This window comes from Aulostomus chinensis, chromosome 8, assembly GCF_037954235.1.
Source record: "Aulostomus chinensis isolate RoL2024-O1b breed Wild chromosome 8, RoL_Achi_v1.0, whole genome shotgun sequence".
Taxonomy (NCBI): Eukaryota; Metazoa; Chordata; class Actinopteri; order Syngnathiformes; family Aulostomidae; genus Aulostomus; species Aulostomus chinensis.
The window spans coordinates 10,281,231-10,425,409 of NC_141327.1; the positions used below are offsets into that span (position 1 = coordinate 10,281,231).

Sequence of the window (144,179 nt, forward strand, 5' to 3'; positions counted from 1 at the left end):
CAGATGATGGCATTACAGTGTCCAGGCTCAGGAACATTTGGACATTTGCTCTTCGTTCCCTTCTCATCAACACCCATAGCTGAGGTCTCACCGCTGACCGAGCCTCGTCAAAAATAGGCAAAGAGACAAATAGATAGTTAGCAAATGAAAGGATCGCACGACAAATTACTTACAGGACTCTGGCTTCTTGTGAGCATGTGTGTCTACAGCCATTTATATTGCTTTTATGAGTGAATAGTTTTGTCAGGATTTATGACTGGTTATGAACTGCGTACAGTATATCATCCTTCCAGGCTGGAGTGTTTTGAATCCTGTGACAGGGTAGGTTTATTTCAGCATATCTGTGTGAATGTAATTACAAGTGCTTTGCTCAGTTAAGAAGTATGACAGCACCACGGGCCATTTTGGTAATATATTTATGGGCTGCGTTGGCAGGGTACAGGAACCTCATTGGCTGAAAAGCAGAGTTCAAGCAGCCGGTGGCGATTACAGGGCAAACATGACCACTGGACAGACACAGTGTCCCATGAAGTCAACAGGAAGCGCTTCTTTTAAAGACCATAATCATGTTTTGTTGAGTCATTTCAGAACAAAGAATAAAAGTGCCAAAACCATATGGGACAAAGCATTGATGGGTAACCATAGAGAACAACGCCTGATGGTCAGGGAGGGACAATGTGCAGGATACAGAGGCAGCCATTGTTCTTTGACTCAAGGAACTATGTAGCTCATTAGGTGGAGCTTCTCAAGATTAAAGAGATGGATATGAGCAGAGGAGTCAAGGCCCAGGGTTAGAACTGGGGGCGAAAATCGACACTCTGCCACAGCCAAGATGATCCATCTCTCGAGTCCCTGACCCCACAGCGGGCTGCAGCCTTTGATTCCTTGACTTCTTTTTTTCATCACCACATCAAGAACACATATCGTTTCATCTCTTTGCATATTATCAGACTCCACCCTGCTCTCCTCATCTCTAATAAGGAGCATCCGTCTTTTTTTCCCATTTCATTTTCTTGCTCCTCTGCGACTGTTGTCATCTTTCTCCCTGTAAGGGGGTCCGTAATTGATGGATTTCATTGAAGGGTGTAGGTGTTGTATGTATATCTGCCAAAAGCACTATGGCATTGATATTCTCCCCCAGGCAAAGCAAGAGAAAGGGAGAGAGACAGTGAGGGAGAGAGAGGTGACCCTGCTGGCTGAGTGGCAGTGGCCATCATGCATAGCATCTCTAAAATGGAGGGAAGGGGGGGTGGAGGGAGAGTGAATGTCACTTTCAAGTGTCTCCTCGGCACTCTTCCTTAATGAGAGATGGGTTCTGCTCCACAGACAGCCAAGGAGACCAACGAAGGGCCCTCCCCACCTCCTCCTCATTCTGCGCCTCCACCCCTCAGATCTCCAATCCTCCAAGGAGCTGACAGCTCGAAGATCCGCAAGCCTGCGTCTCCTCCACCTGCACAACCTCATATCCCCGTCACAACAACAAAACAAAGGTAGGGAGATTTCTGTTTACTATCATGATCCTTGTCTTGACAAGACGCACAAACACTGTACATCACTTGCATCAATATCCCCACTGCTTATATTTTTACCTTACTGGCTCATGTCTTAACTTCCTATCTCACTTTTTCCTTAAGTGGGGGACACACACTAATGCTATTTAGCCAGCCTAGCTAGTGATTCATCCATTCCAGCTGAAGGGAAAGGTGAGAGGAGAGATCTCCCAGGACTCCTTGCAGCCCCCATCTGTCAGACGCACCCGAACCACTGATTTACATTTACCGCAAGGATTTATGGGATTCCTGCCACAAAACGAGTCGAAGCAGCAAGAATCACGGGGCAAGAGACAGAGTGGGGAAATTATTCAAAGCAGTGATTATTTTGGGACGACCATTACGCATGCACACCTGATCAGGGGGTGTCACCCGTGACTCCCCCCATCCACCATGATGGAGAGGGGCCTCATCCGTGCTGTGGTTTTATTTTACCTGGCTTGCATAAAGGAGAATTCTCTTAGGCACCAGGAGAGCCTACCATGGCTAAATTAGGCCCCCGGACAGGCAGAGTAGAGAGAAGAGAAGAGCATATGAAGCAGTTATGTATGCACAGGGGATTGAGATGAGGGATACTGGTCAAATTCACAATCAATCTTACGCCGAACATATCATTGCGATATATTAACAAATGCGTATTTGCAGCTTTCAGTTGTCTTATACAACATTGTTTCAACATTCTAGACTAAATTTTAATCTCAACTTCAAAATTTATGGAGACTGAGTCAAATCAAAATTAAAGAACTGGGTGTATGAAGCCTCATACTTGACATTTGCTAATCCCCCTGCTATCGCTGCAACTCCAAAGCCCGAAAAATGTCATGGTGTATTCTCCTTTCAACATGGCTCTTAAAGATCTGTTCACTCGCCACCTTCAGTGAGGATCATCACTTATAGTCATTACTTACAGCACTTTGCAGACAGTATCTGGAAAAGGTTAGCGTGGCCAAGTTTGAGCACATGCTCCTCCGCTGTAGCATTACAGCTGAGGTCAGCCTAACAGCAACTCTCGGCCCTCCTTCCTTCTCCTCCTCTCCACTCGCCGTCTCCTCGCCAAGTTCATTACCAGTGGCCCCCAGGAACGACCTGATTTCAATTCAGACGCACTTTGTTCAATTGCCCTACATGGAAGAACTTGCCGGAATGGGGCCAGTTGATTATGCTCTTCCACCACTATGCTTATTTTATTTAATGCCCAAAACAGCAGATAATTTAAAATCTAGGGCAACTAATCATCACTTTTTTCCCTTCTTCTTCTTTCATTTCCTGTCTTATGTATCTCTTTCTTCCACATGTTTTTCTTTTTTTTTTTTTTTTTACCCTCTGAGGCAACATGCTGAAAATGTTTCATGGTACACTTAACAAGTGCCTGAGTGGTGTCAAAGAGCAGCTGAGAATTGATGATTAGCCGTTAGCAATTAGCTGACCTCAAGATGAAAGGAGCAAGGATAAGATCTTGGGTGTAGTGATGAGGTCAACATAACCGGCCTCTAGCGTATGTTTTGACCTCCGAATGACAAAGAGATGACTTCAAATCTGCACTGAATGATAAGCAGCAGAGCTGAAGTGTAAGTGCCTAGTTAGCAGATGTGTTTATATAGTCAAGTACAGGCATTTCATTTTCTCAGTGTAAGATATGTGGTCTTAGGAAACGCTCTGAGTGTGACAACTTAAATTATAACTTCATATAAATATATATAATATGTAAATTTATATTTTTCCTTCCCTTTAATGTGCTGGACATGTTGAATATTTTACACGGGTTTCGCTATGATGAAAGATATTATTTTATCCACAGCTCCCAGAGCCATTCAAATTTAAATGGAATGCAGCACAAATCAACTTGTCCGTAACCAAAGTATTCCATAAATAACAAAACTTTTTTTATGTGAATAAATTCAAAAAATGTCAGTGTTTAATTTCCTGCAAATGTCTTGTTATACTTAGGAAGCTTTTATTTAAGGGATATTTTTGGAAGGCACGTTGAACATGAGGAAAGTATGGAAGACAAATTGTGAGGCAGAAACATTGGAAATTGCCTTTTAAATTCACAAGCAGTTTGAAGAAGTTTTCCAGTTTAACTGTGACCAAAAATTTACCTTTCTCTTAAAAAGAAACATTTTAGTTCCATAACCCCATTTACCCTGGAGACCTTCATCCATCCATCGTCGTCTTCCACTTTTTCCTTACTAGTAAGGGTCGCGGGGGGGCTGGAGCCTATCCCAGCATCTACGGGCGAGAGGTGGGGTTCACCCTGGACAGGTCGCCAGTCCATCGCAGGGCCAACATACAGAGACGAACAACCATTCACACTCACATTCATACCTATGGTCAATTTAGAGAATCAATCAGCCTAGTCCCCAAAGTGCATGTCTTTGGACAGTGGGAGGAAGCTGGAGTACCAGAGAGAACCCACGCAGGCACGGAGAGAACACAACAAACTCCACACAGAAACTCCCGCGCCCGAGCCGGTACTCGAACCCGGAACCTTCTTGCTGTGAGGCCACAGTGCTAACCACTGCACCACCGTGCAGCCCATCTTAACCTTCATCAAACCTGCAATTAGCTTAGCTTTACTTACTGTTATATATAATAATTGTTTAGAGCTACAGTACTTTGATCCAACATATACAAATCTGTCCCTGCTGCAATGAGTGTCTGTGTCAGAAGGGTGTTTTATTGTGTATCTCTGGCCAAGGTTGTAATCCCCTTACCTGTGAGACATATTTACAGGTATTACAGACCTGGACCCTGTTCAACAGCAAGCATTGCACTATTTTATTACATACTCTTCTCCCCGCTTGTCGACTGCCTGGCTGCTACATAAGGGTCTTTATTGAGTTGAAAAGCAGATTGGGAGTCACTATTTGAGCCCGTTTCAAAGAGTCTTATTCGCTCTATGATAGTCTTTTTCCTGGCAGTGAACAATCAGCTCACTCAAAACGGTCAGTTCTTTGCGCCAGCTGATCCCGAAATGATGAGCCGTTTGTTCAGGTCCAAAGGAAAGTTGATTTGACCCCAAAACATAGAATCCTTATTTTGTCTGTTTGAAAATAGAACACAGGCACGGTACTGACTGTAAGTCTCACAGAGAAAGAGGTGTGAGCTACTGTAGAGCTTAAAATGGCAAGAGGGAGAAAAGCAGCTTGGACAGGACTGGCGCTGGACTAGGTGGGCAGATTAATATCACATATCACAAGGATTCCTTAGAGGGATGAAGTGATGATGGAAAAATCTGCTCAGCAGTATATTCTCTCATGCTGCTACCTCTGATTTGTTCTGAAAATCATCACATCGCCTGCTTAAAGTACTATCCAGCATTAAACGTCACATAGAAAGTTTAAAAGATTAAAATGTCTGTGGAAATTGTGCTGGCACCATTTGATGAATGAAGAAAAACGAGTATAATGCCATTAATCGTGATTAACATATTCCCCAGAAGCCTCACTCTCATTGTCTTTGTGATGCTTTCATACATCTCAGCGGACATGCCAGTGGTGGAAAGGTGGCATAACATATGTGGGAAATATTCTCAGGCTTTTGTGGCCTAACAGAGGACCCACCTAATCTGTGGGATAGCTTTGCCTAAGATAGCAGGTCTGAAAGGCTGCTAAGCAAAATAGGACAAAAGGACTCTTAATTTCCAATATGGATTCATCGGTTGTCAAACCAATTAACATATCAGGAGGGATCAGTCTGTGACAACTGTCAGAGCACAACCTCAAGACAAAACCACCATTGTCCCTGAGGGAAATCTACATGCTCTGGTCATATGGATGGGTGGGTGATAGGTAAGGCCCAGCGTGGGGTGTGGGGCCAGAGTGTGTGCATGAGGGCATATAGGTGCATTTGTGTCCACCCATCCCATTTCATTTTTTTGCAGCCACATGCACACACGCATGTTCATGTGTCTTGTGTATATGAGCATGCATACATTTTCTCACACATCCCACACTTATTTCTGCAGCAACATAGAGGCCGTCCGTTCTGACAATAGTCACGGCGGGTTTGCAACAGTGTTGAAGCTAAGCACTGGTGACAAAGAGAGATGCCTGGAGGACTCCTCAAATGTCCATCCTCACACAACATGAAGCAGACAAGACCCGCAGCAGCTCAGAGATGGGATGCCAGTCTAAGCATATGTTACACAAGGACAAAGCACCAGCGAGAGACAAGGGGTGAGACTGCGACGCAAAGGGGGTAATACAAGGCAAGTAAGGCAAATGGATGACCAGGCAGACAACTACGAGTGTGGGTGACAGAAATTAGAAAAGAGAGGTGGGCGGGTGGGGGGGGGGGGGGGGGGGGGTTTGGAGGGGACAGACAGCCTGTTTATGAAAGGAAGGAGGGACAAGGGGGATGGGCAGGGGCAAAATGGGGGTGGAGGGGTGACTAGAGAAGTTTGAAGTAAAACTGTTGGGACATGCGTGACATTAGGACACTGGGGCACTGGCAGGAGTTGTGTCATTGGTCCGTATGACTTGTGCGGAGCCTGGGTGAAGCAACGCATTTTAACAGTGGTGGAATGGTCACTGTATGTCACTGCCCTTTCCATCAGATGCCCTGTAATGACATGTCAAAACATTTAGAGGGGCAGCCTGCTGAAATGTTGCTGATGACTAAACATCCCCTGGCTGATGGAGAATGCTGCTTCGGTCAAGACTTCATCTTATTATTTGAGTAAAATGGTGCACAGACACAATGCCCCTGATAAACGAGGCAAGGCATCTTATGTCTCCATTGTCTTTGTGGTGCAGGCTTCAGCTGCTATGAGCCCATGAGACCGAGCAGAATCCTTTTGCCGTATAAACAAAACCCCTCAGAAGAGAAAACGCCAGTGTACCCCAGACACCCTGACGAAGAAATTGGACTTGACAAGAAACAGACACAGGTTCAAGTTGTGGCCTTCAGGCCCTGCTGCGTTCTTCACTATTCCACAGCATTTAAAACACTACAGAAATTTTGACAGTTTTAGCATTATTGCTCTGACAATAAGTCACATTATTTAGAAAAGGTGAAATGAAAATAGTCACATCACTGAATTTCAAAAAGTATGGATCTCATCCAAATGTATCTCTGGCAAAATAATATGCAAATATTTTTTATAACAAAGCAGGTTTTGGAAGAGACATATTGACACACAATTAACAATTCACTAATGGTTTATTTGCTTTATTTTCCTGTTTCATGAGTGATGTAAGATTAAAGCATTATTTATCAAGTTCAGATTTATTTTAAGCTCCAGTTGTAATTTTATCAGTTAATCAATTGTATAATTCTTATTATAAACTTCTTCAGTACTTACAGAGACAAAACTGGCCCACTTTAAGTTTATAGAAGTATACTTTAAAGTGAAAGAAAAGTAAACTTTGAGTTGAAAAGGAGTTTATGTTTATGTACAGCAACAATACTTCAAATGAACTTTAGTTAACTAGTTTCATACTTTCTCGCTGCCTTTAGTTTGTGAGATTACCCCATTTATACTGCTAACGAACTAACTCTAATATTAGTTTCACAATATTGAAATGGCAAAAAAACAAAAGTGTCTTTCACGACACGTAATTATGTACACAAGGTTTAATTATACAAAAAAAGTACTTGTCGGAAACATAGTTACAGGCAAAAATACTTGCAGTTATTATGGTATAATGAGTATTTTTTTTCTCTGCTAATTATGCAGAAATTAAAGAAAGTACATTCTTTTATATGAAGTTTAAAAAAATTCGGCAGATCATTTAATCGAATAGACCTTTCTTTGTAAGAGCTATTTTTAGCATATCCATGTACCTACCACTCACAGATGAAAGAAATCACCAATTTAAAACACTCGCAGTGAACATTACAAAAACCCAGAGGAAAGTTTTATTGCTCATAATTGTATTTTCTTTGTCTCATCAGAAAAATAATACACTTCTTATTTAGAGACGACTGAACTGTGACCTGTTTCTCCCAAACTCCCCTATTGGAGAAATAATGAGCAAAAGAATAAATCAATCTGAGAAAAATATCTTGACATCTCACAGATCAAATACACAGACTGGGGACTTGAATTTGATCTGTGAAAGAAATATCTGATACTGTGCAGGTTCTTTTAGAAGCTAATCAAGTTTCTCTTTGGATGTCACAGTTATCTGAAGGACTGGATGTTTCGGACAAATAAAGATCAGTGCAGTGAGAGTTTTTTTTTTTAAGATCTTAAATTAGGAAACGGCTGCAGCAGAAGGATGGCTGTTTCTGCAGAGCTAAATTTAAGAAATATGATAAAATGGTCACAATTTCCCATTCATGTCAAATTGAAAAACAAACTGGACAAAACTTTAAATTACTTATTTTGAATTTTTCCTTTCCCAGGGATGCATTTATTATGCTCCATCTGCTATGGTGACACATCAACAATAAATGTGAGTCCCTTGGCAGAGAAAATGATTAAGTCTATCTAATTTTTTCCACTCAAACAAGCAAGAATCTTGCTTTTCAAATGTGGTTGTGCATAACCAAAAACTACAGATACACAAAACACAACAGATTGATGATTAATATTAATCCACATTTTATTTACCTTCTTGTTACATGGTTTCTTGCTCAACTACATTGAAAGCTCATGTCTAATCACACCAGAAGCTGGTTGGCCAGCAGCCAAAGCTTAATATCAGTGAGCAGGTAAAGGATCCAGGCACATTGAATAGTAAAGATCAGTGGATCCCAAAATTGTTTGAGTCCTGCAACACCCCCCCCCCCACACACACACACACACACACTTACACACACAAAAGTATAACAGTCACACACTCCTGCTTTGTACCCCCTCTTTCTCCACAGATGGCCCTAACACCACCAGTGACTAGGTTAGCAATGTTAACATTAATGCTAGCTCTGCCAGACATAGTACACAAACCTTGGAACAGATGGTTTTCACAGTCGGAACTCTGTTTTCAGTTTATGTACTTCATCTTCTGACTGTTTCGGCTGTCCCCATTTCCTCTGGATAGGAAAAATCCAGGAAAATGGTCCGAACCCTACTGGGTGTGCAAGATCCTCTATTGGCCCCACATACCGTTTGATTGGCTCATAACTTGGTGCCTTTATGTGTGTTGAATGAGATGAAATTAAAGGAAGTGAAGGAGTAAATCTTTTCAGAATATAGGTGGGGAAAACATAAAAGTTTTTTTTTATATATAGATGATTTGGAGAGGATATTACAATGGTTCTGGTGTAGCTGCTGACGTAACTCTGCATACCCATGTTTGAAAATCATGGCTATAGAGATTATCATTACTTTGGAGGTGGCACAGTGGTGCAGTGGTTAGCACTGTCGCCTCACACCAAGAAGGATCCGGGTTCCAGTCCCGACTCAGGCACAGGATCTTTCTGTGTGGAGTCTGCATGTTGCTAATTGAATACTCTAATTTGACCGTAGGTGTGAATGGTTGTCTGTCTATATGTGTTAGCCCTGCAATGGACTGGCGACCTGTCCAGGGTGAACCCTGCCTCTTGCCCGAAAGCGGCTGGGATAGGCTCCAGCCCCCCCTGCGACCCTTAACAGGAATAAGCGGAAGAAAATGGATGGAATGGACAAAATATTGAACAAGTATGTAACAAAATTGTAAAAATGTACATCACAAATGAACAAATACTTTGTCTAAAAGTTGCATAACTTGAAAATTATTGACACTGGCATTGTATTGTTTCAGAGAACATGATGAAATGCCTTGTTGAATAGATTCTACTGAGAAACTAATCAAGCCAGTATCATATGAACATCATTGATCATGGGTTGCTCATAATCCCACAGTAGCTCATAAAAGAGAAACTTTCCATCCCAATGTAAACACAATTATAAACAGGACTTTATTCACACAGTCACCAAATGTGTTCATCCTTTGGTTTGAATATGAGGAGAAGAAACCGAGAAACAAAGGGAAATGCAGATGAAAGAGGACATTTGAAAACTTTTTTTTAAACAAATCTTTATTGGTGTCCATATGCATGTACGGATCGATATCACAAACTCTCCTTCGTTACATATAAGACACCATGAATACAAACTAAAGCGAAAAGTCAAAAGTAAACATCACAACACACAACTTATCAGCTGACAAATAAGACATGCTTTAGATCCATAGCGACATTTTCAAACTTTAATAACTTAAAGGGGCTTTCTCTGTGGGCCTCCGTGAGGATTAACCTTTTGTTCTCCAAATACTTAATGATCAGTAATGACCAGACCCAGACGTGTTTATTCGCACACAACTCAAATGCTGCTCAAAAGGAGAAAAAGGAACAGAGCCCCCCTATTGTGCTCTCTCTGCATGTTTCAAGACTCATTGATATTTCCATCTCTCTTCTTTAATCTGGTATGCATTGAAGTTCTTTATGGGCAAATTTTTTGTGCGTTTCTATTAACATCAGATGAGCTGAAATCGAGACACCTAATATTTCCTACAAGACATACAAAAAGCAAAAGGTACTGTAGATTATTTGATATTCGTTCTTTTATTAGGTATAGGATACAACCAAATTGGGTGAAAAGAGCATTTGGATTTTGTTGATAAGTAATGAGAACAACAATGGGGGTGCACTAAACATGTGTTTACCTTCTTAATCCTGGGCCTTCACTCCCACGTCCTGGCTTCTTAAGGCTAATCCAACTGTACATAAAGAAAAATCTTACCAACAAATGTATTTTTTCGAAATATGAATATGATACCACACAAGGAAAAAAACTCACAAAATGTGTGTCCTCCTTCCTCCCTCCCCGATGGTGGACTCCCACAGTCCTTAGGCCTTTGTGTCTGTCTTCTCTTTATGAATAGAGGCTTAACCATGGCCTGAAGCAATGCGTCTTCTGCTCCCTCATTGATAGCCAATGCATTATTCATTTATTTTCATCATTTCATCAGATGTGCATAAGCTGCACCCAGTTATTTTGGGGGCAGAGCATTTTTTTTTCTCTCTCTCACTTCTCAGGGTCTTATATGGAGCACATTCACCCCATTGAGTCATTCACGGCCCACTTTGAGATGAAAGCTAGTTTTTATTATTGATTATCAGGGATTAGTTCCCAGTGAAAGTTAAGTTTAGCCCCCCAATGTTGCTGGTCAATGGAAGGGAACTGGCTCTATTTATCAAGAGAGTGTCACTGCACGCTACCCTCTTATGTGCAGGTTTGAGGCTTTGTAAGAGAAATAATGTTCAACTCATACATGCCTTCTTAACAGTCTTCCACATTTTCTCTGAACATTTCTGTTCATTCAAACTTCATGCACACGAGGCAATGCCCTTTCTTCAACAGACACAACACATCAGGCCAAAATAAGGAAGAAAGAGTTTGAAACTCTATATCCTGTGTCCACAGCCCTGTGTGTAAGTCAGTGCCCTGGACCAATTATCCATAGCTCTCTCCCCTACCTTTCTTTACCTAAAATGAAAGACAAACAAAAACCCCAAAGCAGCTGGCTTGCTTGGTGCTTCTGTGTGAAAGCCGTGCCTCTCTCTCGACCCTCTCTTCATCCAATACCCATAAGTCTCCAGCCTTGACCATACATTATCTTTCAGGCTCCATGCTCCTCTTCCTTCTCTCCTCTTTCCTCCTCTCTCCTTTTCTCTACCTCTCTAAGAATAAAGCACTCCTAATGACCATGGGCTCTCAAGGGCCTGCTGGTGCCCGGGTACTCGTAAGTGCAGTGCAGTGGAAAGGGGGCTACCTCCTCCTTCTCTTCTCCTTCTTTTATCACAGGTGAGAATAAAGGGTCAAGAGGGGTTAATGTGCTGCTGTTGCACAGAGATTTGGACTATCACCATGGCAGCAAGCATGTCGAATACCAAGGTGTATTTCCTTCCTCCTAAAAGAGGGGTTTGTTTGTGACTTGTTTTTTTGACCTTTGGGTTCTACTTCATTTTCTAATTGAAGGTTGAAAGGTTTAACTTTGACACTTTCAAGTAAGTTGAGGCTGAAAGGATGGTTTTTAGTAAATGTGAAAGTGCTGCTTTACTACTGAGGAAACCTTGCAGCCCAGCAGTACTCCAAAGAATCGCATGTTCCTCTTCAAACACCGCAACATTTATTGCTGCTGGAGTTGTACAAGACCTGAAGCCATTGGGCGAAAGATTGCTGAGCCAAAGCCAGGGGTCATCAGACCAGTTCAAGGTAAGATAAGTGACCAGTTGTGAAGTTTGCTTGTGCAACATTAATGCACGCGCATGCACACACACTCACACTCTCACACACACACACGCATACATACACACAGAGTACATGGAGAAAAATGGGTCTGGCCCAGACACTTTAATTGTGGGAAGGAGAGAAATTGTTTTCATTTCATTTCATTTTTTTTGTTACAGATGTGAGAAAATTAATCATTAAAACCCTGCCAGGCTCCATGTACTAATTTAAATTCCACTTATATAGTAAATTAGCGTGCTCCTTTATTCTTTTTTCCTCCAACTTGAAACAATTGCTGGGAAATCTAAAATAATTCATTTCAAAGGGTGTGAATTAAAGACAAAATATCCATTTCACCATTCCTTTGCAATTTGCATTTGGATTTCTGTGATTTCTGCACTTTTTTCACCCTCTCCTCTCAAGGTTCTCACTTTAATATCAGTGTGGATCAAAAGCCTTTCATTAAGGTTTTCTACACTCCTTCCAGCATTGTTTGGCTCCTTGGATAACAACAAAGTGCTTTCCCCTACTCCAGGGCCAGGTTAGCAGAGAAGAAAGGAACAGTTATTCCTGGGCTAAGTTCACATCAAACACAAGGGGCTCCAAGTGAGAGAAGATGAAAGCGCCAGGCCTGACCCGGAAGATTAGACCAACACGGCTGCCAGCTCTTTAGCACCCAGGGGCCATTCTCACTCTGGGATTCTACCCCTCCTCTTCATACAGCACAATGGACTTTAGCACAGAATAAACCTAGAGAAAGAACATAAATATGAGGAGAGGAGTAGATGAAACAGCAGATGGAAGAAGAACAGAGAAACAAAGGTACAAAGGAGCAGAATGAGGTGGACAAAGGAGGGGAAATTGATGAGCAGAAAAGAAGGCAAAAGAATAATGTAATATCATTTGCACAGTGTAAAACTGTGGACTATCCCAACCTACTTTTCTCGCCTCCTCTGACAGAGAGTGGTGAGGCTAGGAATAATGCCGATTATCATAATTGCCTAAAGTGTGTGTGAATATTCATGATTTTTCCATCCTTATTATAGCAACAAATCCACATCACAATGAATGTAAATGTATTGTGATATTTCACATTGCGCTATGCCCTCAATCCCTGTGTGTGTGTGTATGTGCGTGTGGGTGTGTGTCTGTGTGTGTGTATTTGCTGTGCTCTGCAGCTGTGGGTGTCAAGGTTGGGTGCTATCTCCCTAACTGGCCCCATCATCTGGCTGGACTTTCCCCATGCATCAAACACAGAGGTGACAAAAAGAGTAAATAAATGGGTACAATTGGTTGGAGGAAGTATGAATGGTGAAATATCAAAGCAATAACAGTGGTTTGAAAAGAGAATATCCATCAGCAATGAAGGTAAGGAGAATAATTTGAGAGAAAATGAGAAAGAAAAGAAGGAATAGGATAGTTCATCTATGCCCAAAAAATTGTTCCCAACTTTGGGTATAGTCACATGTGGTGCAGTTGCCTCATACCATTTTGAAAGCACAATGTTGCTCCTCACAACTTCCTGCCCACTTACAATCACATTGTCTGACCCAGCCGCTTATGTCACCACCTAGCTGTACACACTTTAAGTGACACTCTTCTGAAAGGTTACAGGTTTGCACCCCTGCAACACAACCAGAACTAGCATGGTCTAATGCTACTCAATGCTTAAAAAGTTCTCTGGACTCCAAATCAGTATCGTAATGTTCGGACTATTGAGCGCACCTGAATAAAAGCCACCGCAGGTGTCCATGTTGTAACATAAGATATTTACACAGAAAGATGGCACACAGAAAGATTTTTCAAGTTTGGGCAATCTGCTTTTATTACCTCTAAAAGCTTTTGTTGTCTTTTTGCATTGAGTCAGTTCTTGATGCTGCAGTCACCAACGTCTCACCATTGATTTATTGATGCCAATCTTACATGCAGCAGCTCTATTTCCTTCTTTGACAGCCAGATCAATTGCCTTTAACGTAAAAGCTGCATCATATGCATTTCTTCCTGTGTTTTCTATGATGAGGGTGTGTGCATGGTGCAAAAAAAATAACTGTTCAAAACACAAACAAAGTAGCATCTTCCTCTGTCTGTCTCACTCTTGTTTTTCCTGCTCGAGTGCCCCCTGGAGGCCAGTAGCCCATAAATATCTATTATTAGCCTAATCTAATGACTAGTCGCACCATTGTTTAGGCCTCAGCAGTTCAAAGCCTGTGAAAAAAGTAACGGCTTATTGTCCAGAAATTACGGTAAGTTTGATTCTTCCTGCAACCAAGTTTATCCTTTTCATCCACTGAGCTGACGGAGTGCATCATGAACATGTTCCATGCCACTATTTGTACATGAACACACTGCCCAGCTCTACCAACCCTGCCAGGGCCAAGACAATGTACAAAGCCTGGGCGTGGTACAGGGTAATCACTCTAGTCAAACAAACTACTTCTTGGGCATAGTTCATAGTTTGATTGCTGAGTGTGCGTAGGCCATTAGTTTAGAGTTTGAGGAAAAGAAAGGTAGTATAGACAGAAGGAAAGAACCTAATGTAACATTGTTTGACATGTGGATTACAACTGAAGATGCTGACGTGCTTAATGGGGGGTAAGAAAAAACGGGGTAGGGGCACATAACTCATGCAAGGCAGATAGTGGTGACTACCTCGAGATACCTCCTCCATACACACACACACACACACACACACACACACATGCATGCACACACACACACACACACACACACACACACACACAGGCCCCCTCTTGCTCCTGTGCCCATGCATCTGAGGTGCCAGATGGCACAGGACAAACTCTCCTGAGGGGAGACAGCATGATGACCCCTCCCTCTCTCTCCCATACTTTCTCACACATTGAAGTGCGGGAGGGGGAAGTTGAGGTTATCAGGAATGCCCATCAATGCACACACATGCAGACACACAGCTACGCACTGACTAACTCAAGATGCCACGATATCGAGGCATGCCTTAACGTATTCTGAGGCAGAGGAAGAATCTGAATAGCCTCTTGGGCCTGCTGCACTGCCTCATGGACATTGTCCCACATCAAACATTCACTTTGTCTGCCATCCATGCCCTACAACATGATGCTATCTCATCTCCACCTGCATGGTACATGGTGACCCGCACCAAGACCTGTGCTGTGCAACAACAGGACCTATGAATACTGTCCAAAAACACTCATAGGGAGGTTATGGTTCAGAGATGGAGGCAGAGATTGGAAGTTCAGGTATGAATGTGGGTGAGAGTGGAAGAGTTGAAGCATATTGTTGTTGCTGGTAGTTACCATATTAATCAAAGCACCTACATTGCATGTCAAATACTGTATGTGGTTGCAAAACAATTCCAGAATATGCCACATTGCAATTTGTTCTGAAAAGATAACTGTGATTTGAGTGTGGTAAGGTTAAGCAGGACCTGAGGAGGATAAATACCCACAATCACAAGCTTGTTGGGGTGAAATGTTGCTCAGATTCAGTAAAGTGTATGCTGTTGACAGATTTTTTTTCAACAATCACATACTGGACAGAATCTGTCATTTTCATCAACTTGCATTTGAAACCTAACTGGTAAATTTTGTTGGGAGAAAACTTCAAGCAGACCTAAAAACTGGTTCTGAGTATTTAGTTGTTTTAAACCTGTTTGATCATCTTTTGAGCTTTCTGAATTCTAAATGTTATCATATACTTGTTTATCAGCCAGTGCCTGCTTATGTGTCACCTGTGCCTAGAGATAAGATGATCCCCAATGTTTGAAGGTTAAGAGGGCACTTTTGGGACCCCACCACCACCACCACCACCACAACCACCATAACCTAATCCAAAACTATGTTGTAGAATGAATGTTGTTCTAATTACCCGTGCCTTCATACTTGAAACCTCTTTAATTTATCAATTTTTTTCTATAGCAGAAATACACATTTAGCTCACTGAAGGCCACAAAGATCAGGTTAGTTTCCCACACATTTCTGGGCTTGAGAACAAGGCATGGCCTATACTTACAACTTTGAAATGTAACATGTCAACACAGAATGCTAAACTAGTCTCTGCATTAAAATGGTGCTTCAAATAAAATGCGACCGTCCAAAACTCTCAAGAGCAATGGAAAAGCATTTTGCCACATTTCATCAAAAATATATGGGAAAGGAGTAACCTATTTGATTTGGTCTTTGTCCTCTCTCTGCGCACTTGCTTGGAAGGAGAAACTGCACAGGGACGACAGGCCAAGCCATCCCAATGGGCTTCACCACTTATCACCAGCCTTCTGAGATTCCACTAAGATTCACCCCCTTATGAATAATCTCACCCACAGGCACAATGGAGCATTGGAAAGGGGGAAAAAAGTGGCAGATTATTTAGAAAGACACAGGGAGGGTTGGGAATAGTTTGAGGGGGAATGCGAAATAAAGAGAGTAAGGACAAGGGGGAGACAGGAAAGAGAGAGAGATGTGGGATGGAGAGAATAAAGGGAGATGGAGGGTTGGAGGGGACGAAGGGCAGAGAGAAAGCGAGGGGAGAGGAAATCTTTTGATGTGTTTCCTTTTCCAGAGCGGGCATCAGGGTGGATGGTGGATCCGAAGCTGGCCCTGCTGCTTGAAGGGACTGACTGGTTTATTAAACGCTCCCACCGCCCCTATGCCTCCGAGCATGATGGGATTAATGCTGGCATAACCCTTTACTTAATTCATTACAGAGGGACGCTGGCTAATTTGATTTGATATTATTTTAATAAAGTTCTGTGATGATTTGGAAGATTGTTTCAGGCTATCAGAAATAATTTTCCAGTTATTACCGCCGCTCAGGCAAGTCCTTTGATAGCGGCAGTCAGTCTTGGTGTGTGCAGAATACATTAGCTGTAAGTGCAAGTACTTTAGCTACAAAGCTACTGAAGAAATACTAATAATGAGACCACTCTGAATTGCTGAGCATTGTAAAATGGTGCTCAGATGTGCTGTGGGCAAGCGGCATGCAAGACAAACATGACAGAAGATGAAAAAAGAGAGGCAGACCACAGAGAACGAGACCGAGCTGAAGATATTTTGTATGCATTGAGCTTACACATGTCACCATTGTCAAATCTCCTAGGGATACATGGTTGCCTTTCAGAGGCGTACCACTGCTTTGTGTTATTCATGTGGTTATTGAAGAGTTGACTGCTAGCGTGGGTGTCACAGAACAATAAGATGAACCATTTTCTGTGGTCGTAGATTTTGTCTTTGTAAAAATGCATTTAAATTCAGAGTTATCTTTTGTAAATATCATGTTATTTTGCTTACACCTCAGTGATATTTGGTGCATGCTTCAGTTTAATTTCGTACATTTCATTTTCTGGTGTGTTTTTTTCAGCTTGTTTGTACTTTTGGGTTTAGTTCCAAATTCTTCTCGGCAAAATATTGGCCCCTCTGTGTTAGAATAATCCTGTTTTCCACTGAGCCTTTTGTCCACCTCTTGTCATGAGCGTTGCCAGTTGCAAATAATCCCGCTACTGTGTCTTCACATTTACATATTCCTCAAGATAATTGGAGACACTGTAGATGTGTCACACTATTTCCGTAAGTCGAGGCCCTGCAAGTTTTGGAAGGGAAGAGAAAGTAGTGGGGTTCTGGGAGGGGTGTGTGTGTGTGTGTGTGTGTGTGTGTGTGTGTGTGTGTGTGTGTGTGTGTGTGTGTGTGTGTGTGTGTGTCGGGGGGCATTCAAACTGTATGGTAGTGACAATGTTTTTGTTTTGCTTTTTCCTTAAACCCCAAATGACACACATTTCCCTCTGAAAAGATAAGCCCTCAGTCAAAGGCCGCGGGAGATGTCTGGGACCCTGTGAAAGAAGTGGGGGAATTACCTAGCAGAGGTCTGGCATGGGGGGGGGGGGGTGGTGAAAAAGGTGGGGGGCGGGGCTACCCTTATTCATTAGTCCGTCTGGGGTCCAAGGCGGGGTCATACAATGTGACGGTTGTTCTCCAGACCCCCAGACCCCAGCAGACACGTTTAATGGCCACCGTTTCCTCTCCAGACAGAGAGAGAAAGAGAGGGAGGGGGGCGGAGGTTGGAGTGAAGGTGACAGAGGGGGGTGGGCTTTTGGAGACTAAAGAGGAGAATGATTAAAACAAAGGTGAAAAAAGAAAGTGGACGCTCTTTAGAAAGACACAAAAGTGGGGAAAAAAAGTGCAGAGAGGGAAAATGAAGAGGGCCGATGGAGGTGGACCTACACTCAGAGGATGAGACACATTTGTGGTTTACTGAGGTTTACTGAGGTTCTCTCTTGGTGGTGCTCGTTTGTACATGTGCTCGGAGACCTACTCCTATTCCACCTCAGGATGCCTCCTGTCTGTGTTCCATGAGCTCAAATTTTCTAGGGCCACAATATAGAACAATTACTCGGGTCAGAGGTCATGGCTATTTGATATAGTGGATTCATACATGGGAAGGCCACAACAAATATTTCTAGAAAATTGTTTTTTAAAGCTAAAAGATTCCACTTTATATTAATACTTCAACATCACTTAACATAATCTGGTATAAAATCTAATGGAAAACTTGATATGATTGATATGATTTTATTGAACAGGGAAAATGCTTCCAATTACATATGAAAATGGCATGCAAATGATAAGATTCTTTTTTGTTTGTTCTAAATGTACTTCTTAAACAAGGCATTTGATAATGTCAAAATGTCAGAGGTTTCAGTTATGGCTGGCTTTCTTTAAGTTCATTACTGTATATCCACTGAGATACACTGCTCCAGGTTCAGTTGTGTGCCCCGGGCAGAAATCAATGTCCGCAAAAGGGTTTTTTTCATACCACACCAAGTAATCAAGGTTATAGAAAAGGCCATGCATTAACGCAATTTCACTGAAATGTAGAGTTCATGTGCATATGTTCCAGATTAAATAAAGAATTCAAATGTCAAGTGTAAATGCACGCAGACGCAAGCAAATAGGGCAGATATGCTGATAGTGATACTATGACTGGAAGGCTCAGCAAGGTATATGAGTGCAGTTGAGGATCAGTCTGTGTGTGTGTGTGTGTGTTAATCAACAACACGGCCTCTCCCAGAAATCAATTATTCTACTAATAATATGGTATCAAGACATAAATGTCACATAAAACAATTTGGACCTTACAAAATCATCTATTTGTGGTACAAATCAGCAAGAATGACTCAAGTCATCAAAATTAACATGCATGAGCAAATGCTTTGAACACTATGAATAATGATGGGTGATTTACATCCAGTTGACTGTTTTTTTTTTTTTTTACCCTCCGCAATGTGGTTAAGATTGAATTGAAGCTTTAGAACATGAGCTGGTACCTAGATATCCCTTCTTATATTCATCTCTGGTGATTCCTTCCTAGTCCTTGGTATAATTTGACACTTTATGCCAGCACCAATTAGATTAATTGCATTAGACAGGCTAGTTGAAAGAAACCCCCGTCTCTGGAGCTAAGAGACAGGGGTTTCAGTCTTCTTTCTCTCTCAGTCTGTTATATGCCGTTTCTATAGCCATTAGTTTTAGTTGTGATCTTGAAACCATTTTGATCAGAAATGGAGACAGCAAGGCAATTCTGTCTGCATTGAAATATTTTTGTGGTATCCAGGTCACGAATTATTCTCTATCAAGTAGTTCTATTTGTATATCATTTCTCAAAATAGCACACAAAAACCACAAACGGACACCCTTGTACCTTATTGCATGCCTCAAGCTTGCTAAAGACACAAATAAGAATTTGTTCCCTTATAAAATCTTTCTGTCCACACCTTCTTAAAAGTCTGGCAGCGAAAACACGTGTTGATGCTGCCAAAGTGTTAGTTAGCACTGTTCGCCCCGCTGACAAGAGCAAGAAGATTAGGGGTCATGTCAGCTCCAGATTATTGGAGGATTTTACATTTATAAACCTGTGCTGGCTCTAATTTAACTGCACCTTCAGGGACCTTAAAACATGACTGGAATGATAGAAACAGATGTGGGGCTCTGTTAATGGGGAAATAGCAGCTCTGGGATGGCCCCGCACTCACTTGAAAAGAGCAGAGCAGTGGACACAAAGACAAGGCCAGACAGGCTCACTCATGAGCCCGTCTTCTCACTTTTTTTGCCCCCCTTGTCATTACTCCACTTTTTTTCTCTTGCTACCCCCCCTCCCTTTCTTGCCCATCTACTCTTCTCTGATGAGCCTTTGCTCGATCAGGCTGGGTTTTTGTGCCATGTACTGGTGAGTTTCCTTGCCAAGCATTCAAGTGTCTGGGGATATTCGCCTGGCACTGACACCCTGGCCAAGGCCCAGGACTCGGAAGCATGTGCTCTGGTCAGCTGGCAAAGCAGTTGAAAGTTAAGCACCTTGGACTGTGAAATCAAAGGCATTGCAGTGATTTAACTTGTCCAATCTTTTCAGATTGTTATGTCACAGAGGCTTGAGGGGAGAATGGAAAGAGCTGATGTGATGTGAGATATTATATCCTGCTGCTGCTGTTTCTGAAGCACAGACCGTTTTAGCCACAGGACAGTTAGATCACTGCAGGGAATTGAGAGCTGACCTGAAATAAAGTGAAAGTTGAGTGAATGTATGGGATTCCGGCTAACTTGCTGGTTGGCTGTGAAACTGACAAATTGAGCTGTTCTTCAGTCAGCTTATGTAATATCAAATGCTAATATTTCTGTAACTACTGATCTCGTTTTCTCATCTTTTCAACCTCTGTCCTTCTGAAGCTCTGTCTGTGTGCCTCCTTTGGGCATTTAAGCTGAAGTGGGTCAGAGTTTAAAGGGATCTGCTTCTCATTTGAGGGTCCTCAGCTGTCACCATGCCTAATGTAGACGACAGAGGAAATGCAGAGTGAATTTTCACCATGGAAGGACCAGCTATCATGGAGGGGACTGAGCGGCTGCAGACTGCAGAGATCAGAAGATGCCTTTTTAAGTTATAGAGAAAAATAAGCAGCATAATGTGATATGGGAGGTTTTCTTAAAGCAACGTGAACTTATGTGAAATACAATTGCCCATCATTTCTGAAGTCAAAGAAGCAAATACTTGTGCCTTCCATGCTTGCCGTAGGGAGCTCTCGACCCACACCACGGCTGACTGCTGATTTGCTGAGCTTCAATGAATTTTACCTGGAAATACTCTCCTGACTGGTCCCTTTGAAAGTGAAGATGAGGAGGATTACCTCTGGACAAACCAAGACCCTGATCCTGATCTATTTGAATAGGAATCTGCACAGCGGAGGAACTGTGGGTTTTGGAAGCTGAGGTACTAAAGATACAAGCTTCTTCCTCACTTATAAAAAGAACTAATCTGACAACAGCACAGACCAATGCATTCGTTAAGGCAGCCAAATAGCTACTTCAAAATAATGAATGATAAATGATCTGCCGGACAAGTTACCTTTTTTCAAATACCAGCAAGAGGAACACAGCTGGTAAACTGAAAACATCTTTCCCAACAGTCAGCAGTTCATCCGTCCAAACAGTAATACCCTAATCCAGAACAGAACTCTAGACAGGCACAATAGAGTAGGAGTTGTGGAGGATAGGTCAAGGGTTCTTGGCTGTTGTTACCAAAAAGTTATAATGTTTCCACAAAGCAACCTTTGCTGAATCATACTTTATTTCATCTATTATTGGCCGCTACCTCTAACTTGGTGCACTGGCTACACTCTGTCTTCCTGGGAATTGCTTATAACTGCTGGCAACACATGCCGTGCATGGACGCCGATGGTTGGCCAAAGAGAGATGGTTTTCTTATTTAGTTACTTTTGCAAATAATCCAACCCTAACTGACCCGAGTCTGAGGCTTTAGTCAGAAATTTCTGACAAGTGGTTGGGTTCATGACAGATTACTGAACTCTCACCACAACAAAATCAAACCACTATTTTGAAATATTTTTGAAACCTGCATGTTTGCATCTGTGTTTATATCAGCTGGTAGTGGTCTGATTATCTTCCCTACACATGATACGCTTGACTTAGCTAAACCTGCTTTTGTTTCTTGAGAAATAACTGCAAACTGGGTTCAATAGCATCTAAGAAGTCAAGAATTTTGCTACTTCTACAAATAGATAAGTAAATCAATAAATAGTCAAGAATTGTTTTGTTTGTAAAATAAATTAATGAATATTCAAACTAGTGGTTTTCAGGGATATTTCAGATCTAATGAAAACCCATAAAAAGGTATTGTTACATGTACCAATGCCATACTGACTGCCAATTAACCCCATAATAACTACATCATACAACATCAATTCAATGAATCTGAAATATATCTTTGAAGCTCTCACCTTAGTCCAGGACCCCCAACATCATTGTTGTGTATCAAGAATACAACAGTACTAATATTGGAGTTTAATTCACCACTCATCAGAGGTAAGAACAGGCTTCACAGTTTCAGAGAAAACTGCTTTTCACCTGGTGAGAAGTAACTCTTTATGGTATATCAGGGAGTCATCTGCATATTTTATGTTTCAGCTCTCTTCATGGGGCATTTTGGGACTGAGTTCAAAATAGATGGATGGAGAATCCGGGAAATTACTGGTCTTAAATCTACTCTTAAATGTAGAGAGGGTGTCTGCGTCCTGGACCAAAACTGGGAGACGGTTCCACAGAAGAGAAGCCTGATAACTGAAGGCTCTGGCTCCTATTCTAATTTTAGGGACTGTAGGAACCACAAGTAACCCTGCATCCTGCATACGGTTCTAGCTGGATAGTTGGGGACCAAGAGCTCTGTCAGATAGTGGTGTGGAATTTGTTGATTTGTTCTTATTCCTATCATTGCCACTGGGGCTGTCAGGCTAAGCAGGTTCCATACTATGACTATTTGACAATACGCAGTTAATATTTCAATATGAAATTACCAAAATGCTATCCAGAAGTGCAAAACAGAATTATCCCCAGTCATATAAAGTCAGTAATTTTCACTCAGTTACGCTTATACACACAAACCTAAACATCCTTGTCATATGGGTGACTTGTTATGAGAGTGGCAAAGCAATGCTTTATCAGGAGCCAATCAGTGGTGCAGTTCCTTATGGCACAGGCCAAGAGACATCACATGTTCATTGGCTTCCTCGTCCTGCTGCCAGACAGGCCTGTTAATTGGGCGACAAGATCAGAAGCAATATTACAAGCCAATTAAAGTGATCGCAACAGATTGCCAAGTGATGAGCTCCACTGCGTAATTGAGAGTGTGAAGTGTGTGTCACCTCTCCCTGCCTCTGACTATATCTGTCTCTCTCTGGGTCCATGTGAATAAGTGATGAGGCTGCAGAGGATAAAACTAGTTAGCACATTAGTTATGTTACTTGAGGCCCCTTCATCGTCGCTCTCAGAGCAGGATCTGTGTTTGAGAATTTGCTGCGACGGCTGACTTCAGTCATTATTGTAGTGGATGTTGTCATGGTGCTAATGTACCAACACCAGAGCAGACAGCACATTCTCGACAGTGAAACCAAGGCTCTCTCAAGATTAAGAGATTTGTCGTTTCATGAATCTCATGAAACATGAAAGTCTTATCTTATGTATTATTTGATTTCTGCCACTCGAATGTGATTCGACATTGGCCATGTCATTTGTTTTTGGATGGGATTTCTACTCCTGAGCATGTGTGTGTGTGTGTGTGTGTGTGTGTGTGTGTATGAGGTACAGAGAGAGAGCGAGAGAGAGAGAGAGAGAGAGAGAGACTGATCCATACGACAGCTACTTTAATTTGTTCTGGGAATATTGTTGCACTGGTGCAGTCCACTGGGTAGCACCTGCATGCCAAGTTTGCTTAATCATGCAAAAAGAACAGAAAAATGCATTACAGATGTCAGACTGCATTCTGATAGAGACAGAGATTTGACAAACAACGTGAACCCTTGGAGAACAGCAGTGCAAAAATCATTTTTGTTGCGTTCAGGTAGGTGTCATCAGAGTCACGGTTCTGCCACAGATATTTAATATATTACGCAAATGCACAGTAATTATTCATAGTGTCTAATATAGGGGGTTACGGAAACACACAATCTTCCCATAACTCATACAACATATTAACAGTTTCCATTAAATTGAAATACATCCTTCATTATGGCCATACAACATTATTTGGGGGATGAAACATCAGTGGTACACTTCTGAACATTTAGTGCTGATCCTCCATTATATACGAAAGACTTATGATAGAACAATTTCAAAAAGAATTGTCAAAACCATCGCAGCAGCTGGGACCTTTAATGCCCAGGTTCAGTTACAACCCCAAAGCCTGGATCTTCTACTTCAAACGCTTCTTTAATTAGACCCTCCCTCCCTTGGAAACACACGTCTAAACTCCCTACCTAATTTAATTAAGAGTGGGAGTTTAGAGTAGTTAAAATTTATAAGTCTCACATTGTCACCTTGATGACATGGTCACTAGCTGTGAAAGGATCTGATCGGAGCTCCTTTGATTCATTCTGTATTTTACTTTCCTTCATTTGAGGACATACATGGCATCTCTTGGTCCAAACGCCATTGGAACAGCTCTGCTTAACCTGTGCTTTCTGCTTGTCATTTATGTAGTTGTTTCCTTTTTCATCTCACTGTGATCTTCACTTTTAACTTGTGATTTTAGTTACTCTTTCAGGGGCTCAATAGAGAGGTTGAGGTAAAACATTTAATTTCAGAGCAACAACCGACCTTTGATTTGGCATATTTGCACGTCACATTCAGGTATTTATATCCTCTTAAAATTTTCATACGTTACAGAATCCTGTCACTTTACACATTGTTGATATTATTTACATAGTAGATTATGTTTATAATGAGCCATGTTTTATCTCTGTGTTTTAATCTTCTCTGGTTTTATCCCGTATGAGCCTTACTCCTTGCTTGTTTTTAGATTGTACATATTTGCTATGGCACAACCTCTTTGTATTCCACAGTGTCTGAAGTTGTTGCACCCATATCACTGCTCAGTGATATGGATATGAACATGGATATGAAGTCAATTTAATTAGACCATAAATGTCTAAATATACCACAACCTCCAAGCGGATCTATTTTTTTTTTGTTGTTTTTCATTGCAAATGTCCAATCAGCCATGATAAATGTTTAAGCAATTAATGTCCTTTTCACACAAATGAAAGCTGCCAAAACTGCTCTTTAACAGCATCTGGAGACAACTGGTTCCGTGACCAGTAAAAATCCCCACAGTCCCATAAAAAATCTCTTGCGGAAAAAAGACAAGATTCTGTCAAACTCTAGACAAATTACAAACCACGACCTGGATGGGGACCAACAGCAAAATGTCACAAACTTAAGAGAAATTACAGCTTTTTAATGTCAATTTACTGAGCACTTGGAGACTTCCAGCTGATGGAAAACAGTAGATAAATACTCATAAATGAATGGCAAAGAAGCATTTGTAAGCTCCTTGTGACGATGTTATGACAGTTATAACACTGAGGACTTGTTTGGCTATAGCTTAATGTCATATCTGGTTTTGTAGTGCAAACCATAGTGTGTCCCTTTCTGTCAGATCCCTTCATAATGATCAGTAGCCCTTTAATATTGAATGGCTTTGATTATTCAATCAAGAATTTCACTAATATTTTCCATCAGATTTGAATCTGCCTAATGGGGTTTTGGTGCATATTTTGTGTATGATAGACATTTTGAGGGATCATGGGGGCTCCATCTGAGGGCTCGGAGCCATTTCAAATAGCAGTTAATGTTAGACTCTACTGCCTTTGTTTGTTTTAAGGAGGGGAGAATGACATTTAGTGGCTAACTGAGGGGCGCAGGAGAGAACTTGAAAGTGAAAGTTTCGTTTTTATAAAGAAAATGCCAGCCTAAGTTTCTGTTATGGCCAGGTTGTCATACCACACGCACCCTCCCAAACCGCAGGCACATACTGTACAAGTAAGCACACACAGGGCTGAAGTTCCACACAAGCATTTTCGGTTTTCTCCATCAATCTAAATGTCCTGCAAGGTACATCCTCATCACATTTAAGCACACTTCTCTTTAAATGGGCCATAACTTTAAAAGGAGTTGACACCAACTTCCCATTACAGAACAGTTACAACTTTCACAACCGTTTTTATGAGCTTTATTGACAACTCTGCATAGCAGAGTTGTCAACAGCAGTTCAATAGTTGAATTGTTCCTCTGTCCCTCCTTCCTTCTGCTCGTACTGCTGATGTTGTTCTACTGCTACCCAGGGAATAAGAGACCTCACACTATGGGGACTGGTAAAACCAGTTGCCTGTTGATGGGGGGGCTGAGCTGTGTGTGTGTGTGTGTGTGTGTGTGTGTGTGTGTGTGTGTGTGTGTTGAGAGTGTGTGAGTGTCTTTGGATGTGGGTATTGAGCACACAGCAGAGACCAGTAAAAATGCTGTCTGAATGAAGTCCCACTGCAGCAGTGGTGAGTAGTGTTTGATGGCCATGTGATTTGTTTGTTCAGCCCCAATGGCCTTTTCTTCTGGCTGAGAGAGAGAGAGAGAGAGAGAGAGAGAGAGAGAGAGAGAGAGAGAGAGAGAGTTGATCGCTTCACACCTTCTCCCCTCCTCACCCTGCCAATGAGCCATTTAATCCTCCTTCCTACAGCTAAATCAACACCTCTCACACACTTTGAGCTGCTTCGGACCACCTCCACAGACTGTCTCCTGCCCTATCTGACTGTCTCTCTTAAAGGCGTTTCAGTTGACAATGGTATTTGGAAACAGTAGGTGCTTAATGGACACATGCGCCTTCGAGGTACAAGCAGCACTTAACCGATAATGAGTAATAAATAGCATCCATTTCATTGTCTGTAAACCCACTACTCTTTAAAAAGTTAACTATCTCATCTGACATCATTTAAAAATTGTGAAGGAGAAAAAGAGTTAGCAGAAAGGAAAGAAGTGAGGTATCAAGCATAATGCATAGAGTGAATGAGATAGAGCAATGGTAAGAGGAAAAAAATAAAAGCATCAGATGAAAGAAAGGTTGAGGAGAGAGTTTTGAAGGCCTTTGGTGTGAACCATACAGTGGCTTGTTGGCAGCACATTTAGCTCTTGTGATAATTGCAGTGCCTCTGGGGCGAAATCCTTGGACTTGATCCTGGCTGATCAGAGGGCAAAGCACATCTCAAAGCAGAGAAAGAAAGAAAAAGACTGAGAGAGACATTGAGAAGTGTATATTCTTGCACTCGCATAGCATGTACAGTGGTATGTCATCACCATAGGTAATCAAAGCATCTACATACTCTTTACCTCTATCAGACTGCTCAGTGGTGTTTGTCTGTCAGCAGGTTTACACAAAAACTATGGTTTGGTAAAGGGGTGTTGTAGGGCCAAGGATGAAACCATTAATATTTGGAACAGATTATTAAAGAAGCCACCTGTTGACATATTTTAACCCAGTTGACTTTACACATTCCATGTTCCAAAAGGAGCAGAATGAAGACTAATATCTTGTGTCACCTGCCCACCTGAAGTCAGAGGTCTGTCTATCAAGACTGAGAAAAACAAATCTTTTTCTATTATCCTTTAGCTCTGCTAACAAAGAGAGGGTGTCCACAGATAAGCAAGCAACAAAAATCAGATTAAACACCCACACTAGGCTTGCAAAAGACAAATAGATGTATCACCTGTGACTGCCAAATGTGAATGAAAAAAATGATATAGCTTTTTTGTGAATATGCTCAGCTAATGTGTGAAAAGCTGTCCTTAGCTATTTAGTTGACCACTATTGTACAGAGGGACCACTGCTTTGGTCCCTTCAGAAACACAAACATATTCCTGAGTGAAACACCTCCTTATCTCCCTCTCCCAGAATGACCAGGTTGGTTTCCCTGCAGCAGGCTCACTAAAACACACACAGACACACACACACACACACACACACACACACACACACCACCCAGGATGCTCGTTCACGCACACGTGCCGACGCAAAAATCGTGTGAGTTTGGACGCTGTGATGCATAGCTGTCTCTCTCTCTCTCTCTATCTCTCTTGCTCTCTATCCAGTGACAGCTAGAGAGCGAGGGGAAATGTGAGCGTTGGCGGTCCAAGTGCCTTGGTGTCGACTGACAGATATAATTACAGGAGCGGTCTCTAAAACCTCAACCCTCTTCCCCCTCCCTCATCTCTCCCTTCTCCCTCCTTCCTCTGCCCCTCTTCCCCTTCTTTTTCCTCTTTCTACCCCTGCCCTCCTCCCTCCCACGCCACTCTTACCCCCTTGGCCCTAACCATTATTTATTTTAGCAGCTCCAGCCCGCTTCAGAGGGCTCAGCAGCACTCACAGGGCCCCTGCCAAAAAGTGGCTTTCTGACTGAAAGCTTTCCAAACAAGCTCCGCTGGTCCATTTGGCCCTGATCCAATGCTGTGCGGTCTCCGTACTACGGCTCCCTACCCTCCCTCCTTTCTTAGACACAGAGGGAGAGAGAGTCTGGTTTGCATTAGTATGAATATGTGTGTGCAGCCCAAACTTCTCCAAGCTTTGTGTGTATGTGTTTCTGGCGACCTGACCCAGACCCAGAGTGATGGTCCCTGGAACCTGAAGCCACGCCACACTATATAAACAATGAGCGGCGTATTTACACAGAGCTAAGAGAGCAGGAGACTGCGGCTCCTCCAGAGCATCACAGCAAAGCCATGTCTCTGATACTATGCAGACAACCTGTGTGTGTGTGTGTGTGTGTGTGTGTGTGTGTGTGTGTGTGTGTGTGTGTGTGTGTGTGTGTGTGTGTGTGTGTGTGTGTGTTTGGGTGATTGAGAGTTGAGAGAAGGACCTGAACTGGACTCTTCTTTGGTCTGCCTTCTTCTTTGGTATCTTATCACTGCCTGTGAAGATATGAATATAGGGAGAAGCTGCTATAATGGCTTCTATGATAAGTCTGTGTACAGGAGAGTGAGGTGGGCAGATAACACATGATAAGATTAAAAACGTGGTCAGACACTGGAATTTAACAAGTTCCATACTGCAGTCAGTCAGCAGATGAATATGTTATTTTTAAGTATTGTAAAGTTTTGGAACCGACACCTTACAATTCTTACATATTTTGCATTACTTTTACTGTATATCGACAAACATCCCTTTTGCCCAGGGGAAAAAACAACAACAACAACAAAAACATTCTTGATTCAAGAAAAAGAAAAACGTTTGACTATTTGACAGTTGGTACGTAAAAAGTGTTGAGGTTTGATACCCTGCCATACTTAGGAGAAGAGTATTGTGAGAAAGAAAGATGGACAGGCAAAGAAAACCCTAATGAGCCTGTGTTAATGTGCACACATTGCATGTGTACGTGTGTTAGTGTGTGTGTGTGTGTGTGTGTGTGTGTGTGTGTGTGTGTGTGTGTGTGTGTGTTTGTGTGTGCGTGTAATGTCATGGCATTTGTATGAGATGTTGCAGCTGTCCACTCTTCCAGGAATCAGGAACCAGACCCAATCTCACCTGACCTCGCGTGAGTGGTGGAGTGTAACATACATTCACACATGCATGCACGCTCTCTCACACTCTCACTCATGCACGCGCGCGCACGCACACACACACACACACACACACGCACACACACACACACACACAGAGCCCCAGAGGAACAGACCAACAGGACAGACTCTCCTCCCCGGGCCAGCAGAGAGGAAGGAAGTAAGGGCTGGTGGTCACACAGCACACCAACGGTAAACCTGCCTGTCACACAACAAGTTGCTTTCTTCCTTCACTAGTTTGACCTCCAAAATGAGCTGACATGATAAAATATATGCAATTATGCACTGGTTTTCTTGATCATCACTTCATTTTTTCAATTTGATATTAACTTGTATTATTCATCATTGTGAAACATCATCAGTGCAGGTCTCAATGCAGCCTTCAGCATTGAGCATTCACTTGTACACTTAAATTAGCTGCACAGAGGACTTTTTAAGCAGCTGATTTCTTTAGTTTTACATGCTGTGCTGCACAAACTGAGCTGTTTCTACAGAGATTCTGTCATTTGAAATACCTGGAGCGAGTGTCTTGCGCAATGAACATGGTCAATGTACTATGGCTGCTCCAGTTGATTGCAATGATTATTAACCGCAAAGACCCATGCTACACTCACGTTACACATCATGGATGGACCCTGTGAGAAATCTTTACCGCTTGTGGAAAATATCATAAAAAATAAATTACCTCTTTTTATTTGAAGCTTGTTATATAGAATAGGATTTGCTGCATACAGCATTTCACACAACAACAGATCATTAGGTCGTGTGGATTGTTTAGTATCTGTGTCAGTTTATGAATGTTCAGTATCATATTCTGAAGTGTAAAATGTGAAATGTAAGGAAAAGTATCACATTTGCATCAGAATCTGGGACACTCAGTAACACAATACACTATCTGGTACTACAAGAATGCTCAGTGTTATCCATCCATCAACTATCTGTACAATTTATCCTGATAAGAGTCTCAAGGGATTGGAGTCTAACCAAACTGTCATTGGGAGAGAAGCAGGGTATGGTCTGGACAGGTCAACACATATGGGCAGACAACCATTCACAGTCATGCCTATGGGCAATTTAGAGTCTCCAATTGACCTGTGTTTTTGGTGTGGATGAGGAAGCCAGAGCATCCGGAGATAACCCACACATACAAAAGCCACACAGAAAGGCCCCAGCTTCCCATTGACTCATCTTGTTTGGAGCCTTCTTGCTGTGAAGTGACAGTATTCTATCTTGGAATATTCACAGCATCATATTCCAGAATTCCTGAATGTCAAGAATCCCATTCCAGAATGATAAGTGTCAAGATGGACTTTTGAGTATCACGTTCTGGAAGTTACTTACACTTGTCACACTCCACAATGTTTGGTATCACATTCCATCCATCCAACCCTCCATCCATTTTCTATACCGTATAAGTTAAGGGTTGCAGGGGGGGTGTGTGTGGCTGACATTGGGTGAGAGGCGGGGTTCACCCTGGACAGGTCGCCAGTCCGTCACAGGGCATCAGGAGCAATTAGGGGTTCAGTATCTTGCTCAAGGATGCTTCAACATGGTTACCGGGGGAAGTGAGGATCGAACCAGCAACTCTTCGGTTGCTAGACAGCCACTCTACCTCTGAGCAATGCCGCCTCATGGTATCACATTCCATTAATGCAGTATTATCACATTCTGTAATGCTCAGTATTCCCTAATATTGAATATCCCATTGCATCTCATTCCAGCAAGTACCTCATTTCAGAATGTTAGGAACCCTGATCCATTATGTTCGGTATCATATTCTGGAATTGTCAAATCACATTTGCGTCATATTCTTGACTGTTCTATATGACATTCTAGAACATTCCTTCTATTTCATCATCATGGAATGCCTTTGACGTATCCTGGAATGCGATGATGTCACATTATTTTTCATCATCATGGATTGGTGTCGTCTACTCTTCCCAACAACTACTCATCCAAATGATTCCAAATATGGCAGTGCACTTCCTTATATCATTGAAAATATATCCACATAGGTTGAACTTGGTCAGATGAGCAGTGATAGAGAAAAGTGAATAAAACTGAAACACACACACACACACATACACACGAACACACATTATATCTATCGTTAACCAATTAATGGCTAATCCTAACCTCAACATAACTTCAGTTCAGACAGTTACTCTTAACTTTAACTTGGCACTCAGAAATTCTATTGTGTCGCATTAGGACAAGTCATTGGGCCCCACGTGCACTGGGGTCCTGAGAATGTTGGTGTTCATACCAGAAAAGGTCACAAATAGGTAACAAAAACCAGCACACAAATACGCACCAATTCCTTCATTTAATAGAGAGATACACTACAACATAGACAAGTAATCAATTGTTAAGTGCCATTGACATGAACAGCTTTGAATCCATGTTTGTCTTTTGTGATTTTGTTTTTACAAAGCATTGCTTTATGTGTTTAAATGGACCAGCCACCACTCTTCTGTTCAGCAACAACAATAACAGCCTTTTGACCTGCAAGTTTATGACACCCACAAAATTGCACAAAACTGGAAAGGCTGGTTTTATGTGTGTGAGCACAATATCAGTGTTAATTACTAGCATTTACAGGAGCACCAACAGAGTAATGTGGCAGAACAGAGACATGATTGTTCAGCTAGTTAGTTTGCAGTTGCTGTTTATCAGAGGGGTCAAGGCTGACAGTTATTGTCTGAGTGCAACCACTGGTCCTCTGCTGCACGTAGATGACTGCAATGAGAAAGAGGTCGCCTGGGCTGATAACTGTCAGCAATCCACAGTGTCACCAGTTAAATCAATCATTGGTCTGGCTGCTCAATTCACCCCTTTGTGTCTGTTCTTTCCTCCACTCTTCGTCCGTTTTCTTTTTGTCAGTCTTTTTTATTACCCTGCAATTACAGCTTATCTGCAGTGGTAAACTTGGCCCCTCCACTTCCTTATCTCAGTGCCTGAGCAGAGCAAGGGTCTCTTGAGTAAGAAGGCAGGGAGGACAGCAGGAGGAGGAAGAGAGCGTCAGCAAGAAGAAAAATCTAGACAAGTCGCAGAAAGGAAACAAGCTTTAGTTGTGGCTCTCTAACAACAGAAAACCATACACTTCATTGTTTATTTTTTTATTTGCTCACAGATTTCTTTTACACGCATATTTTTTAAAGAATTTATATATTTTATTACTCATAAAGTAACCCATGTCATTTTCCAAACTACTCGCGTTTGTATTCAAATAAACCCCCTCCCACTGCTCGTCATTTCCCATTCTTTCTCGATCCCTCACCCCTCCTTAGAGTCCCCCTTGTTTGTCCTGGCTGGTCAGTGTGTGTGTGTGTGTGTGTGTGTGTGTGTGTGTGTGTGTGCTGAAAGGCCATTGAGGTTAGGGAGTAGACCTTGGCCTTGTGGTCTGACCCCGGAGAAGAGACTGGTGTCTGGGTCTGAATGACCTGTCTGACCTCACTGTCGCAGCCTGTGCGCGTGTGTGTGTGTGTGTGTGTGTGTGTGTGTGTGTGTGTGTCCATTTGACAGAGTGCTTTGTGTGTATTCCAATGCATAGTCAATGTATTCACACATTTGTTTTCCTGTGCGCGTTCGCATGTACTCACCCTCTTATGCTGACTGTGCGTGCGTGCATGGCACCTATGTTTATTAAACTATTTGCATGTTTATACACTTGCATATGCATGTGTGTGTGTGTGTGTGTGTGTGTGTGTGTGTGTGTGTGTGTGTGTGTGTGTGTGTGTGTGTGTGTGTGTGTGTGAGCGCATCATCAAGGCCTCCTACTGTGTGCTGGGGGGCAGGGGAGCACAGCTCTGGCCAGACAAGACAGAAGTGACAGGTATTGATCATCGCTGTTCCAGTCAAGCAAAGACCCTCTGAAGCCTGTGTGCTTTGGGGAGAGTCCTGTCTGAATCTTGGGAGAGAGAGGGAGACAGGGACAACCACAATCGATGTCGGCTCCTCCTCTCAGAGCTGCAGGGTCAGTCTTGATTTACCCTCATATTTTCTGATTGACAGTTGTAGAATAAGATATGTCAGTATCCAAACAAAAACATCACAATATTAATATTCATGTTTGTTATGTTTTCAGACAAAAAGGTCTATATAAAGGAGAGTGAATAGAAAAAATTCTTGCCCTCATTTAAAAATGGGCAGTATCTATTTTTATACTTTGGTGATTCTGGAAATATGTTGAAATTGTAGCTGTCAGTGCTAATTGGCTTTACACAGATACTTCTTCAGTTGAAACAAATAATGTGAAAGGGAAGAAACTATGACATTGTATTCAGCAGGGAGCGTTGCATACCTAAGGCTTTTCATAGAGTCGTCCTCAGTGCTCCACAATCCCCCATCCCACCTCCTTGCCCTCACCCCTTCCACAGACAAATTGATTTGCAAGGGTCCGGAGCTGGCAAACCCTCAGAGCGCCACCTTTTTTCCATGCAGAGCGCTCCAGGGATAGCACAATGACTCCGCTCAACAAAAGACGAGAGAAGGGAGGGATGAGGAGGGGGGGTTGATGTATGGTTAGAGCTTGTTGGTTCGGGGATCCACAATATCATCTAACAAGCACACATGGACATAGCCATAGACTTGCTCAAACACACAGATGCATGCACACAAGGAAGCTCATGCACACACACACACACACATGCATGCACACACACGCATACACGCACACGCGCGCACACACACACACACACACACACACACACACACACACACACACACACACACTTCAGTGCCCTCAGCCCTCCCTCCTTGTCCCTTTATCCCTGTCTGGTTGGAAAGGTCAGTGCATGTCTGGGAAAGGGGGTCCCAGGATCCCCAAACCCTCCAATCCAACACACACACTCAGAGATGCACACACACACGAATACACACATATACATACATACTGACCAGCCAGGACAAGTAAGCGGTACTCTGAGAAAGGGGTAAATAAATACTTTACACATTTAAAGGTAATTCATATAATAAAGAGCATTTAGAAGGGCGAGAATTGGAGTTTGAAAGTGCTGGTCAACCTCAGCCTAGGACGAGGGGAACAGATTCAAATTGAAAACACAGTCCATTGTGAGAAATATTTTGTCTCCTTGTGAGGTAAATAGCTTTGTAATTGTAGCAGTGGTAGATAACAACCCCATCCTGTCAGTGATGTCATCATATTAACTGTCATGTGACTTACTTGAGCTCCCCTATTGCAACATTACTCTGTAGCAGACATGTATATTTGTTTGCATAGGCAAGCCCACCATAGAGATCACCAAGCAAGTATGAACATGTGTGAGTGTGTGTGTGTGTGTGTGTGTGTGTGTGTGTGTGTGTGTGTGGAGTGAGATGATCTACTGTCTAGCTCACTTCCTTTTCCCCCTGATGCCCCCGAGACACTGCACCCTGCACACACCCGTACAGTCTACGATAGAGAGGGAAACCCTCTCTATCCTCCATGAACCTCCTGACCCAGGGCCCTGAACAGCCTACCATGACAAGGAGGGAAATGGGGGAGGTGAGGGAAGGAGGGCTGTGACGATGGGAGAGACCATGGGTCCAGCTGGGGTGGGGGAGGAGAATGGGGGAGGAGAATCAAACCTTCCCTCCTTCCTTTTTTTCCCTCACCTCACCCTCTGCTCTCTGACCTAAAGCAAGAAGGAGGCATGTCTAGTTCACTACATGTCTGAAGGTTGAAGCGTCTAGAACTTTTTATGGGCAGGAACAGTGTTTTTGTTAGCTTTGTGAGTTGAGTTAGCCAATTCAAATATATTTTGATTTGTCAAGGTGCTGTGTGACTTTGGGAGGATGCATCCATGTTTCATTTACAGTAACGGAGCCATGATGGTTTGTTAAATGTGTGTGTTTCTGAAATACGGCAGCTTAACTTCAGGGAGAACACACAATAACTGTTGACCAACCTCTTTGCTTTTGGTTCCCATGTGTTATCTTTTTTAGCCACAGAGGCTACATTGTCAAGCAGGTGCACATCCCCAGTCTATATGGCCAGTAATGGTTTGCATTGAATTGGTTGAGAAAATTTTGAGCGAACTGTGGATAAATGGATAAGGAAATGCGTATTGTGTTATTTTCCATCAACTGGTTTGGAATAGATAAAATAAGATAAGTAATTCTGCCAGAGGTAGGCGGTTTAGGCGAAATTGCCAGAGGCTGCAGCTGTAATGAAGTAAAAGGAGAAGAAAGATCTATCAGCAAAAATGGAGAGGTGTCTTAAGGAATCATATTCAGTTGGAAAGTCATTCACATTAGATACAGATCCACTCTCTCAGAGCTTAATCAAAGTAGGGTTCCCATCTCCCAATTTTCTTATTTACTCTTTTTTGAAAAAGGCAGACTTTTTCTTATCATCAGGGGTACAATCCTTTGCATCCCAATTTCACATCGCAGCTTTTTTTAATACTATGTTATATACTCCAATATTGTCAATGTTGCCTAACCACGTCTCATTTAGTACCAGGAGAAAGGGACATGTTGAAAGAAAAATTGATTTATCTCACAAACTTTCTTGGATCAATAAAGACATTGTTGCAAAATATACTGAGAGCTGTTCTAGCTGTTGGTTGCAGAGAATGGTTCTTCTTCTTCTTCACTATGATCTCTATGTTGAAAGCAGCAGAGGGAGAGAGACATACAGACTTGCAACAGAGACAAAACACTGACATGTGGACCCATGCCGAGGACAAAAACTCTGACAACTCTGCAAGTTGCAAAGGAAGAGAGCAAGAAGGTGGAGGCTATATTATGTCTGAATAACTGATTTGACCGTGACACTGATTTTGTTGTCACTTTGTCTGTTTGTATTTGTCTGCGCAAGACTCTATCATGTGTGTAAGTGTGTCTTTATTTTCATAGTTGCACTTTAGTCCTGTGTTGGAGGGGAAGGGGTCATTTTTCACTTAACCCTGATTCTACAAGGTGGTTCACATGTACACACAGGCACAGCTCATGATGGTTTCTGCTGGTCCTGCCCCTGATCTGGGTCAGGGGAGACTCCATTCAGGTCCATTCCATCCCCCAGAACCCCCTGCTGTGTCAGTGCTCCATCCCCATCCTAGCAGCCTCTCACTGCTCCATGCCAGGGATTGTTTCCAAAGATTAGACTTAATATGAATATCCATAAACAGAATAGGACTCCCAGACTGTGAAAGCTATCAAAGACATATTTGCATCTAATCCTCAAAGACCCCCCCCCCCACAGAGAGCCCACTACCCCCTTTCGCCCCCCCCCCAAAAAAATCCTGCTAAAACCTTTACTGAAAAAAACCCTCAAACCTGCCATCCCCCAACCCCAGAAGCCCTCCCCTCTTGCCCCCCAGACCATCCCATCCATTCCCCAACCGTTAGGCTAGACAAGACCAGACCAATTCTGTTGGGGATTATTTGGCTTAGTGATGAATAATGGATGACCATCTCCCCTTTGGCTCTCCACTACAGCAGCACCTCTCAATTGGCCTTGGCATTGAGCCATCCACTGGCTTGTCTGGAGAGCTGCTCGGCCGGCTCGCTGGCCTCACAACCCAAGAGATCTATACAGTGATTACAATATCGGGAAAGCATGGACAGAATATTAGTAATGAATAGTGGAGGAGAGGGAAAAAAAGGTTTCATTTGGTGCCAAATTGTATCTTATGGATATATCATTATCTAGATCAGCCTGATCTATTTCAAATTTGGGGGATACAGATTTTTTTATTATTATTTTGATACCTTTTTTGTTCATGATAGAAACACAAACTTATACATTTGGAGTTGTTTTAATTCTCCCCCTACACATTTGAAATCATCTCTCTCCTTGTACCTATTGTATGCTAACTGAGAAGCAGTGCACTTAACATTAAATTACTGAAGGTTTTTAAATGAACTGAAATATAAAGTGATAGTTGTGGTCACCCTGTACAGCACTGATGCAGCGCAAGAGTTGTGCAGAGCGTGGGAGAAAGGCCTGAACATTGTCCTTGCCCTGAAAAGCAAGGAAGCCACTCTTCTTTTATTCTTCCTCTCATCCTTGTTTTGCACTTTATCTCTTTTCATTCGCTCCGCTCTCCGTCTTATTTTCAATAGAGCACTTGGGGCCAAAGAGATGTCAGTGCTGTGACTACACATACACACACACAGAGATACACTCACACACACACAAGGACACACCTGGGCATAAGAGCGCCAGCTGAATGGAGACAAGTTCATCCAAAGGGCCTGGCTAACAGTAGCACAGGAGGGGCCAAGTCCCTTTGTGCCCCTGGTCCGCTCAGAAGCTTCTTACCCTCATTCTTCCTGAAGACAGACTCCCAAGGTGCAATTCGACAAGATGGTTTTTGTACACTCATTATTTGTGACCCTTTTTTGTCTTTCATTTTCTTGTTTTACGGCTTTGTTTGTTTGTTTCTTTCAGGCGAGTGTAGAGTAGCCTTGAGTCTTTGACGACAGCTGGGCTGCCGAGCGCTGCATAGAAACAACACAAGTTCAGCACAATGACTGACAAGCGCTTTGTAGGACTGGAGGCCCACGATGAATGCGTCCCCACTAAAGACCACCGGTTGGCCCCATAAAGACCAGAATATTAGAGGATGCCTGGTCCAAGAGAGTCAACTATAGTCCTGCAAACCTCTGGTGTAGCTTGAACCTCTGCAGTATGCCAATATGAAGACAAACACTGTAAAATGTTAACTGTTAAGAAAATGCTTGAAGGAGGGTTAGATATTAGGAAAAGGTTAAGTTAAAAAACAGCTCCAGGACAGTTGCGCTCAAACACAAAACTGTTGCCACTGCAGGGATAAGGAAGTATGTGCAGAGTGTAATAAGGTCAGTCCAGGCAGGTCAAACATGTGACCATGGCCCTGCAGCCCCCTCTTCCTCCCCCACTCCTCCCTCCCCCTGTCCTGCTCTCTTTGACCCCTGGGCCTCAGGAATGAACCAGGAGTGAACCAGGAGTGGCGCGGCAATTCTCAGAAACTTCCAGAGCCCTCTCACCTCTCAACCTCAGCTCTGTCACCCCTGCTACAGCTGGAGTGGCTCAAAGAGCTCCACTGGCCCCCAGGAGGCCAGCTAAAGCCATATACACCTTTAATTCACACAAAAACACAGGGGAAGGATACAAGAGTACAGATTACCTAAATATGCAAGAAGAAGTAAATGTGTAAAAAGGTCAGATTGATGGACAATGTTTAGATTCAATGTGATTTAAAAAAAAATTATCTCTATAAATTAACCTTAACCATGTGTTTGTCACAAAGTAGATCCTAGAAGTAGTCTGACACACCAGAGTGTTGTGTTACCATTTATCTCACCAATTTAAAGTGAAATGTCACATGAAAGGAAACGTGAATTGGGCGTGTTTCCCTAAAGTGATTAAACATGTCCATACTGAATATTTTCATCAGAAGACAATGGAATCAGCTTTAGAAATATGGCAAAGAATGTTATTTTGTTGTAACTCGTAATATAACACGTTAGTTGTGCACTTCAAGTAATCCATGCAGTGCACCATGCTCAGCAGCAGATCAGGGGAAGTACACACATATCAACTCAGCAGAGAAGACAGTGTCTGGTAGAAGTACTCAGAAAAGGGACAAGAACCTCGTGGTGAAATTTGTGGAAGCTAGTTTTGGCCGTGTTGCATGTTGCCTGGAGAAAAGGACAAAGTTTAGGAAAATCTACAGGAAAAACAAGTGTGCAAAATATTTGTTTACTTGAGGGGGTATTAATGATAATATATAATATGCTGAGCATATAATATTTCCTTCCCATCATCAACCCATAATTTAATACAAATACAACAAAAAAAGGTGTTTTGAAATATGTTGATGGAAATTATTTTTTACAGGAAAGCAATTAAGTGTATTTTGCCAAAGGTCAAGCTATTGCTTTAATTAAAAAGAAAGATCTGAAAGGCCTGGACAGTACATGTCAAAATTTCAGTTTCTTTACTTTTGTAGTCAAATATCAGTCGGAACCGATCACTCTGGTAATTCCAGCCTCTGTGTTTAACATAGTTCACTATCTATATATCATGTATTTGTTGATTTACTGTCCATTATTTAACAAAACATTGGCACAATGACACCAGAGGATGAACTTTGCCTCTCAGTAGTCAGGACAGCAAACAGGTGTTCTGCTGTCTCACAGTGCACACACAACACACAGCTCATATATGGGCACACGGGTGCACAGGTCAGAGGGCACTGATAATATGACCCTGTTTTTCTAGTCGTATAGATTCTCCAAATGTTGCACCTTGGGAACACACACCTGCCAGCAAATATGGGCTAAGGCACACAAATAAAAGTCTGATTAAGACAATTGCTTGTGAGTACACATTGACATGTCCACATGTTACAGATCGTGACACAGGCACTATTACAACATGGATACATACTTGTGGTTCAAGGTCATATCTGCCAATCTGTGGAATCTATCGCCCTAGTCCCTCTCTACCTCACTCACCCCCTGACCCTCCCCTCTCTTCCAACAACCCATGCTCTGGAATGAGCTGCCCCTTCACTGTGTCAAAGGAAACCCTTTCAGCAAAAGATCAACCACACACTGATAATATTCAGCGAAGCATTCAAGGATGAGTGCTTACCTGTGCGGTGCTGGCCCATTATGATTTAAAGCACATTCAATATACACAAAGTGATCACACTGATGGTACTCCTTTGAGCAACAATAACTAAGTCAATAATAACTAAATTAGTTATTTTTGACTGTCCATGAAACTAAAGCGCTGTATTCAAGACACCCCCCAAACATACATGTACACACACACACACACACACACACACACACACACACACACACACACACACACACACACACACACACAATACTCGCCCCCTGTCCTTCTTTTTCACTCTGAGGTCAAAGTTTTCACCTTATCTGGAAGCCATCAGCAGTACCAGTCCCACCTCTGTGACTCATTTAGTTGAAACTGTTGCACGTCGTTAAAATCCTTCTCTCCAGGCCTGAGAAATACAGAAAGACAGACACACACACACACACACATACGCACACACGCACATGCACTGATTTAGAGCGATACTTCACAAGCAAGGTAATCCGGGTCTCTGCCAAGATTTTCACTAGCAGTTACAGCACATATTGTCTAGTGAGGCAGCTACGACTCAGATGTTGTGGGGGGATTTTTCTGCGATCCAGTTTACTATTTTGGCTGGGGCTTTCTTCTTGCTGTGTGGTCATGGGGGAGATCAGCACTGCCAGCCGGCACTGACGACACTGACTGGCTACAGCCTGACACAGAAGCCACATGGCCAGAGAGAGAAATAAGAATGACTTAAGTGGGGGAGAGGTGTGAAGAGAAAAGGACGGCAAAGCTAGGGTGAGGAATGTTGGTGAGATTACTCTGGTTTTGTCTTTCATGTCATCACATTTTCTCCCTTGGCGTGCCGGGTCACTTTTACCTCACTCTCTCAAACGTGTTTTCCTCATTCTTGCACTTCAACTTCAGCCATCCCTCTGTCCCTTATTCCTCCCTTCCCCCTCGCTCGCTCTCCTCAGACAGACACAGCTACCCTCCTGGACGTTTCCTTTCTGCCGGCCTGCCCCAACAAAGGTGCTCAGTCATGTGAAACCTAATCTCCAGCCCCCCAAAACCTGACCTTTGACCACTTCAGTCTTCACACAGCCAGAGGGGGAGGGGAACCAGGGCAGGAAAGGGAGGCTTTTGGGAAAAGGTCACATTCCCGAAGACACTGTGTATATTCGTGTGTGTGTGTGTGTGTGTGTGTGTGTGTGTGTGTGTGTGTGTGTGTGGGAGAGAGAGAGAGAGAGAGTGAGCGAGAGAGAGAGAGCGAGAGAGTTTACATGCACCCAATCCATTTTGTGGTTTGTGCTCCAGAGCAAGCATGTGTGTTTGATTGTGTGTCTGCTTACAAGCATACATGAAGGGACGTTTGCGTGTGTGTGTGTTTGTGTGTGTGTGTGTGTGTGTGTGTGTGTGTGTGTGTGTGTGTGTGTGTGTGTGTGTGTGTGTGAGTGTGAGCACAGGCATACTGTATGTGCATGTTTGTGTGAAAGCAGTTCAGCCCCAAGGCGTTTGCTGCCCATAGACAAAACACAGACTTTGTTTTCTAGCAGGGCCAGACCTGTAAGTCTTGTCTGGGCAGAGCTCCTCTCCTTCCACCCTATGCTACAATCTTCAGATCTTTGTGTGCGTGTGTGTATATGTGTGTGTGTGTGTGTGTGTGTGTGTGTGTACGTGGTACATTGTGTATATATGTGTGAGGCACTAGGTGTCAGCTGTCCTGGGTGATTAGTGCTTTTATATTGTTCCACGGAGTCCGGACGAGGCCCCCTCTTCATTGCACCACAGCACAGCTGCAGTCTGCCTCTCCATCTCTGCTCTTCAGCCTTCCTCTGCTCACCGACACTCGTGAGACAGGCTTTGGCCCAAGAAAAAATGAGCCTGAAATAGTGGATCGAACTAGAGGAAGAAGAATGGAGCAAAAACAGAGCATGACTGAGTGCATATAATACGAGGAGCAAGACAGAAGTGACAGAGAGAAGGAAGATAAATAGAGGGAGAGAAGCGAACAGGGAGAAGTGGCATATTAGGAGGATTAGAGAGCAGATTCGACGCACAGAGTCACTCCTGGACAGGATTTCCCCAGCTATGCCTGGGAGGCCTCCCTTGCTTTAAACACACAGGCAAGTCAGGACAGAGAGAGAGGTGAAGTGGGAGAGGAGGGGAAAGCAAAAGAGAGAAGGGGGATCTTTATATTTTTGAGCGTGTTGGTGAACAAGTATCAGTCAGGATAATTAACTTATATGTTCTTGCCCATCATACCAGTGTGTTCCAGTAAGACCTGCTGGAAATTAAAGAAAAATATCATTAATTGTGACTGTTAAAAACAAACTTTTTTTTATTGGAGGAAACTTCAAACAGGATTAACTTTTTGAAGACCATCTTCTCAAGTGGTGGCTGTTTTTACAAGTTAAAGATACACGTCTAAAGGATCATGGAAAGGCCAAGGCTGTGGGAAAAGTATGTCTGCTATGCATGGGTGTTGGTGGGATTTGTGGATCAGAGCATTGTTGCTCTCTTGACATTGAACTTGGAGATGGGGAGGTGGAGGGTTACCGTCCCCTTGGACATTGTACATGTGTATATGTGTGAGAACACACACAGGCTAACAATTCCCCTCTCCCAACACCCACCCAACCCTCCCTGCTTCCTTACGACTCTGCTTTATCTTAACTGTCAACACCTGGCCTGAGCAGGAACCTCTCTCTATCTGTGAACTTTAATCTGGCCCTGCTAGGCAAACAGCACAAGGCTTGGACAAGGAGAGCAATTACTTTGTCACATTGCCCTCCAGTGCTTAGTGGGGAGAGGAGGAAACAGGCAAATGAGTGTTTCAAAGAAAAATAGGGAGAGAACTGAACATAGGAACATTAGTAAAGTTACGTACAGAATCAGAAAAAAGGGGCCAAGCACATGAAACAGACAAACACCAAGAAAGGCACAGAGAGAGGTGTGAAAAGAAAAGGGATAGGGTGCAAGACAGGGATAGAGACTGGGGCAGATGAGAGCTATTGGTGATATAACACAGATGTGCAGATGACCTGATAAGACCACAGACCAGGGTTACGGTGGTGAACGTCCACCCCCAAGGGTGCCGACTCAGCAATACAAACACAAATGTGCGTCATTCAACCAAAGACATACACACACACCATACATTAGTTCTAATACATTATTTCATTGTGTTCAGAGTCTAAAAAGTCTATTAATGAGGTCAAATAATATTTAATAAACATAAAATATGCAGTTTTGCTTTGTGCTGCAGGACAATAAAAAAGAAAAGCACCAAATTCAAATATGTATGTAATACGTTTTATTTTTTTCCAAGACAAAATGGCTGAGTGAAGAGAATAATGAAGACAACAGCTGAAAATAGAGTGGCATCTCCATCACTGAGAAACAACAACAAATTCTGTAAGAACTCTTAAATGTTGGTCAATGACCTTTGGTCATCAGACAGAGACATTAAGCATCAGAAATCATCAGGAGGGAGAAAATGAACTGATTAGATTTGCAGTGACTCTGTTCTTAACAGATTGAGAGTGTGTGTGTGTGTGCATGGGTGTGTGTGCGCGTGTGTGTGTGTATGTGTGGATGGGTGTCAGTGTCGGTGTGTGTGTGTGTGTGTGTGTGTGTGTGTGTATAGTCATAATAAATAATGTCAACCAATGCCGCAGGTCAACTTCAAGTTAAGTTCAGAACACATAGCTTGAGAGTAAATACAGAACACAGGATGAAATCAAGCTGAACCTTAAATGTACCTCGACACCATCAGCAATGAGAACACGTACCAAACTTTTTCCTTTCTTTGATTTCAGTTATATTTTGAATATGCCTTGCATATGAGATGAAATGTACCTTACTTAAATTATAAAGCACCATGGTTCTTTTGGCAATGAAAAAAAGAAATTATAGTCAAAAAAACAAAAGTAAAAAAAGAAGAAATGCTTTTCAGATTGATGCTGGATTGATTGCATATGACAAAAGGTCTTTTCAAAAACGGCTGGAATGTTATCAGGTGGTACATGTTAAGGACAGTAAAAAGTTGGCTACTGAGAAAACCCAACAATAGCTTGAATTACTGCATATAAAATGGCAGGACAGAAAAATATATAAAACAAACAAAAAAGATATGTACAACCACCTGTTTTTACCTCATTGTGGTCACTCCAGCGGGACTGCCTGAAAAGGCCATTATATGACCTCTCACCCTTGGGGAACACCACAACATTTTATTTTTCAAAAACATACTTATTTTCAAGCATACAAATTATTCACACTATATTATCCTGCCAAATTAAGAAAATATACGGTGGCAGCTTGTTGGGATTTTTTTTCACTACAGAAAAAAAAAAGGATACATTGAAACCTTTAAAGAGTACAGGCAAAACCGTTAAAAATACAGGCTCCAACATAAATACTATAAGTGCCTACACTAAGTGAACATTAATTTCAAATACCATTCTAAATACAGGGAAAAGGTAGACCATAAATGTGTTTTGAACTCAGGAACTTACATGAGTGTGCATTTTCCTATGTGTTTAAGTTCTCTCTATATATTTATATATCATAAATCTCTCCCCAATGCAAATTTTTGTTCAACCTGAAGTCTTGTGTATAGTAAAGGCAAAAACAATGAGAGACATTACAATTCATTACATAGTGATCAAGTCCTGAATGTCAACAAGACAGGAAAGAGAAATAACAATACAAAATTAAAACAAAATTTAAATAAGATTCTCCCCTAAAGATATTGATGTGAAATTTAAAAAAAAACACAAATCACTTATCTTTTTAAAAAAAATGTGTATTTTTTTTAATCTTTCTGCACTGAGCGGTAGATTTCTAGAGTTGAAGCAGGATATTTCTATGGCAGTTCCTGCGTTGGTGCCCCCCGCCCCACCCCACCCCCCGAGCGAAACTGATGCTTTGCTCTAAGGAGAAGACATGGCTGGCAACAGTTTGTAGTTCAGTTTTTCTTTCTTTCTTTTTTTTTGTTTGTGTTTAATGCAAAGCAATGACACCACAGTAATCTGTCAGCATAAGAGCAAGTTTTCCCTTAAGCGTCCAACTGTAAACAGGGAAAATTGAACAGTGCACGTAGGTAGTCCCAGATCTGGAATCCGGTCCTCATTTTATACTCAGCCAACTGTACCTCCGATTAGAGAGACAGATACAGAATTCTAGGCAGAGTGACAAGTGCTATATCTTCAACGATGATAGGGGATGTAGATCAAAATACTATGATCATATTGAGGTTTAGATCATATTAACTCAAAGGAACAGATGATCTGACTTAAATTGAACGGGAAATTATGATACTTTTACTTAATTCAGATTGTTGAATTTGAACTTCCATTTCAGGTCATTTCCAATCTGGGAATTAAAAAAGTTTGCTGAAGGATTCCTAAAATCTAATGTAGTAAATAGAATAAGAGGTCATATAACATTTGAATTGTAGAGACACCTGTTTGACCCACCCACTACCCTGACCCTCACCTACTGATCTACACACACCTATAATTCTCACCCACTCTCACCCCAACCAAAATCTGTTTTGTTAAGAACAACTAAACCCCACTCTGTGGTCTTCAAGTTACACTGGGCTACACTGCCTGCCTGGCTGACACAGAAAAACATAATTGTGTGCTACTTACACAAAAAAAACCTGCAAACTTTTAATTTTCAAAGAAAATAAACACTCTGGAAAATTAAGAGCTTCACGTTGGTTAAAATGACTCATCAGAGTACCCTCTCAGTATGGTACACATGTACCAGAAAACATAAACACTAAACCAAACCTCTACACACTAAACTCCTACTCCTTTTTAGCATGTAACATGCCAGTAAACAGAATCATAATTAGAAGAATGACAGTATACATGAGTCAGGCCAATAAATGATTTGCCAGAGATAAACATGAGCTTTTTTTTTTTTTTTGTCATTTTGTTTCAGCTGGTTCCTTATGCTCTGCTAAGCCACAACACGACAGGGTGGTACAGGTGCTTGATGCAAGGACCTGCTCATTCCATATGTGCACAAAAATGTCCTGTAATCTTCTATATCTGAAACTCCAAGCTTATAGCAAAAGGAGGATTAACTAATGCAGGTAAAATATCCAAGGCACTCTTTGCTGTCATTTCACACCATGTTAATAATTTCATTGCTGTTTGTAAAAGAAATATTTAATGGTGCTAGTGCCTAGCATTTATAGGCAGCCCAATTTTTTTATATATTTATTTATATGTCTATATATAGATATTTTATCTCAATCTTGCATGGAAAATCTTTCACAAAGATCCGTTTTAAGTGTGACCCTGCTTGTCTTGATGTTTTGATAATATGACACTGTCCACTATGCTTGAACACAAAACTGTACATGATATGTAAAACAGTATGTACTGTATGCAGCATGGGTTCTCATTACTAACTTTTTTTTTATGTTTGATAAATCAAAAGTATCAACAGCAACACAAGTACAACCAAACCCACCAGCCAAGGACAATTTTCTCTCTAAGTAGCCAAAACACACCACGCATGCTGTCCAGTTACAAAAAATACAAAATGTGTAAATTATTGCACAATAGAAAGGCTCAAAAAGTTTTGCGTTTGATGCAATAGTATTGCCCCAATGATGGATCATGCATTCAGCTTTTTTCCAGTCAGAGGTGATAACAGGGCTGTACTGTGTACTGGTGGCTAACCCTGTTGTCCTTTCCCCTCACTTATTGGCTAGTTAGCCAGGGTTGCTTTCTAGCCAGGGGAGCTGAGAGAGAGAACTGCCAGCATGCTGCTCTTTGCCTACTCAGTCTTAATGTCATTAGCCAGAGGGCGGTCGCTGTGCCACTTCTTCATGTGTTTCTCCAGAGTGCTGTATACACTGAAAGGCATGTGGCAGATTTCACATTTGTAAACGTCCTTGCCCATCTGTCCGTGGGTCTTCATGTGGCGAGTGAGCTTAGAGCTCTGGGCACAGGCATAGCTGCACAGCTCACACTTGTAGGGCCGTTCTCCAGTGTGACTGCGTCGGTGCACTGTCAAGTTGCTGCAGTTCTTAAACACTTTTCCACAAAACTCACAAGTGTCACTGCGGCGGCCATCCTTGGAGCTTGGCCTGCCGTTCCCACTGCCACCGTGGGGAGTGCTGGCCCCACTGCCAGTGCCGCTACGTCCTGAAGCGGCCCGTTCCCCATCCAGCTCGCCAGGTGGAGTAGAGAAGCGCAAGCTGCCGTTCTCTGATGAGTGATCAGATGATGAAGCAAAGGGAGATTGTCTGGAGTCCCCACCTGTAAAGTTGAGAAAGGGGTCCTTGAGTTGTCGTGAAGCAGCGTAGCCTGCTAGCCACTGAGAATAGACGTTCTCTGTGTTTGGGATGGTGGGTGTAGGGGGGTCAAGGTCCTTTTCCACCTTGATGCGCTTGGACAGCGGACTAAGGGAGCCAGGACTGACCCCTCCACCCAAAAGCTTCCTGGATAGGCTGTCAGTGGGTAGCGGTCCCAGGCCATTCATGGTTGGTGTGGTACCATCATCAGCTCGGTCTGACTCCATGGCTGAGTCCTCATCACCAGGCTCTTGGGAGGAGCTCCGGCGATGAGGGTGAAGAGCCTCGCTGTTCTGGTGGTGGCGGGCCCCTTCTAGCCGCAGGCTGAAACGATAGTCACTCCTGTCTTCTTCCTCTGCAATTACAGGCTTACCCTCAATTTCCTCATCCTCCCCCTCCTCCTCTTCTTCTTCTTCCTCCTCTTCCTCCTCCTCTTCTTCCTCCTCTTCTTCTTCATCCTCATCTTCCTCCTCTTCTCCATTTTCAGGCATCAGACCATTGTTCTCGCTCTTAAACTTGGCCACCACAGACTTGAGGGCATCGGTGGCACTGCCCATCAGCTCACTGGTACCAGGTTCAGGTGAGCTGGCTGTTGAGAGGCCGTCGTCTGACTTGGCATTCAGCACCAAAGACTTGCTCTGACAGTGCGTCTTCATGTGTCGTTTCAGTTTGCTGGCCTGGGTGCACGCATGGTTACACAGGTGGCACTTGAATGGCTTTTCCCCTGTGTGGCTACGCCTGTGAACTATAAGGTTACTCTGGAACTTGAAGGTCTTCCCACAAAACTCACAAGACTTTGCCTTTAGTGGTGTACCCGGTTGAGCCACATTAGATACGGGATTGGGGGTGGAACGTGACCCAGACGGCGACTGAGAGGTGGACAGGGGCGGCGTTGCTGAAAATGGAGGCTTTGAACCTGGCTGGAATGGTTGTAGCAGCCGTTGCATAGGGTTGGGCCTATTAGGGGAGAGAGGCGGAGAGGAGCCTGTGGCATTTCCAGCCAGCTCGCGCAGTCGTCTAGAGAAGTCCATGCTTGGAGGGGGTTCAAGTGGCACTGAGTTGAGCCTCATCACCCTGTCAAAGGCGCTGGGATGGTGGGTTGCCAGGGCCAGATCATCAGGGCTGAGGTGGTGGCGTGGTGGCGGGCTAAACAGGGGTGGGGTTCGGGGATAACGACCCTCGCGAGGGGTTGATGCAGAATCCCGACCTGATCCAGACCCTGGCATCCGAAGCAGGCTGTAAGGACTGCCATCAGCCAAGTGGACAGCATGAAGGGGAGGCTGGGAGGAGGCGCAGTCTCCCCCCATCCCAGGAGCAGCAGCTACGCGAGGGGTGAGGGGGCTGCCCGGCTCACTTTCCAGATAGATGCGGAAGCCATGGGTGTTCTGGGCATGCTGGAGCAGGAACCAGGCACTGGTGAAGGGCTGCTTGCACGTGGTGCATGTATAACTGCTGGGTTCATCTTTATCTGTCAAAAGGAGACACAGAAAAAATAAACAAATATTATTTTAAATGTAAAAATGACATCAAATATCAAGTCAATTACCACCTTACAACAACTGATGGAACTCTGTAACTGTATAATTTTATAAAATACTGCATGACTCTTCAGTGATGAAACAGTGTCTATAGAATAATGAACATTTTAGAATTTAAAGCTGAAGAGAGATAATAAAACTAAATACACCAGTAAACCCATTTGATTTCTTTTACTCATAGTTTTACATATTTTTTTGTATTTTATCAATTAGGGGTGCCATCCCGTGAAAGATCCCGTGCCTGAACCCGGAACCGTCTTCGTGTGAGGCAACAGTGCTAAACACTGCATCACCGTGCCGCCTATCTATCTTATGTTCTTAAATTTTTTTTGTTATCATTTCACAACCATTTCAAATGCTCTTCTAATTCAATTTGGGTAAAATAGTATTAACTACATAATTTGTGATTGTTAATATGGGATGATGCCTTTCAAAATCTTTTAAAATGGTCAAACCTAAGGTCTTGAACTTCAACAAACAAAATAGATTAAATATTTATTTCATAATTTTATACGTGCATAAAATTATTTAAATATTTATTTCATTCTGAAAAAATAAATGTAAAAACAATGAGAAAATTGAGGCAGCAAATACAGACGTTGCACAGTTGGAAAGGCAGAGGAATATTTCAAACAATATTTGACTTTCAATAGTACTTGCACGCTGACCTGAGATTTACCTGATAATGCACGTCTAATCTTGTTAAACACATTCATCTCCCCTCCAATGCCTTGTTTACAGAATTAGCAAGGTAAAGTGGGACGTGTATCTAACGCTGCATATTAACACTGAATACAAATAGGAGGTCACATGTTCATAAATTGTACCAGTGTTTAAGAAAACACATTGACAGTAACAGGAAGCAAAGGTAAAGCGGTGTGTTTTCTGTGGTTGGGGGGCTCTTATGAAAATGCATTTCATGCATTACTTTTATATTTCTGATATTTCATGCTATATGGATTTATTTAAATCCTCTCAGGTGAATAGAAAAGGAGAAGAAGGGGAAAACAGAAGTGAGAGATATGCAAAATAAGAAGCCACTTGAAAATGTGCTCCTCTTTCATCTTTTCCCTTTTTTATCTGTTCTTCTCTTTTCTTTTTTTTCACCAGAGGACATTTTTCTGAAGTAATTTGCAGACACTGAACCCACAGCCATAGAGACAGAGAATGAGGAAGGGGGTGAAGGAAGACTGCTTGAGTGTGTGTGCATGTGAATACGAACAATCCCTAAGATGGTGGACGGACGAGCTTGCATGTTTTAAGCCTGCTGTGGCTACGAGACAAAGGGGTGAAGAAGGGGCAGTAAGAGAAGGCTGCTGCTGAGAGAAAAGAAGGATGTGGTGGATGAGCAACAGAGGGAGCACACTGGTGTTTTGTGGGTCTCCTATCTTATGTGTCCACAGCCAGCCAACCCCCCCCCCACACACACACACACACACACACGCACACACCCAACAATCTCACTTAAAGACCAGAACATGGCATAAAATGTGCACCCAATCAAACCTCCATGCAAACCTTTTCTCTTGACTGAAAAGAGTTGGAAGGGGGTATACTGGTAAATTATGGATCATTACAATCTGCAAAAATTACAGTTAATTGCTGCCACCTGCGAGGGGCTTTGACCCACTATGGAATTTTTCCATCATAAAAAAGCCATTTGCCCATACATGTTTTTGCTCCCTCTCTCATAAGCACAAATAAAATGTGTCCATTACATTGGCTATGGCTATATCTATGTTTCCTGATTATGTGTGTTTTATGGTTTTAAATAGAAAGCACTCATAAAACAGCTGCAATAACCTGGCCTTTCCTGCTCATTTTCCTTTGATTTGCAGTCTATACATACTTTCCTCAATCTCTTAATGTGTGAACACAAAGTGCATTTCAACGAGGGGGAAAATAGATGATTTTTGCTGTTATTGTGAAGGACAAAAGAAGGAGGGGGTTTCTGAGAAATAGCTGCGATTGACAGAAGAGGGAAAGCACTGAGGGATCATGGAAGTGAAGGAAGGAAGCAGGGAAGAAAGAAGGGAGCAGAGGAGGGAGAGAAGTGTGGCGTGAAGGGGACATTCCTAATGACAACCCACCACATTTCTGAAGGACACGAGCAACAACACTGCACTTCAACACTGGTGCTCACTTCATTTTCTTATGTATAAAAGCAGCGTGTCCTGTGCTATACAATCACCAGCCCATCTGTGGACATTAGACAAACTGTGCTCATGCCACAAGCAGCAACGATAATTATTATTCCATCCAGGCAGTGGACACATTGATGGGCATCAACAAGCCAGAAAAATACATGTCTAGATTCACAACAACAGCAGAGAGGATATCTAAATAAGCATGCTATTGTCCTTAACAGCTGTCCTCAAAAGGATGGAAGGACAGTTATTCAAAAGAAGAAAAGGCATTCTGACAAGGCGTTTGATGGCCTTGAAGGCTTTTTCTTAACAACAGAAGAGCAGAGAAATGTGCGAGGGAGGAAGGATGATCTTATAAACGAGTCTGTCCTCTAATGGAATAAAGGAGCACTCCCTCTCGCTCGCTCTGTCTGTTTCTCTCCTTTCAGCAACTCTTAGTCTGTGGTGAGTTAGGACGGGAGAGCAGAAGAGCTGGGGCTAATGCTGGATCTCCTGGTCCCTTTGAAATAGGATCAGCAGAAAAGAGAAACCACACTGACAACCCCTTAGCTGCCATTTCATGGCCGCGGCTGAAAGAGGGGACTCTGGGGTAGAGAGGGAGGAAGCATGGTAAAGAGGGGAGAAAGAGAGAGGTAAGGGGGATAAGGATAAGAACTAGAAAGATGGAAAACTGAGGAGGAATATGAAGAAATAAAGAGCAGAGGTGAGGAGAGACATCCAACAGTCAAAGGAGGCGAATGGGGGTTAACAACTCCTTCGAAGCCATTTCATCACATTGCAACACAAAGCAAGGGGTGGTTATTATGGCATCTAACAGCCACAGAACACTGCTAACAAGCAAGGTACAAGGATGCTAGGAAAGAGGAGAAATGATGGCAAGTTAAACAGCAGACAAGGTTGTCTGCAGCTGCTGACACCAAAATCACTCCATTGTCCCAGACCAGGTGTTGATCAGACAGCACAGTGCATAAGCAGCAAGACGCAGTGGTACATTTTGCCCAAGCAGATAGTTTTATTGTTTGTGACACAGCCCCCTCAAATGCTGACAAATACACACACACACACACACACACACACACACACACACACACACACACATACGCGCACACACACAGATTGCTTGCCCATTGTGTCTGGTGCATGCATTCATTGGCCCTTGAGTAGGTGCCATCTGTCTGTAATGGTTTAGCTCGAAGAGACGCCTCAGTTCCACTTTTGCTCTTATCAACTTTCAGGGGAAGGGGAAAGGAAAGGTAAGGAGTGAGAACGTCTGATTAGAGACAAAGCCACAGCCAGCCGATTACTTTATTCTGGGCACAGGCAAAGACCACCATGTGTCGTTATCGGGATATCTGCCTCCCCCCCTTGCTTGTCCATGCCAGCTATGCTTTTCTTCTTCCAGTTTACCTCTTTCTTTCTCCCTCTTTTGGTCTTCTTGGTCTCCATTCTCTCCTTTTCTCACTGTATCACTGTCTGTGGTTAGTGGTCAGCTTTTCCCAGTTGTGTATGTGTGACTCTAGCACCAGCCAGTGTTGCAGGCCCCCAGTCCACATTAGACTTGTAAAAGGCTGGGATTCCGGCCTGCGTGGTTCCTTGGCCAGCTCTCTGTTTAGTAAACCGTATTTCCTGCATCCGGCTTTGTCTCAGGAACAAGTGTTGGTCAAACAAGCCTTTTGTCTGTGGCCAGTGGCTCAGCGCGCCACAACGAATCTGGCCCATTACAAAGAAATGAATGTGTATGCACGTGTGTGTGTGGCAGCGAAACAGACAAACAGACAGAGATAGACAAAAAAGAGGACGGTCAAACCCAGTCAGCTGCTCCATCATGTATTACAGATCCACACACATTAAACAGTTGTGGGTGACAACACTCAAGTATGAAGGGTGAGAGACTAATTTGTTATGAAATAATGCTCCTCTCACAGTGATAAATTATTGTAGTTAAATTTTCAGCTATTCTCTCCACCCACACCTTCATTAGCTAAGTCAGGTGAAAGTCATGAAGAGTGTGTGACACTGAAGAACAATTCTACCATCAGCCTCTTCTACTCCTCCATGATTTTCCTCAAGCTCCCCTGTCCTGCGTCACCCTTCACCCCTGTCCAATCCCTGATGCTGAATATACTAATGACATAAACAGAGTAGTAATCACATTAACGCCAGTTACGGCTGAGGCGCTCTTAAGAAGCACTGTATCGACAACCCGCCGTCTTCCCAAGGCACTCACTCCAACACCTATAAACACTTTTGAATATTGGCAAAGACCTGCTATTAGCATAATCACTTTACAGGTGTGTGAGTGCTCCCAGGCCACAGCGATTGATAACTTTGGGGAATGGCAGTGACATGTTGTGTCCCCATCGTCTCCTCTCCTGGTGCCTTCCTCCTCTTCCCTCTCCTTTTGGAAGCTAATCCTGTTAGCTCGTTCCTCCATTAGCTAAATGACCAATATCACTGAGAGCTGCATGGTCACACCACTGACGGCCAGAGCCCCCTATTAGGGTTGCTGAAGGACAAAACAAAAATGGAGGTCAAACAAAGTCTGATACTTTCGGACACAAAGTTTGAGGGTTGAGTAGATGGATGATGGTGATGAGAGATGAAAAAAGGATGAGGAAGAGGAGAAAGTTTTTTTCAACTGGCAACTCTGGGTGAAGGTTGTGGTTGTCTTAGTTTTTGTTTCAGATTTGGTTCATGAATCAAGGGGGAAGGAGGCTATTATGAGTATACTGTGTGTGTGTGTGTGTGTGTGTGTGTGTGTGTGTGTGTGTGTGTGTGTGTGTGTGTGTCTGTGCGTGCCTGTGTGTGTGGTTATATGCATACATGCATGCATGAGAATTTCTTTAATGGCATGGGCACTAATGGCGTGAATGGGAATGTCTGACAGTAACTGTTTACCTATGTGCTGACGAGTGGAGTGTGAACCAGCAAGTAGGGACATAAATCTATTTAAACTGTGCAGTGGGCCCTCCTTTTTGAGACAAAAAATTAGTCCCAATAACATAAATCATGAAATTTTAGTGTGAACACATCACAATTAAGGTCAAGTTAAGGGCAGGTTAGGGCACTGTTAAGTTTAGGGTTAGAGTAAGTTTCCAGAAATGAATGCAAGTTCTCTGAAATAACTGAAACCTGATTTTGTGTCTGTGTGTGCGTACATGTGTGTGTAACACACTTTCCACAATTATTTTAAAATAAGCACTGCTCTATGCTGACTGTTTCCCTATGTAACCTTACTCCCTTTGATCTCCTCTGGGTTGAACTGTGTTTGAACTGACCATCCACCCACACATTCATCTGTCCATCTCTCTACCCCTCCATTTATCTATCAGTTCAGGCAAAGCTCAGCTGGACAGCTCCATGCCTGGGTGCGGCTCAGTCCAGCAGACCTTATAATAGTCTGGGCCAGTCATGCCTCTGATGCAGATCATTATTTGCGCTGAGCTTACAGTGACAGTGGGAGGCTGAACACTGTTGTTTCTCATCCTGGCTCTAATGGCACGGTGAAAAGACCTCTGGGCTTCTAAGCTTAACCAGTCTAATTAAATGGACCGTCGCTTATGTAAGCATCCACAGAGATTATTTATTAAGTTGGGATGCGCTTCACAGGATCAAACTGCTGTCAAAAAAGCCAACGCTCAGTGGAGTAGGTATTAAATAAAAGAGCAGAATCAAAGACACTGCAAACTGCCAATTGTCAGTTTAAGCACACATATCCAGGTACATAAGAAGACTTAATCAAGCATGAGTATTTTTGGACTCGGGCAATATCCCAGATGGGTGAGGAGTCTCTGAGCACATTAGAGGGGGAATGTAAAGTGTTCCATCATAAAAAGATTTGTCTCAATAAACTGGAGCTGAAGAGGAGGAGAATATAGTAAAATGTATTTTTTTCTCAAATAAAAAACAATGAACTTGAGTACTATACATGGACTTTTGCCTACTCTTCTTTCAAACTACAGCCTGCAACACTCAGATGTCAGCATATGCTGTCTTTCCTTACAAGCATCATCCGTGTTTGAAGTGCACAGACAAGATAGCCTCCGTAAGACATGAGGCCAACAGCCTGAGCTTCACTATCTCTGCATAGCTCAGCTTATGACAGGCTGGCGTCCCCGCAGAAAGGATGGAGGGGGACCAGGGAGGTCGGATAGCTGCACATTTCTGCATAAATCTCCAGATAGATAGCATCAGGAGAGGAGAAAGAGGGGAGGGAGGCAAGCAAGCAGCGGAGGATGATAAGGCCCCCAGGGCAGGGCATTCGACACTGTCAAAACTGTTTCATCTCTGGCTATTGGATGAGTGGAGCACGTTATGAGCCTGCATACCATTTGCCAGTACACGATTCAACTTCACCGGAGCATATAAGGCTCTGTATCTGACCTCCCTGCTTTACCCCTCCTCAGTCATCACTGACATACAGGGAGATCGACAGAACAACGCAAACACCACAAGGACAATGACTAGGAGGGTCTGAAGTGAACACTTTACTGCCATTACAAAACAAAAAAAGGTTTACTGAGCTGAGCTATATGAGGCATAACAAGAAAAGCAGAAGGTGACAGCATTAAAATGCAATGTGTAACAAAACCTGCAGCGTATTGTGGTGCAGTGACATGACACAAAGAAAAATGTGTCACAAAACTCCATCCATCCATCCATCCATCCATCCATTATCTGTACTGAAGCCTATCCCAGCTGACATTGGGCGAGAGACAGGGTCCACACTCTGGATGGGTCACCAGTCCATCACAGGCCATCAGGAACAATTAGGAGCTCAGTATCTTGCTCATGGATGCTTCAACATGCTCACGGAGATGTGTGAGGATCGAACCAGCAACCCTTCAGTTGCTAGAGGCAACTCTACCTCCGAGTCATGCTGCTCTGTCACAAAACTCATGCAGATATTAAACCAATCAACTAACACCAGAAGGACACATCATTCAAGGATGACCGCAGAACCCCGTTAAACACAGATGGATTCACTGTCAAAAGTTTTCATCACTCAACCAAAGCTCAAATTTGTTCAGTCATTCTCCAAGTGAAAGATTCCAAAACTGATTCCAAATAAAAACTCAAAATCTTGTTTTACATTGTTTCTCCCCTCTTTTATAAACCTGACTGAGGTTTTGCAGAGCAGTTCAAACTGATGAACTTTTCACATCATCAAACCTTGATGTTCCCTCTGCAAAAAGTTACATTCAGCCAGTTGCCATCTATATAGTTCTGCCTATGCAAACAGAATTTCCTGTGAAAGCAGCAGGTTTTGACCTTTAGTCCATTTCATGTTCCGTTTTTTTATCAACCCTCTGTGCTATTATTACATTAATGGGGAAACGAGTGGGCTGTCAGTGTTAAATGACGAGCCAAACAAGCTACAGTGGATGTCTGTCGGGACTCACATATACTAGACAGATTTTTGTTTACTCAAACACATTCAAACAAAATGAAACTATCTTTTAAAAAGTGAAAGAGAGAATAAGCTAAGAAGTTGGTTAAAAAGACAAGGCCAACAAGTGAGAGCAAAAGGGAGGGGGAGGGAAAGTTGAAGAGCACAGGTTGGAGACTTTGCTTAATCAACAAGCACAGACCTGCAGTCATGGTATCCCTGCTGATGGCAGTCCTTACACACACACACACACACACACACACACACACACACACACACACACACACACACAACAGGAGTCTTTCAACTTACATCTTGCAAACTCCTTACTTGCAGCTCCTTCCATCACGCTATCTCCTTCATGCATTCTGATGACATTATTGACAGATTTAAGTGTGTCTCAGAATTCAAGCACCTTTTCCTCCAACTGTAAATAAGATTTTATAATTAGGAAGACAAATTTAATCACCAAACAAAACATCACATTTTCATGTCCAGGTCCCTGAAGCGGAAGTCAAGAACTGTTAGGAGACACAATGTTACCACTAATGTTGACCTTAGTTTGTTCCCGAACATGCTTGAAGTAGCCCCGCAAGCTCTTAAGTGTGGGCTATCATTCAGATACCATCGAACAAGGGCTGTTTTAAACATGCAGTTATTTTTCACCCTGTCCTACCACCTCGGGGTGAAAGGACCAGGGCATGTGAGCTTGGGCCAACCATAGCAGCTCAATATGCAGACAAGCCTGAGGGCATTGTGGAGGGACATGGCACTTTAAAACAAGAGGACCAGTGTGTTTGAGTGTCCCGTGGCCCAGAGCTGTGGAGGCTGAGGGTTTAACACGCGTCCCATCTGGTGTGTGTGACTGTGCACACGGTGGTCGAGTGGTTAAGGAGGCATCAATAGCCAGACTCTTTAAATTGAGGGGTGTCTTGGGGTCAGATGTAGCTCGCAAATCCATTTTCCTTCGAAGTGGGTCAAGACAGATATGCTAGTGTGACCACATAACTGAACTGATCAATTCCAGTGTATCGTCTTTAAACTCCATGTAGTGTCATAGCTAATAAAACACACTGATCCTATTTTAAGGGCACAGCGAGACCTCAATGCTCCCATTCCACCACCATCCATTCATCCATCCCTTCTCCTTTCCATCATTAATTAATTAGAGGGAAAGCAGTGTTGGGCCACTTCTCAACCAAGCCATGTTCCAAATCATGATTAAAATTGCAAAATGGCCTCCTGTTCAGCCCCTTAAAGACATTCTGATGGAAGCAAGATGGGACTTGGCAGAGCAAGGAAGTGGCCACAAATCCAAAGTGACCTACAAATATTTCCTTCAGTGAAGAAGGAAGCCGTATAATTTACACAAATGCTGTAAGGTCTTGTCTAGAGGTGTGACTGTGTAATGTGATTGGGACAAATGCCGCAAACAAATCAACTGTGTCAAGGTTGCATCATCCTTTATAAAATAGTCTTCTCTCCCAGTCTAGTCACAATGATATACATTCATACAGCTGAGTTGGAGCAAGTCAGGTTATAACAGGGTAAAGGCAGCCAGTTAATACTTAAATGTAATGTTTACCATCAATAACCGTCCATAAGATGGATGGGCCATATGTTTGGCAGTGGCAGGCCACGTTCCTTACAATTCTTCATCTCTGTGCCTTCCGCACCAGATTCCTGCCCACTAATTGAAAACATGTGGTATGATCAGCTTCTATAGCAATGTGGTGAGTAAAATGGTGGAAAGTTAACTCCAGAAGCTTATGTTCAAGTGCAGACAAATCTCTAGCAGGTTAACCTTGTAGCACTGTAAGAAACATTTACATGTGTCTCTTCAGTTACAGCCTGTACACACTGTCACTGTTAAAAATATACAATGTGAACCCTTCTACTTATTCTCCCTAGAGCTGAGTCAGAAGCATGCACAGGTCCAAGCAGTAGCAAGCATGATATTAATTAAGGTACCCAACCTGTAGGTTCCTTTGTGCCCAGCTGTAGAGCATAAATCAGGCTTTTAACGAGGCTATGGCCCTAAGATCTCAAACGGTTCTGGAAAACTACCTGTACAACCATGCCAAAAATCTGTCTGGGTCTAGGGCTCCTATAGATCACTGTGGTTATAAGAGGGGGTATAGCAACCCACCCTGGGGAGGAGAGTAGGGAGAACGAAGCAGAGGAGCAGAAAAGGAGGGTGGCAAAAGGGGGGTCTTCTGGGTCATTAGGTTTAAGTAAACGTGCTGTGATCGTGTGGAAGTGTGCAAGTATGTGCAAGTGTTGCATGCATTTAAACAGTACGTTTAATGAGGAAAAGCAAAAAGGCAGACAGATCTGACAAGAGATTAACGGCGATAAGAAGGGCAGCAGGTAGAGACTTCTCCGGTATAATCATCAGCAGCAAAGCATTCTTTTTCTCTCCCTCAAGACATTGTTAATACATGTCACAGAGAACACTTTAGACCTTGGAAAGAGTTAATGGGCAGGATATGTGAAGAAAACTTATGTGCCTTTGGTGACAAAAGGATTTATTCACAGACAGCTGCAAGACAGGACACACGCATGTACAGACTGACTCGCTGGCTGACTGTTTGACGGGTTGAACGACAAACTGAGTCCATCCAGAAGCCATCGTTTATGCACAGAAAGGGTCAATGAACTGAGACATTCCACAACAGGCAGCGGCAAGACACGCTTACACCCACAAGTACAGCCATTGCACAGCCAAAAAGACACAAATTTACACTCCACAACATTTGAAACGAAGGCTCTGAGAAAAAGCAATGCCTTCCAAATGTAGTTTAATTTAATAGTCCAGGCGTATTTTTCAATGGCTGCTCTCCTAGTTTGCGCGCCAGCTAACTAACCATATATGAATAAGTCTGCATTGAAGTGTAGCGATTTGGATTAATGGCAGATCAGGGGATGTGTAGAGTTGGTGTCTCAGGGTGCAGTCCACAGAACACCTGAGATTTATGGGCCAGATGTTTGTGCCTTCGCTTCTCTGACAGACTATAAAACTTCATTTACATAAGACTCACCAACACACAATTCTTTTCCTGTGCTTATGCAAATTTAAATAATAATGATAAATATTAAACCAATTTTTTTTTTATTCATTTTTTGGTAAATGTGTTCCCGCCCATAGTGTCTCATGAATTCAGGTTCTCAAGATCTTTGCTGTCATTTTGAAATGGGCTGACAACCGTTGACTGACACAGGGGTCGCCAGGGCATCCACCCCAGTGGACTGCATTCCGAGAAATGAACTTTGCGGGTTTTCACAAGGTCAGATTGTAAAGTTCCTGTATGCTCTTTTCATACAATTCTAGCTGATACATGTAGGCTCACAGAAAAACTGGGAAATACCTCTAACAACTTAAAGGTGGCCCAGCAGAAGTCATGTACACCTTTGATACAGCCGTATTGATAAATAAAGGATGATATATATATATATATATATATATATATATATATATATATATATATATATATATATTTAAAACACATCATATTTATTGCTGGTTTTAATCATTTTTTCAGAGCACTGAGGGGTGACTGATTAATAGAGAAATTAAGAGCAGAGTGAGAACAAGAATTTCATCGAAGTGGAAGGGCCGTATTTGAAGGGTGTCAGGAATGGCATAAAAAGCAAAACAAAAGAGTGGTGGACAGCTTTACACTGCAGCACCCCATTCTAGATTACATTAGTGGCAGCTGCTCCCTTTGTGTGGTTTTATGGCCTGGCCCCAAGAAAAAGCTGCTAAAATTTCATTTAATCTGCTGCAGAAACTCAAGTGTCTGTCAGCCCCCCAAACAAGGAGGCCTAAAAGCACTGTGCTCTCAGATAACTGAGGCAAAATAACGCTAATAATATCTCTCTCCATGGCCAAACAGGCAGACATTTTGTGTAACCAAAGAGGGCTGGCTTGTGTCGCTGGTGCATGGGAAACTGGCCCATTCACCCAGTCCAGGGGCAGGCCCTTAATGGTGGGTGAGAGAGCCAGACAACATCCCCCCTCGTTCCTCCTTTTCTCCCCCTTTATCTCCACCTCCTGTTCATCCTTCCAAGTCATTAGCTTATGTTAATCACCAAAACTACCAAGAGTGACCCCCAATTTCATTTAGTATGCCACTCTACTTAACAGCAAACGATGATGCATCTGCTACAACTGATTTTTAAAGCATAATAATTGTATGAATGAGCCTTCTGTTAATTTGTGTTATCATCTTCTCATTCGCAGAATAAAGTGTGCACAATGCATCATGAGATCTAATATTATCCTTTTAAATTGACTTTTAATTTTAATACATAAAAGATCACGACACAAAATAAAGTCAATTTCTCTACCTGCACCATGTTCTAATGAAAATTACATGACGGAGCAAAGTCTGCACGAGGGCTCGCCAAAATACTTCTGTCAACAACTTAATTCTATGAAATGGCCTAAAGTCTAAAGGGATATAAACTCTAATTAAACAAGCAATTAGCAAAATCAGCCAAAAAGAACAAAAGAAATGCCAGCATGATCTTTTAAAAACAAACGCTGTATCTAAGCTGCCCACTCAATATCCTGCTCGTAAAGACCCAGATGCCCTAAAGTAAACACATGTAAGTCTCAACAAAATGTTGCTGGCTGTGCTAGGCTGACACCGACCGGGATGGGGCTTTGACAGCAGTGGTAACTGACAGAAAACAGCAGCACAGGCAGCGGTTACGGGCAGCTTCCTTCCTGGGCTTTGGCCCCACAATGAGACATGTCCACATACTTTTTATTTAGATAAACTGAGAATGGTAGGAGGATATTTTGCCATGTGACACTATTGTTTAAGAAAAGAGGAAGAGGAGGACGAATATGGGCCCCTTTCCATTGACCTCTAAGATAAAAAGATGGCAGGAGTGAGAAGAATTAAGGGGAGGGGGAGGAAGAGGAAAACTAAAGCCCCAAGCAGAGATAGAGACACAGGAAGTTATAACACCCCGTCCAGACCAGAGCTCCTCTTCCTCCATGGAATACGTCCAAGATATTAAAGTAAACTGGTGATGCTAGTGGCACATTGGAAATGGGCAAACTGCTGTTTCCAAAGGGTGTCTAACATGGCAACAGGACAAAAAGGACCCCTTTAAACCCTATCAAATTGACCTCTATTTCCTATTCAGTGAGATGCCTTCAAACAGTCTTCAGAGATTACAGTTTTGAAGGCAGAGGGGATGAGGCCTCTTACCCATAAATCTGTGCAAAAGCTCTCTGAGCAACTGGGAAAAAAAATGTTTCACTTATTTTGGTGAACATTGTATCATTGTAACAAATAAATGTGGTTATGATGCAGCTTTCAGCAACTAGTATACACTTTAAGAAGATGTCTTCACTTGAAATCGAGGCAAAAAGGCAGCAACCTTCTGCTCTGGATGCAACCTGTTACAGGAACCTAAGGTGTTCATGGATATTTGGGTCATAACTAGGTCAGATGCCATTCACATCACAAACGAACCACACCAGAGTTTGTTCCTCACAAAGAACACCTGTTGAATGTGGTGTTGTTCCACTTCTTTGGTATGCACCCGAGGAAGATTGCTGCCCAAACGTTTGAACATCTGCCCAAATGAACTACATTAAATGAGGAAAGAAACCAGAGATTCATTCAACCAAGCAAAATAAGGTAATTGTGAAAACACCCTTACACTCTACAAGAAAGAGGATTTGTCAGAATGTTTAATTTCATATCTCGTTTCTTCCACTGTAGTCAACTATGTCAATGAAAATAGTCGGGTGCAGAGTGCATCAGATTTGAGCTAATTTCAACTTGAATTGCTTGAATGAGGAAACAAAAGAGCACTTTAAAATGCTAATGCACATACACTTGTATATTTTCCATGTAGAAGAGTGTTAAAAAACAACTAAAAGAAGAAAACAAGGAAAAAAGAAACATTCAGAGGAAAAGCTACAAATTCAAATGAGTGCTAATGAAGACATAGCAAATTGCAGGAGGGGGAGGTGGAAGAGATGGGCGAGGGCAAATTAACCTTTTTAATTGGAGAGTGGTAGCCCTCTTTGGACCCTGCAGTTGAATCCAGAGTGCTGACAGATGATGAGAGGGAAATGGCAGGCCTATTACAGGCAATCTGGCCCTGCAACTTGGCAGACCACAGCAGTACCAGAGCCTGGGGAGAACAGGGCATGTCCAGCATGGAAAGAACTGGCTGCCAGACTGCTCATTGGCAGAGGAGGGTTTGTCTCAATAAAGGTATAAATAGGGAATGGTTATCTTGGCCCTTTGAACCATGGGGTGAAGTGTTGTCATAAAGGAGTCTGGTTACCTATCTGATAACAAAATGCTACCTGCTCCAGAAAAAAAGAGAAGCTTAAATGAGAGACAAAGAGAACCAGTCTGACAGGAATGAAAGGCCAGGAACGAAGGTGCGGGGTTGGAGAGTGTACACTAAATTCACATGTCCACATGAATTTGTACTCATGCACATACTTGTTTTCAGGCCCAAAACATCTCCTCTGTGTTCACCAAGGAGTGAGATGTAAGAGAAAGACATCAGAGAGGATAACTTCCTTTCTGTCTGTGTGTCTGGATGCGAGAGCCATGTTTATGTCTGGGGATACAAGGAAAACAAACATCAAGGTCAGAGAAGCTGGAGGCTGTCCAAGCGATAGATAGCCCCTTCTTAACAGCGCTGCAGGCCTGTTTTAACACACTGCCCCAGGAGGACACCGGGATTTAGACATAACTCTAAGGCAGGAGTTCTTCTTGGATATCAGGACTCTCACAGCTGTTTGCCAAGATGAAGACACCTGAAAGAAACTTGTAAGGGAGTACAAATTGTGTCAATGTAAAAGTTTGCTCCTGGAAATTGATCTCTCTGCACATACATAGTTTCAAACACATTCCCTGCAAAGGTTTTTCAAATTCAACAAACATCTAATTGAATGTGTCAGTAAATGTGTTTCCTTTTAATTGAGAAGCTAATTATAAACTGTGTGGATATGTTTTGGATCAAATAAAAAATGCCAAAGGTGGCGGTAAGGCCAACACTGCAGAGTAGGAGTCTCAAACTTTACATAAAAATTCAAGAGAGGTCTTATGACCATTGATTGGACAAGCTGTAATTGGTCTTAAGTAGTATCGGACATGTTGCATGGTGTCCAAAAAACAAGTAGGGGTATATCTGGGAAAGCGATGGCGTAGGAAAAAGCTGGTCAGTCACGAGTCAGATTTGCTGTCTTATTTGAAAAGGGGGTTTCTGTCTCCCGTTTAGGGCATTTACTCTTTTTTCAAAAAGGCAAAAACAACTTCAAGAGCGCTTAAAAACTTCTTTGCATTTGACATTTCTTTCAACCTTTTCTAATGCAATACTTCAAAATATGTTGATAGAAACCCGAGTAGTGTCCAGCAGGCAGTTAACACAAACATAATCCTGATGTCTGCTCTTTAATGCTGACCCCATTAGCCAGACATCCGTGGGCATCTTAAGGTCATCACCACCAGTGCCTACCATCTACTCTATTCCCATATTATAACCCCCCCCCCCCCCCGTCTGTCTGTCAGTCCAGCTCTCAATCAGCATCTCCCCTTTTCCCTTAATTTCTCTCTCTCTCCACCCTTCTGTCTTGCATTATGTATTCTAATGCATCTGGAACAAGGCAGGGACAACACAGCAAACCACACTGGGTCACCTTTGTGCACGATATGCAAAACTCTCAAAGAATGCACATGTAAGTCAATGAGAACTCATCACACATATGCCCATGTGTATGCACATCCAAATGCACAAACCCTCCATCAGTGTCCCCTGACTGCACCTCGCCACACACGCATTTCTCCCTTGCTCTCTCTGTCTTTGTATCTGTCTCTGTCCATAAACACGCCCACACACCAGACACATGGCCGAAGAGTGCAGACTACCATCTGGGAGTGGTGACCGGCTTTGTCTGGGGGGTGAAAGTGCCAACACGACCACCCCCCCCCCCACACACACACACACACAGACATATAAACCACACACAAACACACACACACACACACACACACACACACACACACACACACACACACACAAACCATACAAACTAGCCCTGCAACAGCCCCCATCGCCTTCCCTATCCAACTGCTGTAAGTGTGAGAGCTCTTCTCATACAATCTGCACATATACATATGCAAATTTGCAGGGGGCATTATAAAAACAGCCACACACACAAACATATACACACACACACACACACACACACACACACACACACACACACACACACACACACACACAAACAGAGAAGCAAGATATTTTGTTGGCCTGAGCACCGGGAGTTTTGGAAAAGAACACATGTTTCTGAGCAATCGAAAAGAGCTGGGAGGCTGAAAGAAAAAGAGGAAAAAGAAGATGAAAGGAAAAAGCTTCTTTATAAATAACAAATTAATGTGAGCATGTGTGAAATACATGCAAATGGGATTGCATGAATTTACATGGCAACACATATAAACACATGCACGCACAGACACACAAACATACATTATCGATGTTTGCCCTACAGCATGCATGTGATGAATTTATAAAATCTCACTCCATCAGTCAATGGTGACACAGGATAAGAGGCCACACAAACAATACACATGATAATACACACTTCAACAGATGATTTAACTCTGGAAGGTATGGTAGGGTATGGCACTTTTTTAGACTATTATCTCATAAATATATATTACAGAACATAAGAATGTTACATAAGCAAAGCGTTCAACGCCATTATTCAAAATCGAAAAAGCTGTTGGATAATTTGTAAATTCATATTAAATTCTAAAAAAAACATGGATTGGGATATTTTGAGTCAACTCCTATTTTTGTCATAATTTGAAGTCAAGTTTTTATTTATAATTCCCAATGTTCTCCTGGTGTTTTTTTTTTAGGCAAAATCCAATAAAAGTATAGTTGTATCAAAATATAGTCAGGGCTTGAAAAGTGACAAAAATTAAGAAATATTACAGTCCAAGAGTAATAAATTCATCCGTCGGATTTTGAAGATGTCAATGATGTTTCGGAGCTTTGTGATCTGCCATCTTGAGGCAGGATTTTTGTTGGAGCTGAAAGCGTTTGAAGTGGAACAGTGAACAGCCTGCTCTCAAAACTCAAGGGACATATCAGAGTTGTAATTAGGAGAAGAGCCGCATCTAAATTGTATGGGACACCCAAACACATTCACAGACATGAATAAGGAAAGATATACTGTATTATAGACACACATACTGTATACAACCACAACATTAAAACCACAGTCAAAGCAGTGGAATCTTAAGACAAGTAGATAATGGAAAGCAAATGTATCGACATATTTGAGCTGTACCCAAAGCATTGTTTATTACTGAAGGAAGTAATGGAAAAGGGAGAAAAAAAAAGGCAACATTGTGGTCCATCAATCCATCCATTTTCTACCGCTTATCCTGTTAAGGGTCATGTGAGGCTGGAGCCTATCCCAGCTGCCTTCCGGCAAGAGGCGGGGTTCACCCTGGACATGTCACCAGTCCATCGCAGGGCCAACACATAGAGACAGACAACCATTCACACTCACAGTCACACCTACAGTCAATTTAGAGTATCAATCAGCCTCGTTCCCTCTTGATGTCTTTGGACTGTGGGAGGATGCCGAAGTACCTGGAGAGAACCCACACAGGAACAGGGCGAACATGGAGACTCCAAACAGGAAGATCCCGTGCCCGGAACCTTCTTACTGTGAAGTGGCAGTGCTAACCACTGCACCACCGTGCCTCCCCCACCCACATTGGGTTATTACATGTATTTGGTTGAAGATCCTTCACTTTGGTTACTCTGTGTTTTGATGTAATCTAGACCTAAGGAAATGTTGATGGCTTCACAAACTTGTCAGCTGATGACTGAAACAGCCTTCCCTTGTCTCTTCAAATAAAATGAATGCTACGTCACATCCACAGACCATCCCAGAGTGTTTAGGTGCGGCTGAAAAAGGCTGAGCATTTCAAAGATTTCAAGTTTATGAATCTCACAGATCCACTGATAAACTACCTCAAACAAAGACTACATGAACTTTTAAATGATGGTACATAAAGTTGAATCATTGTCCTAGTCTTCCTAAAAGTGGATTGTTACAATACATGCTCATCAAAATAATATTGCACTTTTCAAAGTCAAATAATCCAACCTAGAAAATGTGGTTGGGAATCAAATAACTCTTGAGCCAGTTGAAGACTATACATGCCAAACTGGCTCAGCATTCTGCTAATGTTCCATACATACATGTTCGCTGTCTGACCCACAAGTCAGATAGGGAATAGTATCAGGTGAAACTAAAGCAAAAATAAGTTGAATTGAAAGGCACACCACTTGCCACTGTTTATTTGTTGTTGAAAAAAAGATGATTTGGAGGAAGGTCTGTCTGCTGCCAGCAGTGAATGGGGTATATCACCACCCACCGTTCAAGAGATGGGAAACAGGGAATAATCGATTATTCCCTGTTCATAACACTTGAATAACAATACCTAATCGAGCTACAACTGCAACTTGACTGCAACTGCATGTAAACCCATTGATGGTCAGCAAATGCTGGAATTCATGAAATCAACCATTAACAGTCAAAACTGAGGATTTTTTTCAACCTGATTTGAGGTCAGCAGAATTTTTTTAATTCTTGCATTTTGGAACTTTCGTAAACACCAGTGTTGTGTGAATGCAAGGCACAAACATAGCAAAAATTATGCATTCCGTAAAAAATGAAAACTTAAACTGCAAGATGAATGCATACAGGGACAGCTGCTGACCCCAAGTTTTTGTTTTCAATGTGTCTTCAAACAGTGTCTCCAGCACACAGAAGCTGGTGGATAGCAACAGAAGATTGTATGATTCACAGAGAAAAACTGGTAGGAAACAAGAAACACAGGCTCAAATGTTTGAAAAAGGTTTCAAGCTGCAGCCTGCTGGCAGAAATCCCACCTGAGACAGCTTCTCTGGTGACTCACACGCTTGTGATTTTCACTTTTATAAGTGAAGTTGGACAAACGACTGTGTGTGAGTACATATATTAGTAGGAAATGTTATTTACCTTCAGCAGGTCTGTTTAGCTTAAGCATGACATCATTTGTGCATCTTTATCTCATATTTGGCGCGTATTTGTTTAAATGGTTTGACTGACCCTGGATAGTAGTTTGTCATAATTTTGCCTTTCATTATTTGTTTCATGAAGACATATTTGAATAAAGTGGCATATTTGTCCACCTTTATTCGATTATAGAATTTGCACACTTGCAATATATGATCGGTCTGAAGGTCCATCGCATTGGTAAAGGTTACACTAAAAGGTTTCCCACCCACAGAAGTCCATTATTGTTCATATCAAATTCTCTCTCCGGTTTTACAAGTCTCGTGTTTTCTGTAATGTTTTCAGTACACAATAGTGGTGGTGGCGTTAAGCTCATGTTGCCCCATCAAGGGAAGCGCACCAACAACAACGAGACACTTTTTCCCTCCTCTTCCCACCCTGTTTACGACTGGATCCATTCCTCTTTCACGCTGTTCCCACGCTCCTTTGCTTCTTTTTTCTATCCTCTGCATTGTCCTGTGCCCTCAGGTTAGAGGTTCTCTCTGTTTCCTCCTCCAAGTCTGAAAAACAGAGGAGGATGAGAGGAGACGAACTGGGAAGATGAGAGCGTGAGTGGGGCCGGGTAGCGATGCCCGTCCGTCTGCCTCCTTTGACCTGGTTGGCTAACTGGTTTGAACTGGTTCTGACATAGGTGAACCAGAGATGTGTCCTTTTTCACCTCTGGACAAAAAAGAATCAATGTGGCATTCCAGCAGCAGACAGCAGGTACCAGGGAAGTGTGCATCCATGTGTGTGCGAGCAAGCGAATGTGTGTGTGCCTGTCTCCCAAGACCTTTGAGGCCTGGACCATTGCCAAGTTCGTCTGTTAATGGACAGCTACTAGGAGAGCTACCCCATCCCCCTCTTTCCATCCTCTGTCTCTCCAGCAGCCATGCCTGCTCATGACCCCCCCTTAACCTCCCCAACCCCCAGCCAGGCCTGCCCAGATACAAGCCCAAATGCTCCTTCTCCCTCCGCCTCCTCCGCCTCCTCCGCCTCCTCCTATCCCTTTCTCTCCCTTGCCCTGAAAGCTATATCATTCCCTTTCTCCTCCTGCTTACTGCCCCCCCCCCCCCCCCCAAACACTCTGGCTTCTCCTATTCAAGATAAACAGAGTGCTTCAAGTTCAGGGGACACCCTGGGACCCTTTAACAAAGCCATCTATCATTCTGTCTTCCTAGGACTCCTTTGGCCAGAACAGGCTCTGCTGCTACTGCTGCTGCCGCTACCTTTCTCTGTCAGTCTTAAGAATGTGTGTGTGTGTGTGTGTGTGTGTGTGTGTGTGTGTGTGTGTGTGTGTGTGTGTGTGTGTGTGTGTGTGTGTGCATGTTTGTGTACAGGCTGGACATAGAGCAGCAGTCTAGCCTGCTAAACTGGGCTTTCCCCTTCGTGTTTCTGGCCCCCCCCAAAGACCAGCGCAAAGACAGCCCTCCCAAACCCTCTTATATCACAACAGCGCGGCATGGAGACAACAACACATAGACGCATGCTGCCACTTTTTCTCCACACCTCTGAGGCTGACTCCACTGACCCCTCTTCAGTTCCCCTGAAGTCAAACTGTGGGGCGATTAACCAAACTGTCAACAGTTTAATAGTCTGGGAATAAGAGTCTGACAGTAGACTGAGGAGCTGTGTATAAACCCAATGGAGATTATGAGTTGTATATGAAAGAGAGAGAGAAGATGGAGAGGTGAAATAAACCAAGGTTCCACAGGAATCCTTCAGCATTCACGGATTTGACTATCACAAAGGTCTGCTACAAGGAAATATTCTGTGGCAGGGCTGTTCCCATGTGGTATGGTATTCCATAAATTATTTTTCTACTCATTATGCATGGCAGCAATGTTGAAACACAGAGGAGGAAATGAAAGATACTAAAGAAGAGTGTCAGGAATCTTGTCTCACAGGATGCCTAAATGATGGATTTTAAAATGTACACTCAGTCATAAGTAAAAACTAATGCAGGTTAATACAAGAGTGCTGCAATAACTCAACCACGATGGATGTGACAATTGGATGAAATTGGTGGTGTTTATTCAATTAACTGTAATTTGTTAGATTTGTCTTTCATTTCACCATCACTTTTACATCAGTGAGGGTGTTTGCTTGTATATCGCTTAAAAAATCTCTATTGCATCCAACATGAAAAAAACTCAGCTTCTGTTCCTGTAACACAGACAAGGACAAATGCAGGAATATTTACAAGTTGAAATGTGTGAAGGCCAAAGAGAGAGTTTTTCCTGGATAACAACAAGAGCTGGTTAATCAACTCTTGACACCACAAGTTCACTCCGGGCATGGGAGAAGGGCTTACAGTCACGCCATGGTCAAACAAACACACATTTTCTTTCTCCCTCCTTTACTCCGTCTCTTTCTGCTTGTCCTCATGTCTCCCTCTGACACACAGCCAAAGCAGCAGCCCCCAAAAGCCCAGCAGCTGCTGTCCGCTTCAACCCGCTATGGAGGGGGACCGGCCTGCTGGTTTTAGAGCGCTAAATTATCCATTAGATGTTATCAAGTTGTAGCAGGGCGATGCCATTCTGCTAGGAGCCATCAATCTTTCATAAGTCCCAGGCACAGTGTGCATTGGGATACACTACCAGAACCTTCACTCCTTGCACACTACCAACCCCATTCAACTCACTGGATTGCACGCAAACTTGTAGGCAGAGCTCCACACACACGATCAACAAATACACATGCTGACATAAATGCAGTCAGGTACACGTTCTTGCACTCAAGCTCTGCCGAGAGCTTGTTTAGGGAACATCCAGTTCTACAATTCTTGTCTTGTGTCTTTCATCCATCTCTACGTCACCCTTGTTTCCTCCCTAAACAAAACTAACATTTGAGCTAGGATTTAAAATTTCCATTGCTGAAACCATGTTTCACTCGCCCTTACACTAGCTTCCTCCTTTTTTCTCATCTCTTCCTCTCGCCGTGGCCTGGCAGGCAGGCAGGGCAGACATGTTCAGAATGCGCTCCGGTAATGGGCTAATCAAAAATGCAAAACAATTGGCAATTACCGCGCGGGGCCCTAATGGTCATTAGAATTTACAACAAGGTAATGAACTGAGAGTCAGCTCAGTCCATGCATATTCATAAAGCAATCAGGCCTTTGAAGATTAAAGAAGCGCTTCAAATTTAAATGAGGGCACCAGCATGTTATCAGTGAGATTCAGCCTGCAAAAGTAAAGGGTGCCTGGGACAGGAGTGTGCATTTATGAGTGTGTGTATGTGTGTGTCTGTGCGTGATGAGGGTTGGGGGTCAGTTTGGTAAGGGGGATGTTGTGGAGGTTTAAGTGAGTCTGTGTGTGTGTGTGTGTGTGTGTGTGTGTGTGTGTGTGTGTGTGTGTGTGTGTGTGTGTGTGTGTGTGTGTGTCCAAGCATAAGTGGTCAGAGTGTGTTGCTCTCAAAACAATGCCGCTTGTGCCTGCAAGCTCATGTGCATGAGTGTAAACTAGTGTGCGCAAACACCCCAGTATTGCCTCAAGTAATTCTAAAAACTGCTGGCTTATAAATGAATGCAGGCCCTATCTTATGATCATCATTTAAAAGATGTGGGATTTGAATTTCAGATCAAATGTACAGTTAACTTGGGCTATTAGAAGGCAATGAGCTTTTGAACACAACGCTCCCTGAGGAATACAACACCCTATTAGTAAACTTTCATGAAATGGTGCAACGGCAGCCATGACTTGCTTGTGTGCACATACACACACATATACATGCACTAGGAAGAGCTGTGAGTTTTCACAAGTGTAAAGTCAGAAGCAGGGGCCCTCTGTTGAGTATCTCTTCTGTACAGATCTGAGTGGCGAGACGCATCTATAGACGACCACCCATCTACATTCAATAGGGACAAACAGACTCACACCCACATTTGGGCATTATCACACACACCCATAGACACACACTGTTTGACAGGCCAAGCCCATTGCTTGGACTTGCATGAGACAGATAGCAGAGGAGGAAACGCCAAAGACAGATAGAGACTCGGATCATTGGGTTCACACTATCATGGTGCTCTCGTCACTGGGGCTCACCGATGGCCTTAGTATTATCACGCTGGATGTGAGGAAGACAAAGCAACGGTCCCGCTGCTAAAGCCACAATAAGAACAGTAAAGGTTAACTTGACACACTCTTACACAGTTGCAGCTGAGCTAAATCTATAGTTTAATTAGGCCAATTGGACTACTGTATCCCAGTACACAAGAACCAGAGAAGAATCATGTTATTTACATAAGTATGTCTGCATCCGGAACTGTATTGGCGGTATGCGCCCTCACACCTGGTTGCATTCAGATTTTCTTTTAATTTGACCTTTTGCATTTCTTATCAAACAAGCTGGCAAGCATGCCAGACATATATACATGTACTCTAAGCTGAGAAAACATAACCTTTGTCTCTTTTTCTGTCCATAAATGTGTTGTTTTCACATTGTACCCGCCATGATGATACCCGCTGTGACAATTTACCTTTGATATCCAGGTTATACACTGCAGTGGGACCGATGGAATTTGTGCGCAATGCCTCAGCCAATTAAATGCTTGCGGTGAACTGATCCACAACCATTTTATCCAGATAGAAAGATCAATAAAATTTCAGTTTTGAAATAACGTGTGTACATGTAATCCAGTCTGAGTTATGATAAAACAATAAGTAGACTTTTTTAACATCATGTGAACATAGTAACAGAGCAGAAAACAGGATGTGATGATTCAACTCAGACTCACGTACATGAAAAATTATTTTAGGAGTCAGTTTCAATCAGTAGCCTAAATAATTTCTGGAAAGTACAAATACAATACAACCTGCCTACTTCCTAAAATACCACTTCTGTGCTCTTTGCTCTTATCTGCCATTTCCTGAGCTACAGCTGTATAAAAGACACTTTTTCTTCTCTGTTTCAGTTCTGTCTAAAAATAAAGTCATTAACCTGCAGGTGGTGAAGTCGGCGGCTGGCGTGACAGGCCCTGACGCTGTCAGATGAACCCTGACCCTGAAATGTGACTGCCTGCCACGCTATTGACAGGACAGCGGCAGGACAGACTGATTTCTACGGATACTTTTTCATCCGGCATGACGCGGCTGTGGACAAACAAGGTTGTTTCTGTCGTACTGTTTCGTTTGACAGTAGGTGAAAGAGATAGAAAGAGACACTGCCTGCCTGCCTCTGTGTGTGTGTGTGCGTGTGTGTGTGTGTGTGTGTGTGTGTGTGTGTGTGTGTGTGTGTGTGTGTGTGTGTGTGTGTGTGTCTACACAGGCTTGCATCGGCAGCCAAAACTGCAAGACTGAGAATGAGCTCTAGAGTGGATGTTGGAAGCCTTTAAGAGGTGCAGACATGCTTATATAGCCAAACTTTCCAGTCCTGCGAGCAAGTGAAAGCAATAGTGAGACTGAGAAAAGAGACGGAGAGAGGAGGACCAGGAGGGGAGGGGGGGCTAAAATAAGGATCATATGTTCCTGACAGATCTCATCAACTCTTAACACATCATGGGGCTTCTGCCACAGCGCATTTATGACACACAAAACACAGGTTCACAGATGGGGGCTTGTGTGTGTGTGTGTGTGTGTGTGTGTGTGTGTGTGTGTGTGTGTGTGTGTGTGTGTGTGTATGTGTGTGTGTGCGCGCGCGTGTGCGCGTCCGCGCGTGTGTGTAGATCGGGAAAAGGAAGGGAGGCACATTGTTAGAGCAGGTGTGTGTCTGTGTACATTTGTGGGTGGGTTCATGTGTGGCTTTTGTGTGCATGCTTGTGTTTGTATGTGTGTGCATACTTCAACTAGCCTCCACCTGAATGGCCTGAGGCTGTGGTACCAAGGTTGTTAGAAGACAAACACAGACACAGGAAGCCCAAGCCAGGAGCCCTGAGTGAAGCACACCCATACACTTTATTGCATACCTAAGTACACATACTCTGCTGTTGTCTGTGACACATACCCCTGCCACCTCACCATAGATTCTGCTTCCTAAACCCACAAAACATAACTTTAACACACAGATACCCCCCACCTCCCCCATACACATTTACAGCCCAGCCCGTCCCCCGGGCCCAGCGCTCTGTGCCAAGTCTGGGCTGGCATGATCCACAGAGGGGTGTCCTCGGGCGAGGCTTGCCAAGTCAAAGACCCTTTCATGTTCAGCCTGTATGGCCAGGGTAGTAAAGCCTTAACAAACAGCCCTCACACACATGTACAGAAAGCTATAAACAGTTTAAGTGGTCAAAACCGCACTCATACTCAAACTTGCACACATATGCACAAACATTATTTAAACACTGCATCCACTCTCAAGATGTTAACATCCACTACACTTCAGCACTTGAATGCAGCCAGAGCCACTAAAGCTCAGTCCAACAACAAAGGCCGACAAAGCTCGACCAACATTTGTGGGTGTTTAAAGCTTGGCTTTGCACTCAAAAAATTTCCTCCATAAGAAATGCATCCTAAAAACATTTGGGTTCACCAACACACGTCATGCCTATTCAAGCTTTTATTTGCCAACTAGTACTTTTTCATTGCATGTATTTTTGTACAAGTATGACATACTGAAGGTCAAAGGCCTCAAAGACCCACTCAATCTTTTTTTCCCAATGGTTTCTTACAAAACAGCGGGTACACGTACACAAATACGGCAATCTTCTACACACTGATGCTGTAGGCCACCTTAACTGTGTTTTGCTGAAGTGGTTATTTTAGACACACATATTTGACAAAGAGCATTGGCCAGTACAAGCTAAACTTAATTGCCATTCGCCATTCGCAATTCTAGTTGTTCAGCCTTCTTTCTCATTTGCCAGCCATGACTGGGGATAGCATTGCATTAAGTTTAATATATTGGTATGGGCTATTTGGGGGAAAAAAAGAATAACATAATTAAATAATTAATGATATATTTTGATTTAGATAGATATATAATTTTTTTCATATATTTGAAAGTTGTATTCCCTCTTTTATCAGGCCATTTAAAGCTAAGCAAAAGATGCTGCTGCTGATCTGAATGAAGCAGGCAAGGATATAGAAGTAAATTAATAATGATTCTGATTACAATACAATGATAAGAATAATAATTAATAACAGTCATTATAAGTGTAGCATAGCATCATCCTGCACGCTGCATTTTTTGAAAATGCAGATATTACCCTTTCGCCAGGTTAATTTTGTTTGCAGCTTTAATATTTCTGTTCTTTGTATTGTGTAGAAGTTGTTGTCTTTCTATGTGAATTTTGGTAAAGAAGACAATATTTGGTTTTCTTTTAAGAAAAGTGTTATTTTTGTGGAAGTAAAGTGAGCGAACACAAATTATTAATAATTATTTCATAGAACATCTTTAATAATACATGCAGGATTTACCTGACTATGAAATGGGAATTTACTTCTCAACAAACTCATCTTGTGATGTCAGAATGTGTACAATTTCAGGAAATTGCATCATTATTTTCCTGTATTTTAATGGGAAATACCCCCCTGCCCCCAAATCTAATTTTGCCCCCTCCAACTCCTCCAGAATTTTGGTCTGCATGACACTCCTGCTGTTCACCTTCATTAAAACTTAGTGAAGCCAAAAGCTAAAAATAGGAGGGATTCTATCAGAGGCCAGGGGGAATGTAGGATTACATTAAAGTCAGCTTTTGCAGACAATAGAGAGTGTGTTGAATATTATTAGCTGGTGTCCATAATTAAATAGCATGCATCTGGGCCTTTTCACTATCAATTAAAGTGATCACCAAAACAAAGCACTGCATGTGAACTTGCAAAGCAAGCGACCCATAAGCACTGATACACACACTCTGACCACAGCAAAAGATATCAGTACCAAGGAGCCTCACACACACATACACACTTATGCATGGACGCGCACACACACACACACACACACACACACACACACACACACACACACACACACACACACTGTACACTGCCCAGCCCCCAAGCTCTGCCTTGCAGTGCATTTATGTGTATGCTTATGAGGGGGGGGGGGGGGGGGGTGGTGGGAGTGGGGGGGGGGTGGCATGGTGCCAATTCAGAGCCTTCTAAATACCTTTGTCTCCACAACACTCATGGACAAACAGGACAGGCAAGCTGCCGCAGGAACACACACCACAGCCTCATAGAGGTGCAAGACGTAACACTTCGTTGTTGGAATGTTTTTCTCCTTGTAGAGAAAAGGGGGAAAGGGGGCTGCCATTATTAACTCAGTATTGATTCAAGGGTACAACAGAGGCAGAGCACTGGAACGAGACTGAAGTGTGAGATGGTGGTCGATGTAAGCAGCTACAGTGGCCTCATTAACAAACACAGCTACACTGGTGCAAGAGATGCTAATACTGCAACTGGTAAACACAGGCCACAGTAATGTAGCAATATGAAAAATTTGGTACTGAACGCATGACATATAGGGAAGTGAGGCAATATGGTAAAAAAAACCTGAAAATCTATTTAAAGTTATGTGGTTATGCACCCTAAATCATAACGCTGAAAAGCATCTTACTCCAATTACTCCAATTACAGCATAGAAAAACCCAGTAATCATTCATGGAGATAATAATAATCACATTCAGCTCACTGAATGATGAATGTAAAGAAACAAATAGTTTAATAGCGACTATATCTAGTGAAATAGGTCCAGTTTCACACCACACTGTAGTCCCATAGTTTGTGTGAGAACCATCATCTGCTCTCTTTTTCTGGGCCATCCATAATCTGGAGACAAGCTACGTTGTCCCTTTGCATATCTTAAATTGTTTATCATGCAAATGATGGCAGGCTGCTCTGCCCTCCTCTAACGGCCCAGGGCTCGAGACTGCAGACCCCAGCCCCAGCTGCAGCAATGAGACTCCCAGACAGCCTCAGCTGTCCCATAGAGGCACAGCTTCATCTTCAGCCCGTCACCCGCCACCCCCACCTCCAACCATCCTCGTAGTGTTCGCTTCTTCCCTAAACTGAGCCCTTGCCTCTCTGTCCACACAGAGAGCCATCTGCATCAAATTATGTTTCAAACGGTGGGTGAGGAGGGGAGGGGTTACATTCACTTGAGTGTACACAGTGCAGCAGGATACAGTAACTCATTAAGAGTGTAACATATAATATATACCATCCCCCCCCCCCCCCCCCCGGAGTAAACTGTACTTGAAACCAGTGTGTAGGGACAGTATGTATTGAAATGCCTCATCTCTGTGTCAGCCTCTAACTGAGCAGGGTGAGAGAACATGGCAGCTAGCATATGGGGCAGGGGGTGGCGCGCTGGCACTGCCAGGCTGGATCCATCAATCTTGGATGCAGAAAACAGAGGTGGGAGGAGGCTGGCATTTACGCACATGTGACTGATGTGTGCTCTATCTGGCACAACAGTTGCATCTTCTGACTGACCCCCAAATTGTCTCACCGCTATCTTGTATTTTCTTTCAGATCCCGCAAAAATGATTTTAACAAACAAGTAAATCTGGGTTTATAACACAGTCTGATGAGGTGTTGCAACAGGAAGCAGCTTGTTCAACCACATTAATCTATTCATTAGTAAACCAAGCACAGCTTCTGTTACACAATATCCAGATACACAAGGCCTATAAATAAAGCTCCACTCACAATGTGAGCTCGTGACCTTATGATATCATGTGAACTCCACTGCATGATGATCTAAATGAGCAAAGAAAAGCATGTTCGAACAGCTGACAAGGCCAAGAGGCATGTTGGTTTCCTATGTGTGTGAGGAAGTGTGTGCACATGTCCATGTGTGCTCATACAGAGGGCAGATGTTTAACAAACTGCACACTAATGAACAGTGGTCATTCAGTATGACAGAGGGATAACTAGCTAACAACAGATTAACAGTCAGGCAGAAGCTAGCAGCGTGGCCATCTGCAAAGCTGCTGCACCGACTGAGACGGTACAGTCATGCACATTGTTGATCTCTGGACATTTAGCTGCAATTGTCTTCAAATTAAATCACAACTGCCCTGACAATCAGCTCAGTATGGCACATGACATTAGATCAGTTCATGAAATGAAGGCTATGCTGGTCAGAATCAAACCCCAGTCTGTAAACCCAGTCAGAGGGGACCCATGCTTGTTTGCACAGCGACTCGTGTTTTCAGTACAGCCACATTTAGCCCCAGTGGACAACCAACAAACCGACCAGCAGGCTTGAGAGGTCCTTAATTACTCAAATCAAGCAAAACACTGACAATTAGTGGCTGTGGGGTTCCTCAAATAAATGTTTCTTCCTTGACAGTTGAGCATAATTACATTCTTTTCTATCTCTTTTTAATTTTAGCATCAGAGTGAGCCTTCGCAGGCGCATATTTGAGGGAGCAAGAGATATGGCAGTGTAATAAGCCAGGGAGGGATAGAGATGCTTCTCTCAACACCACATGAGAGAGACTGTGGAGGACACAGGATCTGAGCACATCTGTGATGTGGCAACAAACCCAAAGCAATTCATCCTTTTTTTCTTCTTTTTCCTAATCTGTTTCTTTGTCCTTTCCGTTTCCCACAATAGGACAGTTGGGCTTCATGTGGGTTCATGGCTCAGCTGAGGGACACACAGTTCTTAAAAGCAGCAGCAGATATTTAACACCCTGCTTCTGCAGATTGTGTATATCCCTACTCCCAGAGAATAAACGCTGGAAATGGGAGAGAGGAATTGTCCCTGTTTAAATTGGACTTGCTATGAACCTGTGATAACGGACTCTCTCCACACCTTTACATAGCTCATCACAAGATCACATGACAAAAGGCCCACTTTCCACTTTTTTTCACGTTCAATTGTTTACTCTTGCATGGCAGCCATTTTAAGACACTGTACCTGTGATATTCTCCTGCTTGGGGATTATTCCTTGCAAGGGTGCTGATAAACAATCCTCATCCTGCGGTGACACCTGAACAGCCACCTCGACAGGGTGACATATCCTCCGAGGGTGCTGATGGTGGGTCCGCGAGTGTGAGGAGGACGTTGAGATGGGTGAGGCAAGTGGGGAGGATGGCGGCCTGTCCAGAGATTTGTCCATACATAGGCTCCCGTGGCACTGCCTCCGTTTGTGTTCAATGAACAGCAGGATGTCAGCAAGGGGGAAACGGGACTGGCACTGCCCGCAGGTCAGCAGGTCCTGGTCCCCTTTTAGGGGCTCACCCTGAGCCACTCCCAGCCTGGGGGAGTCCTGAGAGTCTTCTTCTGGTAAAACACCTGACAGTGGCTCAGCTGGAAGGACAGAAAAGAAATAGGAATGTTTGAGTGTGTGAACAGTCACGTCAGTTATGTGGACAAGAAAATGAAAGACACATTCGTGAGTCATGAAACCACCTTTAATAGGAAGAAAATAGACAGAAAAGACAGAAAGAAAGAAAGAAAGAAAGAAAGAAAGAAAGAAAGAAAGAAAGAAAGAAAGAAAGAAAGTTCTTCGATAAGGACTGACACGTTCAGCTTGCAGGCAGCAGCCAAACGATTAAGTTGCTTGACCCTCTTTATTGTGCTGCCAATCTCACTTTTTTAATGAACCTAACACCTCTGAGAATCAAAAAATAGATTCTAATTTGAGTTCAAGATGATTGGACCCCATTTCGTTAAAAGTGCTGGGATCTCGTGAACCAAGGTTAGACATTGAGGGGTTGGATGTGGAGTAGGTCCCTGAAGTACCCAGAGAGAGAGAGAGAGAGTGAGAGAGAAAGAGAGAGAGGGATAGAGAAAGCATTTTAAAAGTCATCCAGCCACATGGTAAACGACATCGGGCATCCCGACTGGGATGTTGAGATAAGATGTGATGAATTCTCGCCGCCGGTTCAACCTTTAATTCCATGTCGGGTCAGACGAGAAGGTGGTGAGGGACTATGCAAGATAGGCCCTGCTACCTGTACGTTCGCCTGCATTAAAGATGAGGGAGCTCGCTCGTCTTTTACTGAAGCTTATCTTAACCAGCTTATGCATGGACATCGGCGAGGTGTGTGACGCAGGGTTAGGTGCAAAGATTTCTCTTCAAACCAAATAATCTCATTTTGATGCTAAGCAAAAAGAGTGATGTGAATAACTTTGAAAACTCAAATATAATCTTTTTTTTCTTCTCCCAGATATCTGACTGTTCCAGAATTTAAAGTAGTCTAGGTCAGTGTTTCCCACCGGGGTGCAGGAGAGGATCTCTTTTCCTATCATGAAATTCATTTGACCTCTTAGTTTGCCATTTAATGACTTAATGTTGAACAACAATTTAAAGTACACTTATTTTACTTTCATTTACAAGGGAGCGAAAACAAATGCAAACAAAATAAAGGTGTTTTTCGGCTGATTTATTTGCATGAATACATATTTAATGAACTACGCCTAATTTTTAAGTACTCTTCATGATTTGTTGATATTGTAATCTAATGCCAAAAATGATTATAATGTTCTAATTCAGAGGTTCTCGGTTAGATCCAAAACTACAGAATGTACAGGTTCAAGAAATACCTGTCAGTGTATAAGAAAGTAAAGGGAAATGTATATTATTATTGTGCTTAGTGTCATTAAAACTGCGCTTCATTGGCACAAACTCTATTTTGAGTTTCCATCTCTCCTGTTTCCCCCACCTGAGTATTAAGGACCAACATAATGATTTAGTTCTACCTAAGCGATCCTCTACATTTGCTTGGTTAAGCAACATAAAGTGGATCAAGTTCAAGTTCATAAGTGGCCAAACGGAGTACAATCATATTGCGCCCCCCACTGGCGAACCCCATGACAATTATTTCACAAATGAGGGGAAACGTTTTTGCGAAAGCATAACAGGTCTCAACGCACAAATGAAGAGCGGAGGGTCATTTACGTTAAAAGGCTTTAAGAAATTAAGTAGTTCCTGAGTATTAATAAGCATGTAAATCTTCATTATCCTTCAATATCTCTTTGTTTTGTATCCATACGCTTCCAGGCGTGTATTGATAAAGCAGTTCCTCCTGTCATTTAACTAATGCTGAATATTGTTGTTATAAAAACATAAATGCGCCCAAACAAATCAAATCACCATTATACAGTCTCATTCTACGGGCTTTAGTTTTATTACAAAAACGTGTAAAATGACTTTTGTCCGTTTCTCTTTCATCATAAATTAGAACAACGCATTTCTACAAATGTATGCAAATATCTCTGCGATTATTTATGTATTTCAAATATTGAACGTGATTTTCTTAGTACTGAAAGAACAGCTATGAGGAATATGTGGCTGAGAAACTATGTTCCTTCCAGATAACACACACGAGGTCTGTGCGCCGTGGACAAGTGTAAACACCACTTCCCTGACCCGAACAGCTCTAACCTCTGTAAATAAAGCTGTAAGCGCAAACACAAGAATATTTAGTCGTTATTGTAGTGAATAGCTTCAGATCCTACACCTCAAAACTTCCCAGAGAAACGCAATAGCGGCAGCAGCAGCAGGAGGAAGGTTGAAGCTGCGTTCATATAGGCAAAGGTCTCCGGCCATAAAGCCAATGCATGCCCTTTAATGGCGAAAGAAATCTTGAAGGCTGCGTTATACAACACGTTAGTTGAGCTCTTTGCCACGTTGGTTTCAAACTTTCCTGAAGAGATTCATACACATTTTCAAATAACATAAAAGCTTTTGTAATTTCACTCGGGACAGTAGAGGGTCCGAGCGTCGCCGCGTCCTGCCTATTTAAATTCCCTCGAGGAAGTTGCCCAGTGTGAAAGAGACCCGAAGAGGCATGTTGGGAGGTAGAAGCAAAAGCAAGATGCGATTTCTCTCCACTTACGCGAAAACTCCCGCTTGCTCAAGTGCTGGGGTTTGCCTTGCTTGCGGCGAGACATGTTGGTTTGGTGGCGGCTCTTCAGCTGAGTTCACATTGGGAAATCCGTTCTACAAGGTAGACTCCAAATGAAATATCTTCATTGATGCATCTGACATCCGAAAGAAAAACAAAAAAGGGGCAAAAAAAAAAAGGGCTGCGGATCATACAGCGGCTGAAGCGTGGCGCGCTACGGGCTCCGAGGAGCTCTTCATGACTTTTTCGCACAGAGAGAGTGATGGGGGTACAGAGAAGCCCCCCTGAGTTGCAAGTTCAAGTGCGGACGTGACGTTCCTACGAACTTGAACGTCAGGAGATGGACGAAGTGAGACATACAAAACATGGAAACATGGGCAGGGCAAAGCCGGCCAGTAGGAGGGGGGCAAGCCATAATAAAAACCAATGGACAGTCATTATGGACTACCTATGGAAGAGGAGAGACCCTGAAGACACCACACACCAATGGACAGGGGATCAAGGGGGCTGGGCTAAGAGAGAGAGAGAGAGAGAGAGAGAGAGAGAGAGAGAGAGGCAGAAAGCGTGTGAACCCCGATGAAAGCAGCAGTAGGCTATCATTTGCACGAATGTGAATGTGTGGTGATCATGTGCAATAACAATGTGGATCAGAGGCTTAATTTCACGAATAAATGCTTAGTGATTTTATTACACTTGTCATAATTGTTGAATATTTGAATAAAGATATTTTTTATTGTATTGCTATGACAGTGGATGACACAGTGTTTCTCAGAGCCATATTTATTTACTCCGTATTTTGTGAAATTATATTTTAAAAAAACCTTTGGACTATACATTCATCTTCTGCAATTGTCCTTAAACAAAGTGAACTAATAAACTAGTTAGTAAAGTATTCATAACGTGAATACATCTTTTTGATTTGTACATAGACAAATAGAATTAAAGCAATAGAATCAAATAAAATTAGCATAAATAAATCAATAGCTTCTACTCTGATTTTGAGCGCACATCGAATCTGCATGTTGAATTAATGAGGTCAATAATGCATATAACCACAGTCTGATATAAAAGTAGATACAAAAGTAGCCAGCATGTAAACTCTAAAGTGATCCCGTCTCAATGTTTTTACTCACCACTGGGATGGAAAGCACAGATATTCCTCTAATACTCAATAAATCATAAATAATCAAGTCAAAGCTGAAACGACGTTGCGGAAGTGCATTGAAATATTTTAAGATCAATTTATTGTCTCCACTGCATTTTATAATTTCATTGTGACACTGTAGTTGACATAATATCATGCTCTGTGTCACAAATTTGATGCAGGAAAGTGTTCTGAATATAATAATTCATTTTATATTTGTAAGATTTTTTTTGTTAATCATTATGTTCAAATGAGTTTCTTTAAGCGGTTGATTTTTCCGCACTGATTGGTTGAGGGTTTCAAGCGTGAATATAAACCCTATGTATAAAGCCTCCCAAGCCCTTAATTATTTAATAAATCAGTTACTCTACTGTGGTCACATGGTCAACCCATCAGTGAATAAACAAGGGGTCGATCTAATCACCAGCTTGAAAGAGCAATCGATGAAAGCAGTAGATCTCCTTGAGGTCCCATCATTATAACTGTATAATTAAAGGTTATAAAATACCTATTCTCTGACTGAAATCACGTTCAAGTCAACATGCACCGGTTATTAATGGGAAAACAGAAGAGAGATATTTCTCTGAGGTCAATCACACATTTCGTTTACCTTATTGATGTGTAAAAATCATATTCAGGCACAGGAGGAGTTCCCAAACCATCATCCACGTCGAAGATTAATACACTGTCGCCATCTAGTGTTTGAACTGGAGAAAAACTAAATTCAAAAAGCAATTGCACATGGGCGACATGGCTCAGGGGTAGAGTGGCCGTCTAGCAACCAAAGGGTCGCAGGTTCGATCCCCGACCCGGGTGACCATGTCGAAGTGTCCTTGAGCAAGATACTGAACCCATAATTGCTCCTGATGAGTAGGTTGGCACCTTGCATGGTAGCCTCCACCATCTGTGTGTGAATGGGTGAATGAGGTGACACTGTAAAGCGCTTTGAGTACTAAGGTAGAAAAGCGCTATATTAAATTGAGTCCATTTACTATTTTACCATAAAAACTTACTCAAATCGATTACAACGTAGATGGATGTTATATGTGATATGAATGGATTGTTATGTGGCTCATATTATACAGGTGTTTTTTCTACACATCAACCCGTGTTAAATTATAGTAACACACACACACACACACACACACACACACACACACACACACAATGGTAGTTTTCCTTTAAAACACACATCTCTATACCCATATACGGAGTAGAGACGGGTTTTTTTACACACACACACACACACACACACATATATATATTATATATATATATGATAAACCATCTGCTAATATGGGCCACTTACAGTCAACAGTCAGTATTATATAACTCGTGTCTCCTTCCTCTATGAGCACATAGCGCCACCTTGAGGCCAAGACGCGTCACTTTGGCAGCGCTGGGCTGGGCAGTGGGCAGAGGGAAGCAGAAGCAGCATCATCGCTGTTTATTAATCCTCTGGTCATCGGATGCTGATGATCCTCTGAGCACCTGGTGAGTGACATTTACGCTCCTCTTCTGTGTTTCAACCCGGCTGCTCCTTCTGTCTCTCCAGCCAGGGACGGAGAGGGGTTTGTGCTTCCGCGACAAACCCGGGCTAGATGTCGTCCATAACAGGAGAGCCCTGGCTGCACATCACCAGACAACCTCCATAACCTGATTTAGGCTATTTTAAAACACGTGATTATGCGTCTAAATTAGCCTGTTTGGTTTGAAGAGCTTGCGTAAATCACGAGGAGAATCATAAGGCGTTCAACATCGCAGTTTAAAGATGACAAGCCTGTATAACACACAGACAGATACATTACACCTTCCTATATAAAATGTCTCGTGCATGATCTATTACAGCTTTAACATGAATATCCCTCACATGCCTCCATGATCAAAGATGGGCTGAGACGTGGCCTAGACGGGCTAATTTTCCGGCTCTGTCTTTGGCCCACTGTATCAGTAAGCACAGTTGATCTGTTGTCATTTTCAGAGGAGATTTTTATGCGCGAATGGATGGAGCCGTGTGTGGTCAAGCGTGTAACAAGGAGATGTGGGCCACTAGAAGCCACGCAGGCCACTGAACCCGTTTGCTCCGCAAGGGGGGCTGACAAGTTGATCGAGTTGATATGATGATCTTAGCAGGAGACTGTAGGAATGAAAAAGTGTGCGTAAATAAATCCTTCAATTCACCCATGGTTTCTTCAGAGCGTGAGTCAGCAAGGCCTTTGGGCTGATGATGCTCCTGCTCCCGCTGAGGGAGGACCGGCTGTTGGTTTGTTTGTTCATTCAAAAGAGCTGTTGTGCCGCTTTATGTGCATGGGAACTTCAACAACTGCATGGAGATCATATGAGTGCATCAAGTGGTGGTAGAGATATGTGTTTTAAAGGAAAACTATTATTTATTGTGTGTGTGTGTGTGCGTGTGTGTGTGCGCGTGTGTGTACGTGTGTGTGCTCTGACATTAGGCAGTCTCCAGTTTACAAAATTATATCAGTCCTAATGTAGGCTACATATCGTCATCTCTGTCTTTCTGAATGTCTGTGTCATAATTCACCCAGTCATTCTTTCATCCTCTTCCTTATTCAGTGGAAGTGGTGACCGGGTGACTGTGCTTGCTAATTCACTTTAGGAGACGAGGAGGATGCCTGGAATTCTGTAAGCTGTACGCTGATTTTTATCAACTTACTTTTTTCTTTCATGTTAGCTGGTGTGATAAGCATGTCACTGTCCTGGGGTGATACCTGAAATAGCTACTGCGCATATGACACACACACACACACACACACGCACGCACACACACACGCAAGCACACACACACATGCACGCACACACACTCTCAGACACAGATGTTGTACTAGTTTCCTCGCCATAATAGTAGCACTCCTCATTCATGGCTGTAAGTGTTGTAAGAGCTTGTTTTCATTTATCACATAGGAATCATAAAGCCAGAAAGACATGGCTGTGCTCTAATGTTAGCAGGATGCACTGAGGGTCCAAGGTAAGCTCCTGAGGCAGAGATGAGTCTGACTTCCTGGTTCCTGGTGAGCGGCGGGGGGACACGTCATCGTCTTCCCAGGGAGATGATATTTGTGGGGAGGGATGACTGTGAGCTCATGCTGCAGGTACTGGAAACTTCTTCTGAGCTGTCAGTCTTACACTGGCTGAAGCACAGACATCAGCTGATATTTCCATGATTGACTGGATGTTGTGTGATTTAGTCTCGCAGTGTGGACAAACAACATGCTGTCATCAATTACGAGGCCACTACAGACGAACATAAAGTGAAGGACCTCGGCAGCTTAAACGGGGTGTGTTTCTGCTCATCTGTCTTATCAGAGGCCTACTGGTCGTTTAGAGACCATCTCCAATGTTGTGGAATTTATTGTATTTGAACCTGAGTCTTTATACAAGTATAGAATATCTCTATAATAGTTGATATGTTATTGTAAATTTGAAAAAAAAAAACAAAAAACAGAAGGTTTTGTTGAATTTATTTGGCTGTCCATTGTTTTTGGAAGAATGACTGAATGAATTCAGTACAGTACCAGTACCATTTTGATTTCCAACCAATAATTTATCCTCTTACAGTTCATGCAGCTACAGCACATATGAGACATAATAAAAGATATAACATAAAAAGGAAATACTGATTATATTAAGACTTTACAGTAAAGGTTAATTAATGCTTAGTTATGAGTAATAGTGGTGAATAAACATTACATGAGCGTAATTAATCATTTCTGAATGCTCTTTGTGATCCCTACTCCAAAGAGGTGAACATGCTTGTCTAGAGTACCACTTCACCATAATCTCCAAACCCCACCCCAGCTAAGCCCCCAGTTCAACCTGAATACCATTTGTAAATTGTAATTTGTAGACACATTAGTTAACTGTTAACTAAAGTACCACTAATAGTTAACTCGGCATGAACTAACTGTTATCGATGTGTTGTTATTGTAAAGTGTTAACATAAATATTGATCCTAACATTTGGTAACTTACACTTCAGTATCAGCAGGTATTTGGAGACAAAGCTGTCATATGTTTGACTGAACCACTCTGTTTTTGCCTACAGACGTTTGTCAATGATGTCAGAATACAGGAGCAAATGTACGTCACACTGAAAATGGATGACAAATTGAGGTTTGGATACGATATCCTTCCAGTATGGTCTTGTGTTAACTGTTGAGCTTGGTAACTCGCAGCACAAGGTCAGTGAGCATGACCAACACTGTAATATGACCGAGTCTTGAATGGCTCATTGCACGCTGTCTGCTGCATAATAGATAAAGCTATCACTGCATGGTTATCACCCCTGCACCCATGCAGCTTGTTGTCTTTCACCTTAACCTGCCTCACATACCAACCTGTTCACTGTAGTTCGAGGAGAGCTGCATATTCCTGAAGAAGCCCTCAAGGTTAGATGACACACTGAGCATGTGTAATTAGAAAACTTGTATCCAGAGTTTGTATGTCTACAGATGGGTTAAATATGCCCACCCTGAACAATACCACCAAAGAACTCCTGTATTTTTAGTCATTTTGTAAAAGAGTTCGGCTTGAGTATTGAAAATGCTGCTACGCCAGACTGATGGATAGGCTCTTTCATTAATAGACTGCCCAGGTAGCTTTCGAAAAGAAAGGATTTCATTGTAATGAGGTAGATGAAAGATCAGCTGTATTATCTAGAATGTAAGATATAGAAGTACGTCATAGAAGTAAGACATGTAAATGCTGCATTTGGGGTTGTAAAGAAGCTGTACGTCTGTTTAAGCTCCAGTTTGATACTTCGATTTAGTTTCTTTCACCTCCCTGCTGTTGTCTCTTTGGCAGCATGAGAAGTTCAGCAGTCAGCTACAGCTGAACCAGAAAAGATCTGTGGAAGTGGAATCATCCAAATCAGATACAAAACCCTCTGAGGCAGCAGCAGCACCTGTGTGTGAGGGGGCCACAGCCAAGCCCCCTGACGCAGGGAAGGTGGAGGACAAGACAACAGGTGAGAAAAATAAGAGGCGACAGGTTGTTAAACAATATGTGTAGGTCACTGGTTCTGTAGTGACAGCATACAAGACCATTTGCAGGCATACTGATGTTCAAAAACTAGTTTAGTGATGACACAGTTTGTCAATTAATTGTCTGCTCCTTTGTGCTGTTTTAAGCTTCACATCTTTGGGTTTTACACTGCTTTTGCGCTTAGACAAACCTAATCATGTTAAATCATGATTAACATTTTTCTGGTATGTTGCAGATACATTGATTAAAAGACAATATTTTGTATTAAAGTAGTTTATAAAGTTACACAGCTATTAGCAAAAAAATCAACCATCTCTCAAATGTATGTCAGCCATCACTTTATTAAAGATTAAGGTGTTTCACTGTCAAAACTAATTGACAAGTGGTCCTTTTTCCAGGTGATGTAACAGTGTTACACAGGGGCACACCCCTCTATGGCCAGCCTGCCTGGTGGGGAGATGGAGACACAGATGACCAACACTCTGGGAGGCCAGAAGAGAAGAGCTCAGACCGGAAGCGGGAAAAAGCTGAAATAGGTATTTACTTTACTGCTTACATGTTACACAGAAACTACTAATGTACTGTATGTTATCCCTTTAGCAGCTTGAACTTGTTCAGTCCTGATACATAGAAAAATAAACAATCAAATTTAATTTATAAAGCTTGATATCAAATCAGAATTTGCCTCTGTCCTTAGACACTTGATCTTGGTGTGGGAAAATTTCACACAAAAAAAACTTTCAACACATTTAACATTCATACTTGTATATTTAGTGTTTATTTAATGAAGAACTAAATACCAATTGATGCGTTAATTTTGACAGAGACTAAGAAAACCACTGAGACCTCAAAGTCTGCCCCACAAACAGCCTCTAGTCAGGAGCCAAGCTACTTTGAGATCCCGACCAAAGAGCCTCCCTCAGCAGGTAAAACAACTGGTGAGGCCCCCTCGCGAGAACAAGAGCCCAGTGCTTGCCATGCCATGGAGCCTGTCCTTGGCCATGCATCCTTCACCATTGAGTTTGATCCTGGGGCATCAGGTAAAGTGACAGTGAAAGATCGAATAGCGAAGGTGGGGCCAGAGACCAAGCCACGTCCTAAAAGGGGTGTAGGGGAGGACCTGAGTCCACTTCAGACAGCCATGGTAGCTGCAGAGGTCAAGGTTGCAGATTGGTTGGCTCAGAATGAGCTACCATTAGCTCTCAAAGACTCTGTTGCAGAGGATGACGGGGAAAGTGTGAAGAGCGATGTACCTGTACATCTGAGGAGTCTTAAAGGTGTGTGCCTGTGCAGCATTTGCGCAGCATGTGTGTATTTATCATATGTGTGTTTCTTGTGTGTTTTAGTTCTTCAGATTCTGCCCCTTAACTCCTCTGTCCCTCTTCCATGCTAGATAGTAAACATGAGGATGGTACACAGAGCGACTCAGAAAATGCAGTTGGAGAACAGCGCAGGGCTGCTGCTCTGGAGGAGCGCCCATGGGGGATTTGGGGTAATGCAGGGATGAAGATCCGAGAGGGCCGGGCTAACGTACCAGAAGGGCTGTTCGCTGAGGAGGACAGTCCAGCACGACGTCGGAAGTCTTCGGGTCCAAAAGTGGCAAGCGGATTTGTGGAGCAGCGTCATGGTTCTGCGCCACATCAACAGAGCAGCCGTGATGAATGCTGTCACCATGGAGATGACTATAGTGACAGAGGGACCTACACCATTGAGTTGGAGAATGGCGATAATGAGGAGCAGCAGGCAAGGAAATTGATTGACAAGGTAGTGAGAAAGAAGCATATGATGTAACATTTTCTCAATTTTTTTTAACTTCTTATGATCATCCTCACTTTTTTTGTTATCTGCTTTTTTTTCCAGGTGTTTGGTGTGGATGAACAAGAGGCTGTATGCATGTCCAGGCTGGGGACTACTGACCAAAGAGAAAGGCTTACCTCCCAAAGATCTGGTACCAGAGACAGAGGAAAACCTGGGCCTATAGAGACAGAGGTGACAAATGGAATTGTGTCATATTTAATAATGAATTTGATCTTTTTGTATGTTACTTCAGACTTAAGTTTACCATGTTATTCTTTTATATTACTTGAAATTCTTTTTTGTATCATTTATACTGTCTTTCACCAGGTCCTATCTGAAGAACTAGTGGTGGGTGGCCCTCGCTGGGTCTCACAGTGGGCCACTCTCGCTGCCAGTCATATTAGGACAGACCCTGAAGGATCAGGTGGCGAGAGTCACACTGTCATAACAGAGGACAGAGGTACTCATGTACACTGTAATATTAGAATTTGGTTGTTCATAGGCCAGGTTTTTTCAGCTTAAGTATGTATTTTGTTCAAGAGATGTTTCAGTCAGTGACTTGGAATTCCTTGACAAGAATCTAAATAAGTATTGACATGGCTTTGTGATATTGTTCATTAAAAAAAAACACACACACCTGAAAAAGGGAAATTTTTCAATAATAAAATGCTCCCTTATTTACATAATTTTTTCAGATCTTCCATCACTGTTCAGAAATTATTCTGGTCTGTTTGATAAGAAATTGTTTAAAGTAATTGTACTGTAATTCATCACATTCTATGACTTTCTTTCTCATTCTGTGCCAAGGGAACAGATCAAATGAGAATCAAGAGTGCATTGAGAGTGTATTATATATCAAATAGATAGATAGATAGATGGATAGATAGATAGATAGATAGATAGATAGATAGATAGATAGATAGATAGATAGATAGATAGATAGATAGATAGATAGATAGATAGATAGATAGATAGATAGATAAATAGATAGATAGATAGATTTCCACTCTCAGGATAGAAATCATCATATCAAACTTAGTGAGTCAGCTTGCAGTGCTGGTATCCAGTTCTGTCATAATAGACAATTAATTAAAGTATGAGGATCATAATTAAATCTTATTGCTCATCTGGTAGAAAGAGAATTACTGCATCAAAAGCACCCTACCTACCACTGATATGATATTTTCATTTATCTGAGAGCGCACTTTAAGTGTAATACATTTTTGCAAAATGATTCTATCACAGCTGAAATAAGCGAGTCCAGCCTCTCCTTTGCCTCATCTGGCCATACAGAGCGTAAGAGGAGAACCCTACCCCAGCTGCCTGGTGAGGAAGTTGCCCTCGGGAGGAGAATCCCAGGTTCAGGCCTGCGTGCAGATATGGGAGAGAAACAAGACACAGAGCTGCAAGAGAAGGAAAATCCAGAGGAGAAGTTTGCCAGGGGGAAGAATCGGCCTGGTCATGGTACAGGGGGCATGGGCAGCCCTGGTCGCTCCTCACCAGCTAAGTCACAGGACAGTGGTTGTGGGAGAACAAGCCAGCCAGGAGTGTTGGGCAAGCTCCCCCCTCGTCCAATGACAAGTGGCGAGAGGAGAATAGAAGAGACACAGAGGAGGAAAAAAGAAGGGGAGAAGACCAGGGAAGGTACCGGAAAACCATTATTGAGGCAGGAGAGTTTTACTGTTGAGAAACCAAGCTCTAATGTGCCCATTGAGTTGATACCACGAATTGATGGACTGGCAGGGAGTAGAACTCAGAGTAGGGAAGCTGACATCGACAGTATCACTCTGCAGAAAGACTCAGAGGCTGTGGCTGCCTTTTTAGAGATGACTGTATCAGACCAAGGTGATCCACCAAGTCACTCCATTGAAGGCTCCATGTCACCAGAATCAGATGTGGACACAACCAGTACAGTAAGCCAGGCAGACGGGGCAAGGAAAGTTGTCCAGAAACGTCGGACTCTTGCAGGACAGCAGAAAGAGAAAACAGTTGTGTGCTCATCTAGCAAAGGTTCCACAATTGGCAGAGATACCCAGGACAGACGAATAAAGACCCGATCATCTGCCTCTCAGCAACCAAGTCGTCCCTGGACTTCTCTTGACCTCACTGACGATGATATCAACTCCAACTCTCTCCTTTCTGACTCCCAGCCCACCTCCACACAGGAGTCTAGAGGTTCTCATGCCAGAGCTCAGACAGGGAGTACAACAGTTGGGGCTAGCACCAAGTCTAGTCGAGCCAAGATGACCCAGGGCCCGGCTTCCTCGCCAGCCAGTAAGACCACCGGTGTCCCTAAACCCAGACCCACAAGGGCATCATTGCTGAGGAGAGCCCGACTGGGGGACTCATCTGACACCGAACCTGCTGATCTAGACAGAATGTCTGTGGCGTCTGAGGCTTCCACCACGAGTTCAACATCCAGGACAGGGATGGCAAAAAGGGGAATGTCAAGGATCGAGGCTTTGGCACAGCCAAGGAGGCCCAGGGTAGGCTCACCGTCTGCCCAGAGTGACTCAGAAGCCACTGTAGCAAGGAGTCGAGGAGTGGGGGCCCGCAGTGCTGCAGGTGACTATGCCATCAGACAAGGACTAAGAGGGTCCAATGTGCCCTCAGCGTCTGGACCCAGAGCCAGGGCTAACAGTGCCTCTAAGCTGCCTGACAAAAGTAAAGCCACATCCTCATATGGGCATGTCACACATTCATGTAAGTTTTTCTATCTTTCTTCCAGTCTTCTTACTGAAATGTCTATATTTCAGTCTCTCCGTTCTTTCCATTACCCAGTTGATGATTTAAGTATGCAATTACCCAAACCAGTGCTGTTGGAAAACTAACAGTTTCTTAAAACTCCATTTCTTCAACTGAGAACTTTCAAGCATTATGTAAACCTACCTGTCATTCTTTCTATAGCTGGAACTCGATGGCGCCGTGTACCTGTGGAGTATGCGTCCACCTCAGAGGATGAGTATGGCTCAAACCGCCACACATCCAAACAGGGACATACACGACTGTTCCCCTCCACACGGGTAGCCCAGCTAGGAGGTTCGGCACCAGCCACTCCTAATCCTGCAGGACTTGCTGCCTTGAAGCAGCACTCCAGGGAACAGGATGAGTACATGAGAGACTGGACAGCACACAGTGAGGAAATAGCCAGGTATGTAGGTCAGAGTACTCAAGTGTAGTTGGAAAGCAATGGGGTTGATTCAGTAACCATAATAACCATGTTAAAACTTGGTTTTCCTGCTTGAGGTTGAGTGGTTTTATTAGAATGTTGGTTTAATGTGAAATTGACAACTAGTGGAAATGTAAAATACATTAGTGTGCACTACGGTTACCATGCACAGCCTCACAGTAGCCACTAACATGACTTCAGGCTAACAGGCTTCTCTGAATTATTTTTCATGCTCTGAAGTTTATTTGATTTGATTTTTATGAGCATTTGTATTGTGTATATGAAATTTGTTGCACATATATTATTCATGGCCATTTCATACCTATGTTTGTTCAAAAGGATTAGCCAAGACTTAGCCAAAGACCTAGCCATGCTTGCCAGAGAGATTCATGATGTAGCAGGAGAGATCGACTCAGTCAGCCCCGCAGCCACTGATCCTGGAGCCCTGGTAATGGCAAAATATTAATGGATTCTCTGTTATCATTGTTATTCATTTGTGACTCTTCAAATTTAACCTGTTCTTAACTAAACCAGGATTTCTCAATAATGTTGGAAATCCAGAGAAAAACTGTGATCTAATTAAAGCATATTTATTTCTGTCTTAGATGGAGGAGCGTGTCTTTGATGACAGCTTGGACCTTGGTGGTCCCCCAACAGATCATAGTACAAACGGGCAGACAGTTGAGCTACGTCGTAGACCCTCTAGTGGACAGGGGCCCCGCTCCATTCGGCGACAGACGTGGAACAGAGACGACGTGAGTCACTCTTTCAGTGTTAAAAACGACTCCACTCTCTGCAGTTTACAGTAAAGAAGTCTTCCATCAATAGGCCTTTATTTATACCTATGCGTAATTTAAGATCACTATCAATGTTTTGTTTTTTTTACTGAGTTTAGTATATCAATTTTCCTCAATGTTGATGTTAATGTGTAACATTGTTTTCTTGAGTTGGAGTTGGAGTTGGAATTTGTCCTCCACTGATTAGTTGATTGTGTTGATATTAGCTTGCCACATTATGTCACTAGAGGGAGCTCCATACATACTCACTTACTTGAGATTGAAAAGCAACATGCTGGAAAAGCTGGGAGCAATACATAGATTTGAATGGATGTATGTATTATAGCCATAATTATGCTGAATTCCAAATTTGAAAAGGTGCATATTTGTGTATTGAAAATAACACAGTAGAAAGTACAATATAAGGTGATATATTTATACAGTGTAATCTGTAGTGTTTGAAACTTGACATTTCCACCATCTGCATTAGTCCTTGTATATTACTGTTCCATAAAAATTATATATTTATGTGTTTCTTTTTTTATCCACCAGGCGGTGCTAGATAGTTTGCTGCTGGCATCTGTGACTCAACTCTCAGCTAGGATACGACAGTCTGTTGACAAAACAACCTGCAAAATCAGGTGAGCAACGTGCTACATCTGCTTTCCCTGAAGAGATGTGCCATTTTTGTTGGTTTGTATATGTTTAATACACACTATTCTTAGAAAAGGGTAGGGTAGAATAACACTTACATAGATTCCCTTCTGTTTGATATGTTGTAACTAGGTCAACTGCACAATTTGAGCGGTGCATCACAAAGGTTCACACTGACAACAAGCCACAAATGTTACTCATTATAACACACAGGATGACAACACATTTCATCCGTGCATGACGCTCAGCACACAGAAATGAAAATTCACTTAATACTTCAACAATAGAGAATTAGATGTTAGACATATTTTCATGCATTTTGCTCTCATCTATTTTTGTTACATCTTGCAATAAGGATCCTTTTCAAGGATAAAGATCGCAAATGGGAGGAGATTGAGAACAAACTGCAGGCAGAGCACGACTCCTTACTTTTCAAGAGCTCTAATAAGGTGATGTGTTTGTCTTAAATGTTTGGACACAAACAGTCTTGATAATGATCCTCTTGTTTTAATCATGGCTGGCAGGGAGATGGTCAAAGGACAAGTACATATAAATTGTTGTTAATGTCATTTTTCTGCCTCTATAACTTTCTAATTTGCCAAATTGGCAGGTGTCGATTAACCGAAGATTCACTCACACTTTTTGCAAGTGTCAAGATGTGTTGTAAATTTTAGAATAGTGACTGACCAAAGACTTTCAGGGAATCTAATCAGTGTAATAATTGGATTATTGCATTATTTGGGCATGAAATGATACAAAAAGGCAGAGTGTGAAAGGCAATTTGTTCCAGCTACAGCAATGAAATGTTATTTACGTCACTAATCCACTGGCTTTTCAATGAATGGAATTAATGCCATATAGCATCAAATGTGCCTTATCTCTTTCTCAGTGTTTGTACACAAAATATTGGATTACTTACTGAGGCAATCTTAGTGAGCTTTGTCACTATAACGGTTGTTTAGGGGATTAAATTTAAAAAAAGCCATTTTGATACATGCGTTAAATTCCTGTTTAGGAGGAGAAAGAACACAAAACAGAGAAAGGAGCTATGAGATTTGGTTGCGAAGAGTTAGAGTCCTCAAAATTACTGCCTGTCTCAGGGGCAGGGTCAAAAATTCTCTCAGATTGGCCTTGAGTGAACCCCTGAAAATGTATGTCTTTCCACTGCACAGTCAAAGGGCTCATAAAGTATAGCGGCGTGTACGCGGCTCCCCTCTAGACTTATTTCTGCAGCAACAAGCAGATTAATTTAGTTGCGTATCTGCTGCATGATCTTCCTCTTCCTTAATCTAATCTTCCTGCATGTGCCTTCCTTTTTTTTTTTTCTGTCTTACTAGGAGCTTTCAACTATCATTCAAGACCTGAGGCGAGTGGAACGACAACTTCTTGGTATGGACCTAATGCTTCATTCCCTATTTTCACAATAACTATGGATCAATTGAGTGTAATGTAAAGGGGGTCACTCATTATGATGAACCAAAAACAGAATTATCTACAGTGCCATTGAACTAAATGCATTTTTTTGTTTATTTTTAGTCTCAAAGCTCTTGAAAAATTTTCAGTGAAAGCCATAGACTGTACATGAGAAGTGTGCAAAGTCTTGTGACTTAATTTGTTTGTGGATTTCTATTTTTAAAGCCTCACTTAGAGTATTTTGGCCTTTGCCCTCTCAGTTATTTGGAGCCAGAAGTGACCAAATTTTTTGTGGCAAGGTGGAAGCTACTAAATGTGCAATGCTGATATGCATTACTACACCTTCATTCGAACTGAAGCAACTTTTTTTTTTCAATTTTTTTTTTTTTTACAATTGAATCTTTTCCTCATAAACTGAATAGATGCACTCCCATACAATTTTCTGATGGATTCATGCAGTAATGCAGGTTCAAGGCCCCACTGGCTTTATTGTTAAGGCTGTTAACATTTGGTCCCCTTTTTGTATATACACAACATTGACGGACCAGTTTTAACAAGACAAAAAGCCAAAAATTCCAGTGTACCACATCTATTCACTACAAAAATGGGGACAAGTTAATATATAGATGTGCATAGTGAATCATTAAATAACCAGATATTTTAGAATTAACAGATATTTTATTTATATTGATCAGATGAGCAGGTGGGCAACAAGCAAGAAGCATCAAACAAGATGAAATAAGCTCAAGTTTAAACTGTCATAAAACGCAGGGAACTTCAGTTATTGTAGGATCAATATGCATTTGTGTTTTATCCCATTTGGAAGTGTGATAAAATCAACAAAACTACTGTTCGTCCCGCTTCAATCTGACAGTCATTGACATGATGGTGGACCCAGATGGCACCCTGGATGCCCTGTCCAGCCTGGGCATCACTAGCCCTCTGACTGACCAGAAGATCTGTCCTGGAACTCAGCAGGGGGTGTCGGCCTTGCGCCCTGGAGCAGAAGCGCCCTCCAATAACCCGCCTAGGCATGAAGGAACCCCTACTGAACCCCACAGACTGTCAGAACATGCACAGGCAGCAGAGCAGGACCCTGAGTCCCAACAGAGCTCCAAATCCCATAATTGACACCCTTGGGAACCCTATTTAAGATGTGTCCTTCATACCTGAAGCCCAGGGAAGCAAACATTTAATTGGTTTCTGGTGAGGCAAAAGAAGGTCATGCCTTTTCCATAGGAAACCTGACTTCCTGTTAATCTGATATCCAACATTGTCAAATAATAGATCATGGGATGTCAAATATACAGAATGGAAACATCAAATCATTATTTGATCTGTTTCTGTGTTGCAAATTATCCATTGTTATAACTATCATTTAAAAAAAGAACATTGTAAAGAATCAAGGTCAAAATTAAGTGAATTTTCTTTTGGGGTCTTTTGTCTTCTCTTAAATCAGAGCATCTCTGACTTCAATCTAGCCTTGAGATCTTGAAAACTGACTTATGCCAATGCTAAAACCCAAACTACAAAGGTGCAAAGGTGTCAAAAAAGGGATCCAGCCGATCTGTGTGTGAAATGTATGAATCCATACATTTATTTTGGCAGGATTTTATTATAAATATGTTGTTGGTCTGTTCCCAAACCTTTCTCGGTAATGATTTTCCATCAAAAAAAAAAAAGGCACTCTTGCTTATTAAACATGGAAGAGAACTGAAAATGTACAGTACCTGTTGTAATTGTTTCTCAGAATTTTATTCAATCCATGCCTGTTTTTCTCATGGAAACTTCATCGGCAACCAGTGTATCAAAGCTAGACCATGTGTGTATATCTAAAGTCAAATGTAGCTCCCAGAAGGTTTTCCTCTTCCAAATGTATTTTTGTCACAAGTGCCCTGGATCACACAATCATTACAGCTGGGGAGCAGAGATGTGGAAGCAGATGGTGAGGTGGAGGTAAAAATAGTTTCTTTGCACATTTCCAAGCTAACATTCATGTATGTTCATGCGAATCTCTGAGGGACCAGGACATGCCCCTATGATGCTCCTATATCTTGTCCTTGACCAAAACGAAAGCAGGGTTGAACGTTTTGTCCAGTTATTTTCTAACCAGCATAGACAGGGGCTACCTCTGAGTCCCACAGCTTCACGCTGCAATGATGGGATGAAGGGACGGGCAGTGTAATGACTGTAGGTTGTCCAATGTCTCGCCTCATAACAATGTTTACACATGAATGTAACCTGATCAGAACTGTTGAAAAGATTTTAGCCAAAACTTTAGCCAAGATAAATAATCGCATTTTATGCTCAGCACTCAGTATATTTTGTCTTGTCTGGGAATTTTGAGACTTTTTGTTTGAATGATTTGTATGACCTTTTTTTTTCCTTTGTAATGATGTTAGGTTAAATTTTAACCTTGCAATACCTCTGTATTGTTTGCCTCATTTCCAATAAAATGCATGATAATCAGCAGCTATTTTTGTTCTTTTAAATCACAATATTAGAGCCATAGAGGGGAAAAAAAGTTTTGTGTAAAGTTATAGTATTATAATAATGAAGTTGTAATATTACAAGATAAATTTATAGAATTCTGAGATTTTAACCAGAATCCAAGTGAGGAGTTGGACTCTCACCTTTGCAGGAGTTGCTCCAGGTGAGAGGTGGAGTGCTGGGATGGGCTTTTTGATAGCTGGCAGACTCTACCTGTACGTTGGGGTTAAGCCCAGTGGACAAAAGAGTTGCTTCCCTGCACCTTCGGATCAGGGAACAGGTCCTGACTGTTGTCTGCACTTGTGCGCTAAACAGCAGTTCAGAGTACCCACCCTGAGAAGGGTCCCCGACTGGGGACTCCATTGTCCTACTGGGGGACTTCAAAGCTCACATGGGCAATGACAGCCTGACCTGAAGGGGCGTGATCAGGAGGAACGGCAGGCCTGACCTGAACCCGAGTGGTGTGCAGTTATTGGACTTCTGTGCGAGTCCCAGTTTGTCCATAACTAACACCATGTTTGAATATGAGGATGTCCATCAGTGCACATGGCACCAGGACATCCTAGGTCGTAGGTCTATGATCAATTTCTTAGTCATATCTGTACTGCGGCCATATGTTCTGGACACTCGGATGAAGAGAGGAGCTGAGCTGTCAACTGATCACCATCTGGTGAGTCGGATCAGATAGCAGGGGAAGGCGCCGCACAGACCTGGTAGGCCCAAATGAGTAGTGAAGGTTGGGGCATCGTCCAATCTCCGTGGCAGAAGTCACCGAGGCAGCGAAACAACTCCATGGTGGCAGAACTCCGGGGGAGGATGAGATCCGTTCTGGATGATGCAGGGCTGTCTTGGTTGACACATCTCTGCAACATTGTGTGGACATGGGCGGTGCCTTTAGAGTGGCAGACCGGGGTGGTGGTCCCCATCTTTAAGAATGGGGACCAGAGGGTGTGTTCCAACTATCAAGGGATCACACTCCTCAGCCTCCCTGGAAAGGTCTACGCCCGGTACTGCAGAGGAGAGTCAGGGCAATAGTTGGATCTCAGATGGAGGAAGAGCAATGTGTTTTTTGTCCCGGCTGTGGATCCATGGATCAGCTCTTCACCCTCGCTAGGGTGCAGGAAGGGGCATGGGAGTTTGCCCAACCAGTCCATGTGTGCTTTGTGGATTTGGAGAAGGCTTATGACCATGTTCCCAGGAGCACCCTGTGGAGGAGACCTCTGGGGGCCAACCCAGGACATGCTGGAGGGATTATATCTTTCAGCTGGTCTGGGAACGCCTTGGGATTCCCCTGGAAGAGCTGGTGGAAGTGGCTGGAGGGGGGACAGTCTGGCCTTCCTGGCCGAGACTGCTGCCCTGCGACCCAGACCCGGATAAGTGGAGGACTATGACAACGACGAAATTATAACTTTAAACTTTTATAATTCTTATAATGCTACGACTGTATTCCTGATAGCTCTCTTTATTGCTGCTTAAGCAAGCCCTAATTCTTCCTTGTATGTTCTATATGAATTCCACATTAGTGTGCATTTTTGTTAAAATGTGCTGGAAAGGTATTAGGTGTGGTACTTAGGTTCCATCTACATGTATTTTACTTTAGTATTTGGTGTTTTCCTTCTTTTTACTCTCATCTTCTTTGCCCACTAATTTTCAGACAGAAATTGTTATTTTTAATCAATCAATTGTTCAGTTTTAATTTGTATTGCAGAATTCACATAACACAATGCAACACAAAGGTCCTTACCCAAACAAAGTACAAAGGAATAGATTTTTCACTCTGACCAAAATGGAATACAATAATCAACATTTTGGTTTTACGCTAACTGAGTGATGTCAAGCTTTTTGTCATCAGCATATTTCGAATTTCCTCCTAGTGACACCTGATTTTACTTCAGTTCAGTAGTTTAGTTGAATAGTTAATATAGTTTTTAGCAATTTCCATTTATATGATGCAAAACAGTTCAGATTAGTCGTATATAAGTGGATTATGTATATTTGACCAGCAATAACGTTGATGTGAAGCTCGTATTCTGTAATAATAATATACCCTTTTAAAGCAGTCCTTCCACATTAGATATAATATTTTAGCCCCATTTGCAGAAACTAATAAAGGGCTTTTATTCCAAATAAGATTATGACAGCAGGATCTTTACTTATGATAGTGAAAGTGCTTCCATAACTTTTGCCCATATATGCCAAAGAAAACAAAGTGGTGGTATACTGTACAGAAAAATATGACTAGGTCAAACCTGATTTATATTGCTCCCATAAAAAAGAAAATTGCTTCATTTACATTTCCACTTCTTCCTCTTCATTGCAGCAGAAACTCTGGGTTGTTGTTAAAACCTCACACCATCACTGGTACCCCCGTCTGGCCTCTCTGCGGAGGCAAGGAAGTGCACACAACAAATTAAGTTTTCGAGCCATGCTGCCAGAACCGCTGCACAACTAATTGTATGTCTCCAGATATTCTGCTCCACTTCCTTAATCCTTAAAGCTGTGTCAGGGCTTTTCTCTCCGGGGTACAACATTCACACCTGCTGCTCGTGAACATCAGCGCCTCTGCCGGAGTTCACCTCAGCGGGAACACTTTGGCTGAATTATTCCCACTTAGTTTTATAAAGTTGAGGTTCTCTGCAGGCTCCATTAGTGCACTCACCCCGCTTGTATTTACAGCGAGGATAACATATAAATATTATTGCAGCTTTATCTATGCGGTGTCTAAGTCTTGTTATCCTTAAAATAAAACTTTTTTAATTTTCTCATGTAGAAGTATTATTATAGATGTAAACAGCTTCAGCTTCAGCAGTGGATGCACTGTTCAGCATAATACAAGCTGCCATCGATGATTCAGCAGCTCAGTGGCCCCCAAGTGAATGAGAAGATTTACATATTCAGCACCTCCACATTGATGGCCCTCCATTGCTCTGGGACCCAAGGAGGTGAGCAACAGAACGAGGAAAAAAAATAATTCTTTCTTGACAACATGGACATCTGCATCTACTGTCGGGGCTTAGCATTGCTGAAGTGGTGCACCAGTTACTAGATACATATGGACTAGAAAAAGTAATGGCTGACTGACCTCAAATGATAAATAGCTACACATAATGTGTGCCTGCAGGGCTAGAAGCAGCGAAATGCCTTAGCCAATCACAATGTGGGTCTGCAGGAAAGGCTGGCAGCACTTGGTAGTCAGATGCTGGGTAACTGTCTGGAGAGCAGATCCTGTTGAGCTTTGTTTCCTCTTATGTCAAACAATTAAAATCACCATATACATAAACACTATGTCACATTCATGAAAGTTAGCTATGTCATGAACTTTACAAACACTGTATTTCAAACATTGAACAGTGAACTTTACACATCAGAGGTGGTACATAACGAAACTTCCTGCAATGAATTCTTTAGTAGATTAGAACTACCCTATGTATCCGAAATAGATGCTAAGAACCTGGCAGAGCCCATATCTCTTGAAGAAGTAGAACAAGTGATGAGAAAGTTGCAGGCTGGGAAATCCCCTGGAATAGATGGGCTTCCAGCCAAACTCATTTTGACTTTTGGGATCTTCTAGGCCTATTGCTCCTTGAAATTCTTCCATAGAAAAGGGATCGTTTTCAAAAAAAATATTAATATTGATTTGATATTGCTTTTGTTGAAAAAGGATAAAGATCGAACCCAATATGGTAACTATAGACCTCTTTCACTATTGAACAGCGATGTTAAGATCTATGCCAAGATCCTAGCCTGTAGATTACAGGCACACATGACAAAGCTAGTCCAATGAGATCATGTCCTGTTTGGTCTCTGATAATATCAGACGGTTATTGCATATTTTAGAGTCAGTAGGTTAAAACTAATTTGCCAGCTGCTATGTGGTCTTTGGATGCAATGAAAGCATTTGACCGTTTAGAATGGCCCTACTTGTGGTCTGCCTTAGGGAAACTTGGCCTTGGTGAAAGGTTCATCAAAATGATTAAAGTATTACACACAAATCCAACTGCAATGTTGTGACAGAAAAAAAAATGTTCGTCTTCATTTGATGTTTCTAGAAACTCACGACTAGGTTGCCCTTAAAGTCCTTTGTTATTTGTGCTATCACTCGAACCGCTTGCTCAAGCAATACGTCAAGCAGAAAACATTAGTTTTATTACAATCCATTACACCAAACACTCCGTAGCGTTATATCCAAATGATATTTTATTGTTTATGATGGACTTAACTAGATCCATTCCTCCTGTACTCTCAATTTTTAATCAATTTGGTGGACTTTCTGGCTTCAGGATTAACTGGCAAAAGGCAGCAGTTTTGCTTCAGAATAAAGCTGGCAGAGCTGCTAACGTAACCTGCTCATTACCAGCAGTGCAACATTTTACATATCTTGGAGTAGAAATACATCCATCTTTAGATGTTATCACTAAGTACAATTTCTCAAGAGTTTTCAGAAAAGTCATAGATGACCTGGACAGATGGATGGTTGGATGGAGATTTGCCGTGTTCAGTGTGTTGACTGAAAGGGCAGGTGTGGGCTGTCAGCAGTGAGGCAGGGTCCTCTGGTGTGTTGAGTGTGGTTCAGTAATTCCCTTATTATTCTTCCTCATACCTAATTTATAAAGTTTTGCAGTACTTAGTTTTATACATGTTTTTAAATGAGGAAAGTGAAATGCACTTTTTTAATTCCTTGTCACAACTATTCTACAAGTTAACACCTCTAACAAAAACACATCTCTGTCTTATATTTGTTTGTATCTTAGTTTTTTTTTAATCTGTTCCTCTCAAATCATAGCGACTCTCTGTGATTTCAAACAACTTCCGATTACTGAAGTTAAGTAAATTATTTTGTGCTTTGTATATTATCTGTGCCATTTTAAATTTGACCAAATCATAAAATTTGACGGTATATAGTTTACTAAACAAATTATTAGTTGATTCTAAGAAGTTTTTTGATGAATAATTCTTTAGGCTCTTTTTGCAGCTTAAAAACAGGAAGAGTGTTGGTTTTATATGTATTACCCCATATTCCTAACAATACGTCATATAAGGTAGAAACAAGGCACAATAAAGTAAATATAATGATTTTTTGTTAAGGATATCCTTTACTCCATAAAGTATCATGATAATTTTTGACATTTTAATTTTCACATTATTTATATGAGGCTTCCAACAAAGCTTATCATCAATTGTCACATGAAGAAATTTATTTTCATACTCTTTCAATGTCAATGCAGTTAACCCTGACTGTACCTGGATTTTTAATTTGTCTGGTGCCAAATATTATAAACTTTGCTGTGTTTAAATTCAGTGATAACTTATTTATGTCAAACCATTTTTTCAATATATTTACTTTTTTCAGCTGTTGTCAGAGGCTGTTGTAGGTTATTACCGGAGCAGTAGAGTGTCATGTCATCTGCAAATATCACCCACTTTAACAGTATGGAAATGTTGCAAATCATTGACATATAAGTAATGTAGGGCCTAACACAGACCCTTGAGGGACCTCACAACTGACTCACTGACAACACAGAACAGTAGAAGTTTGTCGCAATTTGCTCAGGCTGTACCTTGGCAGATGAGGGCATGTGTTCACCTTTGCTAACTCTCATTGTAATGGTCCATCTACTCTCAGTTGCATTCTCTGTGTTCATGTTTGTTTCACATTCATTTTTCCAAGTTCCTGTTTTCTTTCTAGATGTACTTCCTTCGTGTGTACTCCTGTGTTATTTCCAGTCCTTGTCTGTTTCCAGCCTTTTTCACTTTGGTAGTCTTTGTCAGTCACAGCCCTGTTCCTTGGGTCTCTTATCCAATCAGCTCCCTCCCTTCCCTTGTCTTTCCCCAGCTGTTTCTTGTTGAGTCATTGGTAGAGTTTGTATCTAAGTTCAGTCATTTGTGTCAGTCCGTCACATCCTCGTGTCAAACTGCCTGTGATTGCGCTATTGTGTCCTTTGTTTTGGTTTAGTCTTATCAATTTGTGTTGACTATCAACAACCTTAAGATTGAGTGCCTTGCTAACCTCTTCTGCATTTGGGTCCTGTTCCATTTCTGGTGTAGTGTGTTCACTGTGGTGCTATGTTCAGTTAATTAGATGCTTGCTGCAGCCTTTCACTTGGCATACAAATGTTTAATTGGCACTCATCTCCTCGTTTTGAACTACTGCATGAGAAAAAAGCATAGTAACACAAAAATAGTAATTATAGCTGTAAATATATAAATTTCTCACATCCACAACAATTAATTAACCTCAAGGCTCCTGACGGTATCTCAGCTGGTATGGACAAGGTTTTATTATTACTGTTGTGAATTGTTTTTTTCTCGCTCTAGCACCTTTTGTGTATCCTACAGAAATTGAGCAGGGTATAAAAGTGTGTGTGTGTGTGTGTATGTGCGTGTGTGTGTGTGCACACCAAAAGGTTTCTTGAGGTGAAGACGATGCAGGACATCCTATTAAAGCATATCAGTATTCTGGATGTGAAGTGCCAATTGGGTAAATTAGATTCTGTACAGTTGGTGGACGTGTCTCCATGTCTAATGGTGTCTCCACATATTTCTCAATCAGATTACTTTCCTTCACTTTGTGCTGCGCTCTGAACTGTACAGCAACTTCTGTTGCTCCTCCATCATGCCCAGAAGCTGCTGCATGCCCCTCCCCTTCCTCCTCGGAGACCGACTTCACACACACACACACACACACACACACACACACACACACACACACACACACACACACACACACACACACACACACACACACACACACACACACAAACACAAAATACTCCCTAACAAGTATGTTCGGAGTTTCTGTGCTCCAGTCACAAACAGACTAGTCAGGATGGAGCAGAGTTCTAAGGCTAACGAGCAGAGGCTGATTCAGCTGCTACATGACGGACAGAAAAGAACAGAGAAAAGACGGGAGTGACAGCCTCCGCATGTGTGCTTTGCTGTGAGTGTGTGTGTGTGTGTGTGTGTGTGTGTGTGTGTGTGTGTGTGTGTGTGTGTGTGTGTGTGTGGACACATCAGATGGTCTGTGCCCCGGCAGACTGCAGCACACAAGTCATCAATGGAACTGTCAGATGATCCAAGGTCGAAGGGGCAAGAGGAGGCCCCCCTGCACTCCTGCCCTGTCTGTCCCAAATGAAAAGCCGCAACTTCAATGCTGTCCAACAACAGGGCTACTCGGCATCCATCTTCCTCCACCGCAAAGACAAGCTGGAACAGGTGAGTCAGTTGTCAAAGTACTTATTCAACATCATGACAACATGTAAATCATTCATCATGAAAGTATGCATCTACTTGATGAGGCAGAGTGTAATCCTATCAAACAACTCAATTCTTGGGTCGTCAGTTGATAAGAAATTATAGAATGATATTTCATTCAATTTGTTGTATTTCTATGAATCCACAAAGACAAAGAAAATATAATTTGAACATTAAATGATAAATACAGCAATCATAAAATGTAAACATAAATAATCTATACACAAGTTAGGTTTTAGAAAGTGTAAAAACAGTCACCTAGCCTACCCTTAAGACCTTTCACAACATTTACATATCCATCCATCCATTTTCTTCCACTTATCCTGTTAAAGGTCATGGGGGGGCTGGAGCCTATCCCAGCTGCCTTCGGGTGAGAGGCGGGGTTCAGCCTGGACAGGTCACCAGTCCATCACAGGGCCAACACATAGAGACAGACAACCATTCACACTCACAGTCACACCTACAGTCAATTTAGAGTATCAATCAGCCTCGTCCCCTCTTGATGTCTTTGGACGGTGGGAGGAAGCTGCAGTACCAGAGAGAACCCACACAGGCACAGGGAGAACATGCAGACTCCACACAGAAATCCCCCGTGCCTGAGCCGGGACTGGAACCCAGAAACTTCTTGCTGTGAGTCAACAGTGCTAACCACTGCACCACCATACCTCCCCCATTTATATATCACAGCTAAACTAAAAGCAATGAAAACCAATACAAGAAAAATTTTGATCAGCAGATTGCAACCAACTAACATTTTAATCTTCCTCATATACTGTAGTGGAGTGTATGTGCTAGAATGTGTAAAAATAAACACACACACATTGATGCCCATCACTATTGCTTGCTATTTGGCTGATGTATTGATAAAGCTTGACCTCAAGTAGACTGAAAGTTGGCATGTGAAAATCCCAACTAGCCACTGACTTGAATGATGAGAAGTGAAATATTACAAGTATTCAAAGATGGGTCTTGAAGAATGTAAAGATTGTAAAGCTATGTAGCAGCCGCATCCTGGAACATCACAGATGCATCAGGCTCAGCAGGAGGATTGCTGCCCAACCTGTGCAACTGACAATACCGCAGAAGAGATTGATTAGCCCTCTCTGTATTTCTCCACACACACACACACACACGCACACACACACACACACACACACACACACACACACACACACACACACACACACAAAGATCGGGATCTTTTAACCTATTGGTTGTTTCTTATGTTTTCTTATTTTCAGTGTTTTTCAGTATTTTCCGTGTGTAATCCATAACGTAACCCGTGGACACTATGACATCAGTATAAATGTAGATTAAGTACTTCTCCATTCAAAGTAAATACTTTTTCTTATATACATTGATCCTATCATCCACAAATGTGGGACATGTGTCTGGTTGGTGCAAAAACAATTTATTCTTCATTACATTATATTATATTATATTATATACGTATATATACATGTAGGATGGAGGAGGGGGAACAAAACTAAACATGTTTCCAAGGGCTTATAGTGATGGATTTGTGCAGCTCAAAAATCTCTTCACGAGGAGCACCAACTATTAAAAGACAGTCTACACAGTAATGTGATTGACTTCACATCGTCTGCTCGCTGGCATTATGTTTTGTCCTGAAACCTACTTTCCTCTTTGTGTTACCCTGGCCAATTTGTGTTCGTTTTCAGGGGGGAAACAAATTTCAACAGAAACGGCAGGACTATACTTGATCGATCGTAAAGCAATTCATCATGAATCTAATGAAAAGCTCATTGATCCTGGAAAGTGCTGGAGAAGTAGAATCATTTTGTGGTTTAGGATAACTATTTAACAATAAATCTTTGCAGCTCTGACCAGAGTTTTTTTTTTTTGTATATACATCTTCAATTTAATAAAATATGGACATTTTTTTGTACAAAAAAAAAGCTCTCAAAAGCTCATTCTTGGCTGGTTAAATAGCTGTCTCAATGCATTTGAGATTTAATAGAAGTTTATCCAATTGTGTATGGAATTAAATGATAAATTGAATGGTATTGATTTAGTCTGCACTTCATTAATATTGAAAGTGCAAATAACAAAAACATGATTAAAATGCTCAACACTGTAGCTGAAATGCTTTGCTATGCAGTTTTACAATAATGAGCTGATTATTATTATCTAACTGATGGGCACATATTTGTAATGACATTTATAAGATATGTACAGTTCATACTGTTACATGTGGCGTTAAAATGTTATAAACTGACCCTATCCTAACTGTATCTGGTCACTGTTGGTGATTTTCTAATAATCTCGGACTAGATTGAGGTATTCTCCAAAATTCATAGCTTCCATCAGCAAATTAAATCTAGACGCCGATAAGTTTTGAGTTATTTTTTTAACTGTGATCTATGATTCAGCCATATATTCCAGTGACTGACAGGCCTCTGATGAAGGATTTCATTCACTTGATTGAACAAATAGATCCAGTTCTCTGCTTTGGCCAGACACTTGCTGATGGAACTTTCATAGTCATTTTTCACTGCTCGTTTCCACTCCGCTCCCCAACCACAGTCCAGCTGGCGTGTGGCCCAGCTGTATCCCATGGTGTTGTGCCCAGTCAGCCTTCACTCAGCAACATATAACTCTGACTTTGATGCTACAGTGACACATAAAAGCAACACACCCCCAAAAAATAAGAAAAAAATCAAAAAAAGAAAACAACCACGTCATTTGCGGGCATGGAGACCCCCTGCTGAGCTTTCGGTGTGAAGGTGAGACACCTACACTGAGATGTCCTTCACAGGCTTCAGAGGTGTTTAGATAGGAGGGGAGGTCAGCGTGAGTCATACCTGACTACAATATGTCATGTTGAATAATTATTCATACCTGCCAGTAAGCAGTTTAGGTCATACAATATCTACATGCTGAGATTCTGGGATTAAATTGCTACCTAATCAAACCTTACTGAGTCAGCAAAAGACAACGTGGAATCAAGTTGCCATTCCATCAGCACCAGAAGTCTGCAAAGTGATAAAACAATATAGCCTGGCTTCACTTTGAAATCTGCAAAGTCGAAATGTGCTCTGCTGTGAGGCTCATAAAGATGAGTATTAGGTGTAATTAGTTCCTCTTGTTGGAGAACTGTGCTGTACAACACCATGTCCTCTACGCAGAGTCATGAGGGAGCGAGACTGCTGTGACCTCTGACCTGCCCTCCAACAAACAGCACTGCAAAGCAAAATTTCCTTTTTCCTCCATTTAAACGTGTGTATATGTATCATAGCAATGAGTGTAGGTGGTCAGTTTTTTTATCTCAGTTGTTTCCTGGCTAGACTAGAACAATCTTTCTCTAGGTGGTGATGAAATGTATCTGTTCCACCTTGTCACTTGTATTTCACTTCCCATTTAAAACTGTGTGCGACCTCTTGTGTACAGCTTTCGGAGTGTATTCACCTTTCTGTCCCCTCCATCTGGTGCGCTCTCTCTCTCTCTCTCTCTCTCTCTCTCTCCATCTCCTCTCTCTCTCTCTCTCTCTCAGTGTGACGTGCAAGGGTGCTTGCCCTGATACACAGCAGCTTTCACTGCTATGACATTGTTATACACAACGTGCTGTCCAAGTGTGTATATATCTGAAACACACATTTAACTATGACCAATCATAGGTTGTCTCTCTGAAAAAATATAAGATGATTTGTCAGGATTTAAAGACATATTTATCCCACAGTGTTAAGTAAAATTCAAAACATGCCCGATAAGTGTAACACAATAGTGACACCAATTTAGAGGAGTTTGGGGGGGCTGATGCCAATACCACTATCAGGGAATGGGAAAAATATCTGTATCTATATATCAGAAAGTCAGTCAGATCCCTCATATGTAGTGATGAAACACTTATAAAACATGAAAATATCTTATAGAAGCAGGATAATTTGGATTTTAATGATAAACATTATCATTCAAAATGCAATCAGTGCACAATTGAATGTCGGCAGAGCTCAGATTATATTCTTTTGGCAATGATCTGTCAATCATAGTTTTCAAAAACTTAGGACAGGACATTTTACATAAACTTTATCGTCCAAAGTGACCTCAGTATAGAATAATCAACTTTGCTGGAAATCAAATAGGTCAATAATGCTCGGAGCATCTTTTCCTGAACTTTTGTTCTGTGAAGAAGTAATATTGACCCCTAACAAACAACATCTACATGGATACAGCTTTTACGATCAGATGATATTGTCTGTCTGTGACAAAAAGTCAGCTTCGTGTCCACCCTCGCCTGTCTCATGTTCTCTCACTTGTCTCTCAGTCCCTATTAAGTTCATCATTTATAGTGTCTCTGTATACTGCGCTGGATGGTCTCATAAACAGAGCAGCTGTCAGCAGCATATGTTGCTTTTGCTATGAGGCAACACTGTGTTCATTTTTTAGGACAGTCAGGGTAAATAAGAGAGTCAAAGAAAGTATTTAGCGTCTTTAATTGTTCTCCTCTGAGTCCCTTTAATGTGCTTTTATGCAGTAGGAGGAGAGAGAAAAGAGCACTGGAACTGGTGAATTACTAAAAAGCACAATTATACAAGTGATTTACACACAAAAGAATTAAAGTTGAAGAATACTGCTGGCTTACAGATGTGTCATCTGTTGGAATTATGAATGTGAGCCATGGGACTATTTAAAAACCTTTTGTCTTCTCTGGTCAGAGCTGTGTTTCAGCATCCTTCCCCTCTAAGACAAGCCCAACCGTTGTCTGTGAAAAGGTAGCTGAAAAATGAAGAGGATGAGGAGAAGGGAGGGGAAGGGGGGTGCTGGGATTCACAGCTATAGCTTTGCATTGGCCGTTCGCAAAAGGGGTTGGTCTTCTTCCTTCACTGCCTCTACTGAGGAAGCAGAGTGAGCAGCGCACACACTCCTCAAACACGCACGCACACGCACACACATACACTCACACATAGTCCGAAGCTAGAGGCAACATGTCAGGATACGGGACGGGCAGGACCTGAGGTGTGCACACATACATACATACATACACACACACCCAAATCTTCCAGGCACCATGAAGACTCCAGAGTGGGAAAGTCTTATTGGGAGTCAGAGCTGACGGACAAACTGACTAAGATATGTGACTGAGCTGCTGTTTCCCCCCCAAGTTTGAAGGAGTGCTGCTCTCATGGCGGGACCACCTACACAGGAGCCCCAAAAGGTGATGCTCACACATGCTTGACTCTGCATCTGTTTATTTATGGGATTGATTATCACTACATTATTCTTTCATGCATTGATTGATTTGGATAGTTGAATTTATTTACTCAGTGGAAACACACAATTATGAAACTACTGAGCTTCGCAAATTTAATTTCCATATTGATTAATTTGATTTTTTTAAATGCTTTTATACACAGAATGACAATCACATCCGAGAGCTTGAGGGGGATAGCCTGGCTCAAAACCTATGGACATTTAATTTATAATTGTGTCAAAGAGGAATATTGTCACAAAGAAAATCAATCTTATTTGGACCAACTATGATATTTTTGCGTGATGAGACATTTTGATATGTTTTGACTCTACTCTCAGTGCTGTTACTGTAATGAGAAACCTTAAACCCACAGCTCCACTGAATATATCACCAGCCCTGTCATGTTCTGTCAGTCTTGTTCTGCTTCATGAGGCTTTATTTCCTAGCAGATGTGTGCATCCCCAAATCAAGCATGGTCCTGACCTTTGATACATATGATGAAGATCTCAAGGTCCCTGTGGACTAGAAGAGGTGCAGCTCCATTCTGAGACAGTGAAGAGGAGAGGGGATGGGGCGATCAAACACTGATTTTCCTCATGAACCAAATATCATGCTGCTTTTATAAAGTCATCTTCCTGAGAACTATACCAAACACACATGTGAGAAGGAATTCATTTGACTGATGGAACCCAACAAAAGAGAATATGTAATGTGGTGCTGACAGCTCATGAAACCAACAAAGCAAAGGCAGAATAAGAGGCAAGAGAATCTGTAGTTGTAAGCAAAACAGAAGTGCCTAACTGCAGTTTTAAAACAGTAAAATCAAGAGTTTTGAGGCTGCACCAGGACAGTAAGGCTGATGCAACATAAACACTGACCACCCTGACTCCCTCTCTCTTATTACCACCAGGATATATACTGAACAAAGCTATATACTGTACGTGAGCACGCAAATATAGCCTTTAATACTGTGTGACATGATTGTTATTATCCACATTGGCGCAGTGCTCATAAAATTGCTTTTAGTTGGTGTTCACTTCAACAACAATGCAGGTGACACACAGGCAAGTTTAAACCAGAGCTTTCCAATCTTCCCTACAGTGAGCCTTCAGGGCGCATCATTGTAAATGTGGGAAAGTGTTCCACTCTGTGGCATAATGTCAGATTTGTGGATCGGAGTGTTCCAGAGCAGTGAATTCCTCTGGAGCCTGGTTGTCAAAGCAAGAGTTTCCACTTTCCACAGAAGACTTAGCCTACAGTTGTTGTATTGATAAAGAATCTTAACCTCTAATCAATCATATTGATAAGGATATTAGCATTTAAAAGGTGATAGATTCCCTTTTATACAGCACCCAAAACTAATTGCCATGTCATGGTAGATCTATGAATGTGTCTCTCTCACTGTGCAGCAAGTTGTTAACCTGCAGGGGAAGAGTTGAGCTGGTCATTATGAAAACTCAAATAATAAAATAACGTGAGTGTGTGTGTGTGTGTGTGTGTGTGTGTGTGTGTGTGTGTGTGTGTGTGTGTGTGTGTGTGTGCGTCTCATTCATCTTTCAGACTCAGCAGAAGTGTATTGCCATCTTTGCCCTGGCATGCTGCTTTGCTGTGCTGATGGTGCTCATCTTCTCATCGGTGGATGTTTTTGGCGATGATGAGGACGGTATTACCGAGGAGAACTGCAGCACCGACTGTCGGTGAGCACAAGAAGGAAAGATAAACATCAACTAATGCATTGTGCCACTAATTAATATATATGTTCCTTCCAGCACTGTTCTGGTGGAGAATATCCCAGACGATCTACTCATAGAGGGCAGACACCATCTCCCACTCTCGGAGGGATTTCACAGCCTGCTGGACCAAGCCAAGCACTCAGTTGAGGTGGTGTCTCCCGTGTGGAATTTAAACTCCTGGGATCTGGAAAAGACTCCAAGCGCTGCCAAACAGGTAGAGACAATCAGAATACATCCCTCTACATTCCTGCAGAGCAAGAACTACCCTTCCCAGGTGTTCTATGAGAGAACATTTAATTATTTCCTGTTGTAATGAGTTTAGTCCTGCGAAGATAGAAGAGTTGCCCTTTTAAGCCACACCGGTAAATACTAAAAGAGGCTACTATCCTCAAGCAAGTCTTAAAGAGAACATCCCTCTGCTCCTCAGGGTCAGCTTTTGTTCCAGCGACTGCTCAGCCTGAAATCTCATGGGGTTAAACTGAAGATTGCCAGTAGTCTGACTAACTCTGCTGAACTGGAGACATTGGCAGCACACAGTGAGTGACTGTCATATTTCTAAAGCAATTTGTTTCACCACTGTGGCAAAGTGGGATGAAGATTTATGTCTGCTGGCAGAATTTCTGTGCGCAAAGAAGATTTGCCTGCATTCTATTTAGTCATGTCTAATAGCTTGTTTTAGGCCAGCAGTAGTGCATGGTTATCTGTTTAGAGGAAAATAGATGCAGACTATTATTCTCCATCCAGCAGCTCTACAAAAGTTATCATAGAACATTCGTCACTGCCAGCAGGTAAAAATATCATGATTGTTTCTGACTGGTTCCTCTCATAGTCTTTAATTCTTAGTCCAACCAGTTCTCTCTTCATCTGATTCATTCCAACTTTGAATACTCACTCATTCAGAAACTCACTCACTCACTCACTCACTCACTCACTCACTCACTCAATTACTCATCTGTTTCTGTTTACAGAAGCAGATGTTCACTTTGTGAATATGTCAGCATTTACCCGAGGAGGACTGCATTCCTCCTTCTGGGTTGTGGATCGGAAGCATATTTACATTGGCAGCGCTGATATGGACTGGAGGTCACTCTCCAAGGTAACAACAGCAACGCATCAGATAAATGACCAGAAGTCCAGATAAATGATTACTGCCAGTAAACATATGTAGCTTTTAATGCAAGTGGTTCAGCAACATTTAATCAAAGAATGATTTAAGACTGCTGAAGACAAGGTGTATGGAACTCTAATTCACTATGGAAGGAGACAGAGAGAATGACCATACTATAACTGAAAGTGATTACCTGACACTTCTCATGCTTCCTATGCAAGCTGGAGGAAGAACCACTGTTGTAATAAAGATGAAATGGACACTTCAGGTCTACATGTACACTAATGGAATCTAATACAACAGTTCTGCCATAAATTCTGCCTTTACAAAGATAATGAAGTTTACTGTCAGCAAGATTTTATTGAGGAACTTCTTATTATTGTGGTTGTCATTGACATTGGTGTTGAAATTGATTAAATAGAAGGTGTTTCTAATATATAGACCTGTTTACACACATGAGAGAGGGCCAGAATTAAATTAGGGTAGCAAGTTATATCTCATGACCACAAAATATTATTATTTTTCTCTATGACCACTCTAAGCCTCCACAGATTATTGAATTCATAAAGATATTGCTGTGTGGGACTGCCTGATGTTCTCCAGTCCTCAATGTCTAACGAAGAGCCAAGTGAAGGGATTTTATATATGGGTGATATGCACATGCAGAGAGAGAAAATGGCAAACACAAAAGGAAAGAGGGAGAGAAAAGAAGAGGGACTAAGTGATAGCTGCAAAGTCTGTCATAAATTCAACAAATGGTAATTAAATGGAAAACAGCTTTGATGTTCTTCTTCTCTGTCACACTCAGAACAAGTGAATGCCATGCATTGAATGACCAAACTAAAATAATATTTTGAATAATTATCTTGTTTTATCCTTATTTTGCTTTTGTTTTTGAAAAGAAAAAAAAGCAACCCACCTCTAATCTTAATATTTTCTATTCAGGACTTGCGAAGCACACCTTCCCTCCACTTGATTGAGTCAATCGACAGCAAATCAAAAAAATTCTGAGTAATGTTCCCCCTGACTCCATCAGCAGTGCTAGTTTTTTTTTAACTTTTAACGATAAGTATAGAATCTGAGTTAAGTGAGTCACACGCCCTAAAAGTAGGTTAGTCAAAATGACATGGTTTTAAATGTGATTTATTATCTTAAATTTCTGTAGTATTTTGAGCACGCATAAGTTCATAAGTTCAGGAGATAGCCGTATTAGATTTTCAGGGAGGGAAATTGGTACCAAGCTCATCTTCAAGCCGTAATATCTTCTGTGTCAAAATAACTTTGTTCTTTGAATTAAAAAGAGAAAAATGTCAATCAATTGACAGCCTGTAGCTCAGGAAAAAGTCATAGTATTAAGGTTAATATTGTACTGTTAATGAACAAAACCATTAGTTGATTCTGAGGGTGTCTGGTTGGAGGCCGTGTTTTTGTTATTTATCTTATTTAATATTTCTCCTATGTCCGAGGCGCACCCATCTATCCATCAAATTATTCTGCGTCACTGATCCCTCTTGTACCCCACAGAGGAAGGAACTGGGGCTGATGGTGTATAACTGCAGCTGTCTGGCTCTGGACCTCCATCGAATTTTTTCCTTCTACTGGCAGCTCCATGAGAGGGACTATATCCCCTCCATCTGGTCAAAAAGAGTTACAGCCCTCTACGGAAAAGAAAACACCCTGGAGCTAAAACTCAATGCTACCCAGGCTGCTGCATATGTGTCGGTGAGGGATACATTTGATTTTGTTAACTGCATTTTAACACATACAAACACTGAACACACACACACACACACACACACACACACACACACACACACACACACACACACACACAAGGAGAAGCAGTATAGAGAAAACACCAGTCCATAATTGATTGGTTTATGTTCCCCTCACTGAGCTAATATCCTGGCTAGGAGATTGATATTGGATGTCTCTATTAAAAGTTTCATTATGAACTGATGACAAACATACACAGGAGGTGATTAATCATGTTAATATCACACTGAGGGTCATTTTGGGTTATGTTGCATTTCTCTACCGCCGCCTAATTGGACTGTAATGAATCTTGTTGCCCTCCAAGCAACACAATGCTTATCAGTAGAACACATTTATCATCCTATTGGAACAAATGCATCAGTGCTGTTACAGTCTGCAGTCATATGCCTCACTTCTTCTAATGACACACAGTTGAGGAAACACAGATGAGGGTTTTCCTGGCCCTTTCAAGATCCATATTTATTTTTGAGACCCCAAACCTGCCTGAGCAACAGATGTGTCCACTCTGCAGACCTCCCCTGAACTCTTCTGTGCCAAAGACCGCACCCGAGATGTAGACGCCATCTATCAAGTCATCCAGAGTGCAAAGACATTTATCTTCATATCAGTGACTGACTACCTCCCTCTGGTGAGCAGGCGCTTCAGAGGAACCACAGTCACAAGGTACAACGATCAAACAAGTGTTTTTTGTGACAATATTTCCAAGGTTATCTCAGGTCATATGCATGCTATAGGGCAGCACATTTGGAGCCCTCTTTCATTTCTAGATTGTAAAGCATTCATGTAGTTGCACATGTTTCATCAATAGGTACTGGTCCCTAATTGATGAGATCATCAGAGAGGCTGTAGTTCTGAGAGGAGTCAGAGTTCGCCTGCTGATAAGCTTCTGGAGGAAAACTCACCCCCTCACCTTTAACTTTGTGGCCTCTCTCAAGTCATTGTGTGTGCATCTGCACAACTGTTCGCTGGAGGTGGTATGGAAATTAACTATTTTCTCCTCATGTCTGCGCTATGTTTGTGATTGAAGAATGACTTTCACATACTAACTTTGTGAAATGAAATCTGTTCAGAGGTTTTTTAGTCTCAAGGAGCCAAAGGAGGACATCCAACATGGACTCAACCACAACAAGTACATGGTGACCGACAATGCTGTTTACATTGGTAGGCATATGACATTATTTGTACTAAAGCAGGGGTGTCAAACTGATCCAGTAAAGGGCCGGTGTGGCTGCAGGTTTTCATTCCAACCAAGCAAAAGCAGCACCTGATCCAACAAATGAGCTGTGAGGACACAGCTTGATTGATTTAAGTTGAATCAGGTGTTGCTTTTGCTTGGTTGGAATGAAAACCTGCAGCCACAGCCCTTTACTGGATCAGTTTGACACCTGTGTACTAAAGGATGGCTCAGTACCACTTTTTATGTCCAATCTCAATACACAACATTCAATATCTGCCAACACTGATACCATTCCATGTGGTTTCCTTTTTCTGAGCTCCGATTTCCTTTTCTTTTTTTTGCAGGGACTGAGTAATTAATTGAAGTTTTGGCTTTTTTGTTTTTTGTCTAAATTTATGAATGTAACTGCACCCGCACAGTCCATGTGTCCTTACTGGGGTAAGGGGTCCTCGTTGTCCTCCGCTTATCTGGGTTCGGATCACAGGGGCAGCATCCTCAGCAAGGAAGCCCAGACTGTCCTCTCCCCAGCCACTTCCACCAGCTCTCCAGAGGCGTTCCCTGGCCAGCCTAAAGATATAATCCCTCCCGTGTATCCTGGGTCAGCCCTAAGGCCTCCTCCTGGTCGGACATGCCTGGAAGACCTCCCGAGGGAAGCATCCAAGAGGCATCCTCACCAGATGCCCGAAACCACCTCAACTGACTCCTCTCAACGTGGAGGAGCAGCAGCTCTACTCTGAGTCCAACCCCCACTGGGAACAAATCTGACTTACTACCGGCAACGTGGACCAGACTGTCACTCCTCTGGTAGAGAGATTGAATGGCCTTTGTAAGGGGCCATCCACCGCACACTCCTGGAGTACCCCCCACAGAGTGCTCCTGGGAACACCATCATAAGCCTTGTCCAAATCCACAAAGCACATGTGGACTGGTTGGGCAAACTCCCATACCCCTTCCAGCACCCCAGAGAGGGTGAAGAGCTGATCCACGGTTCCACGGCCGGGATGAGAACCACATTGCTCCTCCTCCATCTGAGGTTTGACTATCACCCTGACCCTCCTCTCAGTACCCTGACATAGACCTTTCCAGGGAGGCTGAGGAGTGTGATCCCCCAATGGCTGAAACACACCCTCTGGTCCCCTTTCTTAAAGATTGGTACCACCACCCAGTTCTGCCACTCTAAAGGCACTGCCCCCGATGTCCATGCGATGTTGCAGAGACGTGTCAACCAAGACAGCCCTACAACATCATGAGCCTTGAGATACCCAAGGTGGATCTCATCCACCTCCGGAGCTGCCACTGCACCTTGGCGACTTCTGCTCCAGAGATTGGACGACCCCCCCCCCCCCCCCCCCAGCACTTACCCAACTCTGTTTCCTCCATGGAACACGTGTTGGTGGGATTGAGGAATTCCTCAAAGTATTCCTTCCACCGTCCATCTTCCCAGTTGACGTCAGCATCCTCCCAACCCCACTGTAAACAGTGTGGGCAAGTTCCCATCATCCTCCCTGAGGTGATGGACGGTTTGCCAGAAACTTTTCGGAGCTGACCGATAGTCATTCTCCATGGCCTCAGCAAACTTCTCCCACGCCCAAGTTTTTGCTTTGCCAACCGCCATGGGCACACAGTGCTTGCCCTGCCGGTACCAGTCAGCTGCCTTAGGAGACCCACAGACCAGCCATGGCCTGTAGGCCTCCTTCTTCAGCTTGACGGCTCCCCTCACCTCTGGTGTCCAACAGTGGGATAAGGGATTACCATCATGACCAGCCCCAGCAGCCTTATGGCCCCAGCTCACAACAGCCGCCTTGACAATGGCAGAGAGGAACATGGTCCATTCAGACTCAAGACCCGTGCCCCTACCAGAAGGTGCAGGGCCCTTTCATCCACTGGGTAAATGGTAAATGGTAAATGGACTCAATTTTATATGGCGCTTTTCTACCTTAGCAGCACTCAAAGCGCTTTACAATGTCATCTCATTCACCCATTCACACACACACTCACACACTGATGGTGGAGGCTGCCATGCAAGGCGCCAACCTACTCATCAGGAGCAATTATGGGTTCAGTATCTTGCTCAAGGACACTTCGACATGGAGGATCGAACCAGCGACCCTTTGGTTGCTAAAAGGCCACTCTAACCCCTGAGCCATGTCGCCCACTGAGGTCAACCCCAACATACAGGCAAAGAGTCTGGTGGCTATCAAAAAGCCCACCCCAGCCCTCTGCCTCTTACCTGGAGCAACTCCAGCAAAGGAGAGAGTCCAACCCCTCTCAAGGACTTGGTTTCCAGACCCGGAGCTATGTGTCAAGGTGAGGCCGACTACATCTAGCCGGTAATGCTCAACCTCTTCCACCGGCTCCAGTTCCTTCCCTGCCAGAGAGGTGATATTCCATGTCCCAAAAGCCAGCTTCCATGTCTGGTGATCAGACCTCCAAGGCCCCTGCCTTGGGCCGCTGCCCAAATCACACTGCACCTGACCCTTCCAGTTCCTCATGCAGGTGGTGAGTCCATGGGGGGACGAGCCCATGTAAACTTGAACCCCATGGGCTAAGGCCTGACCACCAGGTGCTAGCCCAAGGGCTCCTACCCCAGTCCTGGCTCCAGGGCAGGGCCCCAGTAACCCTACAGGCTGGGTACACAGACTCTTTGTTCTTTTTCTCATGAAGTGTCTTTTGAACCATTCTTTGTCTGGCCCTTCGCTGAGGACCTGGGGTGCCTGGGGTGACCCTACCAGGGGGAAAATGCCCCCGACAGCATAGCTACTAGGGTCCTTATGGCAATCAAACTCCTCCATCACCAAAAGGTGACAGTTCCAGGAGGTAAAGGGTCCCACTAAAAAAAAGTAGCCTTATTATTGTATTATTATTGTATTGTTTAGTTTAAAAACTGATAACATAGCTTTTATAGTGTATATTTTATACAGGTTTTCTTTATTTCTCACACACTCACAAAACTTCACATCACTGTTGCAGGGAGTAGAATGGCAAAACAGTTTCAAAGTCAAAAAATGTGGGCAACTCCCAGAAATGATCCCATGACACAATGAAGATCCCAACCCTCAGACTGAGAAATACTGTCCAACACAATCAATTTGCACTTTGATTCCTCCTAAAACATTATATTCAAACCGAGAGCCAACATTCTGCTCCCTCATAGAAAGACATACAACGAGTAAAATAACTTGTGAGCATGTCAGCATTTTTCTCAGTAAATATATTTCTGAAAGTGTTATTGACATGAAATTTTTCTCCAGATTCCTGGTAACAACCCATAAAAATCCATGCAACCCACACATGCAAAGAAATCAAACCTCAGAAGTCCATAAATTAAGTTATATGTAATAACGTGTAATGACACAGGGAAAAAGTATTGACAAAACGTACTTAAATTTATTTAATGCTTTGTACAAAAGCCTTTGTTTGTTTAGAACAACTTCAAGATGCCTCCTGTATGGAGAAACTAGTTGCATGCATTGCTTAGCTGTAATTTTGGCATATTTTTCCACACAGTCTTCAAATCTTGAGAATTCTGCGGGCCTCTTCTATGAACTCTGATAGGCTGGGCCATTCTCGCGGCTTCGTTTTCCTTCCCTGAAACCAAATGAGAGTTTCCTTGGCTGTGTGTTTGGGATCATTGTCTTGCTGAAATATCCACCCTTTTTTCATCTTCATCATCCTGGTAGGTGGCAGCAGATTTTTTTTATCAAGAATATATCTGCATATCTTTCCATCCGTCCTTCCTTCAATTATATGAAGTTTTCCAGTGCTGTATGCTGAAAAACAGCCCCGCACCATGATGTTCCCACCTCCAAACTTCTCTATTGGTATGGTGTTGTGGGGGTGATGTGCAGTGCCATTTGACCTCCAAACATTGTGTGTATTATGGCATCCAAAGAGCTCAATTTTGATCTCATCTGACCCGACTATATTCTCTCAATATTTCACAGGCTTGTCTAAATGATGTGCAGCAAAATTGAAATTGGACAACTCCTCTGATAATTCTTTTAACTCCTCTGTCCGAAATCTTGTGAGGAGCACCTGGTTGTGGCCAGTTTATGGTGAAATTATGTTGTTTCCATTTCCAGATTATGGCCCTAACAGTGCTCCCTGGAATATTCAGAAGTTTAGAAATCCCTCTGGAACCAATGCCATCAGCATGTTTTGCAGCAATAAGGCTGCGTAGGTCTTGAGAGAGCTCTTTGCTTGACCCATCATGAGGTGTTTCTTGTGAGACACCTTTTTATGAGCCATCAGTTCAAACTGAACCAGCTGATATTAATTTGCACTGACAAAAGGCAAGATTGTTTTCTAGTTATTGATAGATTTCAGCTGGTTTCTTGGCTTCTGTATTTATTTGCACCTCCATTTTTTCATGTGTATAATACTTTTTCCCTGTGTCATTCCATGTTATTACACATCATTCAATTCATGGATATCTAAGATTTGATTTCTTTGGGTTGCATGAGTTGTTCCCAACATCTCTAGAATTTCATTTCAGTAGCACCTTTAGAAATATATTTACTGAGAAAAATGTTGATGTGTTCAATACTTATTTTATATTTTACATATTATATTATTTTTAATACTTATTGTTCTCTATGTGTTTCACTATCTCACTCTGCTATGTGACCCCACTGTGTTGTTTTTATGTAGTCATTTCTCACATGACATTTTTAGCTGCATTTTCAGTTGCCAAGGAAAATATTCAAAATGACATTTCAAGTGCATCTTTGTGCAGACCTGAACAGAATATCAAAGACAATAATAATTCCAATGTAACATGGTGGATATAACTCAAAACTCGACATGGCCTGTTTTGAATTATACATTAAAATATTAATGTATTTTCCAAATTTCTACTCCAATGATTTTGGCCACTATTGTATAGACCAACTGAGTTACATGTTGTTGATTTTGTTGAATATATTTACGCTTAGTCATCCTCAGGATCATGGTATCATGGTTAAGATGGTATCATTCTATAATTATTTGTTTTCCTTAAAGGACTTTTTAGAGATCCGGGAAAATAGATTCAATCATTCTACGCTTCTCATCAAAGCTAGATGAGAAGTTTGATGAGTGATTCATGAAGCTGCTGCCTCATTTGGCTTCCGTGCCTCCCCCCAGCAACTGGGTTACACCTCTACTCTAAAAAAAAATAGCGAATTATTTCTCAAGCTGCAGTTTTAGAAGGGGTCATGTGCAATCTGTAGAGACTGGACAGCTGATCCACCTGCCACCAGTCTTTATACTAAGCTAGCTACTGTGACTACAGAACAAATGTTGATGCGATGCACAGTTGTCTGACTTGGTTACAAGGACAGACTTCTTTATTCATTATCAGTCCCCATTAGCAATATTTCTATTTCAAATTTTCCATTTATTTGTATAAAAGATTATCTTTCTTAACAGATATACATGATAATTATTATATATTGTCAAAAGGAGGAGCAAATTATCCTATGTACAGTTATGTACAGGACTGTGGGAATTTGCATTTCAAACACATTGATGTTGCATTTCAGACCACTTTGATGTAGGAAATATTTCTTAAAGACTTTAATGAATATATATGGTGTTTGGAAAGATAAGGATACATAAAATTCCATAAATACCAGTGCTAATAATATTACAATCATTGGTCATTATCTTCACCAGTGTAAGGTGGTCAGATTAGTATTTAGTAAAGAAATAATGTAAACATATGATGAACAATGGATTAGAAATCTACATTATTTTATCCACTTTCATCAATTTCCATGAATTGCCAGGAGCTGTCCTGTTTTGTCTGTGTGAACATCTTGGTATAATCCTCTTAATTTTGTGTCGTTATGTATCACACGTGAAATTCTTTTGATGCACTGTCACAAATGTAAAGCTGTTTTGGAGCCCATATTGGACCCCCAGGAATAGCTGCTGCAGTGCTGAGGCAAATGGAAATCTCATTCAACTAAACCAAACTGAACTACTTTAAGTGAAATAAAATTAAATTAAATTAAATTTTTAAAAAGCTGGTTTTATGTATGGGTGATATAGTTGAGTGGACTGTACTACCATATTACACTGAATATTTCTTAAATTTGTGCCGTTTTTTTTTTTTAGATGTAATATCTAAGGCCCCTTTTTCTCCACAGGGAACCATAACTGGGTGGGGAGTGACTTTACAATGAATGCAGGCGTTGGACTGGTGATCCAGATGAACAGTGTTCCTGGCAGCAGAGGGATGATCCTGGAACAAGTCAAAGCTGCCTTTGAAAGAGACTGGCTGTCACGTTATGCTAAGAGCCTTCCAGGAAATAAAGATAGATACAGAAAATATAGAAATCTGCAAAAGGTGGAAATTCATGTAGAGCGGAAAGAGGGAAAAGAGTGGAACAACCCTTTGCATTTATAAGCACAGAATGTATTTCTATCTCGTCAGTCTGAATATTTACACAAAGTCTGTGTTATACAGAATGTTTACCTACACTAGTAGACTTGCCTTTCATTTTGTGATGTTACATTAATTTACCGAGCTAATACTGAGTCAATCATTTGACTCTGCAGCTTCAAGTACTAATAATTATAGCATGTAACTATTCTGCTGTTGACTGTTACATGAAGTATGTACCTCTGCATGAATATTAAAAGCAATGCTCAAAAACAAGCTAAACTAGAAGCAATAATACGATCATTCTAAAATAAATATGACTCATTTAGATCCAAGGAAATAACCTATTAAACTCATCAAACTACATTGGTATTTCATGGTGATTCACTGTTTAGTTTAAATTTCTATTTTTGTAAAACTGTTGACGTAAGCATATCATTCTTTAGCGTCCACTATTGTGAAGAATTCAACAATTTGAGGAACACACACGCACAAGCTTATGGTGCACTTCTAGAGATAAAGCAATAACTGGTATTCGTGAATTATTCGTTTATTAAAAATGTTAATCCTCATAAACGGTCATCACATTTGTTTCAGCGTTAAGGGGCACAGACTGACTAGTTAACACAAAAATTCCAATAAAACAGAGGTGTGTGCGATGGATGAAAGAAAGACTTTTAGCAATCTTTAGCCTTTAACTGTAGTAACGTGTGTGATCCAGACACTTGTGCCTCTATGAATTATTAAAACCTTTGACGTTGCGTGACTACATTTGGCCGCTGGGTGGCAGGCAAACTCGAAAACAAGCTGTCAGACAAAAACCTCAAATGAAAAACAATTTCAATAATTAAACTTGCTTAATCAGACATTCACAAGAAGTTGCATCTTTGAATTTCCCATTTTCTCTTAAGAATGGAGAGTTTGATATTGAAGTCTTTCATAGCTCCGATTTGCACTGTATTTTGATGAGATAAAGCAAACTTTCATATATAATATTCTACTTACATTAATTCATGTATATTCATTAAAGCGTTACATTTTTCATCTAAATTATCTGAAGAAATTGTGTTAATATGCAGTGAGTCACTTAAGTGTCAATCTGTAACTTTACCATAATAAATCAGAGTTTGGTTTCACTCTTCATCTCAGGGTGGTGGTGGTTTTGCTCCATTGTGTGCTGATGTTCTGAATTCGAGAAGAGCACAAAATGATCCTCTTTTTATGATATATCATCACTTAAATGTATACATGATCGCACGTATCGAGCAACATGATACAATGCTCATGTAAAAGTTCTGTAAGGATCATTTTGATAAAAGTTGAAGAAATCGACAGAAGCAGAAACTTGATTTTGTTTGATGTTTAGTTTTAACTTAATTATTAAGAGAAATCAGGGTTAAATTTAAAAAAAAAAAAGTTACGAAAAGTTGCCTTTACACACGTCCCTGATTGTTTTGGTGATGCTGTATGATAATGTAAGGACGTGTGTGTGACACCAGTCCTGCTTGAGTTGGAAGAGACTAACAGAGAGGGCTGAGTGCGCAGTCGCCATGGTAACAGATTAACGGCAAAGATATTTCAGATCGCTCAGTTACACTTCTGCTGCAGTTGCCTCAAACTATACAGGGTAGCTCAATGGTACATTTTAATACGCCCGCAGTATTTTCTTATATGCGGTGGTTTCTAAATTCTGACTTCTTAATAAAGACGTCCCAACTCTTAGTGCGTGACGACGAGCCGGGAAGCTGAGTAGGAGGGGTTGACGGCAGATGCCTTTACAGCAGTGCACCGGAGGATGCGTGTGGTGTTGCGGGACAAAATGCGCGTGGGATCGTGTTTGATTCGGCGATTATCAGCCAGCTAGACTCCTCATGTAGAGACGTGTGTGAGTGAAAGGACCATCTATAGAGGGACGTTTAACTATGACGGGACGGGATTTTAGACCACGTGAAAGGTGCACTTCTGCAAGACTTCTGAGTGAAATGTAGCCATGGCTGCCCCCAGTTTTTGCCTGACTGAAACCGCTGGAATATTCTGATGAGATTTATCCTGCACAGTCTAGTGTGATGATGGAGAGCGGAGTGTTTCTGCCCTGCTTTGATCAGTTCATGCTGAGCCCACTGGTCACCTGGGTAAGTGATGCAGATGGAGGGCCTGGATGACTGACATCTGATCGCCACCTGACTCATCCTATGTCTCTTTGACACCCAGGTGAAGACATTTATGCCACATGATGGGGGTGTGCACATGGACTTCTCTGAACTGCTAAATGGAGTCTTTCTGAATGACATCATGAGTGAAATGTAAGTTGTGTTCTATTCCTGATAAACATCGCTACAGCATCTCTAGCAGAGGTTGTGAAGAGAGTCCAGATGGATGCTCAGATTAGTAGTCTGAGCCATTCTAGACTTGATATTTATTTATGATTAATTGCTAAATCTTGATGAAATGTCAGTTCAGGAACTGGTAACAAATAGAATTATCCACATTGGGACTTTCTCAGACTGAGCTTTTGGTTGCCATCCATAGCAACTGCACAAGTCACATTCTTTATCCCGACACCAACAGTACCGGCTTTGTCGCTCTGCAGTAATAAAGAGGATCTTTGTAGTCTGCAGCAGTCTTTAATACAACTTCCTCAAGTCACACAGGTTCTTCAAAAATGACACCAATATTGAGGAAGACATGAAGGACAACATGGATGCTATTTAAGAGATTATGACTGGAGTGCCGTATGTTCTGAGGGAATTACCCTCCTCACCCCTGGCAAACTCATGGTCCTCTGGCAGGCTGGTGTCCAAAATTGCAGAGAAATAGTTCGTGAGACACTAGCTTTAGTCTCTCTGTTGGTTTGTTTCAGATAGAGGAAGACGTCTGACTCACTTTGAAGAGTTGTAAAAAATAAAAGGGGGGGGGGGTCTACAAATTGATGACCCAGTGCACTTGTGGATAATGCTGTCTGGCCACCCCAAGTCATTTATCCTCCAGGGTCACAATAACCAGCTTTAAATGCAAAACAATGCTGTGCCTAAGGGAGGGGAGGGGAAGAGGCGGGATAATCTCTTGGATTGGGAGACCCTCTGGGATTAAAGCCTTGTTGATGGTGTTTAGTGGCGCTTGGACACAGATGGGGGTGGGGGGGGGGGCAAAAACAGGACAGCAGCACAGGGACGAGGCAAAAATTCAGCAATTCAGCCCCCTTCTGTCTGTCAGCGTTTCAAATTTATAGTTTAATGACCTGAAAAATGATTGACTCACTTTTTGGATTTCACAAGGTGCAGTAACACATATTTCTGCACTTTGGTCCATGACAGTAACTATAAAGACAGTTAGGCCCATGGCAACAGCACAAGAATCCAGCCAAAAGTTATTTGGGGCAGAAAGTCTAGTTCTGCCCTATTTAGCTCAGAAATACTTCAGTTTGGTGGCTGAAAATGTTGATGTCGCAAAAGCTAAAGGTAAAAATGAATCAAGCCTTCTCTTTGTAGTTACAACCATGTGTTTGCTTTGGAATCACAGAAAAGTAAGATATGTTGTTTCCATCCTTCAGAAATCCCCCAGCTACACCTCAGGGTGCAAACAAGCTCAGTAGAGAGCCAAGCCAAAGGGTCCAGAACCTGAACGTTCTTGTCCAGAAAATTAAGACGTATTATCTGGTGAGTTTCAGTTGCTTCCTCCCTTTTTGCCATATCTTGTTATATAATTATACATCTGAGCTACATGCTGCTGAGCTCGCTCCCCACATCGGATTACAATATTGGAACATTGGCTTTGGATGTTACTATTCCACCTCAATTTTGCATCAAACAGACACGCACACACTGGATCACACATGCGCAAACCTGATAGTCCTTCTTAAGATGTGTGCCCTAAATATCACATCCGTGTCAACATCTGTGTAATCAGCACGGGAGCAAAGTTCGAGCGCAGCAATGATCCACCAAAGTAAAGCTCCAGACAGCACTTTAGAGCGACACGTTACAAGCATCAGATGCCACTGGTGCACACGTAGTAACTAAGTACCAATTTAGCTTCAGCTGCCTCATGTTGAGATCTGTGGGAAATCATTTCAATGAAAAAGGAATAATCAAATTATTCAGATAAGTGCAGTGAATAAATGGTGTAATATTATATTGAGCAGCAACAAGATCTTAATCATCTTTGTTTCAGTCTCTTGTTTTGCAGAAAAAAAATTAAATGTGGGGCATCTTTCACATCTCATAACTGCTGCTGTCTATCCAGTCCAGGCTAATTTTGGCTATTTTTATACCGGAGGTCAGTTGAAGGGGGATGCAACTTCACATACCGAAGAAAAGATGATAATTTTGGTTCCTTTTCAAATCATATTTCGGAAAAATACTTTTAAACACATTGCACTTTAAAGATATATTTGACATTTACCCACTGCTTCTGGTTGCACAGGTAATTACATAAAATGGCCTGAAAATGTGATTGTCTGTGCAAGTTGGCTGTACTGCATCACACAGCATGACCTCACTCACACTAAATTCAGATGAGGTGGTTGCACCGCCCAAGGAGATGAATAAAAGTGATACTTTACCCATAATATATGTTCCCCTTCATCTACTGACAAAGAAGCATGTCTTCTCGTCCTCTCCTGTCCTGCATTACGAAATTGGGACTTGAGCGTGCAGGAAGAGCCAGCCACATATATTTATCTCAAAGCTAATGGTGACTGAAGGGTAACAATGGCAAAACCGTTCAAAAGTTTGTTAACAACCTCTCAAGTTTATCATCCATTATAATCTACATCTCTATATCCAGCTGCATGCTCTGAAATCCAGCAACCCGCTCACAAACAAACAAACTGTAACCTTTCCGTTCATTGATTCAAGGTCCCTCTGAGCAGGATCAGCTGGTACATTCACTTGAACCAACTTGCTTGCGTTGGCTCATGCTCATTCACATTATTGCTGCACTTGAAGTGTTATAGATTGTTTTTTTATTATTGTTGTTTTTTTAGCTTAAATCAACGTGTGTGTGTGTGTGTGTGTGTGTGTGTGTGTGTGTGTGTGTGTGTGTGTGTGTGTGTGTGTGTGTGTGTGTGTGTGGATTACTGAGCATCCAGTTGGATAATGAAGGTGCGGATTGCACTGGACGATGTTCTTGAAAGTTTGTGAACAGCAACAGTTTAGTTGTTGTTAGTAGTTGCTTTAGAGTTAAATATATCTGGCTGGCACATTTGCTGTGCATTTTAGAGTCACAAAGAAAGGATGCTCGAGGGAAAAAAAGTCATTGTGAACTCAAGACACCTATTTGGGAATTCCTGAAAGGTACAATACCATACCAATAATGTTTTGGGGACCACTTGAAGAATAACTCATACACCACATGATGTTAATGATGTGCTATACAAGCACAGGAACACATTACAATTATAGCTTTAAGCAGGGTTACCCTGTAACAGTTTTGGAAGTTTTCTCTGCTTCACTATGGAAACTGTCTCCACCCATTCAGAGCACTCTGTTGGCTTAGTTTCTATACATGAGTCCGATTCGCTGCTATGTGCTGTACATACATACATCCTTGTGCATTCAGGCTCAAAAGAGGACTTAGATTCTATTCTCATTTGAGTCCAACTAAAATGTGCTTATCCCCCCCCCCCCCGTCTCCCCTTATCGTCATCTGTTGGTTCATCTGTATTTTGCAGGATAATCTGAGACAGTTAATAATGATTCCTGTGCCAAACGTGTCGCTGCTTGGCAGGACTCCTTACTGCGGTATGTTCTTCCTCTATAATCTTCCCCTCTCTTCTCTGATGGCTCTGCCTGTTTAGTGCGTTTACTGATCGTCAACAGATATTGCATCCATTTCCCAGAATTCACCTTACAATATGAACAAAAAAAACATAAGTGAGGCTGATTTTTATTGTTGAACATGGCTTTACATGAAACAACATAGAAAATGATATTATCCTTGTATCTATACGCTCAATAAAAAAAGTGTTTACACATCTTTCCCTAAAATAGAGGACTTCAGAGTGAAATGGTTGTGAATTTTTCCTGTCAGCTGTCTTAGCTCTCTCCTGAGCTGCTTTAATACAATTGCACTCCATCAGTCTGATAACCACACTTGCATGTGATGTTGAGGCTTTTGTAAGTGATGACCCAAATTCAGCAGCTAGCACTTCATTCAACTCAAAGTCCACGCCAAAAGCCAGCAGGAGCTCCATCTGACTTTTTTTTTTTTTTTTCAAATTATGAACTTTTTTGTTACTCTTACCAGAACGAAGTTTGGAGGAGATGAAGAAGCTCTTGCTATTGCTGCTGGGATGTGCAGTCCAGGTAGACTCCAGTTCTCGTACATGTACACCGGCTTTGGTTGGGTTTTGTGACAGTTTTGTACTTTGCCCACTACAGACCCATGCGAGCTAATTTATTTTTAAATTTTCAGTGTGAGAAGAAAGAGGAGTATATTGAGAAGATTCAAATGCTGGACTTTGAGACAAAAGCAGCCATAGCTGTGCATATCCAAGAGGTAGGTCTTCCTGGGACAAATGAAAGAGTCAAATGTTTCTGAGAGGGTCAAATTTTACTAACGTTAGCTTAAGTACAACTCTGGAGATATAAACCAGCCACTAATATATATATAAATAAAGAATTAAGTGTTTCAAGCTGGGGGGGGGGGGGGGGGGGGTCAACTACAGTTAACTAGACCTTCTATCCACTCAGTTTTGAAAGGAAAACAGAAGTATGGCAGCTTTTGCAAAATTTCTTTAAAAAATGTCCAATGTGCTTATCTCGTTGCTTGGACAACAAGTCTATTTTTCCTGTTGTTGTGATAGAGTACACCCCTAAAATCTACAGGTGTGTGTGTGTGTGTGTGTGTGTGTGTGTGTGTGTGTGTGTGTGTGTGTGTGTGTGTGTGTGAGAAAGATTCAGATGACCCCTGTTTAAGGGACCTCAGAGATTTTAGTTGGCACAGGAGGAATTCCCAAGGGGGAAAGTACCACAGTTGAGTATGTGCTCTGAGTGCTGCAGTACCCTGTAGTCTAAGATACAAGAGCATGGAGGGATGACTGCCCTCTCTGATGCAACATATGACATATACACAGCACACTGAGTGAGCAGCATGAGCACAACAAATATCTCCATAGTTAATCACAGACTGTACAATCAGAAACATGCTCCTTTCCAGAAGTAAGCCATTTTATCTTTGATTTCTGTGCCAATCACTCCATATGCTGTTTAGAACTACACATCTTCTATAAACATATTTGATAAGCTATTATTTACAAGTTACTTTGATTTTGTATTTTTGTGCACTTGCACACATCAGTCATTGAGCCGCAAGCATTGTCTGTGTTGTAGCTGTATCGTGAGGATGTACTGTGTGTTCATGCATGCACTGCAACCCTGACTGCCCTTCCTCAATGTTCTCCAGGTGACCCACAGTCAGGAGAATGTACTTGATCTGCAGTGGTTAGAGTCCAATGACATGCAACCAGATGAGGTGCAGGCATTGGTTAGGAACATGGTCGTACACCTTCAACACCTGTTGGAGCAGCGGGACGCTCATGTGGAGGTACTCACATCACTGACTGAACATTCAGGTTTATTTTTGCTGTTCACTGCATGACCATAAAGTGTAGTAAGAATCAGAGCTCATTTGCTTGCATCACTTTTTCAAACATCCAATACCATTCTATACTGATAGCACTGATGTGTGGGGGAACCTGGATATTGGTTCTAAAGGTAACAGTCTGTAACCTGTTAAATTTTCTCTCTTCTCCTTTCTGCAGACTATTGCAGAGCTAACACAGGAAAGGGAAGGTGTGGTTAGCATGCTCAGTAGCCCATCAAGCCCACACTCAGCCAGCTATTCTCCCAGCATGCCGCAGCAGCAGGCGGGAACCCAGCAACACTTAGCGGTGGAGCTTGCTGATTCTAAGGCCAAGATCAGACGACTTAGACAAGAGCTGTGAGTACCAAGTGGATATAAAGATCAAGTCTGTATTTATCCAACAGCTAAGACAAGAATGCTCTTAAGAGTCCGTTTAGGATTAAAAGAGTTCTGGGCTGAGTGTGATGAATAAAACACTTTTATCAAGTGGCTTGCTGCTTATTACAGCCAAGTGTAAAAGCAAGGTTTGAGAACAACTCTAATGTGGTCACATGGTTGATCACAGGAAGAAGTAGCCAGTCAGAGACCGTTCATCTGCCATATTGTGGATAAAACTCTCCTTACAGTTTATTCAGCAGGATGTTCCTCCATGCACATATAGGCTATCTCTCTAAGTGTATTTAGTTGAGGGCATAATTAACATGTGAAACTAACAATTGAACCATTGAGTCAGAAAAATATAATCTGTGAATTTATTACCACAGTGACAAATGTAGACAGTAGTGACCTTAAGAAAGTAATTGTGAGAGAATCAGTGTGTGACTTATTCTTGTTTGTTTGCAGCCCTGATGAATACAGATAAAAATGGGTACCATCCTGTGGGACTGACTTATAATAATGAACCAAACCTCCTCTTTTCTTAAATATGCTGCTTCATTAACATGTTTATTATGAACAATGATATTTTAACAGGTGGCATGGTGGTGCAGTGGTTAGCACTGTCGCCTCACAGCAAGAAGGTTCCGGCTTCGGGATCTTTCTGTGTGGAGTCTCCATGTTCTCCCTGTTCCTGTGTGGGTTCTTTCTGGTACTCCATCTTCCTCCCATAGTCCAAAGACATGCAAGAGGGGACGAGGCTGATTGATACTCTAAATTGACGAGTGTGAGTGAGTGAGTGTGAATGCTTGGACTGGCGACTGGCCCAGGGTGAACCCCGCCTCTCACCCAAAGGCAACTTCGCAGCTAAGTTTGCTCAATGTTGTTGAAGAATAGGAAAAAATTCCACCCACAATTTTCAACAATTAGTCTCCTCACTTCCCAAACTCCTACTGTGTTGTTAAAAGGGAAGGTTATGTAATACAGTGGTAAACGTGCCCCTGTCCCAGCGTTACAGGCATCAAATTCAAAATGAGTGATTATTGGCAAAAAAACCCCAAAGTTTTTCACTTTGAACATTAAATATCTTGTCTTTTTAATGTATTCAACTGAATACAGGTTGAAAATGATTCGCAAATCATTGTATTCTGTTGTTATTTACATTCACACTACATTCCAACTTCATTGGAATTGGGGTTGTAATTAAGTGTAATGAAAATCATCTTGTTCTATAACACTCATTGTTAACACAGTAAATATATTGTAGTGAGAGCTAAAACAATGCAATTACGATAAGCAGAGACTGAAAATAAAAGCACATTTATACATCATCATTTCTAACTGCAGAATGTTAACCATCCTCAGCATCTGACTGTTATAGCATATACCATTATTGAGAGTTTCTCGAACACCAAGTGAACAGAAATTGCGTTCAATGTTTAATGGCTTAGTCTACTCTGTGATATAAACAATGTTCGGGCAGATTTCAAAATAAAAGTTGTCCCCTTATGGACTCAAATGAGTTTTACAATTCAAAATCTGTCATTTCCCCAAATTGAAGTTTACTGTGTAAGGTTGCCTACAGTGGCAGGTTCTCTATAGCAAAAGGAAATGATTGTTTTCACGTTATCTCTCGGTGATTCTTACGTGGGCTGCTGGTGTTGAAGCTGAGGTAGGAACGTTCAAGCAAGATGAATGAGCGAGGGAGAGAGATACTTAAGGATAATAGATTCCCCCAGGGAGTTTGGCCCACATTCATGCCTGCCTGGCAAGTTCTATGGCCATGAACCAACACTGACCCACATTGGCTCTGCCTTTCTGAACGCGAACACACACACACACATGTGCGCGCACACACACACATACTCGGACTAACCCTGATCCGATCAAGACCTCAGTTCCATCTTTGCTCTCCATCTTCTTTCCAGTGTTGTTGGATTCATTCCCTCTGAGTAAAACACAGTAATATAAGAGAGTCATTGTACAGTTTGAATTTGTGCTCTTTTTTTCTTTAAACATTCATCTGAACATCCAATAAAATCTACGTAAGTATTCCATGATGATAGATTGAGGTAGAAGGAAACACTTTTTCTTGTTGGAATCACCTTGTGTTTAGATTTCTGCAGGTTTGTACCATCAGTAGAAGACAACTTTTTTTATCGTTTTCTGAATGCAAAATGTTCAGGTAGATTAAGAGGAATGATTAAATTTGACTTAATTTGGATCTTAAAGCAATTAGGTTTATAAAAATGATTGCCGTAAAGGAGTGCCCATTCATGTAACCTGCTGCTTGTCTCTGGGCTTTACAGAGAGGAGAAGAATGAACAGATGCTGGACTGCAGACATGATCAGGAGAACATGGAGGCAGAACTGAAGAGGATCCAGCAGGAGGTTTGAACTTAAACAAGACAAAGAAGAAATTGCAGCTGTTTCTGACTGAGGCATTGGCTGTAGATTATTCAGATTAATGCGCAACACAGTTTACTGCAGAGCAGAGCTTACTGACAGAAAATTGAAACCTCAGAACTCAGAGATACAACTGAAGCTTATATGGATTTATCTGAGCAGGAGATCCCAGTTCTATTCTCTGTGTAAGCCTTGTGAACTAGGTCGGCTGCAAATGTTTTATAACATGTTATCACCTTATAAACCAGATATGCTGAACATGCTGGCAAACAGTTACATATGAAATCATACGGCCATAAATCCTGCAGAAAATGTTTATTTGTTTTTTTTGCATTTACCCCTAGTGTCAGTTTCCACTAGTTCCTGTGACATGACTGTCTCTTCATCTGTTAGTTGCTCAAATGTTTTCTCCAATTGTGTTCTTAAAAAAAACTTAAACAATGAGCTAAAATGCTTATATGCTCATAAGAGCTAATGTAATGGCAGAATCGAGTGATAGATCTCCAAATAAACTGACCCCAATGTTGGATGCTGAAGAGTTTCATCATTTGAGGCTAATTTTCCCATAAACTGGCAAACATAATGACTGTCTAACCTTCACCAGAACTCCCAGCTACTCGTGGATGCCCGTGCCGCTCGGACCTACCGTGACGAGCTGGACGCTTTGAGAGAGAGAGCGATCAAGGCAGACAAGCTGGAGAGTGAAGTGGGACGCTACAAAGACCAACTGCACAAGATGGAGTTCTACAAAGCTAAAGTGGAGGTTGATGCAGCATGAATAGTTAACCTGGAAATTTCTGAACTTTGGAAATCCTCCTTTGGTAACTTAAAAGATTTAATATAAAGAGAAATGTCAATCTGAGAGGTGTTTTTGTATCTCAGGAGTTAAAGGAGGATAACAGAGTGCTCCAGGAGACCAAAGAGGTGCTGGAGGATCAGCTGGCAGGCTGGAGGGCTCGCTCAGATAAGATACACCTGCTGGAGAAACACAGCCTGCTGTTGAAGGCTCGCCTTCACGACATTGAGCAGGTCAGAGACTGATATTGCCTGGAATTAATCCTCTTTCACACATGGCAACAGAGATCATTTAGAAAAGTAAATCCCTTCCTTAATGATCATTGTAAACTTTTATCAGCTCGGACAGAATCTTTTCCATTCCAAATGACTTTGCTTTTCCACTTTTAGGAGAAGGAGGCTGATCGGAAGCGCATTGAGGAGCTGCAGGAAGAAAACCTGGCTCTGTGTTTGGCTCAGAGGAGGAGCATGGAGGAGTCACAACACCTTGGCTGGGAGTTAGAACAGCTCTCCAAGACCACTGAGAACACTCAGGGTAAAAGACTTTGTTAGTAGGTCACATAGGTGGATTAGCATGTAAATTGTGTCAGGTGTGTGCAGACAGGATTCTCTCCTTCTATCAGCTGTTTTATTATTTGGAAAAAAAAACGTAGAACCAGGGTCTATAGATACGTTACTAGTGTGGAATCGGGGGTCGTTGAATTGAAATGAACACAATTATTTGAAAACCTGAAGCACACCTAATTATGTATGATTTTTTTAATTCCATCCATCCATCCATTTTCTTCCGCTTGTTCCTATTAAGGGTCGCAGGGGGGGCGGGAGCGAATCCCAGCGACTACGGGCGAGAGGCAGGGTTCACCCTGGACAGGTTGCCTGTCCATCGCAGGGCCAACATACAGAGACAAACAACCATTCACACACACAGTCACACCTACAGTCAATTTAGAGTATTCAATCAGCCTCGTCCCCAATTGCATGTCTTTGGACTGTGGGAGGAAGCCGGAGTACCCAGAGAGAACCCACACAGGAACAGGGAGAACATGAAGACTCCACACAGAAAGATCCCGTGCCCGAGCCGGGACCTCCTTGCTGTGAGGCCACAGTGCTAACCACTGCACTGTGCAGACCGATTTTTTAATTCATTCAATGAAATCCTTTGCATATGTTTCAAAGTAAAATTCCATCAGGGTCATACTTTCTGTATTTTAGGGTCGAAATGATGAATTTCATAGGGACCATAAGTGTTCCAGTATAGCATGAGAACAATATAACCTACATTTAATCATGCAGTGAGATTTTTAATGTCAAAGAAGGTCAACTAAAAATGTTTATTTCTGTGAAGGACATGCTCAGGTTGTTATTATCAGTGTCTGACAATACGATGCAATGGAGCTCCACAGAGATCCTCATCACTCCAACCTATTTGATTTGGTGTTTGAAATCATGTTCACTGGCTCACCTCTTCAAATCTGATTTTAAATGAGAAAATGTACATTTCCATCTCTTTATTTGAAAACAGGCTTCTGGCTTCAGACGTTACACATGCACCGTTCTACTCCCTGAAGCTCAACTACTCAACTGTGGGAACACGTAGACAAACGCATTTATGACAGATTCATTTAAAGACTATTAGAGAAATGACCGCATCCTTGTCTAAGTGCATACAGAATGATAATCAGATGTTCTATAAAGGTTTTGTCATTGAAATTAGTGTAATTAGATTCTTTTGCTTAAATCCATCCTTGAAGAAAGAAAAATAGTCTATGTCCCTTCTGACTCAGAGATCTTTTATTCGTAAATTATGAAACAAACTGACTTATGATTGATTCATAGTGTGTGCAAATAGTATAGACAATTGTTCTGTATCTTTCTGCCTGACTCCCAAACCAAATAATATCAGTTTTTCATTCCATCATATCTCAGGTTCTCAATTTCCTTGCGCTCTAATTGAGCTGCCATATGTGTTTGTCTAAAGGCCAGCAGACCCTAAGTGAGGAGGTGAGTGAGAGGACCCACAGTCGAATGCTGAGGCTGGAGAAGGAGAACCAAGGTCTCCTGAGGACCATAGAGGAACTCAGAGCTGCCTCTGTTAACAATAGCACACAGTCCAGACACCACAACACCAGGGACCTTGGGTGCCAAGCAGTCCATAGCACCAACAACTGTACCTCATCAACAGATAAAACCACTAGTATAGATCATTGCACAAGTGTATCCCCGCTCCGCACAGTAACACAGCAGAGTTGCGCGCACCAACTCCACAAAGAGGAGCTGCAGGGAGTCCAGAGCAGCGTCCTCCTCACAGAAAATTCAGACCTACATGTTCAGGAGAAAGGACAGCGAGAGGACGGAGGTAGCCAAGATGATGTCAAGGAACTGATATCTGATCTGGAAGTGTTAGAAAACACACATCACAATGGGCACCACTGTTGTGTTGCATCACATGATCACTCGCCTGGCTCTAGAAGTGGTAGCCCCAGCCACGACAGCATCCTCAAAGGTTTGCCAACTCGCTACTCCTACGCCAACAAACACACACAGCGACTGGAGGCCAAGTGCAAGGCCCTGGACTCACTTAATCAACATCTACAGGCTTCCCTTGACAACACCGGTGGGTTTAGTAGATTATTAAAAACATGCATAGCCCCCTTCAATTCTTAATAAACTCTTTTTGTTATTCTATATTCTCATCTTCTGTTTTTGTAGAGCGGAAAGTCCAGCGTCTAGAATCAGAGGTTCAGGAGCTGGAGGCAGAGAACCAGAGTCTTCAGGCCACCTTGGAGGAACTCCGGATCTCTGCTCGACGTCTGGAACAACTAGAAACAGAGAAGCAAAGTCTGGAACAGGAGACTACAACCCTGGAGAAGGAAAAGAGGCAGCTGGAGAAAGAGAATCGACGGCTACGCCAGCAGGTATGGACCCCTTGGAAAATATTTGGAAGACTGAAAATCGCAAATAACATAAAGTGAAAAAACTCTCTTCCAACTTCTGTCTCAGACGGAAATTCAAGAAGCCAATTTAGACAGCAGTAATGTCTGCATGGCCAGCCTAGAAAGGGAGATGCGCTGTCTGGTAAAGGAGGCTGAGGGGCTAAGGGAAACTGCAGACAGAGTCAAAGGCTTGGAGAGGGACAACAGAGAACTGAGCAAGCAAGCTGCTATTGACCAGAAGACCCTGGCCACACTTAGAGAGGTGAGAATTTGGTGCTGCCCATCTTACTTTGTGTGCGTGTGTTCCACTGATCATGCTCTTTCCTCCTACTGCAACTGTCTGTTTTACACAGAGATCAAGCGCTGACTGTATTTTTTTGTTTTAAAAACACTCGTTATTTAAGTCCAGTCACAAGCCCATTGTCTTAACAGGACAGATTAAATGAGACTAAAATTGAAATGATACTTCAACCAGGAAGTTTTTTTGGCTGTAGAGTACTTACAAGAAAGTGTGGTGGGCTCAAAAATGTTCTTTCCCATTCTGCATTACTTCTTTATCACTCCAGTGTGCAGAATGAGGCAGCAGTATATTTAGCTTGAAGGTGATGGTGAGCAAACAACAGCTATAGCAACAAAACAGAAAAACAGCAAAACTATTCAAAAACGTCCATCGAAAAACTCTAAAGCACATTCCCTGGTATAATCCACATCATCTTTATCTTTAGTTTGTGAGTACTTGAAAGGCAAGGTACACATTTTGGTTGAAATATCCATTAAACATGAACATTTACATCCTAATATGAACAAAACCAGTATAATGCAACACAAGAAATATAATGATTTGTCACATTTAGTGCTACCCTTGTCTGTCTGTAGGAGCTTGTCAGTGAGAAGCTAAAGACCCAGCAGAGAGATAATGAGCTAGAGAGACTGGCACATGAGCTAGAGATGAAGATCCTGAACCAAGAGAGCACACGAGAGGAGGAACTCAACGCACCAAACAACAGGTGCATATTACTACCTGTGGATGCAAGAAGAATTCCCCCTAAACTCTGAGTGGGATATATTTCAAAAAATGTTAGAAACTAAAATAATTCTCAATGAAGTAGGTTCAAGATGCTGGAGTCAGAGTTGGAGCTGTCTCTGAAAAAGTCTCTTCAGATTAAAGAGGACAAGATGGCTGCCCTTGAGGCACGTCTGCAGGAATCCTCCACCCTCAACCTGCAGCTTCGCCAAGAGCTCAAAACTGTGAGTCGTGTTATCAGTCGATCTTCGAGCCCGTTAGGGTGATCTAAGTATTCAAGCTTTTTCCATCACTCAGGTGAGAGTGAGCTATGAGGCCTTGCAGCAGAGACAGGAGGAGGAGAGGATAGCATCAAGCTCAACCCCTCCACAAGAGACTGGAAAGGCAATGAGTGAATGGCTGCGTGAAAGCCATGAAGCCACCAAAGAACTGCTGAAGCTCAAAGACCGCCTCATTGAAGTGGAGCGGAATGTAAGTTGCTGTACACCTTTAATGACCGCTTTAACATAATTTTAAAAAATTTTGGGCGTTAATAGTACACACTTTTACTTTGGTTATAATTCTGTTCTGCTCTCCAATCCTCTCCTCTCAATACAGAATGCAACACTGGAGGCAGAGGGACAGTCAACGCAAGCCCAGCTGAAGCAGCTGGAGAGTCACTCTGACAGTCAACAGGCTCAGATTCTGGCCCTGCAGAGGCAAGCTGCCTCGCTGCAGGAGAACAACACCTCCTTGCAGACACACAATGCCAACCTGCAGGTACTGTGAAACAATTGTTATTTTCCGCAGTGAACAAACACGTAAGCATTTTTATCACATTAACCTACATCAAATGGTTGTCTTTTTTTTCTCCAGGTGGAGAAATCCACCCTGAACTCACAGAGTGCCTCCCTCATGGCCCAGAATGCTCAGCTGCAGCAGCAGCAGTCAGGCATAGAAAGCGAGCGAGACAACGCCATACGTGAACGTGAACAGCTGCGTAGTGCCCACGAGCAGCTATTACGTGATCATGAGCGGCTGGCTGCTCTCCATGAACGGCAAGCCGCAGAGTATGAGGTCCTGATGGGGAAGCATGGTTGTCTGAAAAATGCCCATCGCACACTGGAGCTGGAGCATCGCACACTGCAGGACAGGTGGGGTAGAGAAAAGAATATTCTTTAAATAAAATATAATCAAGAGGAGTGTAATCTGTTAGCCCTGTAAATCATGAGTCACAATAAATGGGGTTTCTTTGTTCACAACAACAATTAGCACATTTATCTTCCTTCATAGTTGCCTTGATTTTCTTCAGCTTTTATATTGTTTTGCATTAACATTACCATGATTTTGACATAGTCCTATAACCATAAACCTGTGATGTAATGCACCCCTGCATCTTCCCACATGTTTGTTTCACATACTGTATGTATTTTTGGGTGTATTTTGGGGTGTATGTAGATATAATAGCCTGTTGCAGCGGCAGAATAAGCTGGAAGAGCTGGAGAAAGCCCTGAAGGAGGAGCAGATGAGGATGGCTATGGAGAAGGAACACCACAGGACCACAGCTGCTGAATGTTGCCGACTTCGTGACGAGAAAGACTGGTGAATAGTTCGTAGACACATATAATAGAGCAGACATATAAGCAGATGTGTCTACATTAATAAACAAATATGGGCTTACGCACCCACTTCTGTGTCCGTAATTTTTCAGGCTGAACCAAACATACCGCCAGCTTCTTAATGACAATGAGTTGCTGACATCAGATCACAAGCAGCTCAAGAGTCAGATGAATGAAGCTAAGCTGGAGCACACCTGGCTGGAGGCTGACTTTTCCAAGCTCAAAAAGGAGTATCAGCAGCTGGACATCACCTCCACAAAGCTCACCAACCAGTGTGAGGTAAGGACACACCAGCAGGTGGAGCTGCTACAGTATGTGCTTTTAATCGGCGCCTTACCTCACCTCACTATGTCATTGACCTCATCATCGATACAGGCTCAAAAAGCTGATTGAAAATATGTTATAACAAATATGTTTTGAATATATGTTGCTGCATTTACGTCTGCTGGGCTTTGTGATATTTAGCTGCTGAGCCAGTTGAAGGGCAACCTAGAGGAAGAGAACCGCCATCTGCTCAGCCAAATTGAAACACTGATGCTGCAGAACCGAACCCTGTTGGAGCAGACTATGGAGAGCAAGGATCTGTTTCACGTTGAGGAGCGACAGTATATGTCAGTACAACATGATGTACTGGGTTTATCACAGTGTGGCTAGTTGTGCTGAACCTCTCAAGAAGTTATACAGAAATTGGGAATACAGATGATGACCATGAAAAAAATGGAACTTTTAAATGATGTTCTCAATATTTATTTATTAAAGTTGCTAGTTATTTGCCTGTTGTTTGAGGGACCGTGCCTCACCCCTTGACCCCATGCAGTGCTTGCTGTTTGAGGGGCAGGGCCATGAGTTCCATGGCATCATAAAACCCAAGATGGCACTGTTCATGTAAGATCATTAATGAGCAAACAGACAAGATTCTGGATTGATTTGATGCTCTGTATATATGTCTACAGTTATCAAAGTAGTCAGAGATCAAAGCATAGAGGATGAAATTTCTGTCTTTAATCTCAGAGCCCAGACCTTCAAACTGGAAGCACTTCCTCAGAGTACAGCAATGCACATGTACAATTTTCTAGCATTCATAACAAGATAAAGAGTATGAGCTACCACACTGCAACACTCATCAAGGAAAACAACAATCATTCTAAAACAACAATTTCTCTTCTCTGTCTTATCTCTGTTCAGTGACAAGCTTAATGATTTGAGGAGGCAGAAGGAGAAGCTAGAGGAAAAGATAATGGACCAATATAAGTTCTATGAGCCCTCACCTCCTCGCAGGTATGTTACATGCACTAATAAGAACCTCTTTGTTTACTATTGGTACAGTGAAATAACTCTCATTCAGTAATAATAGGATCTTCAGTTTCCCACCTTTTCATAAGTACTCAAGTCAAGACAGTTTACTTTGAATATACCCAATTTCAAAATTTACAATTTGGCCTTAAATGGCTTTGAAAGTCTATACAGAATACAATATGTACTATCCTAAATTCCTCAATTTGTAGTTTTTTTTTTTTTTTTACGGAATAGGCCATGATATTAAAATAATAACTGAGAAGAACAAGATGAATACATATGTTGATAAACAGCTGAAAATCATTTGCATAGAAAATGCAGTTAATTTCCTCAAATTTCAATGAATCAAATCTGGGCAAAAGGTGAAACATGAAACAGGAAAAGCAGAGGGCTAGGACGAGAGCCTGATGGTACCCCATGTGCACATCAAGTCTTTAATATGTAGCTTTGCTTTAATTACTTACTAAATTAAGAGAGAACCTGGACAGATACACCGATTTAATTTTCCAGTGACTTTAAAAATATGTTGCAATATAAATTGTGTGAAGGCCACACTGAAGCATGAAGGTAGAATCTGAAAGCACAGCAATGGTAGATCATTCATCAGCAATGTAAGTGGTCAGCATTTTACTGCCTTTCAAAGGTTTAGCTGGTCATGTAGCACACTTCTTTTAGAAAAACTGATTGAGACCATGCTTCATTTTTAACAAAGACTCTATTTGGTACGTTACATGAATATGGTATAGCCACCTCTTCAGAATTAAATTAAGAAGAAGAAACATTTAAACTTGCATACTTTTTTAACAACAGTAGTATGCAAGTTGAGTAACAGCTATGTCCTTGTCTCTTGTTCCTCTATATCTGCTCATCTACAGACGTGGGAACTGGATCACTCTGAAGCTGAAAAAGTTAATCAAATCCAGCAGCCGTGAGCATGGACCAGAGCACCCACACACATCGACACACTCTGAGCCACATCTCCCCTGTCTTGACAACAACTCTTTCGTCAGCTCAGATGGTTCTGGGGGCTCAGTTTCCAACTCAGCTGGTGATGTCATGCCACCCCAACGTAGCAGTCGTAAGTAGTCTTCTCCCGTTGACTTGCCAAGACTGGTCTCATCAATGTTTCTTCATCATCACTTCTGTTAGTTGGAGATATGAGCTGAGCCGTGCTGCCCACAAAGCCTCCCACCAGTGTCAGATTGTTCAGGAGTGTTTATGTAAGGTCCAGCCCACAGCCAGTGTTCAGAAGCACATCTACATCATTTGAAGGACACCCCTTCCACCTCTGCACTTTCCAAGGAGATCTATAATAAATTTTAAAGTGAAACTGTTTCAGCAATGTTTGCTTGTGCACAAGTTAGATTCGTCACATCCACCGCACACAAAATTCACATTTTGTGTCCTGAACAGAATCTTTTTTTTACCAGTTTTGATTTCTGTCTAAAAAAATATTCACTGTGGGGGGGGGGGGGGTAATTTTTTAAATATTTCAAATATAATTCAGATGTTAGTATGTCAGTTTACATTGCGTGTGGCATGTCTAATTTGTCATGCGTCCTGTTACTTGATGTGTGTGAACTTTCCTCAATATGTCTCCCGTGTCTTTCTTGTGTGTTAATGTATTTCTTCAATCCTTCCCTCCATCCCTTCCTCCCTTGTCTTGTCCTTCTCTTCCTACATACCCCCCCCCTCTCTTTGCATGCATCTGTCCCATCCCGTCCCTCCCATATGGCTACACTTCCTGTTAAATAGCCACACTGAAAATATTTCCCCGTATGAGGAACAGGCTGAAGGACAGAGACAAAGTCAAGTCACTCTTCCGCCGTTCCATGTGTAAGAAACACTGGTCGGGTGTTTGACCCCATCTTGACTGTAGCCAGTTATTTCACTGCTAACTCAATAATATTTTTGATGTTTTTCACAAATTATTACATGCCATAATGCTAAAGTAACTTTAGTTGGAATGTGGTTCATTATTTTCAGCAAGGATGGTTTTTAGCACATCTAATATCAGTGGTCATATGTCAGTAACATGTCCATTCAAGCCCATTTCACCAGAACTCATAATTAGATATGAGTTAAACTTAAGCATACACAGTTCTCATTTCCCTGCAAAATGGCTGCATTTGGAGACACTTTGGGATGTCTTGTCAGAACAATAGAGGTCAAAGAAATGCTGCATTGCAGGAGGACACTGGTGCTGCATTAGCTCTGCCTACCAGGAGCAGCTGTGCTGCAGGGAAACAGTTACAAACCAATTTCCTCACAGTTTACCACTCTAAGAGAATAATACCTCCATGAGCCATACATCTGCTATCTTTACCTTCATCCACCTCCTACTTGTCCCTTTCCTCAATCCAATAACACAGCCCTGAGCAGCTTGGTGTACCCCTCTTCCCGGTTGGAGGAGGAACAGTGGGCACACAGCTCAGAACAGCTGGAAGGGTCAGAGGCTGAAGTGGAGGACAGGAAAGACTCTCTGACTTCATCCCTCACCACATCCATCTTGTCCATTCTCCACACTCATCCCACCACTCCATCATCCAGCCACACCAAAACAACAGACACTGATGTTCCAGATGTTTCTGAGCTGTGGGTGACAGGTAGAGGCATTAATAAAAGCTGCTGTTTTATTTTGGCATCACCTGCATTTAATGTAGTGTAGAGTAGAACAAATTTAACACATGCTTGTGTGTAAAGGCTGCTGAAACTATTACTATTCACTGATATTTACATTTATATATCATGCCCCACAGACAAGGACTCAAACGATAGTGCTGTGCCATCTGGATTTGAGGACAGCGATGAGCTGCAAAACCACGGTAAAGCTCTGCGGATATTCATTTAGAGGATTCAGCAAGCATACAGATGTATTACTCGCTCAGGAATTAGAGTAAATCCATCAAATCGCAATCATGACCTTGTTTCATATTAATCTGTATGTGAACTCCAGAGGGAAACAACTATTATGACAACTTGACTCTGCTGCCCCCTTTTGGTCATTGAAAATATGTCAATGCACCTGAAAGATACAATTCTATGGAATTATGGTTATGTAAGCATATCTGCTTATAGAATGAATTCCTCGAGAAAAAAAAATACACCCTTTCTTTCCAGGGCTCAATGGGGTCCAGAGTCGTGCCCAGAGTGAGAGCAGTGGTGAGTTCAGCCTTAGCCTGGATAATGAGCCCTGGTCGAATGGCAGCAGCCCTGTCCAGCAGCCCCCGACTCGCCGCTGTTCCTCCTCTTACCAGCCACCCGCTGACACCTCCACCCCTCAGCACACACAAAAGCACCAGCAGTTGTGTTCTACTGTACACAAGGAGAAAGCCTCTAGTATGCCTGTTACAAAGAGCCAGGATTCAGAGATCATACCAAAACAGAAAGATCCAGCTCAGGAATTCTGGCTCACAAGAGGTACAAAGAGCATCAGGAGAGGGAAGGTGATGCGTCGCTCATCTGATTCAGGAGGGATGTTCGGAGTCAACCCAGTACTCAATGAGATGGTTCATTTAAAATCAAGTTCCAGCAGAGCCGAAACCAGCCGAGCTGCCGTTTGTTCACCAATTACTGTGTTGTATGTTCAGGGTAAGTCGTCCTCAATGTCTGGCTGCCTCAACTGCTTCTCCACCCCTCTGGGAAAAGAGGGGCGACTAAAGGAGTTCAGGTTGCCCATGAGTCTCCCTCGTGCCAGCAGTGTCATTTCCACAGCTGAGGGCTCGTCCCGACGCTCTAGTGTCAACAGCGACTCCAGAGTAGCGGTTAAGACTGAACCGCTCCCCTCCCCAGTACCAGAAGAGTGCAATAAACTGGAGCAACAAGAAAAAAGAGCAAAACCAAATCAAAAATCAGAAAGTGAAAACAGTAAATCTGAGCCCATTGCTCCAGTTAAACCCCCCAGAGACCCAGCGGTTATTGTTCCAAAAGACCATCCCAAATCCCCTGTGCAGGAATCTCTTTTGGGCTCTTCATTCACGTTCAACTCTGTCTTCTCCAACACAATATTCAGCAATTCTGTGGTGACTACCACAACGAGTCTGGATACACTAGAGAATAACCAGCCCTTCTTGGAGCAGAACCGTCCTCTTATGAGTCAGGGGTCACCTCATACCAAAACTCAAACACAGGGTCAAACTGCAGAACACGGAGCCAGGCTGGAAGAAAAGGACA

General features: G+C 42.3%; 4 protein-coding genes across 19 annotated transcripts in view; 3 read left to right on the top strand and 1 right to left on the bottom strand.

Annotated features, from left to right (window-relative positions):
• Positions 1 to 44,607: 44,607 nt before the first annotated feature.
• LOC147257057 (BCL11 transcription factor A-like) lies at positions 44,608 to 81,317 on the bottom strand. Its single transcript, XM_086210810.1, has 3 exons — positions 80,917 to 81,317; positions 77,990 to 78,382; positions 44,608 to 48,467 (listed from the first exon to the last, which is right to left on the bottom strand). The coding sequence occupies exons 1-3, from the start codon at positions 80,969 to 80,971 to the stop codon at positions 46,480 to 46,482; spliced, it is 2,436 nt and encodes an 811-aa protein (XP_086066936.1). The 5' UTR covers positions 80,972 to 81,317; the 3' UTR covers positions 44,608 to 46,479.
• A 2,136-nt stretch (positions 81,318 to 83,453) lies between these two features.
• On the top strand, positions 83,454 to 97,346 carry cep170ab (centrosomal protein 170Ab). 7 transcript variants are annotated; one of them, XM_086210814.1, is made up of 20 exons: positions 83,454 to 83,563; positions 84,647 to 84,722; positions 84,995 to 85,182; positions 85,279 to 85,368; positions 86,135 to 86,213; positions 86,419 to 86,477; positions 86,893 to 87,055; positions 87,471 to 87,608; positions 87,897 to 88,349; positions 88,466 to 88,836; positions 88,933 to 89,061; positions 89,197 to 89,329; positions 90,115 to 91,572; positions 91,777 to 92,020; positions 92,378 to 92,486; positions 92,644 to 92,793; positions 93,367 to 93,455; positions 93,824 to 93,917; positions 94,806 to 94,857; positions 95,756 to 97,346. In XM_086210814.1, exons 3-20 carry the CDS (start codon positions 85,078 to 85,080, stop codon positions 96,010 to 96,012), a joined length of 4,173 nt encoding a protein of 1,390 aa, XP_086066940.1. In that variant the 5' UTR covers positions 83,454 to 83,563; positions 84,647 to 84,722; positions 84,995 to 85,077; the 3' UTR covers positions 96,013 to 97,346. The 7 variants fall into 7 exon arrangements, with proteins under 7 accessions (XP_086066940.1, XP_086066938.1, XP_086066937.1 ...); XM_086210812.1 differs by having other exon boundaries at positions 85,037 to 85,182; XM_086210811.1 differs by having other exon boundaries at positions 85,040 to 85,182.
• Positions 97,347 to 107,338: 9,992 nt separating this feature from the next.
• Positions 107,339 to 123,050, top strand: pld5 (phospholipase D family member 5). Of its 2 annotated transcripts, XM_086210094.1 has the most exons (11): positions 107,339 to 107,369; positions 109,746 to 109,798; positions 111,395 to 111,531; positions 111,604 to 111,781; positions 111,995 to 112,103; positions 112,536 to 112,663; positions 114,200 to 114,397; positions 114,963 to 115,114; positions 115,260 to 115,425; positions 115,522 to 115,612; positions 121,760 to 123,050. In XM_086210094.1, the coding sequence occupies exons 2-11, from the start codon at positions 109,766 to 109,768 to the stop codon at positions 122,017 to 122,019; spliced, it is 1,452 nt and encodes a 483-aa protein (XP_086066220.1). In that variant the 5' UTR covers positions 107,339 to 107,369; positions 109,746 to 109,765; the 3' UTR covers positions 122,020 to 123,050. The 2 variants fall into 2 exon arrangements, with proteins under 2 accessions (XP_086066220.1, XP_086066219.1); XM_086210093.1 differs by lacking the exon at positions 107,339 to 107,369 and having other exon boundaries at positions 109,518 to 109,798.
• A 524-nt stretch (positions 123,051 to 123,574) lies between these two features.
• Positions 123,575 to 144,179, top strand: part of LOC147257060 (girdin-like) — a 20,721-nt gene continuing 116 nt past the window's right edge. Inside the window, exons 1-30 of one of the 9 annotated variants that reach the window (XM_086210819.1) lie at positions 123,575 to 123,949; positions 124,053 to 124,127; positions 124,207 to 124,298; positions 125,546 to 125,651; positions 127,667 to 127,736; positions 128,242 to 128,300; positions 128,410 to 128,493; positions 129,400 to 129,540; positions 129,758 to 129,936; positions 132,264 to 132,345; positions 132,965 to 133,123; positions 133,243 to 133,389; positions 133,546 to 133,690; positions 135,134 to 135,769; positions 135,865 to 136,070; positions 136,156 to 136,350; positions 136,965 to 137,095; positions 137,195 to 137,336; positions 137,410 to 137,583; positions 137,710 to 137,871; positions 137,968 to 138,245; positions 138,550 to 138,693; positions 138,803 to 138,989; positions 139,176 to 139,321; positions 139,896 to 139,988; positions 140,882 to 141,084; positions 141,762 to 141,842; positions 142,379 to 142,612; positions 142,766 to 142,831; positions 143,127 to 144,179. The exon at positions 143,127 to 144,179 is cut by the window's right edge and continues 116 nt beyond it. In XM_086210819.1, coding sequence (XP_086066945.1) covers positions 124,062 to 124,127; positions 124,207 to 124,298; positions 125,546 to 125,651; positions 127,667 to 127,736; positions 128,242 to 128,300; positions 128,410 to 128,493; positions 129,400 to 129,540; positions 129,758 to 129,936; positions 132,264 to 132,345; positions 132,965 to 133,123; positions 133,243 to 133,389; positions 133,546 to 133,690; positions 135,134 to 135,769; positions 135,865 to 136,070; positions 136,156 to 136,350; positions 136,965 to 137,095; positions 137,195 to 137,336; positions 137,410 to 137,583; positions 137,710 to 137,871; positions 137,968 to 138,245; positions 138,550 to 138,693; positions 138,803 to 138,989; positions 139,176 to 139,321; positions 139,896 to 139,988; positions 140,882 to 141,084; positions 141,762 to 141,842; positions 142,379 to 142,612; positions 142,766 to 142,831; positions 143,127 to 144,179 — 5,461 coding nt within the window. In that variant the 5' untranslated portion in view covers positions 123,575 to 123,949; positions 124,053 to 124,061. Of the gene's footprint in view, positions 124,128 to 124,206; positions 124,299 to 125,324; positions 125,454 to 125,545; positions 125,652 to 127,666; positions 127,737 to 128,241; positions 128,301 to 128,409; positions 128,494 to 129,399; positions 129,541 to 129,757; positions 129,937 to 132,263; positions 132,346 to 132,964; positions 133,124 to 133,242; positions 133,390 to 133,545; positions 133,691 to 135,133; positions 135,770 to 135,864; positions 136,071 to 136,155; positions 136,351 to 136,964; positions 137,096 to 137,194; positions 137,337 to 137,409; positions 137,584 to 137,709; positions 137,872 to 137,967; positions 138,246 to 138,549; positions 138,694 to 138,802; positions 138,990 to 139,175; positions 139,322 to 139,895; positions 139,989 to 140,881; positions 141,085 to 141,155; positions 141,327 to 141,761; positions 141,843 to 142,378; positions 142,613 to 142,765; positions 142,832 to 143,126 lie in introns of those variants that run through there. The other 8 variants (XM_086210818.1, XM_086210820.1, XM_086210824.1 and 5 more) reach the window with 8 other exon arrangements.

Coding starts and splice junctions, on each gene's coding strand:
- LOC147257057 (XM_086210810.1), bottom strand. CDS start 80,971: ATGTCTCGCCGCAAGCAAGGCAAACCCCAGCACTTGAGCAAGCGGGAG. Junction 78,383..80,916: donor GAGCAAGCGGGAGTTTTCGC/GTAAGTGGAGAG, acceptor CTGTCCTTCCAG/CTGAGCCACTGTCAGGTGTT. Junction 48,468..77,989: donor CAAGCAGGAGAATATCACAG/GTACAGTGTCTT, acceptor TCCTTTTGACAG/ATAAAGATGAACCCAGCAGT.
- pld5 (XM_086210094.1), top strand. CDS start 109,766: ATGGCGGGACCACCTACACAGGAGCCCCAAAAG. Junction 112,104..112,535: donor GGAGACATTGGCAGCACACA/GTGAGTGACTGT, acceptor TTCTGTTTACAG/AAGCAGATGTTCACTTTGTG. Junction 112,664..114,199: donor ACTGGAGGTCACTCTCCAAG/GTAACAACAGCA, acceptor TGTACCCCACAG/AGGAAGGAACTGGGGCTGAT.
- cep170ab (XM_086210814.1), top strand. CDS start 85,078: ATGAGTCTGACTTCCTGGTTCCTGGTGAGCGGCGGGGGGACACGTCAT. Junction 85,369..86,134: donor ACCTCGGCAGCTTAAACGGG/GTGTGTTTCTGC, acceptor TTTTGCCTACAG/ACGTTTGTCAATGATGTCAG. Junction 93,456..93,823: donor AAAACAACCTGCAAAATCAG/GTGAGCAACGTG, acceptor TCTTGCAATAAG/GATCCTTTTCAAGGATAAAG.